A 142,559-nucleotide genomic window follows, 5' to 3' on the forward strand; every position below is an offset into this window, starting at 1 on the left:
GGTGGAGTGAGTTGCTTCTTCTTCTTAGGATTAAATGTCCCTTGCATTGAAATAATAATAATAAAAAACAAAAGTTTAGTAAACTGTGAAATGTGGATCATCTTTTTGTTCTCAATGATTGTCCCTTTTTAATAAGGTTTCCTGATCTCGTTAAGGTTCTTAATATTACAAGGGAAGTAGGTTTTACAAGGACAAGGCTATTCTACTTGCATTATAATTAGGAGATCGAGCCTATTAATTCTTCCATTAGCATTCACTACGCCTGCTGCATCTATCAAGCTATCATGGATTCATGGCTAACAAAACAGCAACACACAGCCAAAACACCTGTTAATGCTCAAAGTCCGGCGGTAGCCGAACCTTTGTTTAACGCGGGTCCGGTGGGCAGACCGCTACTCTGTGGACTTGGTGATCTTCGCTAACTGTCAAATGAAAGACAAGGCGTCAGAGGGAGACCGCGTTGGGCGGTCTTCACTTCTCCGATGCCTAAGTCAGTCGATGCATATAGACAGCATAACAATAAATGAGTAGTAAATGCGTAATTAATGAGGAGAGAGGAGAGAACCTTTTATAGGTGAGGAGAAGGCTGATCTTCTCCTTGTTTTCGATGTGGGACTGAACTGCTTCAGTTCCCAGCGTCAGGAGCTATCTTGGCACGGCGCGTGGCGGCGCGTCGACGGTGATCTGGGGGCAATCCGAGGCTCAGGCGGTAGCTCGCCTGGCTGTGTATCCGTAGGCTACTCCTTTGGCGGGAGTCAGTACCTCTGGCGGTACCATGAGCGTAGCTCATTATAGCTAATTATGCTTGCAAATGCACATGTATGTACAAGTCCCCCAAGTCCCCAGTCAAGGAGGGCAATCTTGGTTGGGGAGTTGCTCAGCGGTTTGAAGCGTTACCTTCCGCTAGACTTGCAACAGCATAATTAGCGTCAATGCGTTGTCAACCATGGATTTACTGAGCGAACGCTTTATACCCTTTTGGGTGGGCCCCTGCTAGGCCCCCCAGGGAATCCCCTACTCCCCGGCTAAGATGGACCTCCGGATGGTCGGTAAATTGTTTGTTGAGGGGGAGCTGCACGGAGCAGAGGGTGTTTAGGGATTTGCTAGATGGTCGAATCTGGGTTGAGTGTGCGTTTTGTTCTTGTTTTGGAATTTTCTGGGTAATTGTTCTTGATGTTCTTGGGTATAACTGACATAGGGATAGGTTAGATTTTGTGTGAACTGACTGATTTGGGTTTTAGGGTTTGGGATGGCTAACGTCGTAGAGATTTGGAGCAGTGAGGACTCCAGGTCTGACGTGTCGTTCAGCGTGGCAGATAGAATTTTTATTGACTCGTTGCGTCCGTCTGCCCGTGCAGGAACCTCACTGCCAGAACCGCTAGAGATCGAGCCGCTACAAACCATACCCTGGGAAGTAGCTATGGGTCGTGCTTCACGTCCAGAGAGTTCTAGGGCGGGGGAAGCCGCCGCTGCCCGAAACAGGCATGAGGAGCGGTTAGCGAGTAATAGTGCTGCTAGCGGCTCCGCTGACGGGGGAGAGTTGGATGGGGAGGATACTGAGTCAGCGTGGGTCCTCCGTGACGGCACACCTGTTGACGAAGCAGGAGGGTCGATGACCGTTGCTGCTGTCAACCGGTTGAAGCGGATGTTTCGGTTGCCAGGTGTAGTGAAGTTGCGCCCACCGACGTCGGACGAAAAGGCTTCGATCCTGCCAGCGGGGTATGCCGCCGTGCACGAGGCGATCTTCCGCCAAGGAGTGTCGTTGCCACTACTGCCAAATCTCCAAATCCTGGTGTGCGAGTTTGGCCTCGCCTTTGGGCAGATTTGTCCCAACATGTGGCGGTTGATGATGGCGCTGAACTCATTATGGCGCTTGTCCGGTTGTGAGGGGCCAACTGTGGAGGAGGTGCTACACTTCTACGAGCTGGTGTACGTGAAGCGCTAAGGTTGCCGAGGGCAGGTGAACTTGAGTCGCCGCCAGGGGGCGCCCAAGCTTGTTGAGAACATGAAGGATACCATGTCCTATTGGCGGGGTACGTTCTGTATTGCCACTGCGGGGTGGGAATACCAAGCGGGATCCAATGAGGGGGACCCGACGTTTAGGATTAAGTCGGAGTTTCAGCCTATCCGAGGGTGTTTGTCGGTCTCCGCTGACCAAAGTTGGCGATTTTTCTTGTGATAGTCCTTGTAGTTTGTACTAACGGTTACCTCTTTTTTTTGTAGCGAGCCTGCGCTATAACCTGACTCGTGAAGAAGAGTGTCGCGTGGCACGTATCAGAGGCTGTTGGCGGAATCGCAACCTTCTGGACCTTCGCCTCCTCACTGGTTAGGAGTTGTTGGTCGATCAACAATTGACTCGTGCCGTTGTTAAGCAATCTCCGCCATAGTGTGCTTTAGTTAAGGTTGCCCCAGGCTAAGTTGTTGTTTTTTTTTTTTTAGAAACTCCGCCAGGTAACAAAGCGAGCCGCGACGCCTTTGCTAAGGCTATGGATCGTGCTGAGATCGATAATTTTTTGGAGAGCATGTACTCCTCCGGGCTGGCGGCTCAGCAGATGGTTGTTAATCCAGAAACACTGGCGCTAAGCCAGTCCGAGATTCCCGTGGTGCTACCTATGCCGCACCACTCTCATCTTGGTAGCGATGGCTCACCCGTCGTTCAAGCGGGGACTAGTATGGCTAGTGGGGCTGTCAGCGGGAGTAAAGGCCCTTCTGCAGCTGTGCCACTGAAAGAGAGGGCGCCTGCCAACCGGCGTGGGGCACACAAGGGGAAAACGGTGCCGCCGGCGGAGACCGTCACCATTGCGGGGTTGGAGCCGCCGCTGAGGGGATCGAGGCCTGCTCCCGCTGGAAGCACACCGGGGCTTCAGCGAAGGCGCCGCCAAAATGGCTCTGGCAGGGAAGAGGAGGATGATGTGGAAACCATTGGGGCCCGCCACCAGAAGAGGGCACGACAGGCTCCCGTGGTCGCGGAGAGAGAGGTGCCCGCAAGCGACCTGGACTCTTTCGCCGCGTATGCAGAGTTCTTGAATGACGATGAGCGGGAATTTCTTTACCACCTTTGGAGCGGCTCGGGTTCGGCGGCCTAGAAGGGATTGTACGCTCAACCGTAGTTGACCAATCACCCTTCAGCACGGCCTTTGGGCATCTCTCGGTTGGACTGCACGAGATGTTCCTGGCAGAGTCAAAACAGGCTCGGGTCGAGCGGGAGCTCAGGGAAGAGGTGAAGGGTCTTCAGAGGGAGCTGGGGGAGGCCAAGGACAGGCTGGTTGACGGGGAGCGGCGCCTAAGTAAGGCTGACTGTGATGCAGCGGATGCCCGTGGCAAGCTGGCCGACGGCGTTAAACGGGACCTGGAGCGGAATAATCATGTCTCCAAGCTGGAGCAAGATATGTCCCTGCTCCAAGATCGGGTGGCCGCCAAGGATAAGAAGGTTGAGATCCTTCAGCGGGAGTCTGCCGCCAGACTGGCCGAGGTGAAGAGGTTGGAGGGTGAAGTCGCTCGCCTGGGAGCTGAGGGAAGTCGTGCTGCGGCCGCCGCTGTGGAGGCATTCAAGCAGTCAGCGGAATATAAGAAGGCGCTGACTAAGGCGGCGAAGGCTGGCGCTGTTGCCAACGTGGAGATGCTGAGGCAGAAGGGCGCTATTGATTGGGCGAAGGCGTCCCTGCCCGTCGTGCCACCAGCTAAGAATACTCCGCCGGCGAAGGGTATGGCCCCCGCTCAGGTTGACGGTGCACGCTCGGGTAGTGGAGAAAGCAGCGCGGGTCCGGCGGATGGTTCTCAGCGGACAACACCTCCCACTCAGTCGGAGGTGTCGCGTGCTGGATTTCTGGCTGCCCATACCCGGGCGGATGGTACAATAGAGACTCCCAGTCCCACCGCTCGAGGGTCTGACCAAACAAGCCGCCTACATCCGCCGCCGCATGCCGAAGGTGAAGACGCTGATGGCAGTTATGCCAATCCTTGAAACTGATGTTGAGCTCCCCCCCCCCCCCCCCCCTTTTTTTTTGTAGCTGCTGAGGCGTAATTTTTGATGTAATGAATACTTTTGGGGGGGAGTCCCAGCCTTACGTATATGAAGTGACATTTCGAAATTTTGTTGTGTTTGTCATGATATGCCTGTACCGCTAGAGGTTTGACTTGAGTTTTCTTTTGTCAATCAATGAAACATTAAAGGAATTAAGATTGGTCCAAGTGCACAATGTAGCGGACGTGGTCCGCTGACTATTGCTGGCGTTGCCAGTTGCTTTCAGTGCTAGACTTGGTAAGAATGGTTTGAATAATTCCTCGTTTCATTGATAGCTGACTGATCAGCGTTTACAAAAGCGGGGTAGTACCCGTTGGGTAGCTTCCCTTAGCTAAATATTGAACAAAAATTTAGCTAAGTCAAGATGCTCTTGGGTAGCGGCATGACTATTTGTAGTAATACCGAAGGTGTTCGGTATTCCAAGGGTGGGTCGTTGTGACGCCATCCTTGTCCATTAAGTAGAAGGTGCCTGGGCTAACGACTTCCATAATTTTGTATGGACCTTCCCAAGTTGGGCGGAGTTTTGTTGGCAGTGGAATTACTTCCTTCATTACCCAGTCCCCCAATTGGAGGTTCCGGGCTTTGACCCTGGTGTTGTAGAAACGCGATATCCGCTGCTTGTTTTGCAGATTGTGCAAATGGGCCTTGTGTCGTCTTTCCTCTAGGAGGTCTTTGTCAAAGTTGACGCTGTCGCTGTTGGTCTCGGGGCAGTAGCCTTCGACCCTAGTGGTAGGTTGAGTTACCTTGACAGGTAGGACAGCCTCAGTTCCGAACATCATACAAAAAGGAGTTTCGCCAGTGGCGGAGTTGGGGTCGTCCTGATGGCCCATAGAACTTCAGGAAGCCTCTCCGCCCATAAACCCTTGGTGTTGTCGAGTTTCTTTTTTAGCAGCTTCTTGATTATCTTGTTTGCTGCTTCGACCTAGCCGTTGGTTTGGGGGTGAGCGACAGATGCAAAACTCATTTTGGTGCCAAGGTTGGCGGTGAAAGATATGAGTTCCTTGTTGTTGAACTGTGTGTCGTTGTCTATAATGATTGTATGTGGGACACCATAGCGGCAGTAGATATTCTTCCAGAGGAAGTGAATTACCTTGGCGGTAGTTATTGCCGTCAGTGGCTCTGCCTCTATCCACTTGCTGTTGTAGTCGATAGCAACAATGATGTACTTGAACTGGCCTTTGGCGGTTTGGAATTTTCCCATCAAGTCCAGGCCCCACGTTGAGTGAACCCATGGACCGATGATGATTGACAGTGGTTCCACCGGTGCATGTGGGAGATCAGCATATTGTTGGCATTTGTGGCAAGATCTCGATATCCGTCGGGCGTCACCACCGAGTGTAGGCCAAAAGTAGCCTTGTCGCATTGTGCGATTGGCCAAGGATCTGGCGCCCGAGTGGTTTCCGCATTCTCCGCCGTGTATCATTGCCAGCACGACCTTTCCCTCTTCTAGGGTTAAACAACGGAGGTTGGGGTGGGTGAATCCCTGGCTGTAAAGCTTGCCATTCTGGATGTTGTAGCGGGTTGCTCTCCGCTGGAGCTATCACGCTTTGACTTTGTCCTCTGGCAATGTCCCGTTGCGCTTGTACTCGATAATCTCGTCCATCCAGCTGGGATTGACCTCAATGTTGAAGATCTCCACCAGGGTTTTTGTAATACTTGGCCTGTCAAGACACTCCACTCTTGTGTCCGCTGGACTTTGATGTGGCTAAGCGGTTGCCAGTCTCGCCAGTGAATCAGCCTTGGCGTTCTTTTCCCTAAGGATCTGTGTGATGGTGTGAAATTTGAATTTTTTTAGCAGTGTCTTGACGTAACCCAAGTATGCCGCTAACTGTTGGTCCTTGGCTTGGAAGCTTTCGCTGACCTGGTTAACGACTAATTGAGAGTCGCTGAAGATGTTGACGCTGTCAGCCCCGGAGTCGATGGCGAGGAGTAGGCCGGCGATGAGTGCTTCATATTCCGCCATGTTGTTTGAAGCTTTGAAGTTGAATTTCAACGCGTATTCCGCGTTCAGCCCCCCCCCCCCCCCCCCTGGTCCTGTTAAGATGACCCCGGCGCCTCTGGCCTTAGCGCTAGCGGAGCCGTCCACATGCAGGTTCCAGTCTGACTGCTGGGGAGTCGGCTCTTCAGCGGTCACCATTTCCGTTCCGGGTTCTGTCTCCCTGCTGGGTTCTAGTTGACACTCGATGAGTTCAGCAATGAAGTCTGCCACTGCCTGGCCCTTCATGGCGGTTCTTGGTTTGTAATCAATGTCGAACTCGCTGAGCTCAATGGCCCACTTGCTGAGGCGCCCTGAGTGTTTAGGGTTCTACATTACCTATCTTAGCGGTTGATTGGTTAATACATGGATTGTGTGGGCCTGGAAGTACTAGCGGAGGCGTCTGGCGGCAACGATGAGTGCGAGAGCGAGTTGCTCTAAGGGAGGGTATCTTGTTTCTGCTCCGTTCATGCCTCTGCCGGCATAGAACACTGGGAGTTCCTCCTGGCCTTCACGCCGGACAATGGCGCAGCTTACCGCTGACACTGATACCGCTAGGTATATGTACAGTGTTTCTCCTTGCATAGGAATGGAAAGGAGTGGGACTGCCGCTAGGTATTCTTTCAAGCCCTGGAACGCCGCCTGACACTCTGGGTTCCAGTTGATGACTTTCTTGTGAGTCGTTTTGAGGACTTTGAAAATTGGGGCACACTTATCAGTGAGTCTGGAGATGAATCGAGAAAGGGCGGTTAACTTGCCCTAGAGGCTCTGGACGTGTATCTTCCACTCAGGGTCCTTCATGTCGAGGATGGCTTGTACCTTGTCCGGGTTAGCCTCGATGCCTCGTTCGCTGACGATATAACCCAAAAACTTGCTGGCGGTGAAGCCAAAGAAACATTTTTCTAGGTTGAGGCGCATACCATAGGCCAAGAGGATGGTTACTATGATTCTGAGGTTTGCCACATGTCCGCTGGCTTTTATGCTCTTGACCAACATGTCGTCCACATAGACCTCGATTATTTTTCCGAGATGTTCCGCGAACATGGCATTCATCAGTCGTTGATAAGTTGCGCCGGCGTTCTTCAGACCGAAAGGCATAACATTGTAGCAGTATAGGCCCTTGTCAGTGGTGAAAGTGGTGCATTCCTGGTCGCCGGGATGCATCTTGATCTGATTATAGCCGGCGAAAGCGTCCATCATGCTAAGGAGCTCATGTCTGGCGGTTGCATCAACCAGTTGATCAATGCGGGGTAGTGGGAAACTATCATTTGGGCATGCCTTGTTAAGATTTTTGAAGTCGACACACATCCGCCACTTTCCGCTGGGCTTTTTTACCATAACCAGGTTGGAAATCCACTGGGGATAGATCCAATGCCCTGGAGCTTGGCAACCTCCTCTCCTATTGCACGGTATTTTCTTCATCAAAGGCCCTCCGCTCCTGCTTGATAGGATAGAAGGATGGTTTGATGCTCAACTTGCGCGTGATGATTTCAGGGGAGATACCTGGCATGTCTGCGTATGACCATGCAAAGACGGCAGCGTTGTCACGTAGGAATTGAGTGAGTTCCGCCGCTACCTCTGGGTCTAATTAGGCGCCTATGCGGACTGTCCGCTCAGGGTGCTCGTCCGAGATGCAAACAACCTTCAACGACGTGTCTGGGTTGACTGGCTCCTTCTTTACATACTTCTTCTCGTCATCCCTAGGGTCCTCGAAGATATTTGGTGGCGGTGCCTGGTTTCCCACCGTCAGGATTTCATGGCGGCGCGTTGACCGTGCTATAGTCGTTGAATAGCATTCTCGTGCCAATTGCTGACTTCCCCTCACACAGCCCGTGCCGTTGGGTGTGGGGAACTTCATGAGAAACATGTACCCGGTGATGATGCATTTGAGCTTGTTGAGTGCCGGTCGGCCAATGATGGCGTTATACGAGCTGAAACAATCGACGACTATGAACTCTGTATGTATCTTCGCCATACATGGACTAGTGCCAATAGTCAACCGCATGTAGTCAGAACCCAGCGGTTGCGTGACGTCACCGGAGAAGCTGAGCAATGTCTCATGATCCTGGAGTAATTTCCTGTTCTGCTTGAGGTGGTTGTAGCAACCGCTGAATATGACGTTGACAGCGGACCCGCTATCCACCAGGATTCTCCCCACTGACCATTTGTCAAGAATGGCGTCGACCAAGAATGGGTCGTCATGGGGTAGATGCACTCCGCGTTCCTCCTCCTCTGAGAAGGTAATGGGCTCCCAACCAGACTTTGGGAGTTTGGCGGATCTCTCGTAGCGGATGTTGCAGACTTCTTTTGGGTGATTAGCGCGTGCATAGCGCTTCCTTGCCCTGTGAGACATGTTGGTGATTGGAGCACCGCCGTCGATGGTGTTGATGCGGCCCAAGGGCTCAATGTTGGCGATCACAGGTGGCGGTTGACGCACCTTGAATTGCTCCATCTTGCCGTCACGGTACAAGGTCTCAATGGCCGTTTTGAGAGCATTGCAGCTGTTGGTATTGTGACCGCTGTCCTCGTGGTATTTACACCACCTGCCGGTGTTTCTTGGTTTTCCCGTTTTTTGGTATCTTCCTGGAGGTGGCGGTGGGATCTGATCCTTGCACTGATTGTATATTTCCTCATACGAGGCTGTGAGGATTGTAAACACTGCATACCGCTGAGAGGATTCTGTTTGTTTGTTGCGGTTATCCCCATGGGATGGGCGGTTGCCCTTGCTGTGGTGTTGGTCCTTCTGCCGCTTGTTCTGGTAGTGGCCCTGTTGCCACTCTCTCTTCTTGTCAGTTGGCGGCGCCGCAGGGGTCTTGCTAGCGGTCTCCTGATGACTGGAGGAGGGTTGTGTTGACTTTGTTGGTGTTGCTGGTGGCGGTGGGGTTTCTCCATATGTGATGAATTCTGCTTGGGCATGAATGACCGCTTCACTCATGACGTGGCCATACACCGCATTTGGATGATTGTAGTTGAGGTGATAGAGGAATGGCCCCTTGAGGAGTCCCTGCTTGAAAGCCGCCGATGCCATTGTTTTGTCTAGATCGCGGCATTGAGATGTTGCCGCCCGTCATCTTGTGACGAATGCCTTCAGTGATTCGTCTGCCCGTTGCTTGACACTGAACAGCTGACTTGTGTTGTGATGTCCGGCGGACAATAAGATGAACCGAGAGAGGAAGGCGTGTGATAGCCTGTGGAATGAGTCAATGGATCCCGGCGGACACTCGAAGAACCAGTTCATTGCCTCACCGTCCAACGTTTCGCTGAACAAGTGGCACAGGGTAGCGTCGTCAAATCCCTTGTTGTTGGTGACCTTCTTGAAGGTGTCCATATGGACGAAGGGGTCAGACATGCCGCTGTAATGTGACATCTTTGGGGTTTTTGCGTACGCTGGTCTGATAGCCTGCAGAATCGCAGTGGTAAATGGTCCTGGTCTGGATGCGAAAAGCGGATTTAGAGTTGGCGCTGGGGCGCCCGACTCCGCCCGGATTAATCTCTGCTCCAATTGTTGCATCCTTTCCAGTATTTGGGCTGTTGCGTTGCCAGCGGGACCTGCCTTGGGGCAGGCGGATTGCCCTCAGTCCTTGCCCTGGCTTCCGAGCGGTTGGTGTGCGGCAGTGATTCCGCCTCCTGCTCCAACATTAGTTGGGGGACGGGCGGTGGTCCCATCCCCAATAGTTCAGGTGGGTTCAACGGTACCTGCATCTGTATGATTGGTCCCGGTACCAACGTGCCAGTGTTGGGCCGGCTACGCCCGGTGCTCCGTGATTGCTCGCTCTGCGTTGGGTTGGCGTTTGCCTCCAGCGTCCTCTTTAGTTCCTCAAAATGTGACATCAGCGTAGCCACTTGTTTTTGGGCCTCGGCCTTCTCTCTGCGCTCCTCTTCACGCTCTCTGTTTGCCTTGTGAAGGTCCGCCAGTGCCAGCTCGTACAGAGCGGTGAGATCTTGGCCCGGTGGGCGGCTGCTACTTGGATTTTCCTCACCGCCGGGGTTGGCTGGGGTGCTGAATAGTGCGCGGTTAATGCCTACCGCTGGGTTGGTGGGTTGGGGAATGGCGGATTGGTCCGCCTGCTCTTCAGCGTTTCCCCCGCTACCGTTAGTCATGGTAATTGTGGTGGGATGACCTTTTGTTCAAGGATTCCCACAGACGACGCAAATGTTAATGCTCAAAGTCCGGCGGTAGCCGAACCTCGTTTAACGCGGGTCCGGTGGGCGGACCACTATTCTGTGGACTTGGTGATCTTCGCTAGCTGTCAAATGAAAGACAGGGCGTCAGAGGGAGACCGCGTTGGACGGTCTTCACTTCTCCAATGCCTAAGTCAGTCGATGCATATAGACAACATAACAATAAATGAGTAGTAAATGCGTAATTAATGAGGAGAGAAGAGAGAACTTTTTATAGGTGAGGAGAAGGCTGATCTTCTCCTTGTTTTCGATGTGGGACTGAAGTGCTTCAGTTCCCAACGTCAGGAGCTTCTGATGCTATCTTGGCACGGCGCATGGTGGCGCGTCGGCGGTGATCTGGGGGCAATCCGAGGCTCAGGCGGTAGCTCGCTTGGCTGTGTATTCGTAGGCTACTCCTTTGGCGGGAGTCAGTACCTCTGGCGGTACCATGAGCGTAGCTCATTATAGCTAATTATGCTTGCAAATGCACATGTATGTACAACACCATAACTTTGGGCCTAGTCAAGACAACACGAACTCACTTACCTGAAGACATTCTCCGTCAAATTATCTCACTCCTTCCCCACTAATTTCGCCTTCCGCATGAGCTTTCTTTCAAAGCAATTTGAAGATGTATTGTGTTTTCTCCCTGTACTTAATCTTGGCGAGGGTGATAATGACGCAAACCTCGACTTAAAGTTCCCCAACATCCTGAAAAGGTATCTGACATTCCGTGAGAAAGACTGCAAGCCCTTGATGTAGAACAGCTGGCAAGAAGAATAGAAGAACAGTTAGATCAATCCAAAGGAAAACCCGGTTTGCTGCAAATTTGGCATTCGGTGTCCGAATCGTGATTGCTATACCTTTCTGGAAAGGAAACGATGTCAGGAATGAAACTCACATTGTGGCAGACACACTTGTGATTTATTGCGATAATGAAGCAGCAGTTTTCTGTAAAAGATCAAATAATTCTAAGCATATTGATTTAAAGTATTACAGTGTTAGAGAAAGGGTTAAGCATGGTGAGATAGCTGTTTTGAGCATTGACACGAATTCACAGCTAGCAGACCCCTTCACCAAGGCATTGTCAGTAGCAGCATTCCAGAAGCATACAGCCAGCATTGGAGTTTTAGCTAATCTAGATGCTTAGGTTCAATAGAGGGTTAATCCAGTTGGAGCATTTAAAATTCTAAGGTTTTTTGAGTTCTTGTATTTTTAGTTGTGATCTTTTGACTTTATTTATCACAACTTATTTGTAATGACAGATTTTATTATTAATAAATTTTGAGGTATTTTCATATTTTGGTTATTGCTGCAGTTTTTGTTGAATGTTCTGAAAATTATCGATTTTGTGTTTAAAGTTATACTTGCTATCAGATGGCTTAAATCATGTATAGCATGATGTTAAGGTTCAAGCAATATTTTTAAGCCATCAGTGTTCAGTGAATCTGCTTGAGTTTCTGGTTTTAGAAACATAAAGTAGGACCTAATATATGTTTACTTGTTGATACACATTAACATATATTGTATCACTTCTGGTTGAACATATGTGGATTGCAGAAGCTTGTGTTAGTGGTTTTGAAACTCTGCATTTTTGTTAAAATGTATACTGTTTCTTGCTCTACATAAGTAACTGTGATCTGACCATGTTGGAATGGATTTTCGATTTGAGTTTGTTATCTGGCGCGCACTTCAGTAAGTTAAGTAGGTTTTGATGTTCTCTGGTGCAAATCATCGAGCATGATATGTGTGAGTCCAAGGGGGAGATTGTAAGATCAAATATGGACATAACACATATCATCATAAAGTAATTGATGATTAGCTTAATATCAATCCTAGTTTAACATGGATACAAACAGTAAATCAATACTAGTGACTTAATGAAGCAGTGTATCAATTCATTAAGGATAGTAATCCATTGCTTAGTCTACAAGAAAGGCTACAAGTTGTGATACATTAGGAATCTAACAGTGAAACCTAAACTGACAAGGAATGCTTTAATGGGAAGCTTCTTGAGGTTTAAGTCTCATATATATACAGATGAATTGGTCCCTAATTACTACCACGACTATTGCATAAGTTCTGTCCATTGAGAAGCAAGTTGGTAAGTAATAGAAGACCATATTCAGTGATCAAGTTGAGCAGCTGCATAAGATGGAATCCATGCCAGTGATTGCTGAAGGTAAGCCTTAATCTCTTTTGTGCATATGTTGTGAGCATGTAATTATGGTTTTACAATTTCATCTTTCTGGATTATTTTTTTTGATAAGAAAAGAAAATTACAACGGAAAACCCCTAGAGCAACCTAAACCATGAAAGTCAAAATTAAAGGCATGAAGGACAGAAAGAGGAAGGCTATGATTCCAGCAAGCTATGTTGGTGTCGTGACCCAAATTAGCAAGAGCATTTGCAACAAAGTTCGCCTCACGCCAAACGTGCTTGAATTCAATGTCCGAGAAGTGAGAAGCCAACAGTTTGATGTCAAAGACTAGCATATGAATCTTCCAAGGAACGGTGATCTTATTATTAACACAGTCAATCAGGATCTTTGAGTCGCCTTCAACTTTAATGTTTGACATACCATGAAGAACAGCAGCCTGTAGGCCTGCTCTTAGAGCCAAAGCTTCAGCTACAAGGACATTAGAATGACCTAGCTTCTTAGAAGAGGCTAGGATAGGAATACCCTGATCATTCGAATAATAAAACCTCCAGCACCTTGTTTGTTAATTCGAACAGAACCATCAAAGTTGAGTTTAACAAAATTAGAGGGAGGAGGAAGCCACTTAATAATTTTAGTATCAGACTATCAGGAGAATGAGTCTTAACAACATCAGAGTTTCTTGAATAAGCCAGGAACATATTAGCAGCAGCAAAAGCAGCCTGAATAGCCTCTTTATGAACATTTCTAAAAATAAGATTGTTTCTGGTAGTCCAAATATGGTAACAAATAAATAAGGATTTAGAGAAGATCGTAGAATCCTGAGACGAATTGTTAGTAGCAATATAAATCAACCATCATCTTTCTGGATTGTTGCAAGGCGTTGCGATGAGAATTGCAAAGCTCATGTTTTTCGAACATAATTTAGGGCACTTTCTTTCATGTCTCTTTGGATGTGTTTTTTTTTGGTAAAATGCAAGTCATTAGGGAGATTTAGACTCACGTTAAAGTGTAATTAAGGGTAAGCCTTCTTTCCTTCACCTATTCCGACATGCCAGAACAAAATTCAATTTCAATATCATCACTGTAGATTTCATCATATTCAATTATACAAACTTATAGAACCATCGATAAAACACCATATTTCGTAAGTGTGAAAAAGCGCTTGATAAAAAACTCAAATAGGTACAAAGAGAAGCTTAGAACTACGAGGCAAGAACAAATCTAATGATCCGTAACAAAGCAGCAGAAACTTAGCACTAGCTAGAGCAATTTAGTATGCACAACACTAACAGAAAATGTTAACATATACAAAGAGATCATCTTTTGCCAGAGAGACTGATCGAGCTGACTTTCATCGGGGTTGCCACCACCAGAGGAGCTTCAGGGGAGTCACTGACAGCATACTTATCGTGCATGAAACGGCTCTCCACAATGGACTCGTCCTTCAAAAGGATCTTGTAGCAGTAACAACTCTTGAGGCCTTGCTGATTCCTGTAACATTCATGGGCACTATTCTTCACCTGCTGGAAATCCCATATCACACTGAACTTTCCCACTGTTGCAACAAGGTGACGCTCTTGTTTACCACTTTCAGTGACCTGTAAACAGACATGAACAAAGATATTTTCAGAAATCAACCTATTAAATAGGCAAAGAAATCTCAAACCCCAAACACGTGGAATTTCTCAAATTATACTATGATGATGGACACACAATCTAATGCAAGTCTTCTGTATCCCGAATCCAAAATCAGGTATGAAATGAACAATGAAAAACTAAAATATCAGATCTGCTGATGTGGAAACACTTTCGAAAAACACTGGATGAACAAAGGCATAATGTTTGCTACCTGTTTATTTCTAGGGGAAAAACAGAGCAATTTCTATAGAAACACAAAATCAAGTACAATTCCATGCAAGTACACAAACTTTCTAAAGCCAACAAAGCATGCCAACAAACCTTCACATTTTAAGACAATTTCTAATCAGACAAAGTTGTACTCAAAAGTCTTACTACTACTGAAGAATAAGAAAATCAGGGCAACTCTATACTAGTGCAAAACCTATAAAGCCAAAACAACTGTTCTCATGGTATGATGCACTGCAAGATAAGCCATTGCCCATATCATAGCATATGGGGCAGTGGATATTGACGAATTGACACACACGATATGAGACTAAGCAAGACACAATTAAACAAGGCTATAAAGCAATGTATGGGAAGCAAAATTATACATAGCTAGAAAAAAAACAATCCATCTGCTGGTTGCACAAAACTTCCAAAATGACTAGGTAAAGTAAAATTTCCAGCAAGATGAATCAGGGTTCTTTTCCAGCACAGTAAATTCAAAGTCTTCACTATCAAACTTTTGATCAAAGAACTATTTCATGTTGCCTATTTTATCAACTCCTCACACATTGGTAATAAATGATACTCTTTGGTTTTGACATATAGAGCACTAGTTAAAACATGGTTGAATTATCTATGCTTATACATGGTTATAGAATGAAAATAAGTATAGGACCTAACAAGCCACAACGAAACCAAGAAATCATGAACTCACGGGAAAAAAAAAAAGTAAATAAAGAAGTTCAGAAAATCTAAAGGTTGCATATGAAAGATGCTGTATGGAAATTGAGCAAACATGAAAGGTGCAAGACTCTTTCAAAACTCATTGCTATGGATGGACATTAATCTAACCAAGACATATGAAACTTAAGGAAAACAGAACTCGTTTAAGACTCATTAATATAGATGGACAGTTGAAACCAAGAAGTATGAAACTGAACAAATTACCAACTACAGCAAACAATATCATAGACTGCTAAAATCTCATTAAAGCATGCATATCCAACAATTCAATTACTGCATAAATTTTTTAAGGGAAGTATCCTTACCCATGAGAAGTGGCCTCCATGAAACTTATTGTCTGCACCAGCCAAATGTGAGTCCAGAGGGATCAGCTTCAACAACCTGGGAGCTGGTATCTTGTTTCCCATTCTACCACTAAACCCAGTCTTGGTCTTTCCATCTTTGTCAGTGAAGAGAGTGCATATAAGGACCAAGTAAGTGTCAGTTGTACCCAACACCCACTTCCCATCATAAGTCACATCAACATGAGTAATGGGGGAACCCAGCCCTGGGAAAGCAGTCTTTGCCTGCCTCATAGAGGTCTTTGAATACAAGCGTATCTTCCCATCCAGAGACCCAACAACAATAGACCCATCTCCAGTAGTAGCAAAGCACTGAAAATTGGTCCCACGAGAAAACTGATGCCCCTGAGACCACTGCAGCACCGGCGAATTCAAACTAGCAATGTTCTGAACCATTCCTCTGCGTTCACGCATATCCCACTGGCAAAGCCTGTTATCATCCAAACCCAGAAATGTCGACTCAGAAGGATCCAATTGCGACTCCTTAGTGTCATTGGTGATATCCCTCATTGTAATCTCTGTCCCATCCTTCTCAAACTTCCATTCCGTGACAATCTTCCCAGTCTCAATGTCCAGCTGCTGAAGCCCATTTGCCTGAGGCTTTCCCTCCTTCAGTGGACTCATAAGCATCATATTAGTCTCCCCCCTCAGAAGCAGAGCCTTCTTCGGTGTCGATTTCGAACCACCCCCACTGTCGAATTTCGCAACCACACCCTTCCCATGAATCCCATCTCTGAAATTCCTATACACCTGAACACCAGAATCATTCACCAAGAAACTATTATCCAATGCACCAAGCGTCAAGCTCTGAACACCTCCATTCGCAGCCTCCTCAAACTCCTCCATCAATTGCTGGTTGGAGCGGACCGGCGTCACCGAATTGGGGCTCCTGGCGGCCATGTCATAATCGTCGGCATACTCCCACGCCGAGTCGTCCGCCGCCTCCGGCTTCACCCACCCCAAAAACTCCTTACCGTAAATCTTGACCTTGTTCTCCTCCGTCGCCTTAAGCCCGTGCAAGTTCTCAAAAAAGCAGTCCTGAAATTCGGTGACGAATCTCCGGTACTGCTCGTCGGTGAAGAATTTCAGGGCCCAGACGCCTCTAGACACGAAATCCACACGTCGCTGATCGCCGAACATCTTCAATTGCATGTCGGTGGAAACCCTAGCTCGGACCTTGCCACCAACCTTGAGAATCCACTGTCCTTTACCGTCCGACGAGCCCTCGTAGTCGTCGTCGTCGTCGCTGTCGCCGTCGACGTTGGAGGTCTTGACGAAGGAGAAGGAGGTGAGCTTGTTGGAGACGATCCACTTGGCGCTGGGAGCGTTGCCGCCGATGTGGAGGTAGAGCTTGACGGCGTTATGTGAGACGGCGGGCGATGAGGTGGAGGAGGAGGAAGAGGAAGGAGTACCGTACTTGAGCTTCAAGGCTTTAAGCTTGGCGTCGAGATCGCCGATTGGGGTGGGCTGTTTCTCTCGAGCGTCTTGGTACTCTTCTGTATCGTCGGATCGTTCTTCTTCTTCCTCCTCCTCTTTGTAGTCGTCGGAGTCGGAGATGTAGTCCTCGCGGCTCTGGGAGGTTCCCATGGCGGAGAATCAGAGCTCAGGAATTTGGGGATTTGGAAAAGTTAGAAAGGGAAGGATTTGGAGAGCGGAATTGTAGAGAGTGGGATTTGCTGGGAGAAGTTTTAAAGTTTCAAAAGTTGGTTGATGACTCGGTGGGGCTTCTTTTATATAGGTGCGTTGCTTTCTGCGTTTAAGACGAGTTGGCGAGTTCGAAAGCGAGTAGCGTCGATTTGACGTCCTCCCTGGCCAAAAGGATAAAACCCTTTCGTTTGAATTCTTTTTGTTGGCTAACGGAAATGGTTGGATTTAACGACGGCATAACTTCTTGGCGAAGAAAAATGCTATTTTCGGGTCATGGAGACGTCCGCCTCACCGCGCCTTACAGTTTCGGTTAGCGGTAAAGGGTAAAACTTTGTAAATCAATTATTTTATGTTTTACTCCTATAAGAAGGACCTTGAAGAAGGAGAATCAAGAATAGAGTCGGACACACGTAAAGTTTATGCCTTAAAATTTTAATTCATTATGAATGTTTTTATGATGTCTAACTTTATCAACCACGGTCGACGGCTATCAATAAACTAATTCGTCAATTTCTTTGTGATTTATTGATTTGGTGAGTCAATTCATACAAGTTCTTGATAAATATTAAAACTTCAAACACTTGAGGAAATATATGATCATATTGATTACAGAGATTTACAGTAAACCCAACATTCAAATTCAAATGCATTTGTCGATTTCTCGATCTGCTGCATGTTTGAGCTCCAGTCCCAATAAATCAAGTATACCAATCTGTCAGGATTGTTGAGCTGGAAATTAGTGGACAAAGGCACAGATTTGGTCTAAGGTTCTAGCAGACAATTCAATTTGCTAAAAAAAAAAAAAACAGCAATTGTCACATATGTCCACCCTTAATTTAGTTCACATATGTCAACCCTTAATTTAATTCACCCCAATAACTTATAAACATAATATATAAAATAATGACCCTATTCTACAAACTTTTAGAGTATCTTGAAATTGTAATGTAGAAAACTAGAAATAGTACCGAACAACAAAAGGAACTCATCACTTGTCACTAAATCTAGTCCTAATAAACTCGTATGTAGGGCAAATAGGTGCAAATGTTGTGAATCATACAACAGTTAGAATGCATGCCAAATTTGGAAGAGATAATTTTTCCGGTATTTCCAAATGCGAGTTTTGTGAACACTCTTTTTTTTTTCCTTAATTTTTTATTCTAGGGTAAGAATTGTCCTCAACTTTTGCATGTTCCTTTGGTGTACAATTGCCCCATAATATCTAAATTTTTTTTTTTCGTAGAAGTGATAATCTTACTAATGAGATAGTAACATTACAAAGGAATCTATCATAGGGTGGCTCAATCTCCTCAATGAAAGTTCTCCGCGCATAATTACACTTCAAAACTATGCCCACGAACATAGTTTTTTTTTTTTTTTATCAAGAAGAAACTTCATTAATAAATGAACTGGATACAATGAGTTTTGGCATCATCTCATACACAGAAATGGCCACTGGACTTCACACTGGAACTCCAACATGACTGACTAATGGAGCCAAAAAGACCCCGACTCAACTACAGACTTAACTTGCACTACAATTAAAAGGTAAAGACAAGATACGCAGGCGCAGTGAATCCTTGATACACAACTTTGTCAACACTAACGCGCCACCCAGAGTCCTCCTGACCTGCCTTTGATCGACCAAGTCTACACTAGTCGTGACTTCGAAGCCGACCAAAAGAAATGCTGGACCGTCAGACTTGAGACTAAAGTAAACCCAAGACCATGGCCACCTTAATGTCAACACCGTCAATCCACAAATGCTCCAAATCGCCATCACCTCCGACTCGAAGATCAGACAGGAACAATCCCACTAGAAGGCCAAGGATGATTGTCAATGCCAGTATGCCACCGCCAGAAAATTTCGCCACCACTGCTGACCTAACTCCAGAACAGGAACGACCGCTAGACCGCCGAATAGAAGATTGTCTAAGCCAAAATTGCAGTGCACCCGACCCAACATCTTAACTTAAAACAAGACCTTGAAAGTAACTTATTGCTGAAAAAAAAAAACAAAGAAACCAAAACCTAAACTTAACATGCGAATAACATAAAGTAACACATTTTGGGACCGAGCCCAAGCACAGACCCAGGCCCAAACTCCATCTAGCCCCAGCAACAAGCCCCTGACCAAACACCACAGGCCGAGGCCCAAGTAGGAGAAGCTCCACCAGCGGCCGAGCTTGGCCCATACCCCCCACTGCCGCCGGACCACCGACTACCTTGCCCTGCCAGATCCGCCACCCATAACGACCATATCAGTTCATGCCACCACGACCATAGCAAATCCAAACCTGCTCAGATCTGATCCCTTCCCAGATTGGATCCAGAGATCCAACCCGGATCGCGCCACCGACCACCCCAGATTGGACACCTCTGAAGGAGGATGAAACTGCCGCCGATCCGGACCACGCCACACCGCCATGCCCACGACGCCACCTAGCAGCCTCCACACTTTCGCAACCAAACCACTCCGCCGACCAAGCCAGCGAGGATCAAGCCAAAACTCGACTGCCGCCTGGATCTCCCTCCACCGCAAACTCCCCGAGCCAAACGAGAAACGCCGGCAGAGGCGCAACTCACTCTAATCCCAGATGGGATCGACAAAAGCCCGTCCGACGACGGCGAAGAGGCTCGCCGCCGGACAGGGTAGGAGGCTCTCGCTCGCTCTCTCTAGGTTTTTTTTCTTGACGGCTCCAAATTGGCTTTCGTCCATTAATTATCTAGTTACATAATGAATTATATAAAAAAATTAGGCCCACGAACGTAGTTGCTAAGCAGAATATAAAGCTAAAGTAAAATAAATCAACCCCATACATATGCCCCACAAAGTCCACCCCTACAGGTAAAGAACCAAGCGAGAAAGATCCGAAGAAGAAGACCCATGAAGGAAGATAAAGTAAAGGTCACGCCGATATTGTCAACGGAAAGTATGAGGGTTACCTAGAGCCACTACGGCTACTACTAGGGTTAAGGTAAAAGTTTTTTGGTGGCTAATGACTAAACCAAATTTTCAGGTTTTTTTCCAACTTGCTTTTCTAATGGCTAGTCTTGTTCTTTTTTTCCTGTTTTGCTTCTCATTTTGTTTTAGCTGTAATAGAATATATATGGTCCTTGCAAATTGATGGCTCTCTAATGCATCCGGAAATTTTCTTGGTTAAATTGGAAGGGATCATATAACTCATTTTCTCAATTATCTCTTGAAAATTGAGCTAATCACGGCGAGAATTGGAAATGTAAGTCTCTAACAATATCGCTAAGAAAGTTCACTGATGATAAGGTGGGATTACTCTTCTCAGCCTCACAATTTAAGGTAATATTGCATAGTTTCATTACAGGGTCTATAGGCTATAGCCTCGCAATTTAAAATTCCAGCTTTGCCGAAAATTACTCTAAACACCAGCAGACAGTTCAATTTGCCAATCAAAAACAGTGAAATCCTCCACTTTTCTGTTCCCTTGGCCACCTAATTGTACCCTCAATCCCCTGAACATCAAACAAGTTACAATTCTTTCTTCTCACAAGGCATCACGAGCAGCAATCCGACATGTAATAGCATCAGCAAGTGAGGATATCCCTAACTCCTGGCTAGTTATCTTATAATGCTGAAAACACAAATGTTGATAATCATTAACTCGAAAAACCACCATCATAGGAAAACAAGTAGCAGCTAAAGTGAACAAGATGCACACATACCTTCTGTATCTGGGCTTGGTCCGCTCTCCCTCCCAGCTCCTCCAAATCAATCTCTTTTCCATTGACAAGTTTCTCTACTGTTTTCTGTTCTATCTACTATAACAAGGAAATTATCAAAACCGGAAGGGCCGACAATTTTCTGCTCTACGGAAGCAATACAAGGTTTGAACTGCTACATCTTACAAGACAGAGGGATCTTACCTCATCAGAAGTAGCATTGAAACAAGCGGCAAGCACATAAGTTGAACTCTCGGAGATGCCACATCTTTTCAAGGATTCTGTGATCTAGTCATGATCAAAGCTAAAGTTTAGATATTTTCAGCAACGGGAAAGTAAGGAATAAATGATAGACCATAATAGTTCATTGGAAGTTGATTACATGCTTGGATCCTGAGTAGTTGTAAACAAGCTCAGAATGAAGAGTGCGTGTTGTCAGTGAGTCTCGGGACTTGGATATGAGTGTCTTATGTGCAGCTGCAAGCAAAGGAAAAACATCTGGGATCTGTTTCCATGGTGAATGAAGGTAGCATTAGTGAAACTCAGCAACAAGCATCTCAGAAAAGAGAACACAAATTTGAGAGAAACAAAAAAAATACAAGTTCGTCAAAGCATATAGGACTATACAAGTGACGCATTCAGAAATGCAACTTCTGGATCTAGTGTCGCAGCTTGCATAGAATCAAGCAGTTCCCTGCAAGATAATGGGTTTACTAAGGACTTTAGTTCTCACATAACGTATATATTATATAATAACAAAGACACTGAACTCATTGCAGGTGAATGTTTCAGGGGAGAAGAATTAAGTCAATACTCTCATTTAGAATTACTCGCACAGCATACATGGCAGGGAGTTTTATTCAAATATAACTCAAATAGATGTGATCATTCTTACTTCTATTTTGATGAGTCTTACTTTTACTTAAGCTTAATACCCCGTTTCAGTGTTGATAACTCTAAATTTGTTCATTTGGTTCCTTTGGGGACGTAACTTACATTCAGAAGCAATGATAATCTGGTTACAATCAGAACTATATTGCGATTAAAGAGATACATGATGATTACCGAAAAGAAGAAACAAATTTTCTCACTGTCATATATAAACGAACAAGTTCATATCTATGCACCGATATCTAAGAGCACAAAATCCCCAATATTGTCCTACAGGATAGCAATGTATTCATAAGATGTATTCCAGAAATTTTCCATGAGAAAGAAACACCCAATTAAACTGGGCTTCAACAGAGGGAGAAAACGTACTTGGAATTGGTTACTTCAATGAAGAGAGCAAGAGAGAGGGTGCTTCCATTGACCTCAAACAACTTCATTGTCAGTCCTTCAAAGTTGTGAGCCTTGTACACTGCAACAAAACAACGGAATCGAAGCTCACAATTTCTTAATTGGAATACAGAATCAAACAGCTCCCAAACAATACTTTGCCAATTAGTAATCCAATGGTGAAAGTAAGAAGGCTAATAGTTTATCAGAGAAAACAGAAAGGCTTAAACGTATTCAATAGTTACAATCAATTGCATGGTAATTATGCCAAGAACAAGTAGAAGAACACGAAGTCACTTCCAGGTTTGCATTTCTAGAGCATAATGCCAATAACAAGTAGAAGAAGAACACTTGCAACTAAGCTAGTAGAATGAAAATTGAATCCTATCTAGGAATGAGCAAATGGGGGATTCCCCCGCCCCCGCCTCAAGTTTCCCCCGCGCCCCCCACCCCCATCTGGGGATATTTTCAAATGGGGATACCCCGCCCCCACCCCCGCGGGTAACGGGTTCCCCCCCCCCCCCCCCCCCCCCCCCGCCCCGCATTTTTTTTTGTCCTGCTTCAATTTCCCAGCAACCAAACATGAGATTTCAAGAACAGCATCAAAACCCAATAAAAATCAAACATAACCAAAACCTGAATCCCATAAATACCCAACATAATTCACCAAAACTAATACTTGTTGAAGAAAACAACCCATAAAAAGCAACAGGCAAAAGCTAGCAAATTGGGTATTGGAGTAGAATAGAAGAAACAATTATGAACCTTCTCTTCTGCAAATTGGGGCTTGAGCTCTGCTCCTCAGAAGCCGAAACTATCAGTCCCCGATTCTTTTTCCTCCCCAACCACGAACTCACAGGCTGTGAGTCACAGCTCCATTCGATTGATACACTGATCCGAGAAACACAAAATATCAGACAAAAAACACGAACAGATCTCTAAACCCTTAAGCCCAGATTAACTTCTTTACTCCTCGATTTCTCAGAATCCAAAACATCCATGCATTCAAGTGAAGAAGATACTCTAAACCAGTTCAAGTGAAGAAGAACCCTTAAGCCCAGAAAGAAGGGAAAACCCAGAAGAATGAGACGGAGGTATAGGCAAGAATGAGGCGGCTCTTCTCGTTGAAGGTGGGAAAGAATGAGACGGAGGTATAGGATTCCTATCTAAAACTTTGAAGCTGGACCCAGAAATTTAATAGCTTTTCCACAACTCCTTAATTAAAATCTATCGCAAATTCCCCACCCAATCCCTTTTAGAATCAGAATTGATGTTTTATAAAAAATCAAATCTTTAATCAGACCAAATATTTCTGTAAAAGAGTTGGCAAGAGTTTTCTTTTACCTTTTAGAATCTGGAGACGACGCTGCTGCTGCTGTATCGAGTTTATGATGAGGATGATTGATGCTCTTTAGTTCAGTGACCCAAGCACATCCCAATTTCTTCTGCCAGAAACGACATCGTTTTGGGAAGGCCAAAAGTGAAAGAAATAGAGAACAAAAAAAAATTTGATATCGCGCCAGGTAGGGGTCGAACCTACGACTTTCTGCTTAGGAAACAGACGCTCTATCCACTGAGCTACAGGCGCTTGATTGATCATACATTTGTTCTAGAAAGTATTAGTAAGTTATTTTCGGGACATGGAACCTTAAAGGGTCTTTGTAAATGTGGGAGAGCGTCAATATCTTCCGGTAAGATCGACTCCACGGTGATCTACAATCAAAAACAACTTTAGCTTTGTGAGACCTTGCAGATTACCCAATGTTGGGTGCAAAATAAATTTTTTAGGTCTTTAAATTACAATATTGTATTTTCATAATAAAAAGTATTAAAAATTATTCGTATAATTAACTGTAAGGTGTAGTCTAATACTAATAAAAGATTTGTGGGTAGATGGTACAAAAAATTAAATAATATTGACTTGGTCAAACCTGTGCTTGGGTAGTCTGTCTATCTTCAAGCAGAGCCTCCACTTTGGCGCGTATTCCTGTATTTCTCAAGAAAACTAAAAATTCCCATGGTTTTGCATGTTTTGGCTTTTTTTTTCTGGGCAAAGCTTTTGTGCCTTCCCAGGACAAACATGTCCCTCTGCCTCTTACTCCTATGGATGGTCACCATTCCTCTCCAAGCCAACTCTCAAAGTAACCCTAGAGGTCTGTACACATAATTATTAAACCACATTTTGTTCATTTTGCTATTGGGATTTTTTTAATATAAGCATTTTCACCCAAAACAATCCAACATTATCCTCTAGTTGATTGCTAAGATGATTGTTAAACCCATTTTGTTAATTTTCTCTGTTGGGGTTTCTTAATGGGGTTTTCCCTTGTTTGTTTATGGGACAATTTAGACATGATTGATTTTCAGATTAGGGTTTGGGTCTTTATATTTCATATCAGCAAGTTTACATGATAAACCAAATTTTCAGGTTTGATCCCAATTTTCGGAAATTGTTTTTCTAAGGGCTAAAGTTCTGTTCTTTTTTCTTGGTCCGTTTCTCATTTTGTTTTAGCTGTAATCGAATATAATGGTCCTTGCAAATTGATGTCTCTCTAATGCATCTGGAAATTTTCTTGGTTAAATTGGAAGGGACCAAATAACTCTTTTTCTCAGTATCTCTTGAAAATTGAGCTAACCACATCAAGAATTTACCTCAATGTCATATGAAAATTTATGTTTGTGTTCTCTAAAGCATTACCAAAACTGCAGGTTACCTCCTAAACTGTGGCGCTGGGGCCTCATCCAATAATGATGTGATCATAGGTAGCCTGAAGTATGTCACAGATGAAGGTTACATATCAGTTGGAAAAACGAGCAACATCAAGCAGAAAGACTTGGTTCCCATACTCACTACATTGCGCTATTTTCCAGACAAGTCTGCGCGAAAATATTGTTATGAAATTCCAGTGATCAAAGATGGAAAGTACCTTGTGAGGACGACTTACTATTATGGTGGTTTTGATGGTGGGAAGGAGCCACCGGTGTTTGACCAAATTGTGGATGGGACTAAGTGGAGTGTAGTTAACACAACAGAGGACTTTGCCAATGGACTTAGCTCGTATTATGAGATAGTGGTGTCGGCAAAGGGGAAGGAACTAAGTGTGTGTCTTGCTAGGAATAACATGACGGGGACTGATTCTAGTCCCTTCATCTCAGCTCTTGAGCTGGAGTACTTGGATGACTCGGTGTATAACTCCACCGATTTTAACAAGTATGGACTTAGTACTGTGGCAAGGGGAAACTTCGGAACTCCTACTAATGGTGACGTAATTGGGTACGAACTCCACTCCTCCTTTATTACGCACTGAATTTTTAATAATTTGATATTGTTGTACTAGATGACATGTTAAAGTACATCTAATACCATTGGTATCCTGTGTATACATAACTAATGAGGCAGGACTAATCTATAGAACTGAGTTCTACCTCTATTAGATAGGTACTCTACAATATGATCCAGATGATTTTATTGTAATTATCTTGGTACCAGTTGTTAGCTTGATATATGTTTGTTTGATGAGGTTATAGGAATTATCTAATTTGGCAAAGAGCTATAGTTTGTGAGGTTCAAACCTCTAATTCTCATCTCCCACTGTTGATATGAGTTGTAGTGTGGATCTGCACTTCCATATTTTCCTCAGTATTTGTTTGCAACTCCATGATACATGAGAGTGTGATTTTAAATAAAGGTGTTGGCTTTATAACGACTTAAGATTTTGAGTGCAATGGTTTTTTAATAGAAGTACGTACTACTACATCTGTCACATCTGTTGATCCATCTTGGTAAGAAATGTAGTCACAATGTTGCCCATAAAAAGTTTCTCTTTTTATACTAGCAAATATCAACCTTAGGTTACGTGAGAGGGTCATTTGAAAGTCATTTATGTTGTCGTAATACTACATTAATTGTATTTGTCGTTGATCCACCTTTGTAGAAATGTCATAGCAAAGTTGGCCGCAAAAAGTTTCTTTCTTTGTGCACGAGTGAAAACGAATCTTGAGTTATATAATGCTGGAGATGAAATATCTGTGGAGATAAACCAGAAGGAAATATAAGTTAATTTCATCCTTGAATTTGGGCTTGTTTTTTGTGTCAAATCTATGTCATAAGTTAATTTCACCATTAGGAATCAGCTGCAATTATAAATTATGAAGCACTATATATGATCTGATGGTGAATGTACGTGTAAATTTGAACTTAGCTTTCCAGATGACAAATTCAACCGGTTATGGCAACCATTCAAGGACAAGAACCCTGTGTCCACTAACAAGGCCGATGTCACTCCCTCTGATTTCTGGAATGTCCCACCAGCAAAATTATTCGAGAATTCTATCACAACAAGCCGAGGGAAGGAACTTCAGCTCCAGTGGCCACCTGTGTCAGTCCCCAACGCAGCTTACTACATTGCATTGTATTTCCAGGACAACCGGAACCCAAGCCCTTTTAGTTGGAGAGTCTTCAATGTTTCAGTGAATGGCAAGCCCTTCTCTGGCAATCTCAATGTCACCACCAAGGGTTTAACAGTTTATGCAGCACAGTGGCCTCTGTCTGGAAAGACTCAGATTGTCCTAGCCCCTGCTGTGGGCATGCTTGTTGGGCCGGTCATCACTGCTGGTGAGATAATGCAGATTTTTCCTCTTGGATTAGCGACGCTCCACAGAGATGGTACATGGCCTATTTAATCTCATGGTTATTGTTTATCAAACACATCTTCTCTCTCTGGTTTTAAACAAGATTGTAATTTCTTGTTTGATTTTACTTTAGTCGAGGCAATGCATGAGGTGAAAAGGAGTTTTGACAACCCACCTTCCGATTGGAGTGGCGATCCTTGTTTGCCTGAAGCCAATTCTTGGACTGGTGTTACATGTTCTCATGGAAATTCTTCTCGAGTGATATCTTTGTAAGTTCACAAAGATGTTTTACAGACTAACTTCTTTTAACGTGGCATATATATTTGTATATCGTACTTATAAGATGATTCAATTCGTAGATAATTTTACCCTAGAGGATTTAATATTGATCTGCAGTCAATATGTTTGTCCTGTCATGTGAAGGAATTTAACTAGCGTTGGGCTATCTGGGTCACTATCACCAAACATAGCAAACTTAACTGCCCTACACCATATGTAAGTAATCATGCAATTGTTAATTATGTTACCAGCTTTCATGGGCTTCTCTCATCAAACCACCTTTTAAATGGTGCCTTTGATGGCATTATTTCCTTGCAGTTGGCTTGGCGATAACAAACTTAAAGGCGAGATCCCAGACATGGGCTCATTAAAGGAGTTGGAAACTTTGTAAGATATAGCTAGTCTTATAAGTATTCATTTTTTATGACTTCCCATACTTAATTATCAATCCATGCATATGTCTTCTGCAATGCTTTGATTCTGTTCTCTGTTATCCTGGTAAAGGCATCTGGAGAACAACCAGCTTGAAGGACAAATCCCTGAATCATTAGGCAAACTTCCGAAACTACGTGAGATGTGAGTATTTGAAAAACAATTAATAGATCAGTCACATGTTTGTTTTAATGTTTTGTGGTAACATGCTTTTGGTTTACAGATATCTTCAGAATAACAAACTTAAGGGCAATGTGCCTGACACGCGACAAACGAAGAAAATACAGATCAGTAAGAAACAACAACCTTAATTTCTAGTTTGCATTTCATTAATTTGTGACTTTGTGGACACATATTAAGGTAACACTTATAAACAACATTGCAGGTTGAAAAATCAGGAAGAGAGCAGATCAAAACTCCGGCTAATTAAGATGTAATTTAAAAATTGTAGTTGCTGTAATGGAACTAAAAGAGTTGATTGACAGGAATGGAGCGATTGTATCATAGCGTGGAGAGACAACAGAGTGGGATTTATGAGCCCTAGATCAGTACTAGTTTGGTTTGGCCGGGAAGGTCTTCATGTCAATGTATCTCCTTTAATTTTCTCAAAATATCACCCCATACTTCAAACTCAACAAACTAAACACACATGAAATACATATAGACCACTAACTTGTTATACAGAAACTAATTACTTAATTGCTAATGAGAATGTTATGCAAGGCAAAGTGTGTTTTTTGATATTGTCTTATTGTTTTGTTTATAGTTTATACCATGGGATTAAATTGAGTGCATATAGCCGAAACAAATAATAATGGAAACGAGAGATTTAGATTGAGCAGATTTTTATCAATAGTAATGTACCATACAATAAGACCAAAAGTAAGAACAAGAAGATATCCCAAAAGTACCAAATTGCATATAGGGACCCCTCATCAACACATAGACAACAAAAATATATCAATATATCGATGATGATACAATTGGTTCTCATGAACAATACCATATCTATGGCACAACAATAATTCCACGACCAGGACTGAAACCAAGACCTCAATCTCCACTAGAAAACCGTCTAAACAACAAACACCAAAACCTTGGCTCAAAATAATACTTATTTAAATTAATCAATAACTGAAAAACAAAATTCTAACAAAACCAAGGAAAAAAAAAAAGCTATGCCGTCATGGAAAATTCTGCAATACATACATACAATTATCACTTTCAGAACTTAATTACTACCGAGGAGGCGAGGATCTTATTTTCCTTAACACATACTTTTTCTTATTTACCACATAAGTCCTCAAAATAATAAATAATAAATAAAATAAGATATGTATGAGTGATGTTAATGTACCATACCTTTACCCCTGCGGCCATGACCCACATACACATTGTAGCTTAGTTTAATGGAGTAATCAACAACAACTACTTGTCATGCCGACCAATCATATTAGTCTAGCCACATTTATGTGGTGGTCTAAGATTATACAATAATTTATTTTAACGGCTAGCTATGAAAAAGTATATCAAAGGTTGTATTTTTATAAAACACATCTTTATTAGATTTATTGATTCATATGCAAATATCATAATTTGGTAATACATGCATCTTTATTAAGGAAGCAAGTTCAAGCCTAATTAATCAGGCCAATTATGATGTTATTGGAAAGCATGACCAATTTGATCATTTATAAAAACACCAATCATTCATAATTTTATACTACAACAAAAAAGTAAAATAACTTCTAGGGGACAAGCGAAGTTGAGCATGTCAAAGCTATTAGCATTGGCTATTGTACTAGGAAGTTTGACAATCCATAAATTGTTTGAAGTGAGAGGGAGTGTCACGTTTTAGCTAGCTAAGTATCGAATTGCACCATCTACTGATTTCATGACATCACATATGCTACCACCTTACTCTAACCCCAGGCTAACTCTAATCACAATCATACTTTTGTGTCCGCGGATTCACAATGACCCAAACCCTAGGATCACCAATACGGAAAACCAATCACCCCCTACCCTTGAGCTACCACACAGTGTACCCCACTACTCACGTTTAGATGTGTGGGTACTCGAAGTTAGATTGGGTACTCAAAGTTAGTTTCTTCCAATATCTAATTTGATTTAATTTAATAAAACTAAGGATGTAAATATGAGTATACCTAGCAGACTACTCACCAATTCACTCCAACACCAAATCCAGAGCTAAAAGAAAGGAATTGAAACAATGCTTTAATAAAAAATCATTAGTCCTTCTTTTGAAATTGCTGAAATCGAATTTGTTATGACTTGTGATTGCTTATAAACTGTATGCCCACAATTAATCACGCAGAGCATATGCCAGCCTCATACTAATCCTCACAGAACTGCTATGAGATTTTGCATGCCTCAAATTTCTGTGTTCAATATCTATCGCATGCTGTATTTGAAATAAGAAGAAACATGTAGGCAGTCTAATTAAGTTGAAGGCACATTCAACCACGTACTTGTAGTATTAGTTTACAAATATACAGTGACACGTGATGAAACTTGAGAGTTGGGGTTAAAATTTATCTTCTTAACCAATGAGATCGATCAACAAATAAAGAAGTCTCTTATGATGAAATGTTTCAATTAATAACTACATATGTATCAGTAGATGTAGTATAGGCTTTGTTTCACTTGGTGATATTGGGCGAGAAATTCTTAATGAGTCAAATGAAATGCGATATACATATAGTTATCAACTGAGTTAATGCCTTAATGGTGTATGTGTAATAATTTGGATGAAATCAGTTGTCCCCAATACACTATCTTCATTCTGTCCCCATGCATTCATTGGTCCACAAAGATTAAGAAGATCTTTTGTTCCATTTTTTATTCTTTGTAGATCAATGAATGCATGTGGACAGAATGGAGATAGTGTAATTGGAGACAGCTGATTTCATCCCGTAACAATTACATAACATTTAATTACTCATAAATATGGTGCGAGGCAAATCTAAGTCAATTGTATTGTACGTGTGACAATTGCATAACATTAATTACTAAGATAACTATTTTACAAAAGAGAAATTCTCCAAGTTATGGTTAAGAACTTCAACAGCCCACAAGAAGTCAAAAGTTACAAATATTTAATAATTAAAATGGGATCTTGCATTTTGGTATCATATATTTGTGGCTACCTAACGCAAGACGACCAGCGTCTTGTGACTCATCTTTCGGCCTGAGTTCCATGAGTATTGATTCATGCTTATCAAGATTTAAGATTCTCATATGTGACGGTGAAATACAGTTTATGAGCAAACTTTTAATTCCTGAAAGCTGAAATAGATTCTCAAAATTTGGTCGTTTAGGAACCAAAAACTTTGGAAGAGCTAGACACATGAACAGAGCCCAAATCCATTCAAAGAATCCATAAGATTCTGACTCTTATGAGTTAGTCTACTGCATAACCTTTTGAATAGAATAACTATATCTCCAAGCTAAAAGTAGTGCTCATGTAATCAAATGAGATCTAATTAAATTACAAAGCGTGTATGCTCAAACTAATAGTTTGTTCCAATATCTCATTCGAAATTGCATTGATTAATAAATACATTATATGTAAAACTGTAGTACAGTCAAATAACTCTTCTCCCACGTATATCAGAATATGTAAATTTATAGCTAAAAAGAACTGCAATTGATTGATATGTCGACAAAGCATATCACTTGATCACACAATGCATGTCTGCTACTAATTTTCACAAAGGTGGTATGAAGATAAGAGCTTATAGCTCATATTGTCCATGTGACGATCCAAAATTAGTTAAGACTGACATTGAATTGTTGGAGAATCTACCCATCCTCAAGAATCAGAAGTCAGTTTCCCAAAAAGTCCGTCGAAGACAAACGATACTGTCATAAAAAAAAATGTGGAACACCTCCATGGACTAAAACTCTGATTTTTTTTTTTTTTTTGAAGATATGAAAGTAAGAAAAGATTGAAAAAGAAACTAGGAATGGTGGGTGTAATACCCCGAAAAATCCAAATTAAATTCCGTGGATTTTTAGAAATGATTTCACGATAGTGGGAGCGAGTACGAGGCTCGGAGAAGTTGTGGAATTAGTTCGAATGATTAATTTTCGAAAAAACGAACGTTATTTAGGGGCTCGCGAAAGTTGACTTTTTATACGTTCAAAATTTGGGAAAACTTCCTTCGTGAAAGTTGTAGAGCTCGGCGATACGATCTCGTGCATATGTGGAACGCAATATTCGGAGTTCGTATGAATTAATTATAATTTTTCGAAAAAGTTTCCAGTTTTGTATAAAGTTTCCATTTTCGGAAATTCCAAAAAAAAATATATTTTCTTTTTCCATTTTGGAAACTCAGTTCTCTTTTTCTCTCTCTCGAGCCGCGTCGGCCTCTTCCCTTCGCCGGCGTCTATCTTCCTCTTCCGGCCATCTCTGGACGAGAAACCACGTCCAGCAGCTTCGCCTCACTCCTCTGAAGCCATCTGTGGCAGCCTTGCATGGCGGCGCGGCCTGTACAAGCGGCGGGGAGCTCGACCCGGTTTGATGTCGATTTTGAGTCAACGCCGATATCTCGAGTTTCCGCCCACCAATCTTCAAGATTCTTGGCTTGTTGAACTCGCCTCAACCTTCTGATCATCCTCCGAGAAGGATCGCACTTGGGGTGAACGTTTTCACGTTCGTCGGAGCTCGCCTCGATTTAGATCGAAAATCACCTTTTGATCCGTATATCTCGAGCTACAGACCATCATGTCTTGTGATTATTGAGCTGGTGAACTCAGATTAAAGTTCTGAACAACTTTCATGAAGGGATCGAAGCGAGAAATTGAAGTTTTTACGTCGGAATTCAAGCTCGCCGGATTCTGGAAATTTTCCGGCCACCGACGCTTTCGATCAAGATATCTCGAGCTGTAGAGCTTCGTTTTGAGTGATTCTTGAACCAGTGAGTTCGTCTTTAAGTTCTGAACAAGTCTCCTGAAGGAATCGAAGCGAAAGGAGGACATTTTTACGTTGATCGGAGCTTCGCCAGTTTCTGCAAATTCTCGCCGGTTTCTGGAAAAATTCCGGCCACCTCGACTGTTTTAGGTAATTTCAACCACTTCCGGTCATTTTCAGCTTACATGGTAGTTATGAAAATTGTTAAGCATGATGAGAGGAAGAAGAGCAGCCCGGCTCCGACACCATTGGCGGTGGTCGGCGGCGGCTCTGCCACTAACTCCGGCGGCCCTTTCCGGCCACCTCCGGGGATCAAAAATATGGTTTCTGTACATTTTCAGATTCTATATTTCAATACGATCATTTTGGTATATTACACGTAATTTTTGGATATCGTATGATTAAGTTATGAATTTTTAAGTTTCGATCGATTTCGATCGTTCGATTTGTGATCTGTGAAGATCAGACCGTCTGATGGAATTGTAGATTTGATATGTTGATCGTATGACTGTCCCGATGACTTTGTGTGGTCACGGACGAAGATCCGACCGTTGGATCTTCGTATAATTGAGAAATGGTGATTCGGGAGGCGATTTGTGAGAATCCATCCGTCGGATTTTTATATAAGTTAGAATCCGACCGTCAGATTCCCGTATATGTGTGCTTTTGAGTTGTTGGCTAAGTTAAGATCATTATTGGATTAGGTGATCGATGGATTTATTTGGCGGACGATTCGTGAGATTGTTAATTGAGCTGTTAAGAAGACGCAGCTGGATCAGAGGTGAGTAAACCTCACGTGGTTCATATTACGAACCGAATAAATTTAATTACTTTATTTTGTCGTAATTGTGTGAAAATATTTATGAAATAAATATTTGTTTTAAATCATATGGGCTTGATCAACTACGGTCCATAGGTAAGTAAAATGTATTTAAACTATAAAAATGATCACGATTTTATTGTGTGGACTATAGTTGGTATTAGTGATTATCCATGAGCGGATAATTACGTATATATATATTTATGTGGAATATATATATGGATGGTGTGGCATTGTGGTATGTGGATTATTGAATTGAATATTTACATATGTCGGAAACATATATGTATTGGTAGAATTGTTGTGATGCAAACAATATTTGTGAGTGAGTTCATATATTGTTTTTGGGTATGACTTTTCGGGAAACAATATGTCGTGGGAAATGGTATTTCTATTGTTTTGAAAAGTGTTTGAGGATTTGGGGAGTTGCAGGTTGTGATTTCTCCTTTTGGGTTGGGAAACATTTCAGGTCCGGTATGACCATTTTAAATGTTTTAATCTGACGACCGGTGGTCTGAGGATTTGAGAGTCACAGGTTGTGATTTCTCCGTTTGATTTGTTTTAACATTTTGGGTCCAGTGCGACTCGCTTAAATGTTTTGATCTAAGGGTCAGGTTGGCCTAAAGATCCGGGGTTTGCAGGTTGCATCCTCAGGCAATATATCGTAATTACGCCTTTGGCCCGGTTAGTGATTTCGATCAGTTAGAGCTCTAGTCTGTCTGCCAACGTGTCCAGGTTGGACCGGATTTTCATAATGATTTGTTAGGTTAACATTTCCTATGATTTTGTCACGATGTGACTTGTAAGAGTCCTTTTGGTAAAAGGTGTTGAGTTTTGGATGGATTTATTAGTGTGAGTTGATGATGTTTTTAATTAATTTCCTTGTTAATTCTTTTGTTTAAATTTCTATTCTTTTTCTCTTTTCTTCTTTTTCGGTTATATTGTTTATTATCTCTATTTATTTCCTTGATCATTTCTATGGTTCGATTTCCCGTTTATTTCTCGTTTTCATTTTATTGTTTGATTTTAATGTAATCTCCTGAACTAAATTATATGCAGGGATTACTATGACTTCTGATTTTATGCGTGTTGGTTATTTCCTGAATTAATTTTCTATGCATGATTAATGTTCTTATTAGTTTAATTGGGAAGTGCAGTGATGGATGAGACTTGTAGAAAGTTGAGAAATATTATTCCGTATTGTGGGGATAAAGGATTGTTAAGAGTAGAGATGAGTGATTCATTTGATTTCTTTGTGTGTGATTTCAAATGATTTGGAGTTAATGATTTTGGTGATCGATTATCGAGATTGTGGTTTTCTTTGTGGATGTTGAAATTGTTGGTTGTTACTTGAGTTAAAAGTACTGTGTTATAATAAATCAACCATTCTTTCTTTTACTCATACTGGCTGTCAAAAGCTTACCGGGTTTTGTGTTGTTGCAATCCCGGTACACTATTCAAACGGTGTAGCGGATAATCCTACAGGACTGGAGAATTCAGGAAGGTGATCGAACCGTGTAGAGTAGCTGCTTTGTAATACTCTGATTTTCAGTTGTGAGGTTTGTTATGCTCATTAGAGCTTTACAATTTACTTTGTACGAGTGAGTTGTAATAATTAACTCGAGGTCTTCGAGTTTTGAATTTGAGCGTGAGTGGCGAGGTTGTTTCTGAGAAAAAAAAAATTCAGAACGTTTATTTGTTTAAGTTGTTTAATTCATGTTTCGGATTTGAATTTGTTATTCAAAATTCGGGGCGTGACAGTGGGCCATTCGACGATGTAAGGAAATACCGCTGCCCGAATGAGCGAGACTAAAGAAGAAAAGGGAGAAGGTTAAGTTTATCCTTTTGAAGAAAGAGAGTAATTTTGTAACTTCAAGTAGCTTAGGCCGAGCCATATATACTTACGAGCTAAGCTCATCAAGATTTAAAAATTAATGCATTGAAGTCTTGTTATTACAAAATCTTATGTATGTCATTATTCTATACGATTAACGTGCTCGTGTTATTAATTATAACTTCTACTCATTATAACCAACAGTTCATGAACCGAATTCTTATGTATGCCATCATTCCATACGATTAACGTGTTCATGTCATTGATTATAACTTTAGAGAGCAAAAATCTCAAAATAACCAGCAGTTCATGAGCTGAATTCCTATGCATGTCATCATTCCATACGATTAACATCATCGTGTCACTAACTATAATTTTAGAGAGCGAAAATCTCATAATAACCGACAATTCATGAGTCGAATTCACGACCTCCCACCTTAACACAGAGACCTAAAATTGGAGTAGTCCGCTTGGTCGGCTATTTTGTTTGGTGTGAGCATAGTTCTATGTTTAACGGAAGCTACACGCTTCCCACTTCACAAACAAACCGCACCAACCACACCACGTTAGCTCTCTTCCATTACCGCGCTCAGCTCCACCCCCAACCTCTATATAAAAATCCCGCCTTCATCTCTCTCTCTCTCTCTCTCTCTCTCACCTAATTTCCTCTCTTCCATTTTCCTTGGAATGTTGGCTACTAACCCTAGCCTCTTCTTCCCCTCCAAACCCTCCATTACCCTCCGCTGCCGCGCCGCCGCCGGCGACCCTCCTCGAGGCGCCGCATTCCCTCGCCTGGTCCAGTTTCCCTTCGCCGCCTCCGACGTCGCCTCCGTCAGCGGCCGAATCGGCCTTGACACCGAACCCGACGGCGGCGGCGCGGCTCGGCTCCGCGGCGGAAGCTCCGGCGGTGCTATTAAGGTGACGGCGAAGGAGCCGAAGTGGTCGAGGGATAGAGAGAGTTACTTGGTCGACGATGGAGACGCGCTGCCTCTCCCCATGACTTATCCAGATACGGCTCCGGTGACGCCGGAGGTGATTGACCAGAGGCTCCGGTGCGACCCTGTAGTCGAGGTTAGAATTGTAAATTGAACTTTGATTTGGTGATGAATTTGTCAAAATTGGATGTGGATAACTTTGATTGAGAAATTTGGGATGTTGTGTAGGATTGCAAGATAGTAGTGTATGAATGGACAGGAAAGTGTAGGAGTTGCCAGGGCTCAGGATACGCTAGTTATTATAATAAAAGAGGGAAGGAAAATGTCTGCAAATGCATACCTTGCCAAGGAATCGGTAAGATGCTTGTCGATTTTCTGAGGTTGTATTGTGTGCTGTGTAAGTTGATGGATGAAATTATGGTTTTCTTACCTTGGTTTAGCTCAATTGCATGTTAAAGTATCTTGCTTTCTATTTATTTAACTTTACTTTATGACTGTAATGTGGCATTTCTGTGGTTTTGGTTCATGTACATGTATGTGCGCAGGCGTGTGTTCATACATGAAGTCTAAGTAAATAATTTTTGCTCTCACTGAGGAGTTATGATACCGATCATTGAATGTGTTTAGAAATGATGATGTCCCTCTGCCTGTTCATTAGATATACCTGAGTAGTTTATATATTGTCAGTTGTGGCAGTAGTAAACTTGTATGTCCAACTGGTAGACTTGACAGCTAACTCAACATGCTTAATTGTTAATACACATCTTCAGTATAGGATTATCAATTCTTTGGCCCTAGAATATAGTTGTATCCAAGTCCGTGGTTCAAGTCCCCTAATGTACAAAAGCTGAGCAAACGAAGCCCTTCTACTCGGGAATAGTTCTTTAAGATAGGAATCTGCTGGTGTACATGTTCCCATTTGGTTTTTCAAAATTCTTAGTACAAGGATTGTGGAAAGAGTCATCGGCTAAGTTGGACAGTATATTATGAAACCTATTTACCCTCTTGATGAAAGTCAGAGATTCTGGGAATTTGCTGAGCATTCCATAAAGGGTCTTTCATTGGAAATATTTACTTATCTAGTATTTTCGTAATTCATTATTGAAAATTCGCATTAATCCCAAGTACATTGAACATTCTGATACTGCAGACAATACATGCTTGTGTCAGTCCTTGTAATGTTGAATTTAAATAATGCCCTCTTTTTATTTGAACTCGATGCTTCTAAAAATCAAGATGTTCTCTATTCTGAATATACAACTCATATCGTGTAAAGGCACTTCTTATAGTTGCATTGGGCGGCTAAGCTACTAAGTTATCATGATTCTTGTGTTGAATTGACTAAGCAGTTTTAATGGTAATTTAATGAATCACATGGATGTATCTCACTCACTATGAATTTAGTCATTCATATTTAATCGTATGGGTGAGATGTAAGTTTCCAAGCTAAGTCCTCAACTTAGGTTCTTGTTAGAAAGTTACCATATAGGAAAATGACTATCGTTTCAAGATGTTTAGAATTGGATTGACTTACATAAGCATTTATATTTGGATTGGAAAACTCACATAAGCATGTCCTTACCTTGGTTCTTTTTTGGTCCATTATCAATGAATATCAGACTTTGCGTTCATTGTGGCACTTCCTAGGTCTGCCAATTTGGTTTTCTTTCAGTTGGTGGTTTAATGGAAAAACTAGGACCACAAGCATATTTTTGTTTTTGGTTGGTAAACTCAAATAAACATATCTCCACTTTCTTTTTTTTGTGACTATTATAAATTTATGGCAGAACTTATGCCTTGAGTCTGCCACTTTGGTTTTGTATCAGTTGGTGGTTTAATGGCAAAACCAAGACCAAGGATAATGTATAGCAAGCAGTTCAGGAGTCTCCTTTATAGGACACTTGGAGGGTTAAATGCGAATATCTGATGATGTGGAGGCTTAGGAGTCTCCTTTATAGTACACTAAGAGATATATTTAAATATCTGATGATGTGGAGGTTCAGGAATCTCGTTTATAGAACACTAAGAGGGATGTATGCGAATATCTGATGATGTGGAGGTTCTGGTATAGAAACTATACTGATTCCTTCAGTTAACTTTTGTGCTTTCTCTTGTGCATGTCTTGCAAGTTGAACACGTTTCCTTCTTACTTGCATGTTTCTTAATTGCATGTGTATTTAATATAGACACGAATGTTTCTTTCTAAACCCCATTGTTCTTTTGATGTACAACCCTAGAGTTCTCTCACAAGATGTTCATCATTGCAGGATATGTACAAAAGATAACAACTCGCACCAACATTGATGTAATGGAAGATTTGGATAACGGAAAACCACCATGAGCTGAACAGAAAATACTTTTTTGCCATTTTTCGATATCGGGAATATTTACACTTATTTTGATGAGTTCCGGTTATCCCTCTTTTGAAGTAAAAGAGGTTTATCATTGTCGATTATTTTACTAGGTTGGGGAGCTGTGGGGTAGATATAGGATGAGGGCTTCTGACTTGTAAAACAAGATGACAGTGTTGGAGTATTGCTTTTGTTTAGATTATGTGTGTATCAGGAATGAGTTGATTGGTTGTAATCCGATTTGATGTTATAACATTTTGTATCTAATTAATTACAAAGAATCTTTAATAAAATATCAACTCCTCAAAGGATAGTTTCGAGGACTGGAAAGGAGATTGTAGCTGCCGGTAGCTTTTGCAAAGAACATGTTCTTCTCTAATCTATTCTTTGCTTTTTTCACTTCACGTTAGAATCTTTTGTTCTGGAGGTTGCCATAGGTTTGGAATCTTAACTTTTTATCTATCCTTTATGGCGCACAGCATTGCTTTTTTCACTTCACGTTAGAATCTTTTGTTCTGGAGGTTGCCATAGGTTTGGAATCTTAACTTTTTATCTATCCTTTATGGCGCACAGCATATAAAGATTGCACGAGAACACCCAATTTCCACCATCTCATATTGAAGGCTATCTGGAGAGTTCCATCAAAACTTGAGTTTGGTATTTCCTCCGATAAGCTGAGACAGATATGTCGAACGTGAGCTTCCTTGATTTCCAGTATAACCTTTCAAAAAGGAAGTTTCTGCGCAAACCAACTCGATTGTTTTCCTCCCGGGACAGACAAAACTCTGGCTTAACACCTAGTTTCGAGCCAAATCTCAATGAGATGAAGCGAGTCTTTGAGAAATTTGACACCAACAAGGATGGGAAGATATCTCAGCAGGATTACAAGGCAATATTGAGAGCACTTGGAAAGGAAAGCATGGTTGGAGAAGTGCCAAAGATATTCAAGATTGTTGATTTGGACGGGGATGGGTTTATTAACTTCAAGGAGTTCATGGAAGTGCACAAGAAGGCAGGTGGGGTGAGGACAATCGACATCCAGAATGCTTTCCAAACATTTGATCTGAATGGGGATGGAAAAATAAGTGCGGAAGAAGTTATGGAAGTGCTGAAGAGGCTGGGAGAGAGGTGCAGCCTCGAAGAATGCCAGCGAATGGTTAGAGCGGTAGACACCGATGGTGATGGTATGGTCGACATGGACGAGTTCATGACTATGATGACTCGATCCATGCAACGTACTTAGAAACATTCGATGTGTCTCTGCAACTCTGCGTGTTTCTGTTCCTGTGTGTAAAACAGTTTGCTGTATAATTTGCTATCTGTAGCTAGAGTTGATGCCTGATGGCCCTGATCTTTGTTTGTCAACGGAATAATGCTTCTTTTTCCTTTTTATGAACCAATTCGCTCAATTAGAATATGCACCATTTTGGAATTTCCCACTTTGCTCTTGCTAATTAGGATATGCAACTTGAGCTTTTGACAAGGACCTTAGCATTAATAAATGCCTTAGAGAATGGCATGCTCTTTCCCGTTTGCTTTTTTATTTTAAACATCTTTCAAATGATTTGGAGTAAGAGCTCTCTCCTTAGCTTACCAGGCATGGCCGAGACGTCATAGGATTACTCTAAATTCATTTGAATGCATTTCATGTAACAAACAGTTAAGAGTAAAAAGTCAGCAACTGCAATGGTTCAAAAAACACACTTGGGGTAAGCAGAGTGTCAGATAAGCTTCAACAACCCTTGATTCCAGACTTTCGCAACATACCAAATTAATGAACAAATAAGTACATGACAATATCCCATTCCCAAAAGGAAAAAATAAAAAATAAAAAATAAAAAAAAGAAGAGGAAGAAGAAGAAAGAAAGTGCAACACCACAAATATCACTATAATTTATTTTCAAACTATCATTCATGTATTATATTGGAATTGGAAATATAGGTACATAAAAGATTATACCAAATTAATGAACAAATAAGTACATGACAATATCCCATTCCCAAAAGGAAAAAATAAAAAATAAAAAATAAAAAAAAGAAGAGGAAGAAGAAGAAAGAAAGTGCAACACCACAAATATCACTATAATTTATTTTCAAACTATCATTCATGTATTATATTGGAATTGGAAATATAGGTACATAAAAGATTATACCGACCTTTAAAAAAAAAAAAAAAGATTATACCGACTAAAGTAAACCAATGGAGAATCCATGTAATATAGATGAGTCAATCAGTCAGTAATCCCTCAAGAGCTAACAGCAAAAATACAAGGGAAAAACAGCTAACGAATAAGCTGAGAAACAAACACGAAGATGCAACAATAAAACATTACAGCATGAAAAGGCATGCTTCACAAAGTGAATCCTCCAGAGCACAAACTAACCACTGGTGCAGAGCAAGCCACACCAACAGCCACATGATTAGGAACTAGCACCAAAACTCCATTCTCTAACATGGCTAGCGTAGAGAGTGTCACAACCAACTACAGTGTTAATAATAGATTTTAGGACCTTCAGTGTTAACAAGAGCAGGCAGACACAGTTAAGCATGTGAATGGCTGCTGACTGGCTGCCCAGTGACCACTCACAGAACAAAGGCCTCGACCAACGAATGCCACACTTGCCGAACAAATTAGACCATATCCCACACCAAAGCTGCACTCAGAGCAACAATGGTGATGGGATTCAAGAGCAGAGTAACACAGAACACAATCAGGAGCAGAGTTGCACAGAAATCCAAATATAATAGGCAAATAAGTCTGCACTGAATTAGTAATCTGTTGACCAAAAATACATGCTATGCCATATCTATACCATAATGGGCAGATAAACGATCATGATGATTCTAAAAGTAAGTATCCTTGTAATAGCTTTAAGACACCATTAACCAAAGATGTTATAATCGCATAGTAAGAAATAAATCTGTAAGCCAAAAAAGGATGTGAAAATATGATTTGGCATTTTGACAAATAACAGATCCAATGTCAAAACAAGCTGACATTACATATATAGCTCAATTATGTATGTCAAAACAAGAGCTGGATAGTTCATCTCCTACCAATTAGTACCTTCAATGCTCATCTATCTTCAGAGTATCCCGTATATTGCTCAGCATTGTTGGTACTTTTTACACACCACTCTGCAACTGGGAAGAAAATCTAATTAGACAAGTCTTGAGGTGACATTTGACTCACCAATAATCCCCACAAGAGCATTTTCCATCCTTGAAATGATGAAAACGTTTATTGTCCCTAACAATTAATTCCCTTCCAACAATCTTAGACATGATCTTAATGGCATTGTGACAGTCACCACAAACACGAAGGTTTTTGATGATCCTAAGCGGTGTCCTTGCCGGAGTACTAATCAGACCATATGCGATTGCCAAACGCTCACTGTGATAGAGCAAGGCTTGCTCCTTTGCCTCCTGGTCAATGTCATGAAGAACATATCTTGTGTCTGGAACATAACCTCCTCCTCTCATCGAATTGAGAGCCTTTAACTTTTCATCATCCTTGTACAATGTGGGATTTTTGAACTCAGTGATTCTGTTTTTCCCATCAAGCATGCTAATAGCAGTACGCTTTTTGGGTGGTGGAGTTGGGATCTTATTAGTAATAGCCTTTGACGGATCAAGAGCAATCATTAACTCCTCAGCATGATCTTCAAGATCAATATCTCCATGGATCCGAGCATAATTCCACAATGCCTCCCAAACTTGCACTGTAGGGTCAAATGGGAGTTTCTCAATATAATCAACTGCTTCATGCAGATGACCACATTTTCCAAGCACATCTAGAATCCCCAAATAATGCTCCACTTCTGGATCAAATCCGTACTCCTGTTTCATTGAATCGAAATGTAAAAATGCTTCTTCCACAGCATCTGCACTAGCACAAGCTGCAAAAACTGCAAGGAAAGTGTCAGAATTGGGCTTCAACCCTTGCTCCCTCATCAGCTCAAACATCTGCAACGCATCATCTCCTAACCCATTATCCGCATACCAGTTGATCATCAAATGCCAAGAATCAATGTTCTTCTCCACCAGGTGATCAAACACTCTCCGTGCATCAGTCATGCTTCCACACTTTCCATACATTTCAATCACTTTATGGCTCAAGTCACGACTACTCCTATATGTCGACTGCAAAAAGAAGTCATGAACTTTCTTTGCATTCTCAAACGACTTTGAATCCCCACACAACTTAAACAGATAATGAAAGCAATCAGCATCAGCCTTAACCCCCTCTTCATCCATCAACTGAAGAGCTTCTTTAACCTTCCCCTCTTCACATAACCGCCTCAAATCATCAATCGAAGGTGGCACAACAACCGCGGCGGCTTCATTCACCCCCTGATTCTTGTTGTTCCACTGGTTAGGGCTCTGAGCCTGAGGAGCCCCCTGATTAGGATATCCAGATTGGGGGTATCCCCGGTTCTGATTCTGATTGTTCCACTGATTTGGGTTTCTGGGTTGCTGAAAATTGGGATTTGGAGGGTTCACCTGGCTAGGGTTTCCATATTGGGGGTACCCTCGATTCTGATTCTGATCATTCCACTGATTTGGGCTTCTGGGTGGTTGCTCAAAATTAGGGTTACGGTTCTGACGCTGAGGACTCCACTGATTAGGGCTCCCACGCTGTGGGTAGCTCTGATTCTGGTTAGGAAATGGATTAGGGTTTTGCTGCTGAGGATAGCCCTGACCCTGAGCCTGAGGATTCCACTGATTAGAGTTCCCACGTTGTGGATAGCTCTGATTCTGACCCTGATAATGGTGCTGGGTCTGTGAATTCCACTGGTTAGGGTTTCCGTAACCCTGGTTTGGTGGGCTCCACTGATTAGGGTTTAGATTTCTATGATCGGAGGGTGGGGTTTGCTGTGGAGCAGGCCCTGGGTACTCGTTTGGGACGGCGAAGGTGCTCAGGGTTTTGGAAATGGTTAGGGTTTGGAGGGTGTTGCAGTGAAATGAGTGAGAAGGGTGGAGAGGCCGTACCTTGTTGAAGATGGAAGAGAGTGGTGCTGGGGTTCGAGCGCGTCGAATCGCCATGAGAGAGGCCATTTCTGAGAGAAGGGAGACGAAGCTAAAACCCTGAGAGTTAAAGCTCGCTCCTTTCTTATGTAAACCCTGATTGAACCCGGTTGTGGTGCGGCGGACCACAAACCCGGTTCAGATAGTTTGTCAATTGCTGGATTCTGGAGATACCACGTGGTTGTTTTTTTTTTTTTTTTTTTTTTTTTTTTCTGCTTTCTTCTCAAATTCTCGATGAATTTCACAGCATATTTACTTGGAATGAATAACTCATGAATCAGAGATAAATTTAATCAGTCCAGAAATTTGGATGAAAAAGTAATTCTGATTGAATTGTTGGAATATGAATGTATTTGATTGGGAGTATCATCTACTCATGTCTAATTCTCATTTTTTTTTTGGGGAAAGAGTGACTGGCGATAATATATTCCGACCAAGTATTACGCATGGTATCACACTCTTTATGAGGTGGATAAGATCTATGTATATCACTTGAGTAACTTTTATTGTTCTCTAACGCAATCGGTATAAAAAATGACAATCTATGGAATTGAAACAATTAGAAACAAAGAACTTAGGAAGTTAGGATCCGACATTTTACAAGTCGTTTAACTTTAACCTATCAAAAAAGGAAGCCAATCGTTCAAATCCTAAACCCAAACATAGAAGATGAGCACGAAAATCCCACCTCCCCCAGGACTAATGCTTGGGTAGATAAATAAAACAGTTTAAAACTATCTCCAAGAGTCGTGTGGTCGGGCATATGTATAGAAAATACAAGCTTAAGGCTAAAGAACTTAGGAAGTTAGGATCCGACATTTTACAAGTCGTTTAACTTTAACCTATCAAAAAAGGAAGCCAATCGTTCAAATCCTAAACCCAAACATAGAAGATGAGCACGAAAATCCCACCTCCCCCAGGACTAATGCTTGGGTAGATAAATAAAACAGTTTAAAACTATCTCCAAGAGTCGTGTGGTCGGGCATATGTATAGAAAATACAAGCTTAAGGGGAATGCAGATTTTGAAATTTAAACCCAAACACTTTGGCCCATTAATGGTAACAACTTAGGTCATCTCCAACCCTGGGTTAAGGAGTGGATAAAAATTTTCATCTCTAAACATGTGGGTTAAGCTAACACAAAAATATTATTTGAGGGACTATAGGGCTAAGGTGTGGGGTAAAAGTGGCATTTTGTATAGTCATTGGGCTATTTTTTCGTGGGGTCCACATTGGTAGCCCAAATACATGAAATGAATAGAGGTGAACAGATCCAATGTCTGAGATTGAAGCACATCAGCCAGGTGTTAAGAAAAAATAACTGTTGTTTTTTTTTTTTTTTTCATTTTGAAAACGTAATGACAGTTTTAAAAAAATAGCTAAAGAAGGACAAAATATTCGTATAAATACCTATATCACCTCATTTTCATATCTCACCTTCTCTCATATTTTTGTTTTACCTCCTCACTCCCATATTTGCTACTTGCTTCTCATTATTGTGCAATTTCTATCATCTCTTCTTTGTTCAAAAATCTAATTAAGAATCTGAATAATTGCTTACAAAGTGACACGTGGTCTAAATCATATCCAAAAAATGAATAAGAGTTAATAAGAAAAATAATTATAAAAGAGAAGAAATAGTATCATGTTTTAGAGAAACTGAAATTGAGAGGAATTTGCTGTGTATTCTCATTGATAATAGGGGCCTCTTTATATAGAGGATTACAATGCATAGAATCTCAATCATACAAGGAAAGTAATCTTACATTGAATAGGAATCTAGATCATTCTAATGTAACCCTATTACCACTAGGTTAAGTAACCTAGAGTTTGGGCCAAACACAAATTAGAGATTTACTTGAACACTCCCCCTTGTGTTGCCCAAATGCGGTGCTTATCTCGTTGCCTCGCTAAAAACCTTGCCGAGTAACAAAAACCCAGTGGGACAAAAATAACCTCGGTCGAAGGGGAAAAAGAACACAACACACCCTTCACGCTTCGAGACGATACATGAAGACATCTCCCCCTGATGTCTGCGTCTCCCCCTGATGACTACGGTTATGGGGGTTCGGATAACTTCCGCAAACGATGCTACCAACACGTTTCTCGAAAGTGGAATTTAGGCAATGACTTAGTGAGCAAGTCTGCCGCACTGTCCTCGAATAGAACCTAGTTCACTTTAATCTTAAGGAAAGTCTGCTGTTGCTGATTATACTTGGTGTGGTCGCTTTTGATGTAGCCTTGCTTCAAAACAAGCAGTATTATCCTATATGCTCGTAGGCTCATCTGTGGTAGACTTCAACCACAATCGTTCGAACATGCGTAATTATGGATCAAATCCATATACATTCACGAACCACTTCGTGAAGAGCAATGATCTCTGCATTGTTCGAAGATATAGTGACTAGGGTCTATTTCTGTAGACCTCCAAGTTATCACGGTCTTTACCCATGGTGATCACTTAACCAGTTTGGGAAGACTTTTATGTGGGTCAGAGAGATACCCAACATCAGCAAAACCTTCCAAAACACATGTTGTTTTCGGATGGGGATAGTGGACGCAGGCCAGTGTGGCGGCGTTCCTGGTGTGTGATGGGTCCGAATCCATCATCTTTCTGTAGGGATAGAACAAGCCCATATCAATCTACATCTCAAGTATCGAAAGAATCTTTTACACCAATCCAATGGCGTCGCGTTGCCGCGAAGCTATATCTAGCTAACAAGTTCACTGCAAATGAGATGTCCGGTCTTGTGCATTGAGCTAAGTACAATAATGCGCCTATTGTACTTAAGTAAGGCACTTCTGCCTCTAGCACATCTTCGTCATCATCCTTCAGACGAAGAGGATCCTTTTCAGGATCAAGACTACGGACGATCATGGGGGTGCTTGAAGGCTTGACCTTGTCAAAATGCCTAAACATCTATCAACACGATACTCAAGTTCCAAACTGAGACATAATCGTGTTCTCCCAAAATCCTTCATATCAAACTCGGATTTCAAGTGTTCAGCGGTTTCCCTTAACTCTTTAAGGGCTTCTAATGAAGATCATGTCTAACATGAATCGCGATAGAATCTGAAACTTGCATTGTTATGGAAATGCGCAGGCATATCCCTTCCCAATCAAGTAGTCACTTTAGTGAGCGTTTTAACCTTATTGCAAACTCGTTCCGTGGTCTAGAGCCACTTGACTTGGGTAAATGAAGTCCACCATGAACCTTCATGTATATTCCGTATCTAGATCCCCATAGAGATACGTGTTGATCACATTTGTAAGCTACATGTTCAGTTATTTGGAAACTACCAAACTGACAGGGTAGTGGAGTGCAGTGACTTCCATTATGAGAGAATATGTCTCATCGTAGTCGATTCCAGGGCATTTTGTGAGAAGCCTTGCACCATAAGGCGAGATTACCATCTCTTTTTCTCATCACGCTTTCTAACGAAGACCCATTAGTCAACAGGTTTTATGTCAGGAGGTGTTGGCATTACTGGCTCAAAACCTCCCTCTTCGTTAGAGGATCCAACTTAACCTGGCTGCCAAATTTCTCTACGTTGGCATTTATTCATCAATGGAGCGTGGTTCTATATCATCGGACTCAACAAACTCATGTACAACGAAATGTGCAACTACATCATCAATTATGATGGAGTTTCTATCCCACGTCTCATGTACACTAGTGTACTTTTCAAAGAGCTCTATATTCTCAGGAATGAGTTCTGACGTTGAGGCGTCCCCCAACGATAACCATAACCCGGAATATTCTCATGAGACGGATTTTGAGTGTCGATGATCCAAGGATTAGGTTGTGCCAAAGCATCCTTCGAATCCACAGGCCTCCCACGCATCCTAGCTAGGGCCATGGCCTATAACGCCATAGTGTCACTCTCTTTGGCGTTGGCGCCATGCCTACCTCCGTGTGGGGTGGCGCTACGTCCTTTCGTAGGGACGTCCTTCCTTGAATGCATATTTGCAGCAGATGTGTGATCTCGTCACTTTAATGGGGATCGAGATGAGACATAGTGGGGACAGACTATGACAATTCCTGTCATTTTTGCTGAACATCCGTGTTCTTATCTCCCCCTAACGACGGGAAGACTGTCTCATCAAAGTGACATCCGCAAATCTAGCGGTAAGGAGATCGCCTAGCAAGGGCATTTAAGTGGCGGACGATTGGTGGAACCTCAAGTCCAACATAGTTGCCCATTCGTCTGTAAGGACCCATCATAGAGCGCTGTGGCGGCGCAATTGGCACATAAATGACACACTCAAATATGCGTAAGTACGATACTTGTACCCAGTCACTAGCTGTAACGCAGAGGTACATTGAGTGGCGGTGAGTCGTAGACGAATTAGCATAGCTGCATGCGATATTGCATCACCCCAAGCGGATATAAAGAGATTGGTGCGCAGTACCAATGTTCGGACTACCATCGTAGTCGTTTTCGCGAGACCATTTGGGTGTGTACATGGGGATATGATGTCCAACATCAGTCCCATTGCAATAACCATCGAAAGTCTTCGATGTAAACTCTCTAGCATCGTCAAGTCCAATTGACGGAATAGGATGATTTGGGGAGTGAGCTCGTTGTCATATGATATGTGCTAGGAGTGTAGCATAGGCAGCATTTACAAGTGGACAATGGCACAACACGTGACTAGCATGTTTGCGTGCCAACCAACATCATGCAATATTTAAATGTCCGCAAGTTGGTTGAATCAGTCCATAGAATCTCCTTGGATTCTATGTAAGAACAGAGTGAGTATTCTAGTATCCTTTGCATAGGACGGTCTCAGTCCTAATTTCCTTAAGAAATAGGCTTTCTAAAATGAGCGAGGGGCCTTAGAAGCAACCAACGAGGATTTTGGTTGGACCAGAGCGTCTGAAACGCTATTGGAAGCAAAGTTTGGTGATTGCATCATCACCTATGGCGCCATCACCATGGTAGGCACCATCCATGGCATCATGGATAAGAACTGTGCCAGCCCTAGGCTGGTGGTGGACGGTGGTGGTGCCAGAGGCAGCAGCGGTAGTCACACTTAGTCCAGGAATCAACCTTTGATTCATGCTTCATTTTGCTCGAAAGAAAGGATGTCCATGTGAAGTCTTTAGTAGACGGATCATCATATCATGACTAGGATGACCTATCTTGTCGTGACAAAGCCAATATGTGTCTAAATCCAAGAGATCTTCTCTCATGACTTTATTGGATTTAATAGCTCGAATAGTGACATAGAGTCCACTAGAGAGACACATATACTTCTCTAAGATGCGCCTTTGTTCGCAATCATTAGAAGTATTGCAAAAGAACTTATTTCCGTTCTCTACATGCGTTTTCGCATGGAATCCGTTGGCTATTCATAGGTGTGATTTGCCCTTGGAGCGTAGTGAGTTTCTGTGACAATAATCAAGGTGCCATTTGGCAGAGGGAACTTGGGCTATTCCATGTTCTTGAATTAATACTGATGGCCCAGCCATCGTAGTCACAAAATAATATGCTCATAATCAAAATAGAGTCATAATGAAAAGAACTCGAAATTTTATTCATAAGCCAACGGAGTTACATCATCGTTCTTTGACCAAGGAAAATCTAATCCAATAAACTAGCTAATGTAAAACAATGGCGGTCATCCAACTTCTTTTGGTAATTCCAATGCAAATGTGACCAGGTGAGTAGAGAGATGTCGGTGGGGCAAAGCTCTCTTAAGTACCACTTATCTCAAAACCTTCCTAGACATGACATAATTTACATTGAGTACGCCTACTTTGAAGAAAAATTAAACCATTGGCATCTACTAAAAAGTAATATGGCAATTGCCTACATCTCTTGGAAAATAAAAAGACTTAATCAAAATCGCCAGTTTCTGGGTCTTGATCCTTGTAGTCTTCCACCCTTAGATCGAGATCGCCATCTTGATCTTCTTGTTCCCATGTAATTTGCCTCCCTTGCTTCACGATACGTCTTGTACGCGTTTGCAACGTTTAGGGGTGCTGTACATGTCTTTGCCCAATGTTCAGTTGATCCACATCGAAAACAAACATCATTATGGTCAGGCTCCCTTGATCGAGGCGCCTTTGGGGCGCGAGTTGGACGACCATTGCTCTTGGTGGCGTTACCACCATGGTCGGAGGCTCCGCCTCTCTCTCTCTTCACAAGGTTCCGTGCACGCCACTCTTGGAGATTTCCTTCCTCTTTAGGGAGAGAATATGGACCAGAATTGTCCCTACTCTTAGGGTTTCGCTCCTTGCGTCCTCCCTTGGGGGCGCAACTATAGTCAGACTCCGGAATAGACTTGGTTCCCACGGGTCTAGCATTATAGTTCTTCACAAGGATATTGTCGTGCTTCTCAGCTACGTTCATGGCGCCAATGAGCTCATGAAACCTTGTGATACGTCCTGCATTCACATCAATTCGATAATTCTTTGAAATCATCAAGGTAGAGACGGGGAAGGTAGAAAGAGTTTTCTCGATCAACATTGTATCAGTTATGGTTTTGCCACAAAACTCCATCAAAGACTTGATACGAAGAGCTTCCGAGTTATAATCAAGCACAGACTTGAAATCACAAAAGCAGAGGCTATGCCATCTCACTTCTAAATCAGGAAGCAGGGAGTCACGAACGTTGCCAAATCACTGCTCAAGTTCTACCCATAGCTTTCTTGGGTCCTCCTCATTGAGGTATTCACTTTGGAGCGCGTCATTCATGTGCCTTGTCATGAGAATTATGGTTTTAGCTTGATTTTCTTCAAAAGCAGTAGCTTGCTCAATAGAAAGCACGTTTTGACTAGGCTCTTGGATAGTTTCCAAAAGTCCATCAGCCTTTAGATGTTAGCGCACATCTCGAACCCACCTATGGTATCCTGCGCCAGTTGTCTCCAGTGGAACAAAGTTCAACTTATTCAGGTTACTCATCCTGAAAAACAACACAAGATTAGGGTTAGTTTCGGAGCGAAAAAAGGCTACCACGAAAAACTATAAAATTTCTGAGCGTAGTTGCTTCCAAGAAATTAGGGATTTTCTTAGCGTAGTTGCTTCCAAGAAAATCTGATTCCAAGAGGGGTTTTGGATTAGATCGAAACAACGATGTATGTGGTCGATCGTTTTCTTCTCAACAAACTCTAAGTTTGGAGGGCTCTACAAGCTCTAAGCTTGGAGTGAGCACGAACCCCTACAGTTCGGCTTTTGGTCTCCCCTATGAAGAAGAAAGGAGGGTAGAAGAAGGGAAGTTGGAAGTCCCCGAGAAAAAGAAGAGAAAAGTAATAAAACTTCAAAATACGGGAACTTTTAGAAAAGTTTACCTTTAAAAGATGCCGGAATTCTTGACTGGAAAAGATGTTGAAGATGGCCGGAAAAAGGTTGCTGGAGGTCGCCGGAAAAGTGGCCGGAAATTGATGGCCGGAGGTGGTGGCAGGAGCAAGGCAGGGCGGTGCAAGGCAGTTGCGGAGGCTTGCGGGGGGCTGCTGCAAGGCTTGTGCAAGGTTACTGTAAGGGCTGTGCAAGGGTGCTCGGCAGGTGTAGGCGAGGGCTTGCAGGGGCTGCGCGCAGGTGTCGGCAGGTGTGCGGAAGGTTATCGGCAGGTGTGCAGGGCTCTCGGCAGGTGCACGTAGGGCTCTCGGCAGATGTGCGGAAGGCTGTGGGAGAGGCTTCAGTAGATGCTCGGTAGGGCTCGGCAGATCTCGGCAGATGCGTAGGGGCAGGCTCAGGGTAGGCACAAGGCAGGGGCCAGTTCAAATCCGACGGCCAGTTCAGGGGTTTTTCGGCCGGTTCTGGTGGTTCCGCCGCCGGTTCTGGGCTCCTTGGGACTAAGGCTTCAATATGTGGAGCGGTGGTTACCGGATTTTGAGGGTTACGAAATTAGGGTTTTCAAGGTTAGGGCTTCGTGCTGATAACGTGTTTTAGAGAAACTGAAATTGAGAGGAATTTGCTATGTATTCTCATTGATAATAGGGGTCTCTTTATATAGAGGATTACAATGCATAGAATCTCAATCATACAAGGAAAGTAACCTTACATTGAATAGGAATCTAGATCCTTCTAATGTAACTCTATTACCACTAGGTTAAGTAACCTAGAGTTTGAGCCAAACACAAATTAGAGATTTACTTGAACATATCATAATTATAAAATACTTTATATTTAAAAAACATAATTAAAAACAATAAAATAACATAGCATTTAAACTTATAGCCCTAAGGGTTGGAGATGGTAGAAATTATAACTGACAGGACCCGCCCCAAATTTCACCCTGAAATCCGAGGTGGCCCTGTGGGGCCCACCTTAGGAATAATTCTACCGAAATTTCAGCAGAGTCACTCCTAAAAATGGACTACCCAAAACCTGTAGAAACACATTCACACTTCTAAACAACCTTTGAAAAACTCCTGGAGCCACCCTGCTCCCAAAATCCGAACAACTCCACAATTTAGAGTATCAAATTATCCAAGTAACTCAAATTACAACCAAGTCATAGGTTACAATATTAATATAAAAGTCTCAAGGTTATCATAGTAGTCTAAAGTCACAAGAACAACGATAAACAAAGTAGGTTAGCAAGTAACCTACGAAGGATAGATAACAGCGGTGGTGCTACGCCTCAACTCCTAAAGCCGAATAGCTACACTGCGAACTAGGCATTTGAAACCGAAGGGCCTAGGGGAAAGTACATAAAAACATTAGCGTGAGTGGACAAGAATAAGTAATTATAAAGAAAATGGACTTTATGCTTGCCCACATTTATTCCTTTAAAAACTCGATGCATGCAACAATGAAGGAACACAAACCAACTGATGTTCAGCTCAAGAAAACCGACTAGCCCCGCTAGTCACAACAACCAATTAAAAATATTGAAACTCCGATACTCAAGAAAATAAGACCAGCCTCGCTGGTTAAGGGAAATCGGACTTGTCCCGCTAGTCAAAAATAATATAGTAAGTAGGGGAAGATGATAGTCATACGAATGAGCCTCCCAAGCTCGAGTGATAGTCTCCCAGGCTAAAGTACTCTCATACTCCCGTATATACCCTTACGCCACTAAGTATAGCGATTAGGATACTAGGCTTCAGCATTACTATCACAAAGACAGTAACCAGCGCCACAAAGGCGGACGGGCTTCTGTGATCCCATCATGTCGCCACAAAGGCGGACTCAATGCTAGCATGATAAAAATCACCCCAAGGTATGGCACAAGAAAACATGCATAACCGAAAATCCATAAATACATAAGGCTTCCCAATCTCTCGCAAATGAATTTCCAACGACGTGTCCCACACGCCAAGATAACTCAAGTTCAAAATCAGAAAGGCGAGACTAAATTATAAATCGTATATCAAAAACAAAACCAAATCCAAAATCATCATCAAGGCATTCCAAATGTCCAAACCAAAAGTCGATAAATAAATAAGAAATATAACTCCATCGAAAACCCCATTTCAAAAATCTCAAATCGACGAATAGAAATATAATTAATTCCGAAAACCACCTCGGAAAATAATTCATCGAAAATCAATATAAATCGTAAATTCAAATTCAAGCGTAGAAAACTCTCGTTCTAAAATCATGATGGAAAATCCTATCAAAATTCCAATAAACATTCAAAACCAAATAATATCCGAAACAAATTAATATGCTCAACGAATAGTATGATAAATAAGTAAAGCATTAGTTCAAGAAATAAATGCATGCATCATTACTTAAAACAAAAGTCCACTCACAGTATACGGCTAACGTGGTATCCAAGCGTAAGGATCCTCGTCAAGCGATGGGCCGGTACCTCGTCCTGTACACAATTATATTCCATAAACAACAATTTGACAAATAAATAACAAAACTCGAAAACCCTATGTCACGCCCCTGATTTTTAACAAAAATAAAAATCGATATATATAATCCCATAATTATACATGCGTGAACGTTCAGTCATCAATACAAATACCTGGAACATCTTTCCCTTAAACAAGTATATACTGATGCCCTGAACCAATCCAAGTTAATATACACTCGCTCCACAGAGTTATATATTACACAAATTTACGAATTAAATTGTCATCACAAAATAAAACGTAAATGCTCCTCAGAGCTTACTACATAGCGGAAGTCATACACTGGCAAAGCCAACAAAATTTGCTTCCTACCCGTTCTGCTGCCAACAAGCTACCTCAGCTTCAGCCACGATTTTCCTGACCTGCAGGATTAACCCCTACACCGTTTGAATGGTGCACCGGGGTTGCCAAACAACAAACCCGGTAAGCTTTTGCAAGCCCGTATGAGTAACTCATGAACATCAATCAACAACTCACATCAATCTACTTAAGGAACTCATGCAACCATGATTCCTTCTAACATTCCATATCCTTTCCACAGAAAGGACAACATGAGTCACCGCCGTGACAATGTTCTATTTGCTAACTTAACCATCAAGTAGAAATTCAAGCCTCATCTAGACAATTAAAGAAGAATACCATTGGAACTCTCCTTTAAACTACATACCTATGAGTCTCCAGCAACCTCGACCGTTACTCCCATAAGCTATCATGGCAGACAGACTAGAGCTCTATTGAAATCGTAATCACTCGTCCTACCAAGGACGTGATTACCTATTTCCTGCCTTGGTCACCATCTGCGACCTATCACCATCTGTGACATATGATTTCAGACCCCGTCTGATCATGAAATCAAACATCAAGGTTGCCACCTGCAACCTGTCACCATCTGTGACATATGACCTCCAGACCCCGTCCGGTCTCAAAGTCGAACGTTAAGTAAGTCACACCTGACCTAAAACGTTACTAACATCTAATCTCGGCTTTCCTTATCCCTGCTCACCATCTGTGACTCTTGGTACAAAGACCAATACATTTAAATGAGTCACGCTTGACTCACAAATGTAACATCAAACATCAATACATTTCAACAATAGAAAACATCTTTTTCCACAATATTGTTTCCATGAAAAGTCACATTCAACAATAATATAAGCATCATCATGCATATTATTCATCAAATACCATCCACAGGAATATATATATTTCACGTAAATATATATATATACGTAGTCATTCGCTCAGGAATGGCTACTAATACCAACTATAGTTTGCAGTTAAATAATTAACGCCAAAACAATAATGGTACTTCTGTTCATAAAGATCCTTGTGAGATTTACTCACCTCGAATTCCCGCTGCGTCTTCAACCAAGAACAAAGCGGCCAAATCCGCCAATTAACCATCCAAATACTTCGTCAAGTACCTACTCACAAACGGTCTCCACTTAGTAACGATTCACATTTGATTTAAGTCCGAAACCCCTGTTTTGAACTAAAATCCCCAAAGTGGCGCCAATCGAGGCAAAACCACATCCGAGACCTCCCAAGGTCACCGGAACACTTCCACGATCGATGTGTCCAAACCACAAGTCGATCGGATACTCAAATCCTCACGGATCGAATAAATTCATCGATATGAAACGATAAAAATCATAACAAATTCATTCGAACTCCAAAACTTTCATATTATATATCGAAACGCTCGTATCAACGAGTAGAAGACATATAATACCAGAAACAGTCCAATACGTGGCCGGAACGCCGCCACAGGAGGTGGCGCACCGCCGCCGACCAAAACTCATTATTTCACAAAACTCCCAACATCAAAAAGCTTCATCTAAGCATGCTTGTGAAATCTCATAACTAGCTCGAAGTCAGAAAACAACCATAAGGGATCGAAAACTACCTCACAAGCCGTGAACAGTAAACCAAACTGAGTTGATCGAGTTTTCACGTGTATCCTTCCAAACAACCACCACAGATCGCACAAGGAGGCTGCTGCGAACTCCCCAGGCAAAGGTTGAAGCGCCGCCGACGTTGGAAGCCGGAAAACCAATCGGGTCCAAGAACACCCAACTGCACCGCCTTGCAGCGCCGCCGTGGAGGAGAATCGAAGCTAGAGGACACCAGAGGGACGACCAGACGGAGGTGGCGAACTGATCTGGAGAGTTTTCGTCGCCGGAGACCGCCGCAGTTCGCCGGAAAAGTCGGGTCGGATCCGCCGGGTTCGGGTCGGGTCAGACGGAAAACTCAGATAGTGAAGGTATCGATCGAGAGAGAAAGAGAGAGAAAAAAAGGTTTCCGGAAATGGAAACTGAAAATTATGAAATTAATTTCTGATTTTCTCTATTTATACTAAAACGGAAACTTCTTCCGATAGCCATAACTTTCTCATACGAACTCCGATTCCCGCGTTCCGCATGTCCACGAACTCGTATCGACGCGCTCTACAACTTTCGTGAAGGAAGTTTCCCGAGAATCCCAACGTACAAAAAGTCAAACTTCACACGACCCCCTAAACTGTGAAATTCAAATAATTATACGGACGAAAACCATTCCACTTTACATACAATCTACGAATAAAGCACAATAACAATTATTCGTATAACTGGTCCATTATTAATTACCAAAATTAAATAACAGAAATCCAGGTCATCACACCCTATCTCCATTTCTTTCCGGATTCAAGCCAAACTCCAGCACTAATATCAATCCGTTGATTAAAGTATTCCATAGCGGAAACAAGGAAAATCCGAAGATTGGATTCCCACAAATCAACATCCGAAACTCCAAACTTCGAAAATTCACAATCAATGTCAAACTTCTCCAAAATTCACCAAAAATCACAAATCCAACCTCTATAACAAATATATGAATTAATTAGCTAAAAATTCGAAATTAAAAAGCTGCCCCACGTGCCGCCGCAGCCACCGTCACCAACTCCAATGGCCACCAAATTTTTGCAGCACCACCTACTCAACAAGCCTAACAATTTTCTCAACTGCAACAAATTCCAATTTTACCTTGAAGGGCTCCAATTTGGCTGGTGAACACGAGCCCAGAAATTTCAAAACCCTAGTTTCGAAATTTCTTCGATTCTGTCTCCACACCGCAAATCGAGGCAAAAGGCTTGGGGGAAAATGATCGACGGTTCGAGGCGCATCAATTGGACCAAGAATTGTCGTCGCAGACAACCGAAATCGGAAGGAAATGCCGAACTGCTATAGTAATCTTCTTAGCTTGAATTCTAGCTTCTCCGGCCAAATCGTCGTGACCCACGACCGCAGGCGTATAGGAGAGGAAGAGAGGAGTCGACCGCCACCCGGGGCTCGCCGTTTGGTGGCCGGACGACTGCAATTCAAAGGAGGAAAGAAAGGAGGCCGACACAGGGAAGAGAGGGAGAGGAAGAGAGAGAAAGTCGGGGGAGAGGAGAGAGAAGGAGAAAGAAAAGTTACCCGGCCACAGTAACTTTTCAAATTTATACCAACCTACCATGAACAGTAAATTTTGTATTTCGCTTATAACTTTCGCATACGAACTCTGATTTTTTACGTACCACATATGCACGCGCTCGGTTTAACGTCATCTACAACTTTCATGAATAACATTTTCTCAAATTTTGACTCGAACAAAAAGTCAACTTTTAGGGCCACCAAAAGTATTGAAACAAGGTAAAAAGTGAAAGTAGTTGTCGTTGACCGTCCAAATGACTAGTAAACGGGTAAATTGAGATACGGGACGTTACAATAACCCTTACTATTTGTGTGAATTATAATGATTATCCGGGGCTATTTTAGGCCTCCACAGCTTGTATTGACTCACACTTCTCAAGGACATGAGCTTCATCAAAGGCGATGAAGGATGTCCGTCATCCAACCACCAATAACCACCAGTTTCTCCATCTCGTACTCTGTGTAACCATACTACTAGCAAAACATAACATGTAGCACCACCACCACCACCACCATACAGAACTATTTAAAATCAATCGAAAAGGTTTTATTATCAATTTTATTCTTTATTTTTTCTTCTAATACTTGAAAATGACACTTCGAGCTAGTGAAATGTCCACACGATCCTGAATGAAGAAATTAGATATGGAAAACTCCTACCCATTAGTTTTTTCCTTAATTATTGAGTGAAAGCCAATGAAATATTTGTCAGTTATGTTCTATTTACAGTTGTTGAAAAAGTTAAGAGCCGAACAAAATCAATTATAACCGATGACTATAAAATACCGGAAATAAAACTAAAAGTGCATGGGAGCACCGATTGTTATTCATAGATGAAATATATAGTTACACAATGTAACTTGCCGTGATTGATATATAACTATCGTAGTCGACAAGCTATAATTTCAAATCATTCATTTGCTAGCTTGAACCTACCACCCAATTTTTTTTACACAACATATGTACATTTTTATTAAGATAGTACAACAAAGAACAAATGGGCAAACTCTCCAAACCAGCATTTAGTAGCAAGAGAATATCATAAAAAGAGTGTACAAGAACCGCTGCCATCTGCATATAATTTTTCTCTTGCCTCGTCATTTATCTTGTCATGCCTGGTGCCACAATCGGAGCTTGCGTAACTCCTCGCTTTTGTCTGTCCATGTTAGCTTCCCAACCTTCATTATTTTCCAACAAAACAACATATATTAATCGCCCAGAAATGTACCAACTAAAAGATCGATTAATAACTTAAAGAAACGATGTAGGTCAATGCATGGAGATCATTTCATTATGAAGTTTTAGTACAAACCCAGCAACATGTTCATATATATAATAACAACCCTAGATGACGACATAGGTTGCTATATGAAGATATCAAACGTGCAGAAGATGCTTACTGAGGCTCGAATTGACCTGGTCGTAGTCTTATTCTGCTGGAATTTGGAGTTGTTTTCTGATTTATGGTTACAAGTTGCATAAATAAGTCTGGATAAGTATAGTAATTGTTCCCTAGTTGAACAATTAGGCCTTATTGATAAAGATATTATCATATATTATCATATATTATCATTTTCCATGCTGAAAAATAATATTTTGCAGAAACTATCTGCTACTAAACAATGATGGATGGTCCCTTGATTAGGCCTTCAGGTTCTAATGGATTGAAAACAAGGTAGTATTGGTACATGCATAGGGTAAAGGTTATCATAATAGTTACTTAGTTAGAACATCAAACCCAAAATTAACTCGTAAAGCTTCACATTTTCGAGGTGGGATGTGCTCTCTGTAGTTTCTTATTTATTCCCAACTTATTTTTTTTTTCTGCACTACAGATATATAAAACTCATACCAGTTAAACCCATGATGAGCGTTCAACTCTACTTCTCCCAATTCCTAGACCTTTACCCCCTTCTAATGACCCTAACATGCCATGTTCAATCTAAAACCACTAGCTTCTCAAATATTATATTATATACTACAGTGGTCTAGTGGTATGAGTCTTCGATCTTTTTTTTAAATAGAACGTATTTGAGTTTGTCTCTTGTATTCATCTAATCTACTAATTGCTGTGTAATAGAAAATGGACTTACTATATTACTAATCTTATGAAATTAACTTGAGGGTCATGGTCAATATAATGTGAGATATATATTGAGATCGAGAAGTTAATCAAATAGCTAGTAGTATTCTTACGCTAACAAAAGAAGGTTTTTTTTTTTTTTTTTGGATAATAAGAAGGTAGTTAGTAAAAAAGAACAACAACAACAACAACCAAAAAGATGAGAAAGAAGGTATTACCTATTCCCATATCAAAACCACGATTCCTGAGCTCTCTGTACTCTTGACAAAGTGCACAAGTAGCACAGCAGAAATGAACTAGGCAATCCACACAAGGTGCTTCTTCCAAGTCGTACTGACCTCTCAACTTCGACCGATAGAAACACGAGTACAAGCAAGCAAGACCAGTAGTTGAAAGAAGAATCCCATAACAAGTTCCCTTTTGAGCACAAGCTGCAATACACACCAGCAATAAAACAGATTAATTAGACTAGACCATACAGAAAGGTCACACGCGCATAGCATATATATTGTTTTAGAATTTGACCATCCTACCCAAAATCAATTGGCAATGGGTGGAGAGATTCAAAATATTTATTGCGACGCAAAACTTTAAACTTCACATGTGACAGGACTAAAGCCAAACACGTGAAGCATGTCTAGCCTAACCCTGAGCTAAGACATGGATTGTTTACTCTAATACCAAGTAGAGGTTAAGTGGCTGCTTACATGAGGAACCTTGATCCACTATCTCAGCTATCTGGCCGAATGTGATGCAAGGGCAAAAGAAAGTGATCAGACCTTCAAAATTGATCAAATGGAAACCAGTATTTCGTTAGAAACAAAAAGTAACAAAATCAATGATCAAGACTAACCATATACATACACATATATATACTATAGACGACGACTCCCTTTCACTTACAATTTGCAGGATCATCACAACAATGGCAAAGACCACTTGACCACTCCCCTCCTACATGACGAGCAGACCGCACCGTACTTACTACATATGGAGGAGCATAGACTCTTGGTGCACCATGAGGACTCAAAGCTGGAACATGTCCTGGAATATGGTGATCATGATCACCTACATATTTCTCATGGTCAGGAGCTGTAGGATACATTTTTGGGCTAGCTACTTAATCGACTTAGTGCCTATTCTATGTAATGATTTGAGTTTGCATTTTGAGTACTAGTTATTCCTAACTATATATATAACAGGCCTGTAGCTATAGGAGGTGTGGATAGAAGTTTGGTGGAAGCAGCCATAGGCTTAAATAAATATATTCATCTGATATAGACAACCTAGAATTGTTGAATCTATTGGAAAATAAAGCTTATTGAGAAATTTTAACAAACGGTTGGGGGGCAAAAATGCAAAGTTGAAGTACCCCAATTGTCCGATTCATGAAGTTGTTTAGAATCTTCAGTGAGACAAGTGGCTCAGAGACTTGGACTATGGTGCATTGACTTGAGCTTTGTTTATGTTTATGTTTAGAGAAAAATTCAGTCACCGTCCCCACAATATGCTGTCAAGGCCAATTTGATATCCGAACTCTCAAAAGAATCAATGTGATACCCAAAGACCTAAATTGGCATCAACGTGATACTTCCGTAAAAAATTTCTAACGGCTCCGTCTGTTTGCTGACGTGGCAAGCACGTGGATCCCAAAAAAATGTGAAATGACCAATTTACCCCTGTTTTAATTATTTTTTTTCTTTTCATTTCTTTTCATTTCTTCTTCTTCTTCTTCTTTTTTACAACATAAAAAATCAATTCCATTCCACTAATTTAACAATCCATACAGAGTAATCTCTCAGTATCCAACTCTGCAAATTCTCATCATTCTGGTTCCTAAGACTTCATGTTATAAACAATTAAACCAAACATCTTATCCTCGTCCTTCATATCAACAAGAGCAAAGCTGATCTTCTATGCTGAAACAGAGATGACCCAAATCTGGAGGAATCATCCCACTTCTACAGTTCTCAAATCAAAGCTCCATAGTTCCAGTTCTCAATCCAACAAATAAGTATGAATACAAAAAACAATCCAAAGCAGCTATAGTTCTTAGACCCTTGAGTAACACAGTTTATCCTTCCGATCATCCAATTCTTATCATTCTTGAATTCAGGTTTAACCAACAACCAAAATCGTACTAAGAGGTTTCTTTATGATAAGAAATTAACTGAAGAACATCAATTGATCAATACACCACATCAAACTTCGAACACACACAGTAGCCTCAAAATCCCCAAAATTCCAATTCGTCCAATCATAATCAAAACTGAAAATTGATGGCACAATCATGTAGAGCTCGACAAATAGAGGAACACCAATACCTTATTTATCGTCAACAGTTGCCGGAAAACACATAACATGACCGGAAAACTCAGAAACTTCTCCCATTTGATTCTCTCTTTCAAGTTAATGGATGGACACAAAGATACCACAGGCTTCTTCACCTTGCCAAGACGAAGCTACTACCACCGGTCTCGCTTGCAGCCGTGGCCGGAGTCGGAAAATAGGTCGAAGAACCCGAGAAGCTTTCGGGCACAATCATGTAGAGCTCGACAAATAGAGGAACACCAATACCTTATTTATCGTCAACAGTTGCCGGAAAACACATAACATGACCGGAAAACTCAGAAACTTCTCCCATTTGATTCTCTCTTTCAAGTTAATGGATGGACACAAAGATACCACAGGCTTCTTCACCTTGCCAAGACGAAGCTACTACCACCGGTCTCGCTTGCAGCCGTGGCCGGAGTCGGAAAATAGGTCGAAGAACCCGAGAAGCTTTCGGGCTTCTATTCTCTGTCACCGGAGCTTGTCTGTGAAAACCAAAGCCACAGGGATGACAACAATGAACCAGAATATTAACCAAGAGTTTCTACTTTGCTGCTTGAGGAAGAGAGCAACCAAGAGTTTGAGGCTCTTCGATTGACAACCCAGAAAGTAAAGCCCAAACAGATCGATTAGAACCTTGCTCCGTCGTCTTCGATCTTGTCTCCGCCGCCTCCTCCAGTGGGAAACAACGGCGTCGTTTTGGGGATGGTGATCCTCGTCGTCTTCTGAATCGACGGCTGCGGTGGCATCGTCGTCGTCGATGTTGGTGTCCGAATCGACTGGTCGTGGAGGAGTACCAATAGCTGCTATGGATATAAAGGCATGAAAAACCCAAAACCCAGAAAAACCAGAACCAAGAGAGAGGAGAGAGAGAGAGAGAGAGATGGAGCTTTGTGCTCCATTCTGTTTTTTTTTTTTTTTTTTAATTAGTTAGTAGTAAAAGACTATTCTACCCTTCCATATAGGATCCACGTGTTTGCCACGTCAGCAGACAAACGGAGCCGTTTGAGATTTTGGACGGAAGTATCACGTTGATGTCAAAATAGGTCTTTGGGTATCACATTGATACTTTTGAGAATTCGGGTATCAAATTGGCCTTGACAACATAGTTTGGGGACGGTGACTGAATTTTTCTCTTATGTTTATGTTAGCAAAAATGCGTTCCTCGTCATTCGCCGAGTTATGTTTATGTTTATTTTGTCTGTCACAAATGACGTCAGCCAGTTTGAGACTTTGAATTGCAGTAAGACGTACTATAAGTTCATATATGAAAATATATGAAAGAAAGATGAAAGGTGTCCATATAAGTTCGAGTCACCATGGGGTAGCAAAAGATTTCACTTATTCTCTTTTTATTGAAGAAAAAGAAAAAAGAAAAAAATACTTCCAAGAAAAACATGCAACGGTCTCTCAAAATCACAAAATTATATTTTCTCTCTTCAAGGAAAATGATCAAAAAAAAATTATGAAAGAGGACTTCTCAAGAGTACTACAAATAATAATAAAAAAAAAAGCTAGCCAAAGAAACAAATGACTTGCTAAAAGATTTAGCTTCATAGAACACGTCATTTTCCTAGAAATATTGTAAATAGCTACTCCGCAAGCTAATTTAGTATGGTCGGCTGGATAAGTTCCTTTTTACAAGGAAAAAAGAAACTCGAGTATCTTCATCCAATGCATCAGAATTGGTGTCTTTATATCAATCACAATCAAAGAGAGTTAATGATGCATTGATTCTCACTTTCTTTTGGTATTCCTTATCTTTCACTTTCCTTGAAATTTTGGTATTTTGAAATAGTGGGGGATTGTTGGAATTTAGTTAGAATATTTCAAATACCTGCTATTTTTAAAACCTCATTTGAACCGTTATTTGCAGATAGTAATAGCCATTAATTCTTTTTGTGTCATTAACTCTCTTTGATTGTGATTGATATAAAGATTTCATCAGTTTTATTCATATACCATTCATTTGGTCAAATTAACTCTGCAATTATATGGGTTCATTCCTTATTTGATACCTTCTGTTTTTGATTCTTCCTAATCAATGTCATAATATTCCTTTCGGTTACATAAGTTACATAGCTTGATTGCTATTGTTAATTTGTCATCGCATTGATCATTCCTGCCATATATGTAATCCCTAGCTTTCCAAATAAAAACATACAACAAAAATTCAATCTCCTTTGTTTCCTTTCCGAGCTTAAAGTATTCGTGTGTTTCCTTTAATTTATCTATTCCACCAAAAGAAAGTTTCAAGCTGTTCGATACGATCCAAGTATTGCGAGTGTACGCCTACAAGGATCGAGGTTGTTGTACCCTGGAGCCTGGAGGGTAGGGCGCCACAAACCTGCTACACCGAGACATTGTCTCCGAGGGGCGAAATCTACTCTTAAGGGCAGTGTTTACACGCCTCAACCTTAAACTCTTTTTGAATGATGTGTTCCTTGGAAACCTACAATTGAAGAGATAAGTCTTATAATTCTTGTTATTTTAATCTATATGACAATAAAATAATGATAATTATTTATTATTAATATATATTGTATTTTTGAGATTTTGTAGGAGAATCAAAATCTGGTGACGGAAGTAGCATCCATCGACCAAATTTCCAACAATACATTCATCAAGTTTAGCTTCTCTGACTTCTCTCCAATAGAGTCTGTTTTGGCTGGAAAATTATATGATACTTGATGTGAGATTTTATTATCAAAATGCAACTTTCAATAAGCAAATTGTAAAAAAAAAAAAGGAATCTAGCTAGTAATTAAGAATTGAAAAATTGTTGTGCTGTTGACCCTAGAAGAGGACCCCAGAACTGTGTTCTTCCTTAAGAATAATCCTTGCTTTCACACCTGATAATTTGGTAGGAAATTGTTGTACTGTTGTTGTCCAAGTGGGTATTTAACACAGTCAAGTATAATCCTTTTTTTTTTTTTTTTTTGATGGCAAGTCAAGTATAATCCATTGCTTTTAGTCAATTATGACAAAAACCAAAATTGTGCTAAAAAACAAAAACAGAATGGTTAAAAAATAAATTAAAAGACAATCTTCACGACTCCACTGGGGATCGAACCCAGAATCTCTGGTTTCGTAGACCAGCGCCTTATCCATTGGGCCATGGAGTCACTTTGGAAGACATGGCGAAGAAAATGTTTATAAGATCCTTAATTCAATGTTGGTGGACCAAGTTGATATTGAATTTAACTCGTTAATCGATTTTGAGCTGTGGTATGCTCAGCTCTTAAGCTTGTGATGGACCGCTACAAGTCACAGAGTGGAAGAGATTAAGATTTTCTTGCTTCTTGTAAGGACATGCCGCGTGATGTAATCCCGTTGTGCATGAGATTGCTCGATATGCTATACATGTCGACGGTGCGTGTGTTTGGTTAGAGGTAGGCCGCCAGGGCGCTACATATGAGTGTATTGCAAATGACCCACTCGTAACTAAACATCGTGTTTAATGGACAAACCTCTCACATACTATGCATGTGGTGAGTCAGGTATTGAAGAGAAAGTAAAGTGGGAGAAAAATGTGTTGTGTTAAGTATAAAGTCATAAAAACAATCCAAGCAAACCCAAACTCAAACTCGAAAAAAACAAAAAAAAATATTAGACTGCTCTTAAATCAGAACTAAATTCTATATTGACGTTCGGTTCGGCTCTACCAATCACGCACCTGTTCAGTAAATTTTCTGCTCAACTGTTATTGGAACTGAGGCCTCATTTGGTTCATTGGAAAGAAAATTGATTATTTGGTCTTTCCTATGAGCATGGAAAAATAAATTTCTTATTAGTTTCCCCACCAATGTTTGGGAACGCCCGGGAAGTAATTGAAAAATGTATTTTACTTTCATTTCCAATATTTAATTTGTGCGTGAATAGGAAGGAAGATATGTAACATAAATTTTTCAATTCGATCTTTCCTTATTATCAAAACATAAGGGCGCGTCCTGTAACGTTTTGCAAAACAATTTTTTAAAAACTGTTTTGTAAAACAAAAACAGGAAATTAAATTCTGTATTTTCTGGATTTGAGAATGCGTTCGGTGGCTAAATTTTCAAAATAGTTTTCTAAAAATGAAAAACAGAAAACGCGTCTGGTATGAAAATTTTAAATGTGACAAATTTACTTTAAGAAATAAAGTAACTGATTAATTTAAAATTAATTCCTCAAAATATTCAAAACAAAGTTGTCATATCATCATACAATCCAAACTTTGTCGAAAAAAATCATACAATCCAAATAAAAATTGCATTAAAAATTGATTATCACCTAACAATCTAAGGGTGAGGGATAAAATCTTGCCACAAGTCTTCTGCAATTTCATTTCTAACATTAGTCATCTGTGCAAGGTTCTCTTGTGACATATCTAAGTTCGTTGGTGTATTGTTTTCCTCCTCAAAAATCATATCTTCTACATCAAAAGCTTCAAACAATCTGTCACGACGAGCTTCCTTCCGAATAAAATTGTGTAAAACACAACATGCAATAGGTATACGTCGTTGCCTTCTTGGAGGATAATTAGGCATATATTTTAAAATTGGAAAACGCGCTTTCAATACACCAAAACATCGCTCAATTACATTTCGCAATGAAGAATGTCTGTAGTTGAACAATTCCCTAGGGCCTCTCGGTGTACGACGAGGTCCTCTGTAATCACGCAAATGATACCGCTCACCTCGATAAGGAGCTAAGAATCCTGGCATGTTTGTGTATCCAGCATCCACAACATAATAATATCCTGTTTTTTTTTTTTCAAAATTATTTTGTGCATGTCAAAATCAAAGTAAAGCATATGTATTTTTAGTTTAGACAGCCACAAAAAAAAGTTACGTGGTTTATTACCTTCATTTGGAAATGGAAATTTATTTTCTGGCCTGGTCACTGCATCTGCAAAGATCCTAGAATCATTTGCAGTCCCTTCCCATCCAGTGTAAACAAAGGTGAACATCATGTCAAAAGAGCATGCACACATGACATTTTGGGTAACAAGAACCTTCCTACCACGATATGAAGTTTGTTTCTGAGCTGGAGCCCATGCAGCGACATGTGTTCCATCAATTGCCCCAATACATTTCTGTCATAAAATAAATAAATATTAGGGAGCAAATAAAACAAAATAAAACACAAATAACTTCATTCATAATAATTCTTTACCTCAAAATATGGATAAAACTTTGGATTGTTCAAAATTTCAGGAGGTGTTTCTCCTTGACTTTGAGGACGTATAATCTGTGGTGATAACATACACAAGGCTGCTAATACACGCTTAAACTGTCGATGAATAGTGTCCTTTGATCGTTGAAAGCGCTCAGCAGCCATTCTCATACGCTCACTATGAGATACTATATATAAGAAAATCGCCACGGCTTCTTGGACACCTATATGTCGATCATCTTCTAATAACTTTAAACTCTTAAGCGTGCAACACAACCTTTGAAATACATGTTTATCCATGCGAAATGAGTCATATATTCTATCTGGATGTCCATTCAGCAACTCTTGCACATATTCAGCTCCAGATAAAATCGATGTATGGCAAGGAACCTTGTCTATGTATGAAGACCAATAATCATAAATGTTCATACAAATGATCATGTGTTGTGCCATTTCGTCTAGTTCTGAAGAACTATCCGAGTCACTATCTTCCATGTCTATAATCATCTTTAGTACCTACTAAAAAAATTCAAACAAATAGTGAATTCAAACAAGAAAATTAATAAATATGTTTCTACCATGCAAGGGAACGGCAGAGTCCATACAAATCATGAAACAAATATACATACATTCCATGAAGCCAAATGCATAGTTTCCATCAACCAAGCAATCTCATAAATTCATATGTGTCCAAATTACATATCAAAAACACCTTTTTGAATAAACTATCTTGGGGATTAGTATTATCTGACACATTTGACAAACTGAAGATCCTTGGTTTTGTTTTGTAACATGCTGGGCTTAATCTAATAACAGAAAAATCTTGCTCTTGACACACTATGTCAGGAACTAAGAGATGACATAAGGACGAGTGTTCACATATCAAATAAGAAGGATTGTAAGCAAATAAGAAATAGTATTATTGCTATCAAATCATATTATTATTGTGAGGCATATTTCTGGACAAAGCTTTTTCAATGAATAGAGAGCAGCCTTTCAGAATCAACATAAACAATGACTTATAACTTGGCACTAATGAGACAATATCAAAATAACCAAGCAGAACAATGACAAGAATCAAGTACAACGAATCAAATGTAATTCAAAGCTCCAGCAAAGACCAATATATATAGGATATATAAACTAAATCAAATGTACTTCAAAGTTCCAGCCAACGAATCAAATGTACTTCAAAGTTAGTCCATAATATAAATGGTAATCATATGATATATATCCACTTTGAACAAAAGAACAAAAGAACAGTCAATAGAACAAAAGAACAGCCCAAAAAAAATCCAAATCATGTTCCAAGCTATCTAAAAAAACCCCTAAACAAAAAGCAAAAGAATACCAGGAGCAGTAGCGTCAAAACGAGTGTGGGTAGAGAGGCCGCCTTTGCTTCTGTCTTCCTACCTAGTTTTGGCAGTAACACATCAGTAAATTCATAAAATTTAACAAAGATTGACATGTTTTCGACAGCAAATTCAGAATGAGGGAAAGATTGAAGTAAATTCAAGATTTAGGAGAAGACTATCATACCTAGAGCAGTAGAGTCCAAACGAAGCTCTGCTTCCTGGAGAAGATGAACGCGACTAGATATGGATTGTCAGAGAACAATGAATCGATGAATATATAGAGCCTTTGGGCAAAACTTTGCCGCGCTCTCATCCCGCGCTGCAATCTTTTACGGAAACAAGAAATCCCGCTCTTCTCTTTCAGCATCCCGCGTTTCACAAATTTAGGATTCTATTTTCAAAGAATGAAGGATACGCTGATATATCGTTTTGGAAAATATAGACTAAAATTGATTCTGTATTTAAGATAGAGTTTTCATCGGATTAGGAATTCAATCTGCCAGACGCGTTCTACGGCTGTTTTAGGATTTGTAAAACAGAAAACTGTTTCCAAAAACAATACCGAACGCGCCCTAAACAATTCAAGATTCAAAAATTTTTTGTATAAAATTGGTAAAAATAACCTTTAAAATGATTTTTAGAGTAGGAAATTAATGTGCAATTAATGCAGGAAAAATATGAGGGAAAATAAGTTTTTTTTTCTTTGAAAGGGGGATGATGTGACTGCCCTCAAGTCTTGATTAATGAAACTGCAGAATACATGGAGGGACATAGAGCCTAAACGCCACAGTATAATAAGCATATAGAGAACATTCTAAAATAATACCAAAAGTTTCTACAAAATCTAAGTATTCTAAAAAAGTTTCTACAAAATCTACGTATTCTAACTTGCACCAACTAGCAACGAGTGCACAAGTGGCTACTCCATTTGTTTTAACAGAGCGGTGACATAACGGAAAGATAACTTTGTCACGAAGAAGCATAATTACAAATAGCACAACTTTCCTATTATGTTGCCGCATGGAAATAAATCCGGCAACACTCCATTTCATCTTACCACTAGGAGGTTGCGTCCATTCGATCAAGTAAATGGCTAGCCGCCTCGCTAGGCCAGACAAGAAACATAAAGTGTGCAATCTAGGACAGAGCCCACTTCGCCCTACCAAAAAATAATACGGACTTATTACCGGCATATAGTCACGTCTAATTAAAGGTAAAAAATAATAAAACATAAAAGCAAATGAGTTTGGGCCAAAAGCCAAAACCCAAGCCCAAAAGTCTGTTGAATATTCTAGACATGTGACTTTTAGGTTCTCCCATAAAGATAATAATTGTGTAGAGAGTAGAGACTCATATGCAAGTTTCTTGGGAGATTCATGCAGTTGGAAGGTTCATAAAGGAGTCAACAATTGCAAGTGGGTTAATGATGGTGGAGCATGAATGAAGTCTGTTGAATATTCTAGACATGTGACTTTTAGGTTCTCCCATAAAGATAATAATTGTCTCTATACATTCCTATGAAGGAATCAATAATTGCAAGTGGGTTAATGATGGTGGAGCATGAATGAGCATTTAATGAAGTCATCTAAAGGTTTCCTCCTTTGTCAATATAATGAGAGGTCATTTGCTCATTCTAGTGATCTAATCTTATCCAAGTTGAGAGTGTAGTAGTTGTTAGGTAGCAAAACAAGTGTGAGAGAGTTTCCTTCAATGAAAATTATTCTATGCACCGACGATGCAAATAACCCAACACTTATAAGATGATCTCAACTCTTGATATTTATAATTAATATTTTATTAATAACCTAAAAGTGTATTTAATATAATCTAACCATCCATTTATGTCGGTGCAAGTGTACGTCGGTGCACTGAATACTCCCTAGTGTTCTTGAAGTTGTGTATCTCTTATACCCACCTATTATTTCATAGTAGAATCCGGTGTTCCATTTCCTTTACTCTTTTATTTCTTTGCATATTTATCCTTTTGTGGTTCGAGTCGTTACTTCCATTCTATTACTTTTTCCAACATAGTCATCAAGTCCAAATCGGAATTGCATTCTGCCGATATCTCTACGCCTCCATCTCGCACGAGGAGATTCCGGCCATCCCATCTCTGGCAGCAAGCCCGCCGCCTCCTACTTGGCACCGAGTAGCTGCTGATCGTTCCTCCACCCCTCTATCATCCCCATCGTGCGGGCAAGAAGCACTGCACCTCTCAACCACCCTCTTCCTCCGTGTGACTCCAAACATCCCAAACCAAATCCAAACCCTCTGATCGGATCTGAGTAAATTAGAGCCCAAACTCGCCGCCACCCCTAAACCACCTGGCAGCCTTACCTCTCGCCGTCCACGCTTCAATCTTGGCGAGAACGACACCAGCCACACTCGCCTACCTCCTAATCAACGCCACCTTTCCCCGCCAAGATCTCCATGCGATCTTGACACCAGATTCATCACCACGTATCCTGCAATCCGACTGGGCCTATTCCAGAACCGCCTGACAATGGACACAAGGTCCACTTTGGCTTGTCTGACGCCGAAAGTGCTCTCTAACCTAGACATGCTTGGTCATTCCCTGACAAAGTGATGTCATGTCTGTATCTTTATAATCGTATTCTTGTGTTTGGGATAGTTAGGATTGATACCTTTAAAAAGTTCTATATTCTTATAGTGTGGGAGGACTTACTTTCCACCCTATTTTATTTTCATGGAGGAAAATTGTTTTCCATTCTGCTAACCAAATCAGAATCTAAGTGTTTGGCTCCAATTTTGTTGCAGCTGGTCAACAGTCTCTTTTCTGCGCGGGCGTGCCAGCACTGTTCGGCTGCGGTCGTCGGGGGTGTCCCTTGACCTGACTTCTATCAAGCGATTGTAGACGAGGAGAGCACCAACCTCGTCGTGGGATTCTTTGTGCCTCGTGGTGAGGACTTTGCTGAAGTTTCTTCTTGTTCACAAGTCGATACTCAATATTGCAGATTGAGCAGAGCGAAATCACCGGGAAGTATTGAGATCTTGCTAAAGCGTGACTTTAGCTTGGCTGGGTTGCTAGGGCGTTACCCTTGCTTGGCTGGTTCTGTAACCGTTGTGGTCGCGGCACTACCGTCGGCTCCCGAGGAGACTAGGACCGAAGCACGTTGACAGAGGGTTTGGTGGCACTGAAAGTCGGCTTCTGAGAAGACTAGGACTAGGAGTGTGATCACCGATAAGAGAAAGAGAATGAGAGGAGTTGCTCTTAGAGAGGTTGCTCTAGAGAGAACTTAGATCATCTTAGAGATGTTTTGATTTGTGTTGGTCTTCCCATACTTGTTGTAGCCTCTATATATAGGCTACCAAGCAACACTATTTGGCCTTAAACAACTCATAATGGGTTAGGTTTTAGCACTTAAACATTAATGGAATGTTAGGTTTAAGCACTTAAAACACTAATGGAATGTTAGGTTTAAGCACTTAAACACTAATGGAATGTTAGGTTTAAGCACTTACTGCTCTAATTTTGCTGCAGCTATATCTCCACCAAGAACTCAAAATGGGCCTTCGACCTCTTCACATCAAATGATCCACAATGAGTGTAGATCATTGTGGCAAATTTTCAGAGCTTTCTTCCATGTGGTTGGGCCGGAAACGCTGCTGGACCTCTTACAGGAGCCAATGTCAGTATTGCTTTTGCAGAAAATTGGACTGATTGTTTGAAGGCCTTCCACTCAAAACTAGCTCTGGCACTCTTCATAAGAAATGATCCTTGGGCTATCTAGAATGGATCTGCAGTTCATTTAGAGTTTATTTGGTCAGGCGGCCGCTCCTTCTGTTTAGTTCGGTTTCTCCTAGCCGAAGTAGGAAAATGTGCTAAAGTTGACTTTTCATGCTTCCATAGTAGGCTTTATTTAGCCTCTAAATATATATTTCGAACTTGTCGACAATATATAGCTTGAGCCACTGACATTGGCTCAATTTCTCCAACACGTGCCTTGTCAGGCCAAAATGCTCATTTTGGGTACAAACATTGCCCCCCAGACCTCGAAGTCAAAGGTCTTCGTCTTGACTGAAGAGGTCTTGAATCAGCACTGCTCTTATAAATGTTGTTGCTCCAAAAGCCACTGGTATAGGCTTGACTGATTCCATATAGGCCTCTAAATAGGCCATAAAGCTTGAATGCCACAATCTGGATTGCCTTTATCATGAACTGACGCATCCTTTGCCAACTTTATTGCCCCCCATGGATCTGGCGAAACTTGGGCAGGTTGTAGGAGATCAGAACTTTAGCGTGCCCCCCATGTCTTATGCGAAGAAACTGTCTACGACTCCTCCGAGTCCCAGACATTGGGAAAGTATTTCTTCAAGTATCTGCCATTGATAGGGTTATGATGGACAACTCCATCCAGGTCCTTGAGATGAAAAGCTCATTTCTCTAAGATTTTATAAATGAAAAGCTCCAGATATTTCTTCGCTAACCACTTCTAATGTTGCGACTCGATCATAGGCCTCTTTCTCCACTAAGTACGAAGATAACCTATCGTACAAGGAGTGGAAGGCCTCTACCCCTTCCTCTGGAAGGTCGTAATCCATTAATTATCCATTGCGTGGGGCACAGCATGGCCGGGCCTCGCTAGGTCTTCTTTTGCAAGCGTGAGCCCCCACTGTGCCAACTCAGAAGCCGTCACCCCTGTGGGGCGGCCTTTGTTGTCGATGTTACTGACTTGCAATGGAGTAATTGGCTCAAAATAGTACCTGGCATCTACGTAATTCGCGGAAACAGGAAAAGGGCGAGGGTCTGCTTTAATTATCTCAGCCTTATCTGTCACCCTGTTCCACATGATCAACTCTTGGTGGAGTGTTGACGGAACACAATAGCTCCGATGAATCCAATCTCTTCCCAGGATGGCACTGTAGGCCGCGTAACAATCCGTAACGAAGAACGCATAAACGCCTTCCGCGGGACCCACCTTGATTTTTAGGAACAGTAAACCTAACGTCTTGGTTATTGTACCCGCGAAGTTCTTCAATGTGAGAGAGGTAGACTGGATCTTCTCCTTCTTGATTCCCAAAAGCTGCATGGTCCTTGTAGTAATGACATTCACAGCCGTGCCGGTATCAACCATTATCTTGCTGACCTTAGTCCCATTAATTTCCACTGTAATATACAAAGGTCGCATGTGTTACACCATGGCGGGCGTGGGTTTTGTGAAGCTCATGAAGAAACCCTTGCTGTTAGCATCTTCAGTCTCAAGGAACACTGCTTTTTCCACCGGTGTTGTTGCGGCTGAAGTGATCTGCAACTGCTGTTCTTCAATCGCATTAGTTTCTATGCATTCCTGCGCAGCGACTGGTAAGGCATACTTAGCAGGGAGCACATAAACCATATTGCAAGAGGTATCCACCATTTCTGTTTCGTCCATGTCATCATCAAGATTGAGCTTGGGTTCATCTGCTGGGATATCGGCGTTGAACCTTTTAACCATGAAAGCAACCAATGATTCCTCTGCGGGGTTTACCGCCTTGGCTTGTTCGTGCTCCTGTACCATGGGAACCTGGTTCAGCGACTCTGAAATTTGTTTTGCCGCTGGCACTTCCTCTGGGAGAGCGACCACCAAGCTTTGAACTTTCTTACGCCTCCACTGCACAGTCGCGGACCTATTGTCTTTGCCCCCCAGCCTGTCAAATATTGAAGGCTCGCTATCTCTTCCTTCGAGAGATATTCTCCGCCAAACGCTAGGTTTGCGGGTTGGTGGCGATTCTTGCTTCGCGGGAGCTAGGGACTTCTCCTGACTTTCCTTCTTGCGAGCGCTGTTTTTTGAAGCCCGTTGCGACATCTTAGGAAGCTGCTGGAGAACCCGCGGGGCGATGAACCTTTTGGAGGTCAGTGCCTCCACCTGTCTTTGGTATTCTTCTGGAGATCTCACCAACTGCGATGGTTTAATCAACCCCTGATCCAGCGCTTCCAAGGTTCGCTTTGCTTCTCCAAACCTCCGCTGGAGTTTTCTCTTCCTTGAAGAGCTCATTTCCATTGCCTTGCCCTTCTTCTGGGTATACCATCTCCCTTCCTTGATAGTGGACGTCGGCACCGGAGGAATATACGGTCTGGTCATAACGTCTGACAGCTCGTTTGCTCTTTCTTCTTCCCTCGCAACCTTCAATTTCTTGAACAAATTAGAGTCCCTTGGATAAGAAGTTCCTGACCCAGCGTGCATTCTCGGACTACCTGGTTGGAAGCTTCGAGAATGTGCTGGTAACTTTATTGGTGGTAAAGTACCAAAGCGAACGGTCTGTTCTTCCTCTTCGTGCAACGCCTGGATATCACATTCCTCCTTGCACTTTGAACATAGCACGACAGGTGGGGCCGGCTTTGATCTCCGCTTCACGGACTGCTCCATCACCTTTTCTAAGCCCCCAGTGGTACGATTTGGGCTCAGCCTCTGTTGATCCTTTGTGTCCCAAACTACGTCAACCATGTTGACTCCAGTGTCTGGGAAAGGATCCAAATCTACCAGCGTCGCAGCTGTTGCTGGTGCTTCAACCTGTAAGCTACCATTATTCAACCAGATCTGAATCTGATCCTTCAACTTGACACAGTCGGCTGTGTTGTGATTCCACAAATTGTGGAGCTTACAATATTTTTTCCCCCTTAATTGCTCCGATTTGGGGAATTGTCCGAAGTCGGTCTTCACCATCTTCGCAGCGATCATCTCATCTAGGATCTCATGAGCTTTATTCGCATTATAAGTGTAACTTACGAATTCAGGTTTGGTGAAGACCACTGACTTGAGTTTCATTGGCTCTTTACACAGCTTTAGCTGCTTTAGCGTTGACGCCTTCTTCCTAGTGAGCTCGAGCGCTGCTACCTCGTCCTCTTTGGACTCTTCAGCCTCTACCAGGCCGGATTCCTCACACCTATAGTAAGGATCATAGGAACTTGATTGATGGCTGAGCGCAGCCACTGTTCTATGCTTCCCAGGCATGTATGTTCCCTTCGAGGCGTTTTTCATAGCGTCCATCTCCCTGAGCAAGTGCTCGAAACTTCCTACTTCTGTGATAAGTTCCCCCATGGAATTGAACATGCTTCCATGCTGTTTTTTGCGTTGGCGGGGCTCTAAGCCTTTGATTGCCAACTTCACCAGTTCTTTTTCCGACAGAATCACGTTCAACTTTCCTTTCTGGATCTGAAAGCGCTGAAGGTACATGACAGCGGATTCAGTTGGCTGCTGAGCCATCTGAGTGAGTGAAGCCAGATCTACTTCCGGCTCGATAGTCCCGAATGTTTCTTTAAACAACTTCCATCGCGGGCCAACTCGCGACAGATCCTGGTTGCAGCTTAGTGAACCAGGTGAAGGCAGACCCTGACAAAGAAGTGGCGAAGATATTACACTTCAGGTTGTCATCGTTCTGGTACTGGCCACACTGTACTCGAAACCTGACCAAATGGGCCGCGGCACTTTCGACTTCCTCTCCCGAGAAAGTAGAGAGCGTGATGTTCTTATATCCCCTAGGATAAGGTGATTGCATAATGTGCGGTGGGAAAGGCCTGTGATAGGCCTCCTCCAAGTTAGGCCTCTGGTTCGCGGCCCTAATCATCTCCTCTACCTCTTCTGGTCGCACATAACCTGGGCCAGGAGGAGGAGGTGCAGCCACCGTCTGATGGGCCGTTTGCACAGGAGGCACCGCGTGGCTAGTAGTTGCTGTTCCATCTTCCAGGCGAACGACCCGAGGAATACTAGGTTGTTGAAGAGTAATCGCTGGTGCGGACACATCCTTGGCCAAAGCAGTGATTTTGATTGGAGTGCCCGTCTGATCAATCCCATAGTAATTCCCTGGGAGCTCTTGGTAGACATTCTCTGCCCCATCGCTATCATACTGAGCAAAAACAACAGGATCAGCCAGGGTACCGTCACCGAACTTCAGAGTTTTGCTCTTTTGCCCAATCGATGGTGTTGCTTTGTCTTTGCCACCAATCAACAACGCTTTGTCCTTGGTTTTGGTAGACATTGCGATGGCAGCTGCAGAGGGTGTGGCAATACTGCTGATAGCCTTCTCGCGGGCATTAGGCGGAATGTACTTACCGGATGCAGAGAGTTGGTCAAGGGAACCGAGGATGGCGTTGGGATCTCCCAATGCTTTATTCAAAACCTCCTTGGCATGTCCCAATTCGCCTTGCTGCATGGCAACTTGGGTCGCGAGATTGGACCCCTCTTTGCGCACTGCAGCGATGTCAGCTGCAGTATCTTTGCTTTGTGTGTTAAAGGTGTTAACAGCACTCAGAAGCTCCTTATATTGCGTGAGATTCGTGTCAGCAACCTTATCTGCGTGAATCCTGGCTTCATTGGTAAGATTTTGTGCATGCTCCTCAGCCTTCTGGGCATTCTCGTTCATTCGTCGATCGAAATCGCGAAGCCGCTGCTCAGTCCTCGCAATTAACGTGGCCAGGTGCCTCCTATAGTTGTCGCTGTTGACCGTAAGGATGCGGAGTCGTTCATCGATGCTAGCATCCTCTGGGATGACGAGGGGGGTGAACTCATCGCTCTCAATTGTTTCGCTAACCGCAGCAACTACTGTGGTAACGGGGACATTGGCCACCTTGCTAGTAACAAAATTTTTGCCCTCAGTAGCGGGCTGTTGACTTTCTCCTCGTTAGGTCGTCATCTCTGTGTGGAGAAAAAATCTTTGAATTACTAATTCTTCCGAAAGACCACGACAGTCTGCACGCGAGTGCGGTCTGTAACTGGAGGTCTTGTGTTTCGGGCAATTAACGTAAACCTTTTGATAAGGGTTTGCGCTTGACTTCCCAATGGCTTCTGGATGTCTGAATTGAAAAAGTAGCTGAATTCAATAAAACATTATGAATCAAGGTTTAGACATGCGGCCCAAGTATAGTCGCCTAGACACAAATTTTCTTTCAAATCCTTTGGGCAACCTTACTGAAATGGCCAGGTGGGGGAGGGCGAACAAGAGAGGCAGAATCTATTTTGGCATGAGCTACTCCCACTTAGTGGTTTAGGCCCATTTGCACGCACTTCTGGATTCAAGAACCTGTCATGAACGTTGTCCCCTTTCTAGACACCATTTCACATAGGCTATACTTACTAAGATGAGAAAGATCATAAGTGTGAAGACAGTTCAACAAGTGTTAATAAAAACCGCCCTTAACCTTAAGAGACCTGAACTAGGCACCAATAAGGAGTTTAGGTCAATATTAACAAAAGAGACTTCACCTATTCCGTTATGATTCACAACCCCTTACTAACCTCAACTTCTTAATAGTGGTGTGGTTTACAGCTCACAGTTGTCCCACTGGGCGTGCCAAAATGTTTGTTTTGAAGCCCGGTGGTTGAATGTGCTTCAAGAGAAAAGACTCTTCTGATGTTGTCCCACTGGGCGTGCCAAAATGTTTGTTTTGAAGCCCGGTGGTTGAATGTGCTTCAAGAGAAAAACTTCTGATGTAGTCCCACTGGGCGTGCCAAAATGTTTGGCTCCAATTTTGTTGCAGCTGGTCAACAGTCTCTTTTCTGCGTGGGCGTGCCAGCACCGTTCGGCTGCGGTCGTCGGGGGTGTCCCTTGACCTGACTTCTATCAAGCGATTGTAGACGAGGAGAGCACCAACCTCGTCGTGGGATTCTTTGTGCCTCGTGGTGAGGACTTTGCTGAAGTTTCTTCTTGTTCACAAGTCGATACTCAATATTGCAGATTGAGCAGAGCGAAATCACCGGGAAGTATTGAGATCTTGCTAAAGCGTGACTTTAGCTTGGCTGGGTTGCTAGGGCGTTACCCTTGCTTGGCTGGTTCTGTAACCGTTGTGGTCGCGGCACTACCGTCGGCTCCCGAGGAGACTAGGACCGAAGCACGTTGACAGAGGGTTTGGTGGCACTGAAAGTCGGCTTCTGAGAAGACTAGGACTAGGAGTGTGATCACCGATAAGAGAAAGAGAATGAGAGGAGTTGCTCTTAGAGAGGTTGCTCTAGAGAGAACTTAGATCATCTTAGAGATGTTTTGATTTGTGTTGGTCTTCCCATACTTGTTGTAGCCTCTATATATAGGCTACCAAGCAACACTATTTGGCCTTAAACAACTCATAATGGGTTAGGTTTTAGCACTTAAACATTAATGGAATGTTAGGTTTAAGCACTTAAAACACTAATGGAATGTTAGGTTTAAGCACTTAAACACTAATGGAATGTTAGGTTTAAGCACTTACTGCTCTAATTTTGCTGCAGCTATATCTCCACCAAGAACTCAAAATGGGCCTTCGACCTCTTCACATCAAATGATCCACAATGAGTGTAGATCATTGTGGCAAATTTTCAGAGCTTTCTTCCATGTGGTTGGGCCGGAAACGCTGCTGGACCTCTTACAGGAGCCAATGTCAGTTTTGCTTTTGCAGAAAATTGGACTGATTGTTTGAAGGCCTTCCACTCAAAACTAGCTCTGGCACTCTTCATAAGAAATGATCCTTGGGCTGTCTAGAATGGATCTGCAGTTCATTTAGAGTTTATTTGGTCAGGCGGCCGCTCCTTCTGTTTAGCTCGGTTTCTCCTAGCCGAAGTAGGAAAATGTGCTAAAGTTGACTTTTCATGCTTCCATAGTAGGCTTTATTTAGCCTCTAAATATATATTTCGAACTTGTCGACAATATATAGCTTGAGCCACTGACATTGGCTCAATTTCTCCAACACGTGCCTTGTCAGGCCAAAATGCTCATTTTGAGTACAAACACTAAGGATGGAGAATTGAGTGAAATTTATTGGCTGATTCTGCCGACCCACAAGACTTGGATCTCGGAGAAGAAGAAGAAGACCAAGAGCTCGAAAACGAACCAGAGGTTCAAAACGACGACGTACGCGAGAATCGTCGGAGACCCAAGGCCCGCCCTCCGCTTCCGCCGCCGTCCGGAAAAGATCGGAAATCGAAGAATGTCGATGCTCTCCTCAGGTGCCTCTGATTTCTAGTCTTGATTTCTGTTTCGGTTGATGAATTTAGCTGCGCAGTTTTTCAATTTCTACTGCTAGGGTTTGTTGTTTGTGGTGCGGAATTGGGCTTAATTTGAATTTTCTGGATTTATGTTATTGTTTCGGTTTCTGTGAAAATAGTTGAAATTGAAGAGTTTTGATCAGATTGGGTAGTTTAGATTGTTTTGAGTTTCTAAGAACTGATATTGCTCGGAATAAGCTGGGTGGATTCAATTTAGGGTTTTTCATCGCGAAATTGTTTATTCATTGGAGGGTTAATAGGCTGGTTGGGATTGGAATTGTTGGTATTGGGTTCTTGCTATTTCAAAATTTCTGTACTTGAACTGAAATTTGTGGCATTGATGTTATATCAGCCGCTTCTTCCACGAGTTCTGTCGGTGACGGAAGGAGCAACAGTTTGTAGGAAACCGTTTAAACCACCATGCTCCAAAGGCTATGATGATGGAAATGACCAGCTCGCTCGGCGTCTCTCAGCACGCAGACGGTTTGTTCCCTGGGGCGGTTCATCAAGTGCACCGTTTTTTCCGGTTATTGAGAGGTTTCCTAGTTTGCCAAATGATGCTGAGAAAGATGTAGTGGAAGAGATTGTGACACTGCCACCTGGAATTGATCCCTTGGTCTTGTGGCAACCTGAAGAATTTGAGGATGGGGATGCTAATATGGTGCAGATAGTAGTGGACCCTCTGCTTGTTCGTTTCCTTCGACCACATCAAAGGTTTTCTCTAGATACTAAAGCTGATTATCATTTTGTTTTTCTTTTTGGTGTTCTATTTTTTTATTTTATAATAATTCACATGACTACATTCTATCATTGCTACGAGTATAACGTAACTTTTGTCAAACTGTACATCGATATTCTCCTTATAAAGCTCTATCAATTTGATGTTTTCAATGTCAATTATGTTGCTTAATGGGTCTATAAAATTTGGAATTTCTAATTTACCTTGTGCTTTCATGTGGTTGCTTTTAATTGATGAGATGAAGTTTTGATGCAGAGAAGGGGTTCAATTCATGTTTGATTGTGTTGCGGGCTTAAATAGTGCTGCAAATATACATGGATGTATTCTTGCAGATGATATGGGGTAGTCCATTCTCTCTCTCTCTCTCCCCTCCCTTCCCCCCTCCCCCCCCCCCCCCCCCTCCCCAAAAAAAAAAAAAAAACAAACGGATTTATATCTATTTCTTTTATGTGTTTATGTCTGGTCTAGGGATCATGTCCTCAGGTTTGTTCTTAATCTTGATACTTTTGCAGGTTGGGAAAGACATTGCAGTCAATCACATTACTTTATACCCTTCTTTACCAAGGGTTTGATGGGAAATCAATGGTTAAAAAGGCCATTATAGTCACTCCCACCAGTCTTGTGAGCAATTGGGAGGCTCCGATAAAGAAGTGGGTCGGAGACAGAGTTTGCCTCATTGCTCTGTGTGAAAGTACCAGAGATGATGTTGTTTCTGGAATTGATCAGTTCACAAGTGCTCGCAGCCGTTTGCAGGTAAAATTTGTGTAATAGTCTGACATTTATCTTTAAAGGTAACCTGATTCATTAATTTTTTAGCTCTTAAATGGGAATTGCTTACTGGATATCTTAAGTACGTTTGACCTGACTTTCCTAAAAAGAGTTGTATCAGCATCGTCCATCAAGTGTAGGAGTTGTGAATCATTATATTTTGCAAATCAGCATCTTGTTCCTGATTCAATATACTTTTGCAGTTTATACTGCGGAGGACTAATGCACTACTTTCAAATCACCTGCCACTAAAGGTACGTCACTTATCTGGACTACATTCCAAAAAATTATGGATATGTTGTGTGTGTGTCAGAACATAGTTAATTAGTTTCTTAATTTCATTTACAAACTGGAATTCTGGGACCTATATGTCTTTTGAGTTTTATCACCTTCACTGCGTATGTTGGTGCATGTGAACATAGTTAATGACCCATCACTTTAAGTTTGATGTACAAACTGTTTGCCATCTGAGTTCCAAGTTTTATCACCTTCCCTGGGTGTCCATGCTGATCAATAGTTTGCGCCTTTTGCAGTTAGGCAATACAGATGTATATTCACACTTGTGGAAAATAAGTCTATTATTATAAAATTGAAAAGAAAAATCATCTGTGAGTGTAATTACAGGAACTTATGACAGTAATGAGAGTAGTAGCGTATCTAAAAGTAGAAGTTGCTTACTCTATCTACTCTATGTGTTATCATTCCCTAAACCATAAACCTTACTTTCATTAGCATGATGGAACTTCATAGGTTTATACTGTAATGGATGTCCAGGTAGATACTCTTTTCTATAGTTGCAACTTTCTCTAAGAGAGACGGTCAAAATTTTTGCTCAGACATGATTACTTATATTATTCATTTTTGTTTCAAAGTTTGTTACTTCTGAATATCTGTGTTTTGTTCTCCTCTTGCAGATAATTGAAGTTGTCTGTTGCAAGTTGACTCCTCTCCAATTAGACCTTTATAACCATTTTATACATTCTAAAAATGTGCGTTCTCGTTTAGTGGTCTCCCGAATAGTTTCTCATAGATGCTGAACTTTTGGAGTTAATGAACAGACTGTCTGACAGGGAATGGTTTATTTGTTTCTCTCAACTACAGGTTAAACGAGCAATCTCAGAAGACACAAAGCAAACAAAAATATTAGCTTATATAACTGCTCTAAAGAAGCTGTGCAATCATCCAAAGGTATGTCATATATGTAGACATTCTGATACATATGCATGCACATTCATGATTTGATTGGGATAGTTTGAATCTATTCTGGGACACGTGATATTCTTGGTATCAATTGTTAATACCGCTTGATTTTCCTTTTAAAACATATCTTTATTGTCTTTAGTTATAAGCATCCGCTTACAGATCATCTCCTTTTCTTTTCAAATACAAAAAGCAAATTCAGATTCAACAAAAACTATGTATGCTCTGGACTCTTGGACATAGGCTTTCAGGGAGTTTGGGTTTTACAAATTTCCCATATATAGTCGTTAGGATTGGACTTTTTGCTTACCTCTTCTACCTTCAGAGTTATTTACTTCAAGTTAGAGTTTGGGTTGCTTTCATCCTCATGAAAGGTGTTCATCTTGTAGCTCATCTATGATACTATAAAAAGTGGAAATCCAGGAAGTTCAAGTTTTGAGGACTGCATTCGCTTTTTCCCTCCACAGATGTTCTCTGGAAGGTATGTATTTTTGTCTTTTCCCCCAATGTGAGAATCCAATATTCAACACTTTTTTTTTTTTTTTAATTTTTAAATTTTCTTTGTGCTGTTAGATCTGGATCATGGATTGGTGGAGATGGGGCTTGGGTTGAACTGTCAGGAAAGATGCATGTTTTAGCTCGGTTACTTGCCCAATTACGGAAGAAGACTGATGACCGTATTGTCCTTGTCTCAAACTATACGCATGTAATGTTGTGCAATGATTCTAGAACATAATGTGAGTGTGTGTATATACCATATGTCTTCTCAGCCTCTTGTTCTTTCTGGTCTGGAGGCAGTATATGTTTTTCAAATAATAGATCATCACCATCAGTTAGGAGACTTCTTTCCTTGTTAAAATGCGATGGTATATCTAATTAGAAGAAAACCCAAATTTCTCTCTTTTCATTCTCTAATTAAAATGCGATGGTATATCTAGTTAGGAGACTTCTTTCCCTTTTTTTTTTTTTTTTCATTGTTGTTGTACTTAACAAGGGGTTATTGGGTTTTGATTTGGGGAGGAAGGGGACGAATTTGGGTGGTGGGTTTTAGAACGAATGATACATTCTCTAATTAAAATGCGATGGTATATCTAGTTAGGAGACTTCTTTCCTTTCTTTTTTTTTTTTTTTTTCATTGTTGTTGTTGCAAATTGCTGAAGTTCTAATTTAACAAAAACTTATCAAGGGGTTATTATTGGGTTTTGATTTGGGGAGGAAGGGGACGAATTTGGGTGGTGGGTTTTAGAACGAATGATATTTATATCTATCCATGAAGACATCAGAACATATATTTTTACTTTTCTGAAAAGCATAATTTTCCAAATTGTTACTATACTGACCAAGTCCAAATTTTTAGAATCTCATTGCTTGATAGGTTGTGATTAGCCTTGTATAAGAGGAATGGAAAAGAAGAACTGAAACGAAATGTGATTACCCTTTTGTTGTTGTTTTAGAAGAAACTTCATGTTTCTAAACTTATAGTTATCACCTGTCGATTATATAGCATCTGTAAAGAAAAAAAAAATACTTTGTTTCCATCTTCTTGATTTAATTTTTATGTTTGCTTAATCTGACTTTCAAGCTTTTATTTATTTAATTTCTAGTACAGTACCTTTACTTGTAATAATACTACACTTATGATTCTCGATGTATAAAATCAACTGTAGTATTAGCACCTTATCACATACATGCCACCATTACATTTTACGTAAAAGTATGTAAAAAAAAAAAATTATGAGGAATCAAGAACGAGGATGAGGTGTTGTAATCTATATACAATTAACGTATTCATAGCTCAAAAATGGATTCGGCTCTTCTAAAGTGAGGATTGGGTGAAGTTAGTAAATTTCATAAAATCTTAATTCTTTAGATAATCTAATGATCAACCTTTTATACATATGTTTGAACCCTTAACTATTTAACGTTGCCGTTAAATCTAATAGTTTTGGTTTTTCCCGTAAACATAACAGCCTCCTCTCATGAGTTTAGAAGTTTTTATCCCTTATGAACACTAGGATCCAACTCCCAACTATTCTCTTTTTTTTTTTTTTTTTACAGCAAAAAGAGGATCAAAGAATTTCACTCCTACCCTCATGGTGACTCGAACCCAGGACCTGAATCTTAGGTAGTGGGTGCCCTAAACTATTCTCAGTTCTTCCTATCTTCCTCTCCCCCTTTGAAGATCAGATTTCAATTGTTATTTCAATTTCATTATGAATTTAGTTTTCAGTTTTGGAATCTAGAGGCTTTCACGTGAAGAGACACTTTTTCAGTATTATTGTGAATAGCTAGCAAAGGAGTTTCAACTATCTTATTCAGTATTCAAAGAAACTGATGGGTAAATAGCTAGGGAATTTCCAACCTCTGCTCTTTGATGAATGGTTGCTTTACCCAATACTTATCCATATTTGTTTATGGCCTTTTCAATTCCCATCGTTTATTAATTTATTTAATCATTGGTGAGCAAGTATTGATCAAAAGCCATGAGAAATCCTCACCCATTTTAGCCTAGAGAAAAGCATAAACTGAAAATAGAGGCAATATTACCTGAATTAATTTACACTTTCGTAACCTTGAAATTTTTCCTTTTTTTTTTTTTTTTTTTTTAGAATATTGAAAGTTTTCCATTGAAGAATAGATAAAGCGAAAGAGAAATGAATTAGACGTGATGAGAAGTCTCTTATACGGACTTGGAGTTAAGGACAGTTTGCACACAGTATCATTAAAATTACAGTAGCTAATGTGGCCACTTTAGTAGCCATTGGATTAATTAAAGGGTCCTTGACCCCAAAGCACCCAAATGAATAAAAATTATCCAACTTACCCCTGCAACAGATTTTTGTTCCCATCTATACAATTTAACAGCAAATGATCATTTTGCCCTAAGCCTAATTAATAAACTACAGCATTGCCACTCTCTTTCCTCTATCTCTCCAGAAGACGCCTCCGGACCTCTCTCTCTCTCTCTCTCTCTCTCTCTCTACACAATTTAACAGCAAATGACCATTTTGCCCTAAGCCTAATTAATAAACTACAGCATTGCCACTCTTTCCTCTATCTCTCCAGAAGACGCCTCCGGACCTCTCTTTCTCTCTCTCTCCCTAGCCAGACGCCCACGACGCCGGTTCTCTCTCTCCCCGTCGCCACCTTGCTCATCACCATTGTCGTGCTGAGACTCGTCATCGTGCTCTCCGTGGCCAAGCTCGACGCTAAGCCGACAGTCCTCGTCGCCGAGAAGCTCGGCGAGTCCGAGCTGGACCTTCTGGTTTCCAGTGAAATATGATCAATTCGGGTCCAGATAAATTTGACCTCTCTCACCTCGATCTCTCTCACGAGTCACGGTGCTGCACATGATTACGATTAGAAGCCGTCTTCAACCTCTGAAACCGATTTGGGTCTTCTACGCGATTCAATTTTCGTTAATTTTGGATTTTTGAATTTGCAAGAAAATGTTAAATTTGAGATTCAGGTGCGTTTGTTACTGTAATTTCCAGTTCAAGAAAATGTGGAATTGGTGACGTTTCTGATTGAATTTGATGTTTTTGGTTACAATTCAAACCTGTCCTTATCGGAGCAACTGGTAGCCCCCAAGCCGGTCCGAGTTCGACTGCAACCGGAAAGAAGGGAGAAGAGGACATGGGTGCCCAAATCAGTTTTTTTTTTTTTTGGTAAAATATGGACAGAAGACCCAAAAAGAAGAGAGCTTCTATTCATACCTCCAAAATTGGCATTTGGACCTCTTTCTTTTTTCAAGTGATAGTTGATTTTGTCAACTCATGTCAAATTACCAATAAAGACACAAAAGAGAAAGAAAAAAAATAATAAAAAAAGTATTTTCCCTTTTAGAGGTATGAAATCAACAAATGGTCATCCTCATGCCATTTTTTCCATTTTGTTTTTGTTATGGTCTTCATTCTTACCAAGCAGCGGAAAAATCAATAGACCAGTTCCTCGAGTCAATTTCGGATATGCAATATTCTCTAACCAAAACACCAACAGACTACTTTCTCTTAAATCATACTCATCCATTGGAGCGTACTGTTCGAGCAAATATATGAAACGAGGGAATCTTAGGAAGTTGAAGAAATAAACTGCTCTTGGCCTCTAAAGATGCATATGCCTACAAAATACAACAATAAGAAAAGGGAGGGAGGAAAAAGGGGGGGGGTGGGGAGGGGGGCTATCAATTGAAATTTTTTTTTTTTTTCTTTTCCAGCTTAGTTGTATCAAGCGTAAAATAATATTGTGAAATGTTCAAAAATTGATAGAGGTCTAACTGCCGATTTTGGAGGTATATGAATAGAACACTCTAAAACAAAGTTTTTATTGATATTATTGTGATGGGTATTATGGGAAAATTAGGGAGGTGTAGATAACATATTGGTTATTTGTAAAAGTAAGTTGGAGGTCTATTAAGTGGGGAGGTCTAAATACCAATTTTGGATGTATGAATAGAAACTCCCCAAAAAGAAAGAAAGAAAAAAAAAATTTATTTGGGGGCAATAGACGTCTATTGGGGGGTAATAGAGGTTTTGAATTGATGTAATCTCCTCGTTTTTTTTCCTTAATCAATGTTTTATTTGTCTAAATTTAGGGAAATTAGTTTCCATTCCGGCGACCGAAAGTTCTATTGGGGGGCAATAGACATTTTGAATTGATGTAATCTCCTCTTTTTTTTCTTTAATCAAAGTTTTATTTGTCTAAATTTAGCGAGATTAGTTCCTATTTCGGCGACCGAAAATTCTATTGGGAGGCAATAGAGGTTTATTGCCCCTCTATTGGGGCAATTGGGGGGCAATAAACCTTTCCGACTACCTATAAGATCTCCGACGACCTCTTTGGGGACCTCCAGCGAAGTTTTTAGAGAAGACCAGTGGGTGGGGCAGATGGATCGAAATCCGGTGACCATTGGTTGGAATCTGGCGAAGTCTCCTATGGCTTCTCTCTCTCTCTCTCTATGTAACAAAGGGGTGAGGGTAAAATAGTCTCAAAAATAAATAAAAAATAAAAAAAGAAACTTAATTGGGTATTATGGAATACCTTATTAGAGTCTTTATGGGTAAGGGGGAATTTTAAAAAAACTTAATGATGTAAGTGGGAAAAAAATCCCTAGAATTAGGGTAAATGGACAAAAACCCTTAATTAAATGGTTAAGATTTTATGATATTCATATAATTTTACACAATTCTTACTTCTTCTTTTTTTTTTTTTTTTTTGAGTAAACATCATAGAGATTTTCATTAAACCTTACAGAATGATAATTACATATTCTTCCGCTACCATTTACAGATAGACAAAAAGTTGTGGTGAAGAAACATCACGGTGATACACAAGATATGACCATTCATTCGACGTGTAATGCTCACTTATTTAAAGTAAGCATATTCAACTATGAACAAAACAAAGCATAGTAATATATTGAACCAAACCTTTATTAAAAACTAAAACCCAGCCTTAACTGGCTAATCCACCATTGTGAAGCCCAAGATAAAGCCCACAGACCCCATTTCAACCCCAAAGAGAGCAAGCCAGCCCAATAGGCCCAGGAAAGCTTGTCTTTGACCTGGACAAAACTGCGCCGCCACAGCCACCGTGCCCAGGTATGCTTGAAGTTTGCAGCAGCCATCCAACGTCACCAAGAACGCTACTAAGACCACCCAACCTCTTCATCAGATCCTCGGCAAAGCAACAAACGTTGTCATGCTGTCCATCGAGCATCAGGCCGCCAGATCTTTGAGATGCAGCACCTCTATGGGAGTGTGTGAAGATGGCGCCCTTACTTGATGTGGTCGGAACCATACTAGCCAAGCAGACTGTCGACCTTGTTGAAGGAGCATCGCTGGATCGGGTCAAAATCATACCACCATCCTCCATGAATATTCTTTCAAATGTTGGGCGGCGTAGACAAATGCCATGAACTTCAATGCACAACACGCCAACCTGAAATGGGCTGATGATGAGGATTAGCGCAAGCATATGAGTGTGACTATGATGACCTAGCCATTGACAACTAGAGTTAGAATAGGGAGGACCAACGGGTGTAACTCCATCATTTCTTATAAGATAACAAATGTAAGGGAGAGAGGAGTCACACAATTCTCACTTTAGAAGAGAAAATTATTCTACCTACCCAGGTGGGTGGTCACCTGATGTGGTGTCAGGAGATCTGACTGCCCCTAGGCGACTAAGAGATCTCAGCCATTGGATGAACTGTTAGACCATTATCGTCAGTTTCAAACAGTACTAGACGAAAAGTCTTCAGTCAACCCAATAGAAACGCAGTGTGGATAAATGTAACAAAATTATTGAGGATGTGCAGAGGCTTCAGTGGGAGCAGCTTGAGGTCTAGATCCAATGGTGGATACGCGCTGCCAAGACCTGCATCAGGATCATCTTCGGAAGCAAGAGAAGCTCTACGGGAAAATCTTCCAGGACATTGGCACCGCCATCGATGATACCTACTTTATGGAGATGGTCAATGGGGGCCTTGAAGAATATGAGACAAAGTCAGCCAGGTTCATAATCACCAAAAAAGAGCAAAACCAGATGGTAACTAACACCTAGAAGATGAGATAATCCAAGAAGAAGAGAAAACTCACAGGTTGAGAGCTTGAAATTTAAGCAGCAGGGGAGACCGATTCTAGAGGAAGATTTCGGTCAAACCTCTCTCTACTGACTGCAAAATTTTGGTCTGTATGCGGTGAAGCGAAAAGTGGTGCCGGACAATTTTGGTCTCTTTAGTGCACAAAACAATAAATGCATTTCAAGACAGTGACCCAATTTTTTAGTCAAATCTAACGCTCAGTAGTGTGTGTACTACGCTCCTGTTACTTACCCAAGTGGGTGCTCACTGTTGTGTGGAAGCGTAACTGCGTAACAAACACAATATTGATATGGAACTAGATGAGCAACCAAACAAAGAAAAAGAAAGCAAAACACAAGAACACAAGGATTTATAGTGGTTCACTCAATGTTATTGAGTTACGTCCACTTTCGGAGAAGGCAAGAAGTTCCACTATAATCCAATTGGAGAGAATACAATTAGAATTTAAAAATAAAACTCTCTACTCACGTGTGTGTGTGTGTGTATATATATATATATATGTGTGTGTATGTATGTATGTATGTATGTATGTATATTCCCTAGTTAACTTAGGCATACATACATACCTAAATTAGGCAGCCCACGTGATCACCATGGGCTTCTCAATTATAGATTTTGTCCACCAATCAATTAAAGCCAATATTCAATAATCTCCACCTTGGCTTTGCTTGATGTAAATTTTCCAAAGTAGAACTTCAAAATCAATCGCCACTCTGACATCCCCGTAGGGAATTTCAAATTCTACAAACACCAATCAAGTTCAAGCATGCTCAATGGAACCGACTTTGTCAACATATCAGCAGGATTATCTACAGTTCCAATTTTCAGGAGTTGAACATCACCATCCTCCACTATCTGACGAATCTTGTGAAATTTGACATTAATATGTTTAGTACGAGTATGAGTAACTTGGTTCTTTGCTAAATGAATAGCACTTTGAATGTCACAATAGATATCCACATATTCTTGAATAATTCCTAAGTCCTTAAGCAAATCACAAAGCCAAAATGCTTTTTTTTCCACCCTCTATTACCGCTATGTATTCAGATTTGTAGTTGACAAAGCATTTGTAGATTGTAAATTCGACTTCCAACTCACCGGTCCACTAGCAAGAGTAAACACAAGAGCTGTATTATATCAACACTTATCCAAATCACTTGCGAAATCAGAGTTCACATATCCAACAACACATTGACTCGTCTTATCCTACTAAAAAACCAATCCAACATCCACAGTACCAAGAATATACCGTAAAATCCACTTCACCGCTTACTAATGACCTTTACCTGGGTTATGCATATATCTGCTCGCCACACTTAAGGCCTGTGAAATATCAGGTCTAGTACACACCATACAATACATCAAGCTACCAGCAGCACTAGCATAAAGAACTTTGGCCATATATTTCATATCATCATATCTGTGATAGGATACATAGTAGATTTAAGCTTAAAGTGAGATGCAAGAGGTGTACTTACAAGTTTAGATTTATTATTCATGCCAAACCAATGTAGTACCTTCTTCAAATATTGCTTCTGTGACGAACAAACTTTGCCTCTTGATTTATCTCTTTCAATTTCCATGCCCAAAATCTTTTTAGCTATTCTCCCAAATTCTTCATCTCAAATTCACCACTCAATTGTGATTTCAATTTATTTATCTCCACCTTGCTCTTAGATACAATTAACATATCATCAATATATTAGAGCAAATAAATGAAGGTCCCTTCCTGTAGCTTGTGAAAATAAACACATGGATCATAAAGACTCCGAGTGTATTTTTGACTGAATATAAATTTATCAAACAGCTTGTACCACTGCCTTGGAGATTGTTTCAAACCATACAATGATTTATGCGGTTTACAGACCCAATTTTTCTTACCAGCAATTTTAAATCCTTCTGGCTGAGTCATATATATCTCTTCTTTTAATTCACCATGTAAAAAAACAGTTTTTACATCAAGTTGTGCTAACTCAAGATCAAACTGTACAACCAAGGCTACTAAAATACGAATAGAAGAATGCTTAACAACAGGAGAAAATACCTCATTGTAGTCAATTCCTTCTTTTTGTGCATGTTTATACCACATGCGTACAAAGGTGAAAACATCATAATTATACGACTCGATAGCCACCAAATACTAGTTGCCCATTCCTCGACACACACCCATATCGAGGAGCAGCCAAGCGCATTGCCCAATATCTCTTATAATAGCAGGAAATCGTTCCCAATCAAGTAATTCCACTATATACCGTACCCTATCTTTATCTCATAACAGATACTGACTTAGGCATCAGAGGGTTATAGGCCGGCAACCCCGGCCTCCCCCTAACCTATTTTTGTTCTTGATAGGTATCGGGATAGAGCACCCAAACCTATGACTCTGTAGATAGCGGCTCTCGACATCTGCATCAACAATGCGTAGCCTTTAGCTACCAACCTAGCCTTGTACCATGATCCTTCTTTTTTAGCAAACACCCATTTGCAACCAATTGCTCTCTTCCCATGCAGTAACTGAACCAACTCCCATGTTTTATTCATATGAAGAGACTCCTCACCCATAGCTTTTTCTCACTCTACACAATCTGCATGTATGACAGCTTCTTCATAAGTAGTAGGAATTTCTTTAGTAGTAACTAGAAGTGCATAAGTCACCATATCATTAAGCCAAGCTGGTTTTTGAGCATTCCTTTTTCCTTTTGTAGTTGCAATAGGTCTATCTTGCTGTGTAGGCTCTTGGGTGGGAGCCTCTACTTCAACATTCATGTCCTCAACATTTGAATTATTTGAATCAACTGTAGGACTCACTGGATCAATTGGAGTTTCAACAATTGTTTTCTTTAACTCCACCTGCTGCAAACTCTATGTGGTCATTCTCTACTCCTGAGAATTTTTCTGTTTGTTCTTATCAACCATAATAGCCTCATCAAAAGTCACATCTCTGCTTACAACAACTTTCTTCACATCTAGACACCAAAACCTGAATCCCTTAATACCCTCATTAAATCCCAATGATATAGCTTTCTTGGCCCTTGGATCAAGCTTACTTTTCCTGACATGAAAATAAGCAGGACAACCAAAAATATGTCAATAGTGATAATCAGTAGCAGGTTTACCAGACCATACCTCCATGGGCGTTTTTCCCTCAATTGCAGCACTAGGTACTCTATTAATGAGATGGCTTGCATACATAATTTCCTCAGCCTAAAATTCTTTGCCTAATCCCGCGTTAGATAATATACACTGAATTTTCTCCAATGAAGTCTAATTCATGAGCTTTGCCACTCCATTCTGTTGTGGTGTCTCTCTAACTGTGACGTGTCTCACAATGCCCTCATCTTGACATTGTTTCAAGAACGAATCAGATTTGTATTCACCACTATTATTTGACTTGAGCCTCTTAATTTTTCAACTGGTCTAAGCTTCAATCATCTTCTTCCATTACAAATACATCTAAGACTTCATCTTTGTGCTTCATGGTGTACACCCATACTCTTCTAAAGAAGTCATCAACAAAAGAGACATAATAATGCTTACCTCCCAAAGATGCAGTTTTGGTAGGTTCCCATACATCAGTGTGAACATAATATAGTACCTTTAGTTTGATGAATTACGATGCCAAATTTAACTCTAGTATGTTTTCCCAAGACACAATGTTCACAAAGTTGCAATTTTCCGGTCTTTGCACTTTTCACTAGACCCTGCATCGCTTTTTCACCAGCATGTCCAAGATGCATATGCCATAATTTTTTATTGTCTGCATCATCATCTGTAGTCTCAGATATTGCTGTTTTACCTGTCACTGTGCTCCCTTGTAGAAAATACAAATTTCTAAACCTTTCACCTCTCATTATCACAAGTGAACCAGAGACAACTTTAGCAACTCCACTTTTCAATGTAATTGTGTTCCCTTTTGATTATAAAGTTCCCAAAGAGATAAGATTTGTCTTCAAATTTGGAATGTACCGGACATTAGTTAACTATCTGACTACTCCATCATGCATCTTGAGACGAATTGTACCAATCCCTCTTGTTCTTTAAGGACTGTTGTCTCCCATCAAAATTACTGCACCATTCAACTCCTTGAAAGTGGAGAACCATTTCCTATTAGGACACATATGATGTGAACAACTTGAATCCATAATCTACTTGTCAGAATAACCAACTACGTACAGATGAACTAGTCAAAGCAAACTCAATCTCATCTTCTTCAAATTCTTCAAAAACTGATGACACCTCAAAGCAAAATCAAAGTTGTCATCTTCATCATCTCTTACAACATTCACTTCAGAACTCTTCTCGTCTCTATTCTTCAACTTAGGACAATGTTTCTTCCAATGACCTTTGTTACGACAAAAAGAACACTCATTTTTTGCAGGAAATTTACTTCTTGACTTGGAACGAGATTTACCTCTTTTTCCAATATGATTTTTCTTATCAGTTCTGTCCCTTACTACAAGCGCTTCACCTGACGTATTCTAAAGTTGCTTCTCTTTCTTTCGGTACTCATTATTTATCAATGAATTAAACACATCATCAAATTTCACATCATTCTTTCCATGCAACAAAGTTATAATTAAATGCATGATACTCGTCAGGAAGATAATTTAGTAAACACAAAGCTTTATCCTCATCACTAATTTGCACTTCTAAATTAGCCAAATCTGCAAGCATCTTATTGAAATCACTAATATCTTCATATATAGAAACACCTTGTCGATAATTGAAACGGAAAAGCCTCCTCTCAAGGTGAAACCGGTTTTCAGCACTCTTGATCATATATTGGTCTTCTAATTTCTTCCACAACTCTTTTGCAGAAGTTTCTTTCATGACAAAGAATTTCTTATCTTTAGCAAGGCACGTTCTGATAGAACCACTAGCCCACTTGTTAATTCTCAGCCACTCCACATCATCTATATCTGTAGGTTTATCTTCCAGAGCAATATCCAATTCTTGTTGACACAAGACATCCATCCTCTCACACTGCCACATGCCAAATTTTGGTGCCATTAAACTTTTCAACTTCAGATTTGGCATTACCAATTGATGGCCTGGTAATTGACAAACACGAAGAACATTAAGACTCAATCCCTTTTCTTTTCTTTTTTCTCGTCACTTATGGTTTCCAATCAATGAATCAACTCCCAATTCAGAACTAGAGCTCTGATACCAGTTTGTTGTGCGGAAGCGTAACAAGCACAATATTGATATGGAACTGGATGAGCAACCAAACAACGAAAAGAGAAAGCAAAACACAAGAACACAAGAATTTATTGGTTCACTCAATCGATGTGATTGAGTTACATCCATTTTTCAGAGCCGGCGAGAAATTCTACTATAATCAAACTCAGTCTCTCACACCTAACAAACTGGCGGCAGCATACATATCTATATATATATATATATACACAGATCCTATCCAGAGTGAGGCCTCACTCTGAAATTAACGTGTGAGGTTGGAGTTTAGGGTCACTTTTCGGTCTCATATCCACATCTCGACCGTTCAGTTTTTAGATACTGATGTATAGATCATCTCTGCAAAATTTCAGCCAAATTGATGGTCGTTAAGGCATTTATAACTGCCTTAAAGATAGTACAGTTCATGGTGGACAGATTCAGTTTGTTCATTGGTTTAAGTGAGTTAGATACCTTACAGATCATCAATTTGGCTGAAATTTTGTAGAGATGATCTATACATTAGTACCTAAAAACTGAACGGTCGAGATGTGGATATGAGACCGAAAAGTGACCTTAAACTCCAACCTCACACGTTAATTTCAGAGTGATGCCTCACTCTGGATAGGATCTGATATATATATATATATATATATATATATATATATATATAACTTTGCTCAGGTGCGGATATCCGCACCTAAGAAAAAAGGTACGGATTTCCAGTTTTAACCCACTTTTTGATCATATTTTTACATCTTAACCGTTTAGTTTTTAGGTATCCTATCCAGAGCGAGGCTAGTGTTTAGGGTCACTTTTCAGTCGCATATCCACATCTCAACCGTTCAGTTTCTAGGTACTAATGTATAGATCATCTCTGCAAAATTTCAGCCAAATTGATAGCCGTTAAGGCATTGATAATTTCCTTAAAGCTAGTACGGTTCAGGTTGGACAGATTCAGTTCGTTCATTGGTTTAAGCGAGTTAGATACCTTAAATACCATCTATTTCGTTGAAATTTTGCAGAGATGATCTATACATTAGTACCTAGAAACTGAACGGTTGAGATGATATTCGTCCATTGGTTTAAGCGAGTTAGATACCTTAAAGACCATCAATTTGGCTGAAAATTGCAGATTTGATATATACATTAGGACCAGAAAATCGAACGGTTGAGATGTTGAAATGCGATTAAAAATTGGGTCTCACGAGAGATCCCTTAAAATGGCAAAAAAACATAAATCTCTTAATGGAAGGGCCCTACACACACACAAAAGTCGTTCTCAGCTAAGAATGTCCTTAGATATTTCCTTGATAGTCTCACTTTTCGATTGCATATCCACATCTCGACCGTTCAGTTTTTAGGTATATATGAGTAGATTATTTCTGTAAATTTTCAGCCAAATTGATAATCATTAAGGCATTCAAAATTGCGATTTATAATTATAACATGAATGGTTTAGGTTAGATAGATTCGGTTTGTTCATTGATTTAATCTAGTTCGATATCTTAACGATAATCAATTTTGCTGAAACTTTGTATATGTAATCTATACATTAGGACCTAAAACCTGAACAATCGAGATGTGGATATGCGATCGAAAAATAGGTCTATCAAGAAAATCCTTAGATATTAATATCTAAGAGCAACTCAAACAGTTTCCCTATAATTTTTGTATAATAGGGAAGCAAAAGTCAAACCTTTAGCATATTTTTGTTCTCCAACTCCAACAGATTCCCTACTTTACAAAAATCCTTAAAATCTCCATATTCTTCCTTAAATTTTTAGAGATAGCTGTAAATATAGAGAATTTGGTTTTCTCTTTCCTCACTTTCCCTAAAATAGGGATAGTTATAGGGAATCTGTTGGAGCAAAAAAAACTCATTTTTCCCTAAGTAGAGAAAAATCAAAATATGCGAAAGCTGTTGGAGTTGCTCTAAGGACATTCTTAGCAGAGAAGGACTATATATATGGTCCCTAGTTAACTTAGCATACATACATATGCAGCCCACTTAATCACCACGGGCTTCTCATTTATGGATTTTGTCCACCATTCAATTAAAGCCAATATTCAATAGTCACATGGGTGGGTGGGTGGGTGGAAGAAGCTCCGCTTTAGAAGAGCCATCCTCAAAAAGCGGCTGTCATTTCTCCAATCAGCCAAAACAAAGCTATCATTTCTCAAACACTAAAACAAAGCTATCATTTCTCAAACATCATTTCTCAAATAACAAAAAGCTGCCAAAACAAAGCTATCATTACAAAGCTAGAATTTTCCACAAAAAGCTTCTCAAATAACAAAAAGCTGCCAAAACAAAGCTATCATTTCAGTATCTAATATGTCCCCCCGTTCTGTAGCACAAATAATCATCCGCCAGGTTTGCACTGTCCAGTTGTTGGGGAAAGGCGGTAGCAACTATTCTTACCGATTTGTTTTTCTCCTTCTGATCAAGGTCACGTATTTTATGTATACCATGAAGATGGATCTTTGTCACGACTCCACGACGATGATGCATCTAACAAAGCGATGTATGCTTGTTTTACTCAATTTTCTTCTTCAAGTTCAGATGTGTAGGTTGTAATAATATTTGTCTAGAATCGTATAATCAACTATCAAAGAAAATTGTTCATATTCGTGAATACAATGAAAGTTCTTATTTTCTAATATTCTCTTGAAATTTTGAGATCACACACCTTTACCACGATTAATTGCTCCTCATGCCTATATATGGATACAAGGATTTGTTGAACTCGTTTTGTGATCAGCTTTGTCGGCCTCCTTAGATCGATCGGTAAGGGTTAAAGAAGTGTCATGGGTGCAGTGTCATTGTCCCTCCACCCTTGATTAGTGCCCATTTAACGACTTGAGTGAGTTAATTACCCAACTCTATACCTCCCATTGCAACAACAAGAACGGGATGATTGTTGAGAGAACTAACTAATAATTAACATAGAGAAAAAAGTTGGGATTGAAAAACTCGCTCTAAAATTAACTCCTAGTCATTGAAGACTATATTTGACGGAAAATACGACAATCTTTAACATAGGTACCTGACTAATATATTTTGCAATAATTTAATTTTTCCCATAAAATTATAAACTACAAATCTAGTTTCATTTATAATAAAAACTCTTCCCCCTTTATTTATTTATTTATTTATGCGATGGTTATACAGAGAACACGACATTCAAAGCTTCAGGTTGTCTGAATGCAGAAATGAGAAATGATGGAAATTATAATTCCATCAATTTTAGATTCTCTTGTTTGGATATTTTTTAAGGGAGCTTCTATTCATACCTCCAATATTGGTATTTGAACCTCTCCATTTTTTCAAATAATAGTTGACTTTGTCAACTCATGTCAAATTACCAATAAAGACATAAATAAGGAAAAAAAAAATCTCTTCTTATCTCTACGAACAGTAATACTCTTCAACTTAGAAAAAACTTTCTCCTCCAATGTAATCGCTAAAATATATATCACCAAACGTTATTTAATGTTGTAGTCAAAATTTTCAGAATTTGACTTTGTCCTCGTAAAGTGATAGACTTCCTTGCTCACACAGCTGACAATTTACAAGATTTATCACTGCGATATAAAAAAATAAATAATAAAAGGAGAGAAAATGGGAAATACAAAGACACCTCAGTATGAAGCCCTACTCATTCTGAATGCAAACAAACATGTGAACGAGTGGCGACAAAAAGCAGTACTCCAGCACGTTTATATGATAAATGCAGCAATGGGTAGTTGTCCACAAGATCGATCTTCCTGCGCGCACATCATCAGTCAAAGCAATTTTATGTGGAACTATTCTATAGATATGATGAAAAATTCAACCTTATGATATAAATCTATAGAGAATGCACTAGACTCATGGTTGATTATTGTAATTTCCTCCACTAGCCCATACATATCTAAAACAAAAGAACCATGTTCATTTCAAGTTGCTATTGAATCAGTTTAGGGATAATGACACTTAAATGCAATGAAAATAATACTTGGAAAACATATTTGTACGAGATGATGAGCAAACATGGTATTGTTGCCTACGCTAACCAATAGTCGATAATTCATTGAAAAAGTGCTAGCACCTCTGTAACTCATATATGGAGGATGAACTTCCAAAAAAGAAAAAAAAAATTGCTGCAATTCCAAATCTTCAAAAACTAAAGGAGGTCCAACTAATGATTTTTGAAAGTATGAATAGAATCTTAAAAAAAAAGAGCTTTTATTGATTTTATTGGACGATGGCCATTTTAGGAAGATTAGAGAGGTGTAGATAGCAAAATGGTTATTTATAAAAGTAAGTTGGAGGTCTATTAAGTGAGGAGGTCCAAATGCCAAATTTGGAGGTATGAATAGAAGCTCTCATTTTTTAAATGTAAGAGATTCAATACATTCTTGTTAGGACCCACTCTAGAACAAACAATTCTAAGTCACAATCAACAAAGGAAAAAAAAAAAAAGAGAAAGCAATGCACACCCATATCAAAACCTAGAATCATTAGAAACCAGCAAAAAGCAAACCAAAGAAGAAATCAACAAAAAGCATACCAGAGAAGCCATTACTTCTTCATTCATCACAGACTAATACAAAACTTCTGAAAACATCGTCACGAGTTCACGGTGAGTTGTATTCTCGCTTTGGCTTCCATCTGTTGTAAAGGATGAGGATAATCACGTTGAGTTGGAATATTGGGATAGCAAGATATGTTCAGAGACGGGTTTAATTGGAGAATGACACCTATTTAGTTGGAATTAAAACACAAAAATTGTTCACATTTTTTTTCATGCCCAAAAAATTGGATATTTCTATATCAACTTCACAAATGGATAAAATACAATTCCTAGAAAGAGAATTCTGATTTTTTTTTAATCAAATTCTGCGATTTTTTTCTTTATCCAAATACAACCTTAGTGAATTTGTGATATCCATGGGTGTTTTGCTAGGACAAATAACATTTTGCATAGTGCGACAATTAATATATTGTGCTCAACGATATCTAACAAGCCCATATGCGACAGCCAAGGGTCCTATGCAAAGTGTGGCAATAATCCCCCTCTTCTTCTTCTGGCTAGCTGTAGAGGAGAGAGACTTTCCTTAATGGCTTGGACAACCAAAAACTAGATCCCCATCAAGTTCCACATTTTCAGTCTGGACATCCCTGTCTATTCCTTGCCTTGAGGCACACCCGTAGTTATTATAATACCTCTCGATATCCGTTTCACAGCGGACATAAATCAAAAGGCTCTATTTTTTTTTTCTCTCCCTTATGATAAGAAAAATCATACAAAATACTATTTTTTAACTAGACAAAGTGTGTAGAAAGAAGGAATCCGCGAGAGTAGATGGAAGCTTGCGACGAAGAGGAGGTGAGGAGAAGGCGAGGGTGCCAACGCTGAACTTCCGAACTTGTAGTGGTGTACGAAATAATAATGGAAGAAAAGCAATGCTTTTGCATACAGTGACACTACTACTAGTAGTAGTACTAGTACTGGCATGTGACCAAAAGAAGTAAACTCCAAATATGCACTCACAACAATAACTATTAACTAATGGAGTAATGGTAGACCGAAACAATAACTATTAAATCTCTCTCTCTCTGGGGATTCTATTAGGGTTTAGTATTAACTGTTGAGTAAATCATGTCAAATTTTAGGCAAACCCACCACCATTGCTTTTCCTGCTTCCATCTCCAGCTTAATCTTTCTCTATTTGATGTGTGGTTTTGTACAAGCAAACTACATAAGTTCATTTTGTTAAGAAATGCACTGTAATGTGCAGTTGCTATAATCAACCCGTTTGGCTAGACCAAGAGTTTACCTAAATTTTGTTCTGTCTTTACATATATGATAAGCTGTTTTCATTCCCTTTAATTACTACGGACTTACTGAGCGCGCTGATAAGCACCCACGACTCGTGTGCACAAGTGCACCTTATCCTCACCCCCTGTTCGTCGGTAGCTTCCATTATCGTCTCTAACAACAGCGCCCAGCTCATCATTTCCTCCCTTATGGTCACATGCAGTAGAAGAAACATTAGAAACTGACCTAATGTTGGCGCTGTTAAAACTAGTAAGCCACTCCTTGGCTTGAATAAAAATTAGTTCACCAACACTAACCTTCTCTCCAAACGGGCAGGCATTCCGTTTTTTCCAAATCAGCCAAGCAATGACACCAAATAGAGGTAACTCTTCCTGAGAAACCACCCCAGTGACATGATCAAACAGGTCATTAGCTTGGCTCACGCCACCCTTTGTATACATCTGCCAGGAAGCTATACTTACGGACTTGCTTTGCAAATCTTCAATCTCATAGACAATGTATAGTGTCTTCTTTAAGGGCGCTACATCCAAAAGCAGCTCTCCTCCACTGTTATCACGACATTTCTCCTTTTAAAGTTGGAAGTACTAGAAAGTTGTGAAAATGCACGCCACAAGAAAATCTTGCTTAATTATTGGGACCTCTACAGTGGCCACCTTTAGGGTTGAAAATATTCTCATCTGAAACATGCGCAGTAGCACACTGCCTACGTGCACAAGCCGCACTGGCTACCTTTAGGGTTAAAACTATGAGAATCTGAAACACGAACATGAACAGTTTAGGGTTGAATATATGAGAATCGGAAACATGAAAAGTACATTGTTGCATGAACAGTACATTGTTGCATGAACAGTTTAGGATCTGAACCATGCACAAGTCCTTTAATAAAGTGATCGTACTATTCATAATCCATCGGTTGGATTCTCTTTGGGACAGCTAGAAAATTAGTGGGTTGTCTCTCCCTGCTTAATCTTTATAACATAGAAACCTAGCTCAAGAGCTTCTTCTTCTCCTTCTTCATCACCTCAGAGACACCGAGCAAACCCAGAAAAACCCACATTGTCCTTCCCTGTTTTTCTTCATTTCTGCCCTTGAATGAAACCCAAGTCTTTGCCTTCAACCCAAACCGTCCACCACCCTCAAAACCTCATCCAGAAAACACCCACTTAATTGTATTCTGAGCAAACCCAGAAAAACCCACCTTTTCCTTCCCTTTTTTCCTTAATTTCTGCCCTTGAATGAAAGTTATGAAACCCAATTCTTTGCCTTCAACCCAAACCCTCCATCACCCTCAAAACCTCACCCAGAAAACACCCACTTAATTGTATTCTGAGCAAACCCAGAAAAACCCACCTTTTCCTTCCCTTTTTTCCTTCATTTCTGCCCTTGAATGAAAGTTATGAAACCCAATTCTTTGCCTTCAACCCAAACCCTCCATCACCCTCAAAACCTCACCCAGAAAACACCCAGTTAATTGTATTCTGAGCAAACCTAGAAAAAAACCACTTCCTGCTTCCCTGGTTTTCTTCATTTCTGCTCTTAGAACTCATTTCCTTGCTTCAACCCCAAACCACTTTCAGGGAAAAGAAAAAAAAAACCACTTCCATCTTCCTTCTTTTCTACATTTCTGCCCTTGAAACCCATCGCACCTTGGTTTATTAGAATCTTCTTATCATGGTAAAGCAGGTATGTTTCTTTAATATTTTACGCTGACATTTGTAATTAATTATGATGATTTTGATTTTTCAGGGTTGTCTTTGTTCCGGGTCCTTATTACTTTTGTTTAATTTCTTTGTCTGAACGCTATTTTTCGTTTAATTTGAGGGTTGTTTGTTTCAATTTTTCTTTTAGGGTACCAATTTCTATTTTGTCGGATCAAATTTTCCATTTATATTTCGTTCAATTCGTTGATTTCTTCAAAGGTTTATTTCGATCGAAATAAATAATAATTTTTATGTTATTTACAAAAGGTTTCATGTTAATTTTCGCAGTGGACCGCTGGTACTGTTGAGGGTGATCACACATGGATGGAAGGCCCATCGAGATTCTCTCTCCTAGATTTGCCTGATCAGGTCAAATAACTTGATTGTTCTTCATTTCTAAAATTGATTATATGTGATTGCTACATAGGTTGGGCACTTGATCTTTTTCCTTTGGTTTGTAGAATTCCAAATCAGGGTTTAATCCATAATTCAATGTTCTCACCAATTACGGAAGAGGTTGTTTCATCATTTTCTATTAAATGTGACTTGTGGGGCCCTATTTAGTGTAACTATGACCAAGTGGGATGAGTATTTAATCATGGCAGTGTATAGTGTAGTGGATATTTAAATACATACTCTAAAACTGATAGACGTATAAGACCATGTTACTTCACTCTTGACTCTTCTAGATTTTTTTTTGAAATCTTTCTTCTCAAAATAATAATTTATGAAGGTGTTTGTTACATTACAGCATCATGAGCAGCAGAGATTGACAGCTGAACAAGTGATGCCAAGGTCAGAGGTTGCAGAAGTAAATCAGGAAGCAAGGCAATCATATTTTCTGGTCGGTCAGATCAATGTGCCAATACGATCCTCTACACAAGATATCAGGAATGGAAATTCAGATCATAATACAAATGACTTGTCAGCAGTGCATTCAGCTGGAGAATTAAATATGGAAGCAAGGCCTCAACCTATAACATCCACTACGACATCTTTTCTGGTCGGTCAGATCGATGTGCCAATTCGGTCCTCTAATCAAGATATCAGGAATGGAAATTCAGATCATAATACAAATGACTTCTCAGCAGTGCATTCAACTGGAGAAGTAAATATGGAAGCAAGGTCTCACCCTATAACATCCCCTACGACATCTTTTCTGGTCGATCAGATATATGTGGACATACAATCTTCTATCATAACCTCTGGGGGTTTGGTGTTAAAGAAAAATCATGGTGAAACACAAGATTGTAGGAAAGGAAATTCAGGTGAGACATTTGAGTCAACAATGGATTCAGCTGATCACCCAATATTCCCTTCAGACAAGCTTACTCGGAAAGAGGTAACGAGATGGTGATTGAAGTACTTATTTAGATTCTCTAATTCTGTTTGTCTGATCATGACTAGTACAGTTTGACATGCACTAATCTCTGTTGAAACAATCCTTTCTTAATATAACTGTAGAGTTGCTCTGGCACATCAATCTAGCCACTTCTGTAGAGACTGTAGTTAAAATAGATGCAGGATTAGTCATTTAGGAACCCTTCTACTGGTTCCTCAAATTACCAAATTGTGTGTTCTTAATTACAGGGAGAAATGCAGCAACTTCCTGACAAACTTGCCATAATTGAACGAGTTGCCAAGTCCAAAGCTCAGTTGGGAGCGCTCAAGGAGAGTGAGAGAGGATCGTCTCGTATTAATCAAAGCACAGCAGAGGGGAGATGTACAAGCAGTGGGACAATCAAGAAATGGGGAGAAGGATGTTCTCGCCAGTCTCTAGGCAGAGGTGTCAACATTCAAAGATCTGTTAAGAATAGGTATCATCCTCTCCTGGAAGACTCTGAGATCGAGGAGCAAGAAGAGGAACATCCAGAGGAAGAAAATACCAAGGTGTTGCTTGCCGCTGCAAGGGAAGCTGCAAAAAGACCAAAGAAAGTTGAGAAGAGGTTAAGGCAGAAGCAGAAAGATCAGCAATGGTCATCACTGGGGGCTCCTACATTGTTATTGGTCTGCTTTTTCCTCCTATTGGCAACTTTATACAGCAATCCCCAACCTTGAAAAATTCTGTAGGATTCTTCTTTGTTCATCCCATCTTATCTTAGGTTTTGGGCGTCTTAGGTTTTGATTAAACTAAACAGTCATAGCTCAAAACGAACTTATTTCCGTTAGAACTGAAGTTTTGATATCTGGAAGTTCAATTTGGTACTTAAAATTGATGACTGAAGGAATGAGAAAGTGATGGCAGTGAGTTGTGGCTCTGAGGAATATTGTTACAATAGCTTGTAAATATTTGGATATCGATTCAAGTGTTTGAATTTGTGAATTTACTATAAGATGGGCTCCAAACAGCATGTAAATTTTTGGTTGTAAATCCATGGTTCTAAAAATCGGCCTAGGCGCCGCCTAATGGAGACCGACTCTCTTCTCGGCAACTCTCTCCTCTTTCTTCTCTCTCTCTCTATCTCACTCCCCTCGAGTTTCTGAGAATATTATGAAGCATCAAGTATTCAAAGATCCGTGCTTTGTGCCTCTGCAATAATCTGTAATGATGACTAGAAAGAGGAAAAAGGGAAGGCGATGAAAAAGATGAACCGTCTGCAAAGCTTTTACTTGGTATAAAATAAAATATAGAGTCCCACTCTCTCTTATTCTTTCTTGTAGCCGTTAATTTTGTAACTTCAGTCTTTCAGTGAGCAAAGGAGAGTGGTTCTCTTCTCTAGGCAAAACTCAAAAGAGAGTGGGACACGTTCATGTTCAAGTGTTGGGCATGGAAAATGCCTGTGACTTTAGGGAACAGATGGACTTGATATAAAACGAAAGATGAAGGTCCCTGGTCTTAAATTATTGCTCTGATTCAACTACTGCGAAAGTGCGAATCTTAAACTAATTAACCTAATTAGAGTTTGACACATTGCATAGGGGCGAGAGAGAGAGTGATATAGTTGCTGTGGTATCACCATAAATGAGTGTTGTGGAGCAGATGGAAGAGCAGGAGGTGTAGACAGAAAAATAAAAAAATTTGGGCAAAGTTGGAAGTTTAGTGTGTCAAAATATGAAAGGAGGTCTAACTAACAATTTAGAAGGTCTGAATGAAACTATCCATTCAATAAAGATAAATTGATCCAACAAAGAGACAAAGAGTGGTTCTAGTTGGACCTCCAAATTTGATATTTGGACCTCTATTTTTTTTCAATTATTAACTAGAGACTGGTGCCCGATGTTAATGGAAATAGTCAAGTTGACAACTATGACTATGGAGATCAACAATTGCAGCAAGTACAGATATGAGGGGGTACTGCTTAAAAGAGTTAAAAGAGTTGACAAATTTATATTTGTTCATTAATAAGAAAACTGTTTTACACTTTAGAGCGCTAATCTCCTCGATCAATCTTATTCAAGAAAGCACTAGCCTCTTAACACACGCTCACGCGTGTGTCAATTGGCTTTTTTTTTTTTTTTTTTTTTATACTTTATTTGTGTCTATAATATTTTGCTTGAGTTTTTATTAATATTTCTAAAAAAAGAGTTTGTTTTCTTAATTTATCTAAAAAATGTTTATTTTTTATGAAATTATGAATAACTTTTTTTTTTCTTCAAAAAAAAAGAATAACTTTTTGTTTAATAAGCAATTTTTTTATTTAAACTGCCAACTCAAAAAAAAAAAAATTAAACTGCCATTGTAGTTAACAAAACGTCTAAGATCCTTTTTTTTTTGTAATTTCTTCAATTCAGTTTACTGTTATATTTACTATTTTAGCCTTCATGTGTTAAATTATAGATTTTTAGACTATAATTAAAGAAGGGTAAATTGTGGGTTTTTGAAAATTTAACCATAAGCCTTGTTGACTTAATTAATACTCTGTTTTTTTTCCCCTCCTCTTTGATTTCCTTTTCCACGTCCTTCAATCATGTCTCATGCATCTTCCTGCACGCGCATACGCACGTGCGTAAAGTTTGTATTCGATTTAGCATTATCATTTTTTGTATTGGTTAATGGTTTACATTGCAACAAAAATTGAATTTCCGGATTCACTTGTACGTTGTTCAGCGATTATTTTTTTCTTTTTTGTTTTTCCTGTAAATCCTTTTATGATGCTAAATATCTTTATTTTCTTGTGTTTTAAGAGTAAGTAAATGGGGGTACAAATGTCATTTCTATAAATATGGTGAGTGATCACGTACCGAAATAGATAAAACTTTCTTAGAAGAGTTTGATTTGAAAAAGAAAAAGAAAAAAAAAAACAGAACTGTAACAATGCATGTGAGATACATAAACATCGATATGAAGCAATTGAGCGAGAAAAAGAAGAAAAAAGATACACCGTATGATACTATTGGGTAGGCGTTTTTCAATAATGGTCAATACTAACAAAAGCATTATACAACGTACACAATTACGCAAAAACATGAAATAAAAACAAAATGAAAGGTAGACTCGCAACATAATTTCAGTACATTTCACCAGCTTTGGCTCCAGCTCAGATAGCTTTGGCTTCTTTTGTTTAGTGGTCTCCTCAATATCTCCTTTGGCTCATTATTTCTACCCCACGACCCTACAACCAAGCCTTCATTCACACAACCTGCTCCATGCTCCAAAACACTGATCATGACATTAAACCCAATATAATAACATAAGGATAATTTAAACTCTAGTTCCGGACCACTTGAAATATCGCTTTATCAGCCGGTCACTATCGATTCTCTATTTTCTAAAATAAACGTCGGGTTTTCAAGTCAGCAAGTATATGAAAAATTAGACCATTGGGTGGTATCAAATGAAATTATCGGAAAGGAAAAGGAGCTGGGAAGGAGAGAAAACTAAAGAGAAGAAGACAAGGAGCTGAAGATGCATGAGACATGATTGAAGGACTTGGAAAAGGAAATCAAAGAGGAGGGGAAAAAAAACAGCCAAATTTACGTGAGCATAAATAAATTGGAAACAGTACAACAAAACTGTATCCAACATCTTCTTCTCTGTCCTATGCGTTTGGGTTCTCTAACATCCAACTCAGTGAAACATCATAACATGAAAACTGATAGAATCTTGCCAATAATTATCATTGGAAACACAATGAAATCTGAACCAAGAAAGTAAGCATATAGGGCAGTAGTATCCAAATGTAGAGATTTGAATAAGAAAAACAGAAATATTGACTAACATGACAACTCAAGGGGTTTACCTATTGTTACCTGAACAATAGGTGGAAAACCTCAAATGTGAGGTGGTACAATCAACAACCACACTGATGATCATCAGATGAAAAACCACATAGAATGTCCACATGAAAATTTAAAGTTCAAGTAATGAAGTACATGGTGGAAATTGCTAGAGCGTGGCCCGTGGCCCACCATTGTACCGATATTGTCCCAACTTAACCACCCGTTAGGTGTTGAGTTTTTAATCACAAAAGGCCTCGGTACAATTGGGTGAGATCCACCTACTTATAAATTATATTTTATTTGTCACTTTTCCAATGTGGGATCTTTCCTCTCCAACACGCCCCCTCACGTGCAACCTAGCTCTAGGTCTGCACGTGAAATTCATTCATCCAATTCCCATATTGGAAATTGGGACACAAGTCTCATATCGGAGACTTGGTCAATACAATCCAAGGCCCACATTGGACACTTGGTAAGCCTTTCTAGTTGAGAAATTGGTGTACTGAAAGTCTGCAAGAATATAACTCTTAGTAACAACTTGTTTGGACAACAACCTAGACCGAAGAATGATATTCCTCCATTATAAAACATAAAACAGAACGCTTTTCTAATTAAACTCCAATACATTCACCAACAAAAACACCCTTCTTCGTTTATTTGAGAGGAAAAAAAATCGCCCAAGAAACTTATGAGTAGCAAGCACAAAGAGATAAGTAATCTTCCATTAATTGTTCTCTATCAATATTTTTTACGCATCTCAACCTTCAATTAAAATTAACAAAACAAAGCATCAAACCACAAAGCTACAGTTCTCCAGACTTTTGGGTTGCATCGAATCAAAATATGACAATAATTCCAAGCAATGAAAACATCTTAGATTTTTCAAAGTTTGGCAAAAACTAATTTGATCCCTGTCAGTATTCATGTTCAATCATCTTTGGCTCAAAAGTTTATGTCCATCCATTTAGAACAAAGAGATTATTAACGCCTACAAAAATTATAAATCAATCCCTCTAGCATGAATTACCCATAAATAAATGACCAAGAACACATCGAATACCCGCTTAGTCAGCAAGTCCATTATTAGTATTGTATATAGATGACAATGAATCAATCGTTAGACCCGGATTCAAAATCATTCAATAATTAAGATGACCAAAGTAGCAAAACCAATAACCAAAATTATTAAGGTGATAAAGCAGAATCTCACCAAAAACACCTTAACAAATATACAGAGGCCTAAACGGCAACAGAAATAAAGACAAAAGCAAAAAGTATGAAAACGATTGGATTAGTAAATTGAATCACCTGGATTCTACAATATATTCTACACATAAATAGAGGCACCGAGAATGAAAACTGCAAAACAGTTTTAGTGGGAGAACCTTAACCGTTTGCGTAATTCTCGCCGTCGGTATAGATTTTACAGCTGCTTGTACCATTATCCTTATACCCTTATTTTATTTAATTGATTTGCTGTGAAGTTATATAAAGAGAGGGGTAGTTGCAGAGTTTTTGAAAATTTAACCATAAGCCTTATTGGCTTAATTAATACTGATTACCCTTATTTTATTTAATTGAATTGCTGTGAAGTTATATAAAGAGAGGGGTATTTGCAGGATTTTTGAAAATTTAACCAGAAGCCTTATTGGCTTAATTAATGGTGATTACCATTTTACCCTTATTTTATTTAATTGATTTACTGTGAAGTTATATAAAGAGAGGGGTATTTGCAAGATTTTTGAAAATTTAACCATAAGCCTTATTGGCTTAATTAATACTGATTACCCTTTTACCCTTATTTTATTTAATTGATTTACTGTGAAGTTATATAAAGAGAGGGGTATTTGCAAGATTTTTGAAAATTTAACCATAAGCCTTATTAGCTTAATTAATACTAATAACTCTCACTTTTGACCCAGTAGTTTGGTTCGACTCGTTTTAGAGTAACGCGGGACCTGTGTCCACGCTGACGTCAGCATTTCTTAGGAAAGAAATCTGAAAAAGAAGGGAGATAGTTGTCATTTGTGTGTAGCCGCCCACACGTTTTCCCGCCAAAATGCAAAAAATTGAAGGTATTTAAATGAGAGCCCCTCTTTTGTTTGTGAGAGTGTGAAGGAGAAGTATGGAAGACGAAGGAGAAGTCATCTCACTCTCCGATTCCTCCTCCGATTCCAGTTCCAGCGACGACTACACTGCCGACGCACACGACTTGGATCTCGGAGAAGAAGAAGAAGAAGAAGACCAAGAGCTCGAAAACGAACCAGAAGTTCAAAACGACGACGTACGCGAGAATCGTCGGAGACCCAAGGCCCGCCCTCCCCTTCCGCCGCCATCCGGAAAAGATCGGAAATCGAAGAATGTCGATGCTCTCCTCAGGTGCCTCTGATTTCTAGTCTTGATTTCTGTTTTGGTTGATGAATTTAGCTGCGCAGTTTTTCAATTTCTACTACTAGGGTTTGTTGTTTGTGGTGCGGAATTGGGCTTAATTTGAATTTTCTGGATTTATGTTATTGTTTGATTGCTGTCGAAATAGTTGAAATTGAAGAGTTTTGATCAGATTGGGTAGTTCAGATTGTTTGAGTTTCTAAGAACTGATATTGCTCGGAATAAGCTGGGTGGATTCAATTTAGGTTTTTTTTTTTTTTTTATCGCGGAATTGTTTTGTCGTTGGAGGGTTAAATAGGCTGGTTGGGGTTGGAATTGTTGGTATTGGGTTTTTGCTATTTCAAAATTTCTGTATTTGAACTGAAATTTGTGGCATTGGTGTTATATCAGCGGCAACCTTGTGGTGAAAAGACAGCCTCTTCTTCCACGAGTTCTGTCGGTGACGGAAGGAGCAACAGTTTGTAGGAAACCCTTTAAACCACCATGCTCCAAAGGCTATGATGATGGAAATGACCAGCTCGCTCGGCGTCTCTCAGCACGCAGACGGTTTGTTCCCTGGGGCGGTTCATCAAGTGCACCGTTTTTTCCGGTTATTGAGAGGTTTCCTAGTTTGCCAAATGATGCTGAGAAAGATGTAGTGGAAGAGATTGTGACACTGCCACCTGGAATTGATCCCTTGGTCTTGTGGCAACCTGAAGAATTCGAGGATGGGGATGCTAATATGGTGCAGATAGTAGTGGACCCTCTGCTTGTTCGTTTCCTTCGACCACATCAAAGGTTTTCTCTAGATACTAAAGCTGATTATCATTTTGTTTTTCTTTTGGATGTTCTATTTTATTTTTTTATTTTATAATAATTCACATGACTACATTCTATCATTGCTACGACTATAACGTAACTTTTGTCAAACTGTACATCGATATTCTCCTTATAAAGCTCTATCAATTTGATGTTTTCAATGTCAATTATGTTGCTTAATGGGTCTATAAAATTTGGAATTTCTAATTTACCTTGTGCTTTCATGTGGTTGCTTTTAATTGATGAGATGAAGTTTTGATGCAGAGAAGGGGTTCAATTCATGTTTGATTGTGTTGCGGGCTTAAATAGTGCTGCAAATATACATGGATGTATTCTTGCAGATGATATGGGGTAGTCCATTCTCTCTCTCTCTCTCTCTCTCTCTCTCTCCCCTCCCTTCCCCTCCCCCTTCCCCCCCCCCCCCCAAAAAAAAAAACAAACGGATTTATATCTATTTCTTTTATGTGTTTATGTCTGGTCTAGGGATCATGTCCTCAGGTTTATTCTTAATCTTGATACTTTTGCAGTTTGGGAAAGACATTGCAGTCAATCACATTACTTTATACCCTTCTTTACCAAGGGTTCGATGGGAAATCAATGGTTAAAAAGGCCATTATAGTCACTCCCACCAGTCTTGTGAGCAATTGGGAGGCTGAGATAAAGAAGTGGGTTGGAGACAGAGTTTGCCTCATTGCTCTCTGTGAAAGTACCAGAGATGATGTTGTTTCCGGAATTGATCAGTTCACAAGTGCTCGCAGCCGTTTGCAGGTAAAATTTGTGTAATAGTCCAACATTTATCTTTAAAGGTTGCACTCACAATCTATCCACTTCAGGTTCTAATTGTTTCTTACGAGACATTCCGAATGCATTGTACAAAGTTTAGCCACAGTGAATCGTGTGACCTTCTCATATGTGATGAGGCTCACAGGCTAAAGAATGACCAAACGATGACGAATAGGGTATGATGCCTAAAGTTTCTGTCTATTCCCCCCCCCCCCCCACCCTAACCATACATGAATATTCTGTCAGGCATTGGCTGCTCTTTCATGCAAGCGGAGGATTTTGTTGTCAGGAACTCCAATGCAGGTAGGACTCAATTTTGTATGATGTCTCATGATTCCAAGTTGTTACTTATTTCCCTCCATATACAACGCGCAGAATGACCTAGAAGAGTTCTTTGCCATGGTCAACTTCACTAATCCAGGAATCTTAGGTGATGCTGCACATTTTCGTCGATACTATGAGGTGAGCTGATTGTCTTACATTTCTATAGACCCCTTGTGGCCCTTGAGGATGTTTCAAATCAAGTTTATTGTTTCCTTTATTATTAGTTTCTTTTTCTTTCTCTCTTTCTACTCCCTTTCAAAACAAAGCTAACTACAAATTTATTAAAATGAGTTATACGTTTTTTTGGTCTGAAAAATAAGTTCTTTATAGCAATATTGTTTTGCATGCTCGCACCACACACACACATGTATATATATATTTATATATATAAAACTAATTAGTATGTCATGCACAGTAACATCCTTGGAATTGGAAGTGTGTGCCAAATATGCCAAATATTAAAGCTATATTAATTACTTTTCTACTTTTTGGTAAAAATAAAAAATTATTTGGTGAAAAGACAACAAATTTCTACTTTTCCCACCATTGACATTTATAAATCCTGCATATGAGTTCTTACATACATATTCTGTGAAGGCACCTATTATTTGTGGAAGAGAACCTAATGCCTGTGAAGAAGAGAGGAAACTAGGTCTTGAGCGCTCTTCAGAACTCAGTGCAAAAGTTAATCAGGTAACCTGATTCATTAAATTTTTAGCTCTTAAATGGGAATTGCTTACTGGATATCTTAAGCTACGTTTGACCTGACTTTCCTAAAAAGAGTTGCATCAGCATTGTCCATCAAGTGTAGGAGTTGTGAATCATTATATTTTGCAAATCAGCATCTTGTTCATGTTTCAATATACTTTTGCAGTTTATACTGCGGAGGACTAATGCACTACTTTCAAATCACCTGCCACCAAAGGTATGTCACTTATCTTGGACTACATTCCAAAAAGTTATGGATATGTTGTGTGTGTGTGTGTGTCAGAACATAGTTAATTAGTTTCATTTACAAACTGGAATAGTTTACATACCCTCTAGGTTCTGGGACCTATATGTCTTTTGAGTTTTATCACCTTCACCGCGTATGTTGGTGCATGTGAACATAGTTAATGACCTGAAGTTTGATGTACAAACTGTTTGCCATCTGAGTTCCAAGTTTTATCAACTTCCCTGGGTGTCCATGCTGATCAATAGTTTGCTCCTTTTGCAGTTAGGCAATGCAGATGAATACTCACACTTGTGGAAAATAAGTCTGTTATTATAAAACTGAAAAGAAAAATCATCTGTGAGTGTAATTACAGGAACTTATGACAGGAATGAGAGTAGTAGTGGATCTAAAAGTAGAAGTTGCTTACTCTATCTACTCTGTGTTATCATTCCCTAAACCATAAACCTTACTTTTATTAGCATGATGGAACTTCATAGGTTTATACTGTAATGGGTAGATACACTTTTCTATAGTTGCAACTTTCTCTAAGAGAGACGGTCAAAATTTTTGTTCAGACATGATTACTTATATTATTCATTTTTGTTTCAAAGTTTGTTACTTCTGAATATCTGTGTTTTGTTCTCCTCTTGCAGATAATTGAAGTTGTCTGTTGCAAGTTGACTCCTCTCCAATTAGACCTTTATAACCATTTTATACATTCCAAAAATGTGCGCTCTCGTTTAGTGGTCTCGCAAGTAGTTTCTCATAGATGCTGAACTTTTGGAGTTAATGAACAGACTGTCTGACATGGAATGGTTTATTTGTTTCTCTCAATTACAGGTTAAACGAGCAATCTCAGAAGACACAAAGCAAACAAAAATATTAGCTTATATAACTGCTTTAAAGAAGCTATGCAATCATCCAAAGGTATGTCATATATGTAGACATTCTGATACATATGCATGCACATTCATGATTTGATTGGGATAGTTCGGATCTATTCTGGGACACGTGCTATTCTTGGTATTAATTATTAATACCCCTTGATTTTCCTTTTAAAACATATCTATATTGTCTTTAGTTATAAGCATCCACATACAGATCATCTCCTTTTCTTTTCAAATACAAAAAGCAAATTCAGATTCAACAAAAACTATGTATGCTCTGGACTCTTGGACATAGGCTTTCAGGGAGTTTGGATTGTACAAATTTCCCAGATATAGTCATTACTCATTAGGATTGGACTTTTTGCTTACCTCTTCAACCTTCACAGTTATTTATTTCAAGTTAGAGTTTGGGTTGCTTTCATCCTCATGAAAGGTGTTCATCTTGTAGCTCATCTATGATACTATAAAAAGTGGAAGTCCAGGAACTTCAGGTTTTGAGGACTGCATTCGCTTTTTCCCTCCACAGATGTTCTCTGGAAGGTATGTATTTTTGTCTTTTCCCCCAATGTGAGAATCCAATATACAACATATCACTTTTTTTATTTTATTTTATTTTTGAAATTTTTAAATATTCTTTTATGCTGTTAGATCTGGATCATGGACTGGCGGAGATGGGGCTTGGGTTGAACTGTCAGGAAAGATGCATGTTTTAGCTAGGTTACTTGCCCAATTACGAAAGAAGACTGATGACCGTATTGTCCTTGTCTCAAACTATACACAGGTAATGTTGTGCAATGATTCTAGAACATAATGTGAGTGTGTGTATATCCATATATCTTCTCAGCGTCTTGTTCTTTCTGGTCTGGAGGCAGTATATGTTTTTCAAATAATAGATCATCACCATCAATTAGGAGACTTCTTTCCTTGTTAAAATACGGTGGTATATATATTAGAAAGCCCAAATTTTTCTGTTTTCATCCAGACAATATACCCTAATATCTCAATTTTGCTAATCTTGAAGTTGGTGACTGGTTCTGTACTTTCTTTCATTGAAAATATCTTGGGGTTGGATAAAAGACCTCTGAAAATTGGACCCTTCGTAATTTCTGGTGCAAGTATCATTTTGGTCATTTGATTCTCTTCCTCTTTTTGACCCATCCGTGATTACATGGAAAGTGTTTACTTGGTTTACTGCTCTTAGAAGAGTAAATACAATACCTGAAATCTGATGTTTTCATATGGAGTTCTCTACTGGTGACTGTTGCTTATTTAGTCATTTGTCAATCCTTAAGTGTAATGTGGTGTTAGTTATTTTATTAGCAGATGTTAAAGGTTATGATGGAACCTCTGGTGACTTGCTTGTTAACTGATGCTGCGCTTTTGTTTATTTTGTGTTAATTAAGTTATTTCTTTTTCAAAAGGAAACACTTTAATATCTGAATTCAACAGTTAGTCATATGCATTCATTTCCACAAGTTCTCTGTGAAAGAAACTAGGCTTCAACTTGTCTTTTTGTATGTTAATGTCATGTATCAGACACTGGACCTTTTTGCACAATTGTGTCGAGAAAGAAGATACCCATATTTGAGGCTTGACGGAACAACTTCTATCAGTAAAAGACAGAAATTAGTAAACCAATTCAATGACCCCTCAAAGGTATATACTTTCTAATGCAAACAGATTCTTTAAATTTCTTCTTTATGTTTCTCTTAGGATTTGGGTTTATTTATGATAAATAATCTTAACCGAGACATTTTGTAGGATGAATTTGCATTTCTCTTAAGCAGTAAGGCTGGTGGCTGTGGTCTCAATTTGATAGGCGGAAATCGACTGGTGTTGTTTGATCCTGATTGGAATCCAGCCAATGATAAACAAGTAATTGTTTAAGTTAAGCTTTATATGTACAGCTGAGAAGAGATCATAAAATATGCAGTCCCCTACGGTTATTCTTATTGTTTGTTTTCTTCATCTTTCCCATGTGAAGGCTGCTGCTAGAGTTTGGAGGGATGGGCAAAAGAAGAGAGTATACATTTATAGATTTTTGAGTACTGGAACAATTGAAGAAAAGGTTTTCATGTGGAGTTATTATCATTTGTTTCGTTCTGCATTCATATGATCATGCAATTAATCTTTTATGATTCTTATTTTAATAAATCATCCTCATCTTCTACAGGTCTACCAGCGTCAGATGTCAAAAGAAGGGCTTCAAAAAGTTATTCAGAAGGAACAAGCCGATAGCCCGATGGCACAGGTCTGGATTTGTAGCTGTTTCCTTCTTAGTGATTGTTTGTTTCCTTTAAATGTATTTTATACGGAAGTATTTTTGTTCCAGGGGAATCTTTCAATTGAGGACCTACGCGATTTGTTCACATTTCATGAGAATGTGAGGTAATGTCATCTCCTCTATCTTGAAATCCCTTTCCAGGACTTGGGCTTTACTGCAATATCATCATCTATGTATCTGCTATGAGAAAGAATTTACTCAATGAAAAGGTTCTTCAAGTTTTGTAACCGTGGGTTTTGTACTTCAATTGGTAGAACCAATATTGTATACATTTCATTACTTATCTTTTTGTATATATGGATTAGTGATAGCTTTCACTTTTCATTTACAGTTGAAAATCTTATACATAGTTTCAATGGAAGTTCCTAAACTTCTATGTAGAACAGTAAGATATAACTCATATAAGAGTAAACTGAGCATATGTATCACAACAGTGCTAGGTCGTGCATGTAAGCATATAGCCAGCACCTATACCACAATAGGTAATAAAGTACTATAAAATTCTTTTTTATCTCTGGGAATGAAGCTTTGCATTTGTGTTTGGTACTTGTCTTTACCCTTTTGAGTTTTTTTTTTCCCCCGGAAATGCTGGTTAAACTGAATGTCAAATGTTGTTTTCATGCCACTGTAATTCATCCTGTTAATGGGTGTTATAAATTTTTTATAGGTCTGATGTGCATGAGAAGATGAACTGCAACCGTTGTCAAACTTATCATGATACACCTCAGAGTACAGCAGAGGGAGATATAAACCAATCAACTTATAAAAGCAGCGAGTCTGCACCAGAAATCTCTGATATAGGTGGATTTGCAGAAATTACTGGATGCTTACAGAAGTTAAAGAGCTCAGAAAAGCAGGTTGGTTTTTTTAGTTGTCATAGGTACTGTACTAATACCCTTCTACACTTCATTTCATAACTGTACAGAAATATATTCTTTTCTCAGATCGGGACACCTCTAGAGGAAGATTTAAGTAACTGGGGGCATCATTTCTTCTCTACTTCAGTACCCGATGCTATTCTCCAAGCTTCAGCTGGTGATGAGGTATGATATAGGTTTTCCCCTGCTGACAAGCTTTGAATTATTGAGATACTAAATTTACTCAAAAAAAGAAAAAAAAAATAGTATTGATATTATAATGTTTGTCCTAAACTGTAACATATAATTCTGTTGCAAAGATGATGAAAAGTTAAGGGCAGTATCTCTAAAACTGTGATTCTGAATCTACAGTCAAACTTACATCTTCTCTAACACCTTGTCAGGTTTTTGAACTTTTTGTTACCAGGTGTTTTATTTTTGTTCTTTTTTAAACTTTAACACCTACTTATTTTAGGAGCCTATGTGATATACTCATTGAAGCATATCCGACACTGATGTTAGCCATGCCTATCAACTTAACCATTTAATGCTTTTGTTATAAAAATGTTTTAGGTTTTTACCTAAATTTCGAGTGCTGTTCATTGCTTAAGATAAGGAAGTCTGATATAAACACTTTAAAAGGTAATAGCATGTATTATTGGAGAACAAGGTACTAGCATGTTTAACAATACAAATCTCCTTGTTTAGTGTGGCAATGGCTACCACCCCTTTTTTCTTTCTCACTCTCAGGCCTCAGGGCTGTTTTATTCTCCATTTTATTATTGTCGCTAATTATTTATTGGAAACAAATGATCACATCAGTTTTCCGCATTTGACATTCATGTACTTATGAGAATATGCTGTGAAACAGAAAACAGATATCATGACATTATCCATTAGTGGAAGTGATGATATATATATATATATATATATATATATATATATATATATATATATATATATATATATATATATATATATATTGTAATGGGATGACCTTTCGAAAAGCAAGATTAAATAATGGTGTTTCAGGTCACTTTTGTTTTTACAAACCAAGTGGACGGGAAGCTTGTGCCTATAGAATCAAAAGCAAGTCCAAAGATGCAGGGAGAAGAAGGAAAAGAGAATATTTTCAAATCAAAGCAAAACCTGAATCAGAAATCCATGCTAATGTCTTGGCAAAGAAAACCACTTGAATCTCTTTCTTCGAGTGTAAATACTGCCAGAAGCACATTATCAGCCCCTTTCAGGCCCTTGCAAAACACCACTGTGCAATCAGGGATAACCTCTTTAAAGGGTTCAGTAGCATTGAAGCCTAAACTCTCTCTTGGAAATCGGTTGCCCCAGAAAAGATCTTCTCCTGATACTGTTGAACATGATGATGATTTTCAGTAAATCTTACTAACAGTTATTAGCATTGTTAATATGTGATTGTATTTCTAGAGATCAACAAATTAAGGTGTCTCACATCATTTTACAATTAAAACTAGGCTGAATCATATTATGGTGACCCCCTAGATTCTGTTGTAAGGATGCACTCAAATTATCATATAGTTTTTCGTTACTTGTAAGAAACAGAATATGGTTTCTAACTTCAGTGCTTATAGAATACCATATTATGATAGAAATGACATTCAAGACAGTCTGCTTTAAGTTGTATCGCTTGGGAAGATTGGTAAACGAATATGCAGTTGCTGATTTCTATCCCTACTTGTTTCATAGGGTTGATACTCTGAAGCAAGCTTCTCTTTAGAGTGATGGACTAGAGAGCATGAAATATCATGTTTCTTTCTTGTGCAAGTTCGTATGTTCTTGGTCATGTTTTGCACACTATTTATGACGTTTTGGATATGAGATCAGTACACTATTTAGGTAGTCAGTCATCGGACACTGAATATGCTCGTATTATAGCGACGCTAGAGATCATTCTTCTACCAGTCTAGTCGCAGTTCATTCATTCTTTATTTTTATTTTTTTATCCATTAGATTATTATGAGCTGTGACAAAGCACTTTAGTGTTTCATTCTCTGCTTGCTCTATTTTGAATAACTGACCGGTTGTGTGATACTCATCGGTGATGAGATTTCGCCCATGGGGTTTTGGTGATTATCCTGGGGCGGTCAGTTAATAATCTAGGGCACCATGTGAATCCGGCAGTGGGTAGCTGGATTGGTGTTTGTGTCTCTGTGCCCCTAATTCTTGCTTCTAATTGTTTCAGCCGTAGGAGGACTAAGGTGGCTGGGTCTGGTGGCAGCAGATGGGGTTGGCCACAGTTGAAGGACAACCAAAGTAAAAAAAAAAAACACTAGCTCATTGCTTCACTTGTTAGGCCTCGTTTGGTTTGCGGAAAAGAAAGTAATTTCTTTGTCTTTCCTATAGGAAGAGAAATAAAATTTCCCAAGTTACATATCTAAAATCGTCTACATGTAGGAACGGGTCGGTGAGCCCATTACAGCGGCCAATTTTGAGAAATTAGGTTTAGCCTATTGGGCTCCGGTAGCTGTAATGGGCTCACCGACCCGTTCCTACATGTAGACGATTTTAGATAGGGCTGGGAATGGGCCCGGCCCGTGTAAAATTTGAAGGGCCCGGACCCGGACCGAAATTTTCGGGCCGGGCCTAAATAATGTTTTTTAATTTTTGGGACTGAGTTGAGCCCGGACCGTTTTTCCCAGGCCGGGTTTTGCGGGCTTTCGGGCCCAAAAGGCAACAAAAAAAAAACAACAGATCGATTATCAAAGTTCCAAATTGCAGATCTAAGCTCCACTGCTCCAAAGTCCAAACCCATTTGCTCTGCCCAGATCGAAGCTCCAAGTCTGGGTCACAGTTTCTATATGACTAGAGAAGGGAAAAACAAAACAAAAAGTCCAACTCTGCAGAACAATTCAAGCCAAACCAACCCATTTCCTCTCTTCAATCCATCAATGGCGTCAAGGATGACCAGCTTCCAGTCCGAACCCAACTACCTGTTCCCGACTCACAACCCGATTCGCAACTCCGACGGAGTCTTCGAGTTCGACGAGGCCGAGTTGTGGATCAAATATATGATTCTTGGTGTTAATAATAAGAAATAGAGAAGGGAAAAACAAGAAGAAGGAGGAGAACTGGAGAAGGAGGAGGAAACTGACCAGGTGTGCAAAACCAGGCGTGGTCGTCGACGAGGTTGTCATTGGGGTTCAAGAAATCGAACCACTTGGGGGCGTTGATTTACTCGTAGGTAGATCAGATCTACCATTAATTTGATGGGGAAGGAGGCTTAGGAAGAGAAGGGAAAAGAAAAAAAAAAAAGAGGGAGAGAGGAACAAGAAGAAGACGGTAACTGGAGAAAGAAGAGAATGGAAGAAAAGAAGAGAGAGTGAAGGAAGGAGAGAGAAAACTAGAAAAAAAAAGGAACTGGAAAAAGAAGAGACGGGAAGAAAAGAGAAAGAAACTAAGAAAGAAGAGAGAGTGAAGGAAGGAGAGAGAAAACTAGAAAAAAAATAAAATAATTGCCATACTTTATATGATTTCGGGCCTTCGGCCTTTTTTTTTTTCTAACTTCTAAGGACCGGGCCCGGTCCGTTGTATAATGTTTTCGGGCCGGGCTTTATAAAACTGCCAAATTTTTTTAAAGGGCCCGAACCGTTCGGGCCGGTGTCGGGTCGGGTTTCGGGTTTTCGGGCTAAATTCCCAGCCCTAATTTTAGATATGTAACAATAGGTAAAGGCTAAATGAATCACTCCCCACTAGTGAGGTCACTGTACGATCTCAGGCAATTTGGGGCTCCCCACTACCATAGCTGAATTAAGTGAATTCTTGTTTGTGCACGGCTCCTCTATGTTAACCCTGCACGAGTTGGTAGAAGCACGGCTCCCTTACCCTTTGTGTTTCTCTATTCATCTATTTCCTACCATTTGTCGGATTGCCACCAGGTGATGGATGACTTGAGGCTCTCATTGTCCCCATGCTAGGCCTTGAAGAGTTGGGCAGTGGTTTGATAACCATCCAATCTCAGTATAAAATTAGGTGATGAACTTGTCTGCTAGTTTCTTGAATGAGCTGGTCGAGGCAGCGGGAAGATCAAAACACCAACTTAAGGTCTCATCCTTAGAGTGCCCCTTGGAATATGTGACATGCCACTACATCAGTATAGCCCTTACATGTCCCTTGTGACCGGAAAGTGTCCAGGTTTGGTACTTATCAGTGGTTCTGCTGTATCGCTCCATCTTAAGAGCCTTGTTGTCCATGGGCCTGGTCTTAGCCAGAATGTGTGACGTGAATGGACCGGGACATTCCTCAAAGCCTGTTGTGAGAGGATGCTAAGCGAACCTGCTCTTAGTTAACTCGATCCTGGTTTGTAGACTAGCAATGGTTTGACACAATTCTATCAAGAATTCTGTGTTAAGATCTGATGTCGGGCAGGTTTGGTGACCTAGGCCTCTATCGACCCCTAGGTGCCCACTACCTGAACGGGAGGGGGTGGTGATGGCATTCCTAGCATCGACTATGGGAAGAGTTCGATCGGGATGTGGATTATGATGGAATTCACCTAGTCAATCATTGGAGTTTTCCCCTGAGGTTTCTATCGCAAGTGTGGGTGCTTTGTTATGATCTTATCTCCTCATCAGTGCATGTGGTTTCTATCGCAAGTGTGAGTGCTTTGTTATGATCTTATCTCCTGATCAGTGCATGTGCGAGTGATGCGTTTTTAGCCTCGAGCTCTTGGCATCTGCGTTGCGCAGTGAGAGTCACTTCATGGTATAGATGACGCTGTTCCCAGAGCGTGTTGATGTCCACCCGTATAATGTCAACCATCGCAACCAGATCAAGAGCACAGGGGCAAGAACTGGTGTTGACGACGACATCGATCGAGGTGTTTGGTGTGCCAAAAGCGAGGACTAGCGCAATGTAGTTGGTTGGTGTGGAGGTGGATTGTTTATATACTTAGGCATGGTGTTGAGAGTGATAAAATAAAATTTGTTCTTCTCCCATAGACGGCACTGAATGTTTCTGTGTATGCTCAGACATGGTGTTGAGAATGAGAAAACAAAATTTGTTCTTTTTCCATAGACAATGCTAAATGTTTCTATGTTAACCATGCACAGGTTAATAGAAGCACGACTCAGCCTCAGGTTAGTAGTATGATGGGATTGCTTTCTACCTGTCAAGATTAATACACGGGGCGTTAAGAGATAGACTGGGTAGGCTGGTCTAGACTCTGATGCTCCACATTAATGTGGGAGTGGACACCTCTTCCTAAGTGTGATACCTTAGGTCCCCCTTTTAATGTGGTCTGCTGGTGGCCTGTCCGACGATATCTGATGGATGTATGCTCTGGTGTTATAGTCCTGATTCTGTACGTACGTGGTCTTGACATGGTCACAAAGTGTCTCGGGTGGTAAACCCGGTACCTGTGCATGTGTCATTTATGCTTGATACCTAGTTGATATGTACATTTGTGCTTGGTTCGGTATTCGTGTTAGCTTGGGTGGAGGGCATTACCCTACTCTTGCAGGTGGACGGTATTGCAACCTATCGGGTGCCAGAGGGTTTCTACACGTTTAGAGTTGTTATTGCAGGACAAGCACCTTGTTCCCGAGCAGATTTGTTGAGGTCGATGATCCTCTTGAGTTCGTCATACTTGGTGATCAACTCATTATACTTTCTTTTGGCTTCCAACTTTTTATAGTGCTCTTGTTCTTACTCCTTGTTGATTTTGGCCATGTCTTGTAGTATCAGTGCGACCTTTTTTTGGAGGTCTATGATTGTTCGATTGTTCATGGTAGCTGTGTTTGTGCCTGCCTGTTTGACTAGTGTATACTAAGAGAGTGAACTTGAGTTTGGTTTTGTGGGTTTGGAAATCGTCTTGCTTTTCAAGCATGATGGTGTCAAGTAAGGTATGAAAATTTGTGCATATTTCCATTAATGGCGCCAGATAACATATGCAGAGGTCTATTCATAGGTACTTGACGGCTGAATGGGAGCCAGGTGCTCGGATATTCTAGTGATTGGGATGGAGATAACTGTCAAATAATATATTACATGGGAGTTAAGAGGTAAATTTGACGACTGATCTTTTATTCTGCGATGCCTAAGTCTGCCAATGTATTAATTTTGATAGAATAACTGTAAATAACTAGTTAGTGCATCCTATTAATGATGAGATGTTGTTCTTTATAGAAAAGTCTGGGAAGATTCTCATTGACATAAGATCACTTGGATCCGAGACAGCTGCTCATATTGATCTGGTATTGGTTCTGGTTCTTAGGAGTTTGTTTGCTAATTTTCGAGTTTCTGACACCCTCGGTTACTTTCGAACTCCTGGTGAGTGAATCACCTCTCCTAGGTGATCGTCTCATCAGTTACGGTTACGGTTACTATTATATTTACACTGCTCTCGTGACATATGCAGTGCAGTGATGTCGTTCGACATCAAGTCACATGGTTACTTTTCATTTTAGATGCGTCTGTGCATCTTGCTATCTTTTTTTGTTTTCCTACTTTATAGATGCATTTGTGCATCTTGTTATGCTTTATTGTTTTTTCTTTCGATGCTTTTGCATCGCTCCATGTAATTCTCAGTTTCATCTAATATAGTTTGTCGTCTTTCCCTTAAAAAAAAAAAATATATCACTTTGGTACGAGTTCCTTTGGAAATTTTTTTTTTTTTTGGTGTAAAGTTGAACTTTTATCATAAGGGTTTTGGACCTGCATTGAGACTACTCATCCGGTGACATTTAACCACAGTCTCGCCTGAGTTCACTAAAAGAGGTGTCAAAGTAGATGTTATTTACTCTAACGGGACTTTGACAAGTCGGATTAATCCCAAAATAAATGTTATTACTTATGTAAATCAACCTTCATAGTCTTAAATCTGAATGTAAAGTTTAACAACTCATCATTAACATCCAAGCAAGAAGCCTTTCATTTCTTTGTAGTAAAAGAGAAAGAAAGAAAAAACTAAAAAGAGATTAGAGGCAGAATATTATACTAGTCGGTGTCGATGGCATAAGTTTTGACATAGCGATGGAGCCCCTTTCTACTACTTCTATACAAGCATGTTAGATTAAGTCTTAATTAGTATAACATTCTTAGGGTTTTGGGTAACGTTCAAAGCATCCAACAGATAAACTCTATCCCTGATCTGACATTGTGAATTGAGCCTTGAAGATGGATTTATTATGTTAGTTCTTAGATAAGACAAAAGAAAATTTCTTAAACTAGAGTGCAACTGACAAGTTTTGCTAGCAAAATGGGAGACCAAAAGGGAGACAATGCCCTTTGACCGAGTTCTGCTTCCCCCCTAAACCCATGAGGGCATGAGGCTAATGCAGTTTCTTCAAGTATCTTGCTAAATTTGTGACGTACAGTTGTCAATTGGGAATCAACCACATGTCAAAGACCCATTAGCCTTAGGAGTGGAGATTTCAATCTAGATTAGGGTAAAGCCATGTGCAACTACTTGGAAGGTCAATAGTCCTACGAGAGTTGGAACAAAGAATCTTTATTCTTATTGTGAAGTTTAGAGTAAATAAAAGTCCTAGATTGGTGCTTGTTTTATGGGATGTGTAAGACTGGAAAAAGACTTGATCAGTATAGTATGTTGATTATCAATCAAACAAGATGAAAGTCCTCGTGGTCCTTAGAAACCTCAAACGACACTCACCAATTATATGCATAGAATAGAAGGAAGTCCTTGGGACTAACTCAAGTATGAGGAAGAGTAGAGAATTGAGTTACTTTTTAAGTTGGATCAAGTTGGATTTCTATGGAAGTCTTTGTGAATAAGATTGGGAATAGGGCTTTCTAAACCTTAGAGGATAACTATTAGGAGTACAAGAGTATTTTGTAAAATGAATATAGAAAATGTACCTGAAGAGAAATGTGATGATTGTTTCACGCTTTGCAATTACTTTTTGAACAAAGATCTCATAATCCTAATTTCCCTTCATTAAGAAACTAGTGCTAAAATTGTGTTATTATTTAGTCTGATTCAAGACAATGAAAAAAATAACAGTTAATTCCGATCATGAGTGTAGAAATCTATCACTGAAGCTATAAACCCTACCCTCCACACGACATATAGGATCATGGTATTAAAATGACAACTAAATGCAAGAAAATTATCTTTATTTGTTATCGGTCAGAGTTATTTCCACTCACGTATTATTTTACACATTTCATGCGAGCAATTAAAAGAGATAATGATAAATGCAAGTGTGACGATGACCATTCTTCTCTTTTTGCTTATTTAGGTGTATACTTAGTATCCGAAATTCACTTTTTGTATTATTTATCCAGCAATGCAAGGAGATATTGATCTTAGGTTAAAGAAATACTGTGCAGGGTGGATGCAATGTGGTCTACGTACATTGTCTTCACTATCATTATTTTTCTATAACTGATCAAACAGAGAGGGCCTTGTTGGAAAGGATCATATATGTGGAGCTGCGATCTAACCCATATCATGACATGTGACTCCCACACATGCCCCTAATTTGGACAGACCAAAAATTTAACCCTCTTCCAAAAAAGAAGAGAAAAAAATAACTAATAAAGTGTCTGTCACATTTGACTAATGTGGTGAGGAAGCTTTTGCAACTCCATTGTCATCCACTCAGCTACTCAAGTGAAATATGAGATTGGCCACCCCAATAAATACTAATTCTTAGGTGTTACTCGCTGTAGAATATTATGATCAAAGTGGTTTTACATGCATTTTTTTAAATTTTTATTAAAAGATGACAAATCCAAGTAACATGAGATGTCTACCAGACATACGCATAAAACAAGCTCTCCCTCTAATATAAATGCAAACATCTCCATGTGGATTCTAACCTTGCAAGTAAATCAACAAATTTAAAAGGGTTTAGTAATCCTTGGTTTCAATGTCCATAGCATGCTTAAACATGTTTAACAATTAGAAACAATTGGCATTGTTTTTGCAGCAGTAGCGGTAATAGTAGCAGCTGTAGTAGTACTACTTCCTGGCTTCTTCCTCCATGGATCCTAGAATTTCCTTCTCCAATGACTTTGCAGACACTCAACAAGCCATCAAGCATGAAGCCATCTACAGAGAAGCTCCCGTTTCTGCAGATTTCGAGTTCTCTGTGAACAATTTCGGGATGATAGCTGCGGATGAAGTCATATTTCAGGGCACATTGTTGCCCTTGAAGGACAATGGTGCTAACCAAGGAGGGAAGACTACTTTAAGAGATGAGTTACTGGTTAATGATGATTATGGAGACATGTTTTCGAGGCCATCAAGGAGTTTAAGCCGGTGGAAAGAGCGATTGGGACTCAAAAGATCTCAGATTGTTCCTAAGAAAACAGATAGGAGTCATGGGGGTCTGGAAAGTATAGTGGAAGATAGAAGGCATGTGTTTGTTCATGAGGCTGTACTTGTTAGCAAGGAAACCTAGGTAAGATGAATTTCTTACCCTTTTCGTCTTGTTTCCATTTCGTTTGCAAAGCTGTTCATTATGCTAATGCATGAACATATTTAGACCTAAAAGTTGGTTTTTGTGCAGGAATTTCTGTTTGAAAGGAGGATTGAGTTGCAGAAATGGTGGAATCTGATGCAAGATGAGAAGCTTAAATGTTCCTTGCTAACTTTGAAGGTATGGATAAAGTGGTTTAATTTAGGGCCTGTGGCTTAGCTTTTCAGTTATTTTGTCCAGTTGATTCTAGGCAACACCCCAATCCCCTCCTTCTTTTTTTTTCCTTCTTCTTTTTGCTCTCTCTGAGAAGCACTCCATCCGATCCTCCGGAGAATTAGATGAAGAATTTATCAATTTGGCTGTTCCGTTTTGTACAAATGTTTGCAGTTGAAGTTGTGTGACTTGATTTGTAAATTTTTTGTATTGATCTATCGTACGATGTTTTGTTTCATTCCCACGTTGATTTCGATCTATTCATTTCACTTTATCTAGGAGTTATCCTGTTGCTAATACCAACATTGAAATTGTTCTTTACCTTTTCCTTCTTCCTCCTCTGGCAAAATTATTAGCAAATTGCACTAAGGCTTCCAATCCGTCCCTGAAATCTGGGATCGGGATTGGAAGAAATTGTTACTCCACTGGGTTAAGAAGGTCAGTAGATTCTAGTCGTGTAATTTGGTAGATGCAATCACGATCAGCCATTTAGGTTGACGTATACCATTGAAGTGGACAAGAGGTTTTTATTCTATTTTATTTTTTCTTTCAAAGAAAGTAAATTATATTAGATGATCCAAATGATCCACCAGAATACAAGAGATACAAAAGACCTTAAAAATCTTTAAAGTCGCTTATGCATTAATCAATCAACAGGTTTCCCAGACATGTATAACGGATCCGGCTCCTCTAAAGTGAGGAGTCTGTAAATTTATTTCAATTTCATAAAATCTAGACTCTTTATCCAATTTTTTTTTTTTTTTAAATCTGGACTCTTTATCTAATTTAAGGGTTCTGAAAATTGACACATCACTCTTTCATTGATTTTTGATTTTTAGTCTAAACCCCGGTTAACTTTCCATTAACTATAGAAAAAAAAAAAGTGTCACGCCCCGGATTTTGAATGATAAATTCAAATCCGAAACCTGAATAATTACAATTACAAAAAAAACCAAATCTCGAAACTTCGAGTTCATTATTACAATTCACTCTCACAATATATTATAAAGCTCAAATGAGCATAACACACCTCACAACTTACAATTGTTGTAAAACTCTAACAATTGCTCTAACCGCACGATCACCGTCCTGGTTCTCCTGTCCTGTAGGATTACCCGCTACACAATTTGAATAGTGTACCGGGAGTTGCAACAACACAAAACCCGGTAAGCTTTTTACAGCCAGTATGAGTAAACAAGAAAGAACTGTTGATTTATTAGATTTCAAGACTACCACAAACCCACGTTACTTTCTCACTCTCATATATATATATAGACACTTATGAGTTACTCTCAATTTAGCTCATAAGATCCCTCACTCTCATATATATATATAGACACTTATGAGTTACTCTCAAATTCGCTCATAAGATTTCCCAACATTTGGTAGACAGACTCATATATATATATAGACCCTTATGAGTTACTCTCAATTTCCCTCATAAGGTTACCATATATATATTGACACTTATGAGTTACTCTCAATTTCACTCATAAGGTCACTCCACATTTGGCAGACAGACTAGAGCTCTAACTGAACGTAACCACTCGTCCGGCCACAGACGTGATTACGATTTAATACTATTAATAACCACCAGCCCGGTACGAGAGCGTGATTCACTAATAGATGCCATGGTCACCTCGTGACCTAGTGATCTCCACAGATCACAACAATTTATTGTTCCTCAACAATAAAACTCAACACCTCTCACAATATATTGTTTCTCAACAATAAACTCAATATCTCTCACAATATATTGTTTCTCAACAATAACTCAACACAACTCCAACAATACATATTATTTCACGTAATAATATATATACAGACATTCACACAGGAATGTCTAGTAACACCAACAATAGTTCATATGATTGCAACAAAATAAAGCAATTAATTGTATTGGGTTCGTAATATGAACCACGTGAGGTTTACTCACCTCGATAATCCCGCTGCGTCTTCAATTCAGCTCAAAATACGATCCACAATCGTCCACCAACTCAAACCGTCAATCACCTAGTCCAATAATGATCTTGACTTAGCCAACAACTCAAATATGTAATTAAACGACGATCCAACGCTCAGATTCAAATTAAACGATGATCCAACGGTCGGATCTGAATTTAATGATGATCCAACGGTCGGATCCTCACGGATCGCCTTTAGGATCATCCTCCAAAATTATCACGAAGATCCAACGGTCAGATCTTCCTGAATCGCTTTTACTAACATCTCCACAAAATTATATGAAAATCCGACGGTCAGATTCTCACGAATCGCCTTCCGAATCACTATTTCTCAATTATACGAAGATCCAACGGTCGGATCTTCGCCCGTGACCTCACAAGGTCACCGGGACAGTCATACGATCAACATATCCAAAATTGAAGCAAAACCGATGGTCAGATCTTCACAGATCGTAAACCGAAGATAAACGTAAAAACGTTAAATAGTAACGTCAAAACGTAAATCCACTATTTATCAACTTTTTCTAACATGACCATGTTATATATCAAAACGCTCGTATGGATGCATAGATCATCGCCTAGATAATGAAAACTCGAAATATGGTCTGATGCGCCGCCACAAGCGGTGGTCAGTGGGCGGTCAACGCGGCGGTCAACGCCGGTCAACCACCTCAGATGGCAAAGTGACCAACTACAAACTGGTTCAAAATGAAAGGGTGGTCGACTTTCATACCTGGAGCTAAGCCTGGTTCGGCCTAGATCGTCCTAGATCAAGCGTTGAAGTTGGATTAATCTCGTGCGTCTGATCAGATTCCAGATTGAATCAGGGACGTCGAAATCTTCAACTCGTGATCTTTCACTCCACACTCCAAATCGTCAAGCAAGGAGGATATGAGGATGATCAGGGGAAGGAGGAGATCACGAAAATGGGGAGGATCGGCCCGTGCAACGCCGGCACGGCCAAGATCCGATCGGGTCAAAAGCTAGGCTGGGGGGGGCTTCGATCCACGTCTGGGGGCAGCGGCGATGCAAGGGGAGGCCAGAGGGAGGCTGTGCGTGCGACGGCGAGCTCGGGGAAGGCCGGGTCGTGGCCGGAGGATGCCGGAGGACCACCGTTTGGCCGGGTCGGGTCGGTCGGAACCCGAGGGTTCTGAAGGTCGAAGGAAGAGAGAGAACGGAGGAAACCGGGGGCTTTTCCGCAAAAAGAACTTTTTTTCGTCCTTAAATGAAAATAAAAAATCAGAAAATTTCCTATTTATAGAAAATTCCCAATTTTCAAAAATTCATAACTTATTCATACGAACTCCGAATATTGCGTTCCACATGTCCACGAACTCGTATCGACGAGCTCTACAACTTTCATGAAGGAAGTTTTCCCAAATTTTGAACGTATAAAAAGTCAACTTTGTTGACCCCCTAAAAACGTTCGTTTTCGAAAATAAAATCGTTCGAACTAATTCCACAACTTCTCCGAGCCTCGTACTCGCTCCCACTATCGTGAAATCATTTCTAAAAATCCACGGAATTTAATTTGGATTTTCCGGGGTATTACAGTCTACCCTCCTTAAAGAAATTTCGTCCCGAAATTTGAGCGTAAGTCAATTCCTCTCGATTAAGGTTGACCTAACCATATAATCTCCATCTCTTCCAAATCTGTAGTAATCTACAGAGCCACAATCCTTTGTATAAAAATACATTCCTATGGCCACTAAATCCTTTCATCACAAACGTAAACTCACACAACAACTGCTCAACAACACTCCACATCACATACACAAAATCGTCACATGGATCATCTCATAGATCCTCACATAGATCTTCACATAGATCATCACATAGATCATCACTCTGTACTGGCATACAAGCACAGTAAACACTCCCACAAAGTGTTTCGCTACTCAATTAGCATCACGGTAAATCTCCATAGTAAAACTTAAGCATGCACCACTCTTCACAACCATAGAGATGCATCACTCAAAACAAATCATCCCCAAAAGCACGCCAATAAATTATGTCATCCAATGATGATGACTTGGGCTTGCTCAATCCTTGGGCTAAGCACTAGGGCTGGCCAATTGGGCCTGAAGAAATCGGACCATCCACATTTCGAACCGGCCCAAACCACTTTGGGTTTAACATTTGGGCCTACTATTCGGGCCGAACAATTGGGCTTACCATTTGGGCCTACCATTTGGGCTTACTATTTGGGCTTACTATTTGGGCCTACCAATCGGCCCACCAACTTCCAGCTCGGCTACGGTATGAAATTGTACATACCGTATATACGTATGCATACCGTACAGATCGTATATACGTATGCATACCGTACAACTGTATATTCGTATGCATACCGTACAGACCGTATATACGTATGCATACTGTACAACTGTATATAAGTATACATACCGTACAGACCGTATATACGTATGTATACCGTACATACCGTATATACGTCCGTATATCAAGCATATACGAGATCCAAAAATATTTGTAAGAGGTAAGGTTCGAACTCCCGACCTCAAACACGAAGGTTTTGCTCCCAACCACTGAAGCAAGAGCTGCCTTCATTAATATATGCTCACGTGTTATATTTATTATGTCATAAGCGACATAAATAAAATAACGGGGGAGGCAAGGTTCGAAACCTCAACCTGCCGCACGAAACCTTTGTCCCCCAACCACTGGAGCACAAGCTGTGCTTAATATAATGTGTACAAATTTTATACTTATTATGTCATAACGAACATAATAAAAATAAACGAGAGGCGAGGTTCGAACCTCAGACCTCTTGTACACGAACTGTACACTCAACCACTCGAGCACGGCTGCTCACGTTATTATCCATACAAATCCTTTTATTTAAACCAACTGTTTCAACTGTTTAAACAATTCGGCCCAAAACATCCAAGACTGTTGCAGAAACCCAGCCCAACGTATCCAAAACTGTTACAGAAATCCAGCCCAACTCATCCAAAACTGTTTCAGAAACTCGGCCCATCATGTCCAAAACTGTTTCTGAAACTCGGCCCATCAGGCCTCCACCCACAGCTACAGTGATGCCTTGATCCGAGACAGGCCCAAGTACGGCCCACTTGTGTCACGGCTTATCCCTTCCGTGATTTACGGCAGTCAAATCTGCTTTCGGCTACAGCTGTCTGCCACAGCGCCTCGAGATTCCCTCGGTCCCCTTACACGCTCTCCACGCGCCAACAGCTTTTCCGGGTTTCGGGGCGACTTTAATCCAACGCGTGGATTGAATCTCAGAGATCGTCCATCCAACGGTGGAGATCTGCTCACCTCGTTCTATAAATAGGTGCATCCTGGAGAAAAACTGTTCACACCAAAGAAAAGAAATTTTCTTCCGAGCTCAAGTCTTTCTCTCTCAACTCTTCAGCCTTTCTCTTCTCAAATCCTTTCTTCATCAATTTCAATCCTTCTCTTCTGATCTTCTCTCCCATCTAGTTGATTCAATCCCATCTTTCCTCTGAACTTTCAGATCTTCAATATTTTCCTCCAAATCTTCAATCCTTCTTTCTCAGATCTTTTCTTCCATTTGAAGATTCGATCTCATCTTTCCTCTGAGAATCTCAGATCTCCAATCACCAGTTCAACAACTCCAATCCTTCTAACAAAATCTCCCTCAAACACTAAACCATGTATTCCTCGATTTCCACATCCTCTCACCCCATGACCCAAGAGCCACGAACTCTGCAACTAATGGAGCTCCAAACCCCGCAACAAATGGAACCACAACAACAGCAACCAACAGAGGAGGGAGGAAACACCCAAGCAGCTGGAAGTAGTGCCAACATGGATTTCTGGCGAAGCCGTACCAGGTGGATTCCTACTCCAGAACAAATAAGAATCCTCAAGGATCTTTACTATGTCAAGGGATTTAAGTGCCCAACTACAGAGCAGATTCACGAGATCTGTCTCCAGCTGAACCAGTATGGGCATGTTGAGGGTAAGAACATTTACTTTTGGTTCCAGAACGTCAGGGCTCGAGAGAAGCAGATGAATAGGTGTAATCAGGCTGCTCCAGTGCCCATGAGAACTAGTTCTCTTGGTACTGGTAGATCCATTGATCTCAATTTTGGGTCCACTGGTTCTACTGGTGCTGGTGGATCCATCGACATCAATTTTGGGCCAGCTGGTGGATCCATTGACATCAATTTTGGGTCCACTAGTTCTACTGATGATGGTAGATCCATTGATCTCAACTTTGGTTCCACCTATTCTACTGGTAATGAAGGATTTCTTGATTTAAATTCTGTTTCATATTCTTCCTCACACTTCAACACTAATACTAGTACAACTCTTTTGGCACAACAGGAGGACAAACATCCCTGCAACAACGAGGAGGAGATCACCAGGAGGTTCAAACTCTTCCTCTGTTCCCCGTGCACGGCGAGGACGTCTTTGGTAACCTGAAGGCTACTTCCGAGGAAGGTAGCGCTTTTGGTTACTATTCTGGTGGCTCAGGCGGTTACCACAGTGGCTCAAACGTTTCTCTTGAGCTCAGCCTCAATCCATCCGGAGCTGCTGACTAGGCTTAGTATAGCATAGTCCTCGTTTTTTTTTTTTTTTTTTTTTTTTTTTTTTTGTAATGTAAAATCAATAAGATGGTGTGCATGTTTTCTTTTCTTTTTGTTTAACCAACAACAACACCAAGGATCGAACCTTGGTCACCCAATACTATTTTCAAAACCATAAACAACTCTACTGCACACATCTTTCATAATGATGTAATAAAAACAATCGCTCAAAAAGAATCCAACAATCAATTAAGTCGCATCGAGGTCTAGCTAGTATCCTCTGAGTCAAACCAAACACAACAATTTCATCGATAGGATTAGGGATTTATAAAGCTAAACACATCCTGAGTTAGCTAGGAAAACCCACGTTTTTAGAGTTACTCTTACAACTCTTATAGAATCTCGATAATTCCATCTATCAATTGCTTCAACAAAAACTCACCACAATTCAATCCCTAACATTTAGCGATTCAGAAATCAAATCAAACTCCATATCACATAGTAATTCACTTGAACCACTATGGATACCTAACAAAATCACTAAAATCAATATCCGAAATTGCGTTTAACTATAACACCTAAAATCAATCACCAAAGGCACACACTCTCATCCAACATCATTCACAAGAACTGATTCTAACTCTCCCAATTAATTACACCAAAATCAACTCCATTGCAAAACTTTAAGTGTCCCGCCTACTTAAACTTAAAACACACAACAACTTCAAATTCACTGCAGCCCATCTCCATACTACGATCCAAAACTTAAGAAAACTAGTTCACCACACAAAGGCCACAAAATTCAATTTCATTCACTTGAACAAAACTATATTCACAAGTCACGGTCAGGTCATCAACCCATGGTGTTCAAATGAATAAATTTCAAATCCAGTTTTCCTTGTGAATCGTAACGTATCGTTCCAAAATGATGCAAGCAACATCAACCACGTATATAAGACACATCTCGCGAACTCAATTCAAATTCAGAATCACCAAAACTACTACTAATTCCAATTCTACCAACAATCTTGATTCTGAAGGAATTATAGTACTCAACGACAACCCAAAACAATGGTCTCTCATCTCTAACCATCGAGCACAAAATAAAATTCTTGTCTCGCACCTTAAACCCTGCTTAACAACTTACAAGCACAAGGAAGAAGTAACCGCAATAATTCCTTCCCTAACCGCAACACTACTCACAACTCCACATGAGTCAAGAATCTATTCAAGAACATTAGTATATTCAACTTAAAAAGGCAAAATTACCATCGATTAATACTCGTATCCACATTACAGACGAGCATAGGTCCACACCATGCCTTCAACCAAACACTTCAACAATCAAAAGAACCTCATCTCCATAAAACAATCCTCGTTGACTTAACAGAGTTGAATCAAGAGGTTCCTATTCCTCAAGGATTGTAACTCGCGGCCACTGAACTTATTCCCATACGAACCTACAAGACAACTGTAAGGTTCTAAGTACAACCCCTTCGAATATCCATCACCTAAGGAGTATAGTATGCTTGGCTAATACATGTATAACACTTAAAACACAGTATAAGTCAAATACAAATTCATATTAACCAAGTCAATACTATAGGGAAGGTATTCACGTTCCCTAAACGACCTAGCGGCCTAAACAACTCCCAACACTCACGCATACCCAATGACTTAGCCAATACCAAAGAGCACACGATGGGGATCCGCTGCAGACGGGCCATCACTCGGAAGGTATTGACACATCACCAAATATGCACCTTACGCTCTGATACCAAACTGTCACGCCCCGGATTTTGAATGATAAATTCAAATCCGAAACCTGAATAATTACAATTACAAAAAAAACCAAATCTCGAAACTTCGAGTTCATTATTACAATTCACTCTCACAATATATTATAAAGCTCAAATGAGCATAACACACCTCACAACTTACAATTGTTGTAAAACTCTAACAATTGCTCTAACCGCACGATCACCGTCCTGGTTCTCCTGTCCTGTAGGATTACCCGCTACACAATTTGAATAGTGTACCGGGAGTTGCAACAACACAAAACCCGGTAAGCTTTTTACAGCCAGTATGAGTAAACAAGAAAGAACTGTTGATTTATTAGATTTCAAGACTACCACAAACCCACGTTACTTTCTCACTCTCATATATATATATAGACACTTATGAGTTACTCTCAATTTAGCTCATAAGATCCCTCACTCTCATATATATATATAGACACTTATGAGTTACTCTCAAATTCGCTCATAAGATTTCCCAACATTTGGTAGACAGACTCATATATATATATAGACCCTTATGAGTTACTCTCAATTTCCCTCATAAGGTTACCATATATATATTGACACTTATGAGTTACTCTCAATTTCACTCATAAGGTCACTCCACATTTGGCAGACAGACTAGAGCTCTAACTGAACGTAACCACTCGTCCGGCCACAGACGTGATTACGATTTAATACTATTAATAACCACCAGCCCGGTACGAGAGCGTGATTCACTAATAGATGCCATGGTCACCTCGTGACCTAGTGATCTCCACAGATCACAACAATTTATTGTTCCTCAACAATAAAACTCAACACCTCTCACAATATATTGTTTCTCAACAATAAACTCAATATCTCTCACAATATATTGTTTCTCAACAATAACTCAACACAACTCCAACAATACATATTATTTCACGTAATAATATATATACAGACATTCACACAGGAATGTCTAGTAACACCAACAATAGTTCATATGATTGCAACAAAATAAAGCAATTAATTGTATTGGGTTCGTAATATGAACCACGTGAGGTTTACTCACCTCGATAATCCCGCTGCGTCTTCAATTCAGCTCAAAATACGATCCACAATCGTCCACCAACTCAAACCGTCAATCACCTAGTCCAATAATGATCTTGACTTAGCCAACAACTCAAATATGTAATTAAACGACGATCCAACGCTCAGATTCAAATTAAACGATGATCCAACGGTCGGATCTGAATTTAATGATGATCCAACGGTCGGATCCTCACGGATCGCCTTTAGGATCATCCTCCAAAATTATCACGAAGATCCAACGGTCAGATCTTCCTGAATCGCTTTTACTAACATCTCCACAAAATTATATGAAAATCCGACGGTCAGATTCTCACGAATCGCCTTCCGAATCACTATTTCTCAATTATACGAAGATCCAACGGTCGGATCTTCGCCCGTGACCTCACAAGGTCACCGGGACAGTCATACGATCAACATATCCAAAATTGAAGCAAAACCGATGGTCAGATCTTCACAGATCGTAAACCGAAGATAAACGTAAAAACGTTAAATAGTAACGTCAAAACGTAAATCCACTATTTATCAACTTTTTCTAACATGACCATGTTATATATCAAAACGCTCGTATGGATGCATAGATCATCGCCTAGATAATGAAAACTCGAAATATGGTCTGATGCGCCGCCACAAGCGGTGGTCAGTGGGCGGTCAACGCGGCGGTCAACGCCGGTCAACCACCTCAGATGGCAAAGTGACCAACTACAAACTGGTTCAAAATGAAAGGGTGGTCGACTTTCATACCTGGAGCTAAGCCTGGTTCGGCCTAGATCGTCCTAGATCAAGCGTTGAAGTTGGATTAATCTCGTGCGTCTGATCAGATTCCAGATTGAATCAGGGACGTCGAAATCTTCAACTCGTGATCTTTCACTCCACACTCCAAATCGTCAAGCAAGGAGGATATGAGGATGATCAGGGGAAGGAGGAGATCACGAAAATGGGGAGGATCGGCCCGTGCAACGCCGGCACGGCCAAGATCCGATCGGGTCAAAAGCTAGGCTGGGGGGGGCTTCGATCCACGTCTGGGGGCAGCGGCGATGCAAGGGGAGGCCAGAGGGAGGCTGTGCGTGCGACGGCGAGCTCGGGGAAGGCCGGGTCGTGGCCGGAGGATGCCGGAGGACCACCGTTTGGCCGGGTCGGGTCGGTCGGAACCCGAGGGTTCTGAAGGTCGAAGGAAGAGAGAGAACGGAGGAAACCGGGGGCTTTTCCGCAAAAAGAACTTTTTTTCGTCCTTAAATGAAAATAAAAAATCAGAAAATTTCCTATTTATAGAAAATTCCCAATTTTCAAAAATTCATAACTTATTCATACGAACTCCGAATATTGCGTTCCACATGTCCACGAACTCGTATCGACGAGCTCTACAACTTTCATGAAGGAAGTTTTCCCAAATTTTGAACGTATAAAAAGTCAACTTTGTTGACCCCCTAAAAACGTTCGTTTTCGAAAATAAAATCGTTCGAACTAATTCCACAACTTCTCCGAGCCTCGTACTCGCTCCCACTATCGTGAAATCATTTCTAAAAATCCACGGAATTTAATTTGGATTTTCCGGGGTATTACAAAAAGAGTTTGGGATTTCACGTTTACACTGAGTTTCAACTTCTTGGTTGTCGATTACCTTATCTGACGTGATTCGATTTATTCAAACACGTAATATTGAGTTGTAAACTTTAGATAGAGTTTTCTGTAGTTGAAGCCATGTCATTCTCATCCATCTGGTCTTCGTAATTATTAACAAATGCAATTAAGGCCAAATGAATTCAATATCTCTCGAGTTGGAAAAGACTATAAGACTTGCGATCTTCCCAACAAACAACCTTAGCCTACTTTAACCTTCGATGGTTCACAATCTCAAGATATAAGGCCATCTCTAATAAGGAGGGCTATAGGTAACCTTTGGCCCTTTTTGCTAAAAAATGAACTCCAACAAGGGAAGGTCCAAAGGGCTAGAGGTGGAGAGGGGGGTGGAGAGAGCTACATTTAGCCCTATGGGTGGCCCTTTAGCCCTTGGTGGGACCCACGGAAATCAGCCCAATTAAGGGGTGTGGTGCAATGCATGGTTTGATCCAATGGCCAATAATTAATAACATTTGCAATCCAACGGTATGTAATTAAGCATAACTTAATATTATATATATATATATATATAACTTTGCTCAGGTGCGGATATCCGCACCTAAGAAAAAAGGTACGGATTTGAGGTTTTAACCCACTTTTCGATCACATTTTCACATCTTAACCGTTCAGTTTTTAGGTCCTAATGTATAGATCACCTCTGCAAAATTTCAGCCAAATCGGTGATCGTTAAGGCATCCAAAACTGCAATTTACAACAATATAAACGAACGGTTCCGGTTCGGCAGATTCGGTTCGTTCGTGTAAATTGCAGTTTTTGATGCCTTAACGATCACCGATTTGGCTGAAATTTTGTAGAGGTGATCTATACATTGGGAGCTAAAAACTGAACGGTTAAGATGTGAAAATATGATCGAAAAGTGGGTCAAAACCTCAAATCCGCACCGAAGGAAAATCTGCGGACGTCCGCAGCTGAGAAGCGCTGTATATATATATATATATATATATACATTTTATATTTTATAAAGATGAATTTTAGTTATATAAATTAGTTTCTTTTAAGTGCATGTATTTTTTAATTTATTTATTTTGTATCATGTTAATGAAGTTTATGTAATATTTATTTATGTAATATTTTGTATCATTCAATCGGGAATCTACATATTTGCTTCCGAAATGGCACGTGGCACTTAAAACATCTATTCAAAAATGTTATCAATAATACAACATAAATACCTCATCCAAATATACATCTTAAAAATTAATTTTTTCCTCAACAATTAATTTTAGTCTAAATTATAATATTATTAAAATAAAATAAAATCATACAAATTAGAAAACATAATGTAAAATCATAAAATACTTGAAAGGGCTAAAATTTAGCCCTCCCTTACTGGAGATGATTCACTTGTTCATGAATAAACAATAATATTTCTGGGGGCTAAATTATAGCCCTGGACCCAATATAGCCCCTCCTTACTGGAGATGGCCTAAGAGAAGTAAGAGAGTCCAGATTTATAGCATCCGTTTAAGCTTAAGATGTTGGACAATCTGATCGATAACTATACAAGTGCAGATCTCATTTATAATTAGATTGGTTATCCGGGTAAAACAATGATACTCGCGAAAACCAAAGAACTGCTCTGGATCCAATTTGCAGGTCTATTTCTACGCACAGCAACAACACTTCTAGGTTTAGCATTAAGTAGGTTGAACTCTGGATCCAATTTACAACTTGCAGTAGATTTTGACCTTAAAAGCAAGCAAGCAATGTCATAGATGCTATTGGTGAAAGGCTATATTGAAGACGCGAATGTTTATAGGTTCTATTCAACCAAGCTCGAAAATTTTTATTTTGGCTTTCGATAGTTTATAACTTCAATTTTTGGGCAGTTAGATGAGGTAATCGGCAACCAAAGGAGTTGAAAGTTAGTGTAACCAAGGACAAGAAATCTCAAACTTTTTATTTTTCCTATAGTTAATGGAAAGTTAACCGGGGTTTAGACTAAAAACTAAAAATTAATGAAATAGTGATATGTCAATTTTCATGACCCTTAAATTGGATAGAGAGTCCAGATTTTATGAAATTGAAGTAAATTTACAGACTCCTCACTTTAGAGAAGCCAGATCCGTTATACTATTGTACAAGCAATACATATTTTTTCGTTGTTGAAAAACTCATCCATTATGCAGCTTAGCAAATGATACAATGACAAATCACTCATAACAGTTGAAAGAGTTATACACAGTATATTACATGAACACATCACTAGAACACTCACCTTTTAAGCCTACGCTACAAAAACAAAGGAAAAAAAAAAAACTAGAAACCTCAAAAAGGAATAAAAAAATAATGGAAAACAAAGCTCCTATTTTCTTTGCGACCTAATCCATCCAGAGAGAAGTAGAAGAAGCCGGAGCCTCCTTAGAGTATGCCAGAGCCTCCCCAAGCATCCAGCGCAGCAGACGCTTCCTGCTCTTAAAGAGTTTTGGTTTAAGCACCCCCTCCTATTTTGTTTATTCTTCACACCTTTAGGCATTCTTGTCTTCTTCTTTGGAGGAGATATAGTGAGTTTCCCATTCTCATGTGGAATAGCTACGGCTATCTCATCAGCCTCCTTCAGCGTTGCCACTGGGCCATTTATACCCCGGACGCACAAGTTCAACCTCAGCAGAGTGCTTATGACCACCTAGAGTTGGCAACCACCTCCTCCAGGCCGAAGGAAGAACCTTGTCGGCCGGCACACCTACAGTAGTAAAGTAATTCCCAAAAGCTCCATCGGATTCGCCAGACCCTGCAGCAACCCTGCCACCATCAAACCTTCTCGGAATTGCTCCGTAATCACTACCCCCGGCGTTGACCGCTTGTCCTTCCCAATCTTGTCACCTAGCTTGAAAAAATGCACTAGTATAAGCCCTAGTCCCTGCCAGAGCAAACAAAGACAGCCCCAGTTTCTCCATCAACAACAGCTTTATCATATATAGAAAACAAAAGTAAGATCCGGTTCCACCACCGGTGAGAAGGTGAACTGACGGAAAATAATCCTCTTCCTTATCTCCAACACCAATTAGATCCGTTGCTCTCCTTTTGATGCAACGCCATTTGATCAAAACGGATCAGCCTCCCCATTGCAAATCCTACCAATGATTCTCAACCGTCTACGGCTCGATGTTGTATTTTTTTTTTCTCCTAATAACAATTCTCTCTATTTTAATTAGTTTTGAACTAGCAAATACAGAAGCATAAGAAAGATTAAGGTTGTACGCACTTGCACGCACTTCTGACTTTTGACTACCAACAAAGAGCATAAACACCCACAGACCACAACAAATCTATCGGGGACTGCCAGCATAGCTCATTGATAAATAACTTTTGAATGAATATTTACAACTTTGAATGAATAACAATAGGAATCTAACTAACTATGCCACTCAAATACATATGTACAATTCACTCAAAAAGAAAAAAAAAAGAAAAATACATATCTACAAGAATTGTCAGTATAGCGAAGTCCTACTGTAAAAACTACCTACGGTCTTGTTGCAATGGAAAGAATCTGATCAATAGTTCCACCAACTGTACACCTTGAAGCAATCGTCCCGGTACCTGTACAACTTTTTTTTGAATCCATATACCAGCAAGTTGGACTCACACGATGGATAGGTCTTCTTATAGTAACTGTACACCTGAACCAATCCTTCACCTTCGCTTGATGCCTTGATCCCATATACCAGCAAGTTCAACTCACAAGATGGATAGGTCTTGGTATAGAGATAGAGGGTTCATTACTGATCCTCCTCTATACCCCAGGGGGAGCAAAAGCTCAAAATTCTAGTCACCATTTAATAAACCTACATTATAAAACAAAGAAGAGTCAATTACCAATTTAGGATTCCATGTGATGGCAATGAAGGAAAAAATTAAGTGTCGATTAAAATGTCGAACCATCAGTTTTGTTCCCATGGCTGAGGGGGGCCTAGATATTTCTCCATAGACTCTTTCTTACGCTCAGGATCAAGGCTGCTAAGCAAAATAATTAGTTTTGTCTCAAGAGGTTAGAGTGCTTAATAATTACTATATTAGGAAATGATCTACACACTATCCAGATATACAAATCAAGGATACAAACTAACCTATTTCTGAAGCCAAGAAGAGCACAATGTACAGCACTTGCACATGCAGAGGCTGGAGCTATAGCAGCTGCAGGGACTGCCCGAACAGCAGATGCCAGAGCTGACCCAGCACCAGCTCCACGCTGATATTTTTTCAGGGGCGTCCGAACCAAGGCAGAAGCAGATTTCCCCAAGCCATCACTGAGACTTTCATAGGCCTGTCAAAGCATATTCCATTAGCATCAAACACACTATCAAGCTAACAACAGAGATCATAGAGGACACAATGAGAATGGAGGCAGTTCATGAGCACTTCTTCCGCACCACAATTTGAACTTAAAATGTTGTAATAGACTACCTTAATAGATAGCAAAACAAACTGTAACTACAGTAGAAGCAGCAGAATATAAAAGTAACAAAAAGAGGAATTCTGAGAAAGAAATAAATCTAAGTTGGAAGCAACCAAAAAGAAGAAAGCTAACTTAGTGTAATGATTACCAATTGTTGGAATACTACCTGATGAATTCCTTGTTGGGCATCTTTAGGTTGATTGGATCTAGCACTGGATTTTACTCTATGTGGTGCTGACCAGGGTACAGAAGGAGGAATGCTTGTAAGCAAATATTCAGCTTGGAGCAAAATATCATGAGCCCCAGCTGCTAAATGTACTCCAAGCCCAACAGCTTCAAGAGAAATACTTCTAAGAAATGCAATTGTACCTGTAACGAAATTTTCTATGTTAAGAACACCAAGAAGCATCATGCTACCAGTAAGCAACATACTGCTACATAGCATAGAATGAACAGAAAATATCAATTTTCTACTCAAAGTTGGTAAGCTTTAGATAGTTTAGAACTGAGTCAAGAATTATAAGACCACCTTCAGGTTAATTCCTATTGTAAATAAGTTTCTCTAGGTTCACTCTATACTGTATATCTCTTTAAGACTAGGATCCGAATCCAAGTTCTTTTTAGAACTTCAACCAACACATCTTGCATAAAAATTAAAAGTACCAACACCAAGAATAATTCTTGACTCAGTTCTAAACCATTCGATCATTGGTTGCTGATGGTTTAGAACTGAGACAAGAATTATAAGACCACCTTCAGGTTAATTCCTATTGTAAATAAGTTTCTCTAGGTTCACTCTATACTGTATATCTCTTTAAGATAGGATCCGAATCCAAGTTCTTTTTAGAACTTCAACCAACACATCTTGCACAAAAATTAAAAATACTAACACCAAGAATGATACAGATGCATACACATTCACTACACAGACATTTCACGGAATTGAACTCACCTCTTTGCATTCCCTTGACTACCCTCTTGTCCTTCCTATAGTGCTCAACTGGCAAAGAAACCAGCTTTGCTGCACCGGCACCAACAGCAACCAATGATCGAATGGTAGGAAGACCTTGCAATATTTTATGAATCTACATTTTAAAAATTCAATGGCTCATTATAAATACACAATTAATTGCAAGAGGATAGCAATCATCAAGAATCAAGAAGTACAAACAAAGCTACAAAAACCTGATTTTGAGAGATGTCTTCTAACCACTCCCCTATAATTGTTTCACATACACTACCCCAGCCATAAATACCAACGGCATGAACACGTTTAAGCTGTAGCTCGACCCCCTGCATTTATTTGTGGAAGTATGGTCAGTGAATTCTTTCATACATCTCGAGCAAGTTTAAATTTAAACAATAAAACACAGAATACAGGTATTAGTTATCAGGACTACAGAATTCACAAACATATGATTAATAAAAGCTTTCAAGAGATCAATAGCTACGTTTTTACTTTCCTAACTGGGCTCGACAAGTAAACAGGTCAGGGCTTAGATCTCAACAATCCAGAGAGATTAGTTGACACTAGAAGCTGTCATGTCTTACATGGGAGGATAAATGTCACAAAGAAATGATACCAGCAGCAAACAAGAGAATCTTTATGGGATGGTCAAATGTTTTGTTTCTTTTCACAATCGACTTTAGGAGTACAGACTTGTTTTCACAAAGATTGTCATTCGATTTAGTTTCTTTTCACAAAAAAGTAAGATCTAGTTTTCTATTGAATAAAACTCCATAAAGATAAACAGACTCGAGACAAAAAGCAAATTTACCTTCCATGGGACAATATTTACAAGTTCTACATACTTCCCGCCTCTTAATGCTGCCAGATCAACACGACTGGGACTGTAGTCCACCCTAACAAGAATAGGCCATATATCGAACTTCTGAAGAGGGAAATATGAAACTCTAAAACAGTTAGTACATGTAACTGCACACATCAAAATCCACATAGTAAGGAAAGAAAAAAAAGAAATATAAAAGTTCAGCAAAATAAAAAGCACAATCCTAAATTTTTTTGAATCAAAGTAAACTATCCTCTGTGTCAGGCTACCATTCTCATGAGTAATTAAGAACCATGTAACTGGTGTCGAACTACTAATAGCTCACATAGTTGTTGAGTTGAAAAGAGAGATGTGGAGACACAAACTAGTGTAATCCTTTATGTCTAGTGTAGTACTTGGACTTGAGGAATAACTGAATAGTGAGGAGCATAGAGATTTCTGCATACTTAAGTCCCACAAGTTTCATTAATTGTTCGTGAATGAGCAGGATGATGTGATGCCATTCTTATATTATGTCTTTCCCTACTTTTCTCTCCCTTTCTCCCCTTTGGGTTTTCTCTCATCTGTAGAGGCAATAACTACTATATTAACATACATGTAGATATATATATATATATATATATATATATATATATATATATATATGAGTCCGGTTCTGAAGAGGACATCCGCACTTCGCTAAAGTGTGGACGTCGACGCAGCTGAGGCGTTCCAGGCGGCGCGCGGCTTGCAGGAGGGAGGCCGGAGGCATCCCGGACGGTTCTGGGCAGCGTTCGAGGTCGGGGTTGCAGGTTCTGGGCAGCAACCCGACCTGCAACTGCAGGTTTTCTGCAGTGAGCTGCAACCCCGTCGCTGGCGACTCCACCGAGTGCAGACCGCTCCGTCCGACCCCTGCCGTCCGTCCGCCAAGCCCCGCCGCTCCGTCGAACCCCGAGCCGAGCTGCAGCGGCGACGTCCGCACTTTAGCAACAGTGCGGACGTCCTCTTCAGAACATTTTCGTATATATATATATATATATATATATATATATATATATATATATATA

The 142,559-nt window shown here is 40.1% G+C and overlaps 12 protein-coding genes, 1 long non-coding RNA gene and 2 other non-coding genes across 19 annotated transcripts in view; 7 read left to right on the forward strand and 8 right to left on the reverse strand.

Annotated features, from left to right (window-relative positions):
- Window positions 1-13,383: 13,383 nt before the first annotated feature.
- LOC133735992 (protein CYPRO4) lies at window positions 13,384-16,960 on the reverse strand. Its single transcript, XM_062163427.1, has 2 exons — window positions 15,219-16,960; window positions 13,384-13,919 (listed from the first exon to the last, which is right to left on the reverse strand). Exons 1-2 carry the CDS (start codon window positions 16,839-16,841, stop codon window positions 13,638-13,640), a joined length of 1,905 nt encoding a protein of 634 aa, XP_062019411.1. The 5' UTR covers window positions 16,842-16,960; the 3' UTR covers window positions 13,384-13,637.
- A 3,214-nt stretch (window positions 16,961-20,174) lies between these two features.
- On the reverse strand, window positions 20,175-23,342 carry LOC133740864 (uncharacterized). 3 transcript variants are annotated; one of them, XM_062168798.1, is made up of 8 exons: window positions 23,220-23,342; window positions 22,641-22,766; window positions 21,858-21,957; window positions 21,225-21,291; window positions 20,980-21,102; window positions 20,802-20,885; window positions 20,601-20,693; window positions 20,175-20,509 (listed from the first exon to the last, which is right to left on the reverse strand). In XM_062168798.1, the coding sequence occupies exons 3-8, from the start codon at window positions 21,923-21,925 to the stop codon at window positions 20,423-20,425; spliced, it is 522 nt and encodes a 173-aa protein (XP_062024782.1). In that variant the 5' UTR covers window positions 21,926-21,957; window positions 22,641-22,766; window positions 23,220-23,342; the 3' UTR covers window positions 20,175-20,422. The 3 variants fall into 3 exon arrangements, with proteins under 3 accessions (XP_062024782.1, XP_062024783.1, XP_062024784.1); XM_062168799.1 differs by lacking the exon at window positions 22,641-22,766 and having other exon boundaries at window positions 23,220-23,309; XM_062168800.1 differs by lacking the exons at window positions 21,858-21,957; window positions 22,641-22,766; window positions 23,220-23,342 and having other exon boundaries at window positions 21,197-21,290.
- Window positions 23,343-23,390: 48 nt separating this feature from the next.
- On the reverse strand, window positions 23,391-23,463 carry TRNAR-CCU (transfer RNA arginine (anticodon CCU)). Its single transcript has one exon. It is a non-coding gene; the product is annotated as a tRNA-Arg (tRNA).
- A 424-nt stretch (window positions 23,464-23,887) lies between these two features.
- Window positions 23,888-27,940, forward strand: LOC133740074 (probable LRR receptor-like serine/threonine-protein kinase At1g67720). The gene is made up of 9 exons (XM_062167924.1): window positions 23,888-24,028; window positions 24,585-25,149; window positions 26,078-26,541; window positions 26,641-26,776; window positions 26,931-27,002; window positions 27,105-27,173; window positions 27,291-27,362; window positions 27,442-27,509; window positions 27,604-27,940. The coding sequence occupies exons 1-9, from the start codon at window positions 23,893-23,895 to the stop codon at window positions 27,606-27,608; spliced, it is 1,587 nt and encodes a 528-aa protein (XP_062023908.1). The 5' UTR covers window positions 23,888-23,892; the 3' UTR covers window positions 27,609-27,940.
- Window positions 27,941-32,024: 4,084 nt separating this feature from the next.
- LOC133735667 (uncharacterized) lies at window positions 32,025-34,640 on the forward strand. The gene is made up of 3 exons (XR_009859207.1): window positions 32,025-32,304; window positions 32,859-32,935; window positions 34,445-34,640. It is a non-coding gene; the product is annotated as an uncharacterized LOC133735667 (long non-coding RNA).
- A 695-nt stretch (window positions 34,641-35,335) lies between these two features.
- Window positions 35,336-38,402, forward strand: LOC133739157 (protein disulfide-isomerase SCO2). Its single transcript, XM_062166889.1, has 3 exons — window positions 35,336-35,879; window positions 35,972-36,098; window positions 38,011-38,402. The coding sequence occupies exons 1-3, from the start codon at window positions 35,496-35,498 to the stop codon at window positions 38,082-38,084; spliced, it is 585 nt and encodes a 194-aa protein (XP_062022873.1). The 5' UTR covers window positions 35,336-35,495; the 3' UTR covers window positions 38,085-38,402.
- Window positions 38,403-38,690: 288 nt separating this feature from the next.
- LOC133739158 (calmodulin-like protein 30) lies at window positions 38,691-39,511 on the forward strand. The gene has a single exon (XM_062166891.1). It carries the CDS (start codon window positions 38,780-38,782, stop codon window positions 39,335-39,337), a length of 558 nt encoding a protein of 185 aa, XP_062022875.1. The 5' UTR covers window positions 38,691-38,779; the 3' UTR covers window positions 39,338-39,511.
- A 1,506-nt stretch (window positions 39,512-41,017) lies between these two features.
- LOC133738388 (pentatricopeptide repeat-containing protein At2g15690, mitochondrial-like) lies at window positions 41,018-43,221 on the reverse strand. Its single transcript, XM_062165917.1, has one exon. It carries the CDS (start codon window positions 43,151-43,153, stop codon window positions 41,285-41,287), a length of 1,869 nt encoding a protein of 622 aa, XP_062021901.1. The 5' UTR covers window positions 43,154-43,221; the 3' UTR covers window positions 41,018-41,284.
- Window positions 43,222-57,185: 13,964 nt separating this feature from the next.
- Window positions 57,186-59,726, reverse strand: LOC133740186 (protein PLANT CADMIUM RESISTANCE 2-like). Its single transcript, XM_062168107.1, has 4 exons — window positions 59,380-59,726; window positions 59,184-59,255; window positions 58,695-58,907; window positions 57,186-57,571 (listed from the first exon to the last, which is right to left on the reverse strand). Exons 1-4 carry the CDS (start codon window positions 59,579-59,581, stop codon window positions 57,495-57,497), a joined length of 564 nt encoding a protein of 187 aa, XP_062024091.1. The 5' UTR covers window positions 59,582-59,726; the 3' UTR covers window positions 57,186-57,494.
- Window positions 59,727-63,859: 4,133 nt separating this feature from the next.
- Window positions 63,860-63,932, reverse strand: TRNAR-ACG (transfer RNA arginine (anticodon ACG)). The gene has a single exon. It is a non-coding gene; the product is annotated as a tRNA-Arg (tRNA).
- Window positions 63,933-64,950: 1,018 nt separating this feature from the next.
- On the reverse strand, window positions 64,951-67,895 carry LOC133740404 (uncharacterized). Of its 2 annotated transcripts, none has more exons than XM_062168350.1 (5): window positions 67,504-67,895; window positions 67,316-67,377; window positions 65,965-66,188; window positions 65,653-65,884; window positions 64,951-65,548 (listed from the first exon to the last, which is right to left on the reverse strand). In XM_062168350.1, the coding sequence occupies exons 3-5, from the start codon at window positions 66,133-66,135 to the stop codon at window positions 65,088-65,090; spliced, it is 864 nt and encodes a 287-aa protein (XP_062024334.1). In that variant the 5' UTR covers window positions 66,136-66,188; window positions 67,316-67,377; window positions 67,504-67,895; the 3' UTR covers window positions 64,951-65,087. The 2 variants fall into 2 exon arrangements, with proteins under 2 accessions (XP_062024334.1, XP_062024333.1); XM_062168349.1 differs by having other exon boundaries at window positions 65,965-66,483.
- Window positions 67,896-78,058: 10,163 nt separating this feature from the next.
- LOC133737195 (protein CHROMATIN REMODELING 25-like) lies at window positions 78,059-81,821 on the forward strand (the record flags this gene model as incomplete). Its single annotated transcript, XM_062164803.1, has 9 exons — window positions 78,059-78,232; window positions 78,624-78,985; window positions 79,266-79,352; window positions 79,523-79,763; window positions 79,982-80,032; window positions 80,693-80,767; window positions 80,880-80,966; window positions 81,368-81,459; window positions 81,552-81,821. Coding segments are annotated over 9 exons (1,332 nt in total), but the record flags the coding sequence as incomplete, so codon positions are not given.
- Window positions 81,822-101,054: 19,233 nt separating this feature from the next.
- On the forward strand, window positions 101,055-102,534 carry LOC133736183 (uncharacterized). Its single transcript, XM_062163625.1, has 2 exons — window positions 101,055-101,627; window positions 101,876-102,534. Exons 1-2 carry the CDS (start codon window positions 101,073-101,075, stop codon window positions 102,341-102,343), a joined length of 1,023 nt encoding a protein of 340 aa, XP_062019609.1. The 5' UTR covers window positions 101,055-101,072; the 3' UTR covers window positions 102,344-102,534.
- A 4,958-nt stretch (window positions 102,535-107,492) lies between these two features.
- On the forward strand, window positions 107,493-116,297 carry LOC133740488 (protein CHROMATIN REMODELING 25-like). Its single transcript, XM_062168439.1, has 21 exons — window positions 107,493-107,824; window positions 108,224-108,610; window positions 108,896-108,982; window positions 109,159-109,399; window positions 109,465-109,590; window positions 109,661-109,717; window positions 109,790-109,876; window positions 110,336-110,431; window positions 110,613-110,663; window positions 111,326-111,400; window positions 111,513-111,599; window positions 112,008-112,099; window positions 112,208-112,340; window positions 113,096-113,215; window positions 113,321-113,434; window positions 113,544-113,627; window positions 113,733-113,810; window positions 113,892-113,947; window positions 114,511-114,700; window positions 114,788-114,886; window positions 115,733-116,297. The coding sequence occupies exons 1-21, from the start codon at window positions 107,571-107,573 to the stop codon at window positions 116,093-116,095; spliced, it is 2,877 nt and encodes a 958-aa protein (XP_062024423.1). The 5' UTR covers window positions 107,493-107,570; the 3' UTR covers window positions 116,096-116,297.
- A 22,249-nt stretch (window positions 116,298-138,546) lies between these two features.
- The window catches only part of LOC133738940 (autophagy-related protein 2), an 11,575-nt gene continuing 7,562 nt past the window's right edge, over window positions 138,547-142,559 (reverse strand). The window contains exons 8-14 of one of the 2 annotated variants that reach the window (XM_062166629.1): window positions 141,502-141,615; window positions 140,909-141,016; window positions 140,676-140,808; window positions 139,890-140,092; window positions 139,395-139,591; window positions 139,207-139,281; window positions 138,547-139,112 (exon numbers count right to left, since the gene is read on the reverse strand). In XM_062166629.1, the coding sequence (XP_062022613.1) occupies window positions 139,209-139,281; window positions 139,395-139,591; window positions 139,890-140,092; window positions 140,676-140,808; window positions 140,909-141,016; window positions 141,502-141,615 (828 nt within the window). In that variant the 3' untranslated portion in view covers window positions 138,547-139,112; window positions 139,207-139,208. Of the gene's footprint in view, window positions 139,113-139,206; window positions 139,285-139,394; window positions 139,592-139,889; window positions 140,093-140,675; window positions 140,809-140,908; window positions 141,017-141,501; window positions 141,616-142,559 lie in introns of both variants that reach the window. The other variant, XM_062166628.1, reaches the window with a different exon arrangement.

The sequence above is a fragment of the Rosa rugosa genome, chromosome 3 (assembly GCF_958449725.1).
Source record: "Rosa rugosa chromosome 3, drRosRugo1.1, whole genome shotgun sequence".
NCBI lineage: Eukaryota > Viridiplantae > Streptophyta > Magnoliopsida > Rosales > Rosaceae > Rosa > Rosa rugosa.

Coding starts and splice junctions, on each gene's coding strand:
- LOC133735992 (XM_062163427.1), bottom strand. CDS start 16,841: ATGGGAACCTCCCAGAGCCGCGAGGACTACATCTCCGACTCCGACGAC. Junction 13,920..15,218: donor ATGGAGGCCACTTCTCATGG/GTAAGGATACTT, acceptor GTCTGTTTACAG/GTCACTGAAAGTGGTAAACA.
- LOC133740864 (XM_062168798.1), bottom strand. CDS start 21,925: ATGAAGTTGTTTGAGGTCAATGGAAGCACCCTCTCTCTTGCTCTCTTC. Junction 21,292..21,857: donor ATTGAAGTAACCAATTCCAA/GTACGTTTTCTC, acceptor ATTATCTTGCAG/GGAACTGCTTGATTCTATGC. Junction 20,510..20,600: donor ACCAAGCCCAGATACAGAAG/GTATGTGTGCAT, acceptor TTGTGTTTTCAG/CATTATAAGATAACTAGCCA.
- LOC133740074 (XM_062167924.1), top strand. CDS start 23,893: ATGGTTTTGCATGTTTTGGCTTTTTTTTTCTGGGCAAAGCTTTTGTGC. Junction 25,150..26,077: donor ACTAATGGTGACGTAATTGG/GTACGAACTCCA, acceptor ATTTGAACTTAG/CTTTCCAGATGACAAATTCA. Junction 26,542..26,640: donor AGCGACGCTCCACAGAGATG/GTACATGGCCTA, acceptor ATTTTACTTTAG/TCGAGGCAATGCATGAGGTG.
- LOC133739157 (XM_062166889.1), top strand. CDS start 35,496: ATGTTGGCTACTAACCCTAGCCTCTTCTTCCCCTCCAAACCCTCCATT. Junction 35,880..35,971: donor GGTGCGACCCTGTAGTCGAG/GTTAGAATTGTA, acceptor GATGTTGTGTAG/GATTGCAAGATAGTAGTGTA. Junction 36,099..38,010: donor CATACCTTGCCAAGGAATCG/GTAAGATGCTTG, acceptor TCATCATTGCAG/GATATGTACAAAAGATAACA.
- LOC133739158 (XM_062166891.1), top strand. CDS start 38,780: ATGTCGAACGTGAGCTTCCTTGATTTCCAGTATAACCTTTCAAAAAGG.
- LOC133738388 (XM_062165917.1), bottom strand. CDS start 43,153: ATGGCCTCTCTCATGGCGATTCGACGCGCTCGAACCCCAGCACCACTC.
- LOC133740186 (XM_062168107.1), bottom strand. CDS start 59,581: ATGTATCCTACAGCTCCTGACCATGAGAAATATGTAGGTGATCATGAT. Junction 59,256..59,379: donor TTGTGATGATCCTGCAAATT/GTAAGTGAAAGG, acceptor TCAATTTTGAAG/GTCTGATCACTTTCTTTTGC. Junction 57,572..58,694: donor TGGTTTTGATATGGGAATAG/GTAATACCTTCT, acceptor AAAATAATGAAG/GTTGGGAAGCTAACATGGAC.
- LOC133740404 (XM_062168349.1), bottom strand. CDS start 66,471: ATGATTATAGACATGGAAGATAGTGACTCGGATAGTTCTTCAGAACTA. Junction 65,885..65,964: donor AGTTTTATCCATATTTTGAG/GTAAAGAATTAT, acceptor ATTTTATGACAG/AAATGTATTGGGGCAATTGA. Junction 65,549..65,652: donor ATTTCCATTTCCAAATGAAG/GTAATAAACCAC, acceptor AAAAAAAAACAG/GATATTATTATGTTGTGGAT.
- LOC133736183 (XM_062163625.1), top strand. CDS start 101,073: ATGCCAAGGTCAGAGGTTGCAGAAGTAAATCAGGAAGCAAGGCAATCA. Junction 101,628..101,875: donor ACAAGCTTACTCGGAAAGAG/GTAACGAGATGG, acceptor TCTTAATTACAG/GGAGAAATGCAGCAACTTCC.
- LOC133740488 (XM_062168439.1), top strand. CDS start 107,571: ATGGAAGACGAAGGAGAAGTCATCTCACTCTCCGATTCCTCCTCCGAT. Junction 108,611..108,895: donor TTCCTTCGACCACATCAAAG/GTTTTCTCTAGA, acceptor GTTTTGATGCAG/AGAAGGGGTTCAATTCATGT. Junction 108,983..109,158: donor ATTCTTGCAGATGATATGGG/GTAGTCCATTCT, acceptor ATACTTTTGCAG/TTTGGGAAAGACATTGCAGT.